Here is a 144,179-nt window from a genome sequence, read left to right on the forward strand (position 1 = left end):
ATTTTGATGATATTGATTCTTCCAATCCATGAGCATGGAAGATTTCTCCATTTTTTGATATCCTCTTCTATTTTTTTCTCTAAGGTTTTGTAGTTTTCATCGTAGAGATCTTTAACGTCTTCGGTTAAGTTTATTCCAAGGTATTTGATTGTTTTTGTAGCTATTGTGAATGGGATTGATTTTAGAAGTTCTTCCTCAGCTGTGGCATTGCCTGTGTATACAAAGGCTGTTGATTTTTGTGCATTGATTTTATATCCTGCTACTTTGCCAAACTCTTCGATGAGTTCCAACAGTCTCTTAGTAGAGTTCTTTGGGTCCCCTAAATAAAGAATCATATCATCTGCAAAGAGGGATAATTTGAGTTCTTCCTTCCCGATTTGTATCCCATTAATTTCTTTTTCTTGCCTAATAGCTCTGGCTAAAACTTCCTGAACTATATTGAAGAGCAGTGGTAAGAGTGGGCATCCCTGTCTGGTACCAGATCTCAGCAGAAATGCTTCCAACTTTTCCCTATTTAATAGGATGTTGGGCCGGCGCTGCGGCTCACTAGGCTAATCCTCCACCTTGTGGCGCCGGCACACTGGGTTCTAGTCCCAGTCAGGGCACCGATCCTATCCCAGTTGCCCCTCTTCCAGGCCAGCTCTCTGCTGTGGCTAGGGAAGTGTTTTGTGAATGTTGAACCATCCCTGCATACCAGGAATAAATCCCACTTGGTCTGGGTGGATGATCTTTCTTATGTGTTGTTGCATTCTATTGGCCAGAATTTTATTGAGTATTTTTGCATCTATGTTCATCAGGGATATTGGTCTGTAATTCTCTTTCAATGTTGCATCTTTTTCTGGCTTAGGAATTAAGGTGATGCTGGCTTCATAGAAAGAATTTGGGAGGATTCCCTCTTTTTCGATTGCTCTGAATAGTTTGAGAAGAATTGGAGTTAGTTCTTCTCTAAATGTCTGATAGAACTCAGCAGTGAATCCATCTGGTCCTGGGCTTTTCTTTGTTGGGAGGGCCTTTATTTCTGTTTCAATTTCTGTGTCAGTTATGGGGTCTGTTTAGGTTTTCTATGTCTTCCGGGCTCAATTTAGGGAGGTTGTATGTGTCCAACAATCTGTCCCTTTCTGATAGATTTCCATGTTTGCTGGCATACAAGTCCTTGTAGTAATTTCTGATGATTCTTTTTATTTCTGTGGTGTCTGTTGTTATGTTTCCTTTTTCATGTCTGATCCTATTGATTTGGGTTTTTTCTCTTCTTTTTTTTAGTTAGTTGGGCCAATGGGGTGTCAATTTTGTTTATTTTTTCAAAAAACCAGCTCCTCGTTTGGCTGATTTTTTGTAAAGTTTTTTTTGGATTCAATCCTGTTGATTTCTTCTTTGATTTTAATTATTTCTCTTCTCCTACTGGGTTTGGGTTTGGTTTGCTGCAGATTTTCTAGATCCTTGAGATGACTTGAAAGCTCTTATATTTGGTGCCTCTCCAATTTCTTGATGTGGGCACCTATTGATATAAATTTTCCTCTTAACACTGCTTTTGTTGTATCCCATAGGTTTTGGTATGTTGTGCTGTTATCCTCATTTACTTCCAGAAAATGTTTGATTTCTCTTTTGATTTCTTCTATGACCCATTGTTCATTCAGGAGCATGTTGTTCAATCTCCATGTGTTTGCACATGCTCTAGGGATTCCCAATTTGCTAATTTCCAATTTCATTCCTTTGTGGTCTAAGAAGCTGCATGGTATGATTCTAATTCTTTTGAATTTTCTGAGACTTGCTTTATGGCCTAGTATGTGGTCAATCCTAGAGAAGGTTCCATGTACTGCTGAGAAGAATGTAGTCTTTAGATGTAGGATGAAATGTTCTGTAGATATCTGTTAGATCCATTTGGGCTATAGTGTCATTTAAATCTGCTGTCTCCTTGTTGATCTTCTGTCCTGTTTATCTGTCTATCTCTGAGAGTGGAGTATTGAAGTCCCCCAGAAGATTGGCCATCTTATTCATTTCCCAGGCACATTAGCACAGAGCCGGATCAGAAGTGAGGCATCCAGGACTTGAACCAAAGGCCACATGTGATGCCAGCACTGCAGACATCAGTGTATCCCTCTGTGCCACAGCACCTCCCCCTCCTTTTTTTCTTTTGCCTCATTTTCATCCATGCATACCACTGTCTGAGGGTGTCATTCTGCCAGTTCCCTTACTGCTTTCACTACATGTGACTTAAATAGTATGAAAAAAAAATTTTTGGTGACAATACCTGTCTTTTTGTTGTTTCAAGATTTATTTATTTGAAAGGCAGAGTTATAGACAGAAAGGAAGAGACAAAGGGAGAGAGATAGTTGTTCCATCTACTGGTTCACTCCTCAAATGCCTGCAATGGCCAGGTTGGGTCAGTTCAGAAGCAGGAGTCAGGAGCTTCTTCCCAATCTTCCGTGTGAGTGCAGGGGCCCAGGCAGCGGGGCCATCATCTGCTACTTTCTCAGGCACATTAGCAGGGAGCTCATCAGAAGTGGAGCATCGAGGTCTCGAACTGGTTCCCATATGGGATGCTAGTGTTGCAAAGTTTTTACCAGCTTTGTAACAATGTTGGCCCTGACAGTATGTCCTGGTTCATGTTCCTTAAGTGCTAGTTTATGGTAAATTATTTAAAATAATGGGAAAATATTGTTAGGTAGAGAATGTGGTTAAATTCTGGTTCCATAGGAAGTGTTGATAGAGTAGATGGATTAACTGTCTAACTTTTCATGTGTTTACTTATTTGTGACTTGCCAATGCTTGGGGTGACCTTATTTATTTTCTCCATGAATTGTTAACTGATATTTCTAAATGATCGCATATTGCTAACGGCTAAAAGCTGCTAATTAAGCATGTATACTATTGTATTTATTTATACTGATTACCAGTGGTGGATGTATTTCTCCTTGAAGTTCTGACATTTTTTCTTATGTAGTTTGATGCTCTACTTAGGTACTTTGGTAGACTCATTGTAAGTCTTCTTGGAGGACTGGCTGCTGCTTCACTTGTAATTTTTCTGATTTAAACACTAATTAGTCTGAAATGAATATTGGGTTTCCAGATATCATTGTAAAGGTGTTATAGTAGACTGAATGTTTATGTTTAATCAACCTATGCCTTCATGTTGACCTTTTAAATACATACTTACTCATTTTATGTTGACAGAATTGAATCTACAGCACATAAAATGATGTTTAAAAATATTCATGCACTGGTAACGAATAAACCTAATCAGTCACCACATCCATTACATCGCATAACTGTTTTTAATGATGAGGACACTTAAAATCTGATCTTTTTGTTATTTGCCATTGTAGAGTATATTGTGATTAAATATTGCCACCATGTTGTACAACAGACATCTTTATTTCTCCCACACCAGAGAAATTTGTTGTTCTTTGACCAAAATGGCCTCAAATTTCCTCTGTGTCTTTATATTTAAATGGTTTTCCAGGAGACAACAAAAAGCTGGGTCTGGAGTTTCTTAAATGAGGAAGAAGCCAGGAAGATCCTTCAGGTGCTGGAAAGAAATGAGGAGCTGCAGAGGGCAGAGAAGGACAGGATCAGCCACGGAGACAGTCCGTGGGGCCGTCGCGGGCAGCAAAACGTCCCCACCCCAAGGGCAGGAATTCGAGGAATTTGCTAAATAGGCTGTGGATGAGTGGGACTCAACCTGGAATGGCCTCAGGAAAAGACTCAAGGAAAAAACTGCAGAGGAAATGCTTCCGGATCTAGTGGATGTGAAACAGAGGACTTACAGGGAGCCCACCGCGTGGAAAACCAACCGAGAGGAGCCGAGCGGCGGGAGACGAGCCAGAGCCACAGAATCTTGCCAGCGCGGGAACCAAGGAGGGTAAGACAAAGACCTCAGAAACCCTAGACATTGGTGGTGGGGGAACAGAGGCTTCTCCCTTCACTCACCAAGCAAAACAAAGAGCACCGCGATTTTACATATGTAAAGCACAGCCAAACTCAGTAACTTTAGCGAAACTGGAGAACACATTGAGGGCTGCATAAACTCTTTGTGTGGTCCCAGGGGTAGATCAAACGAATACTCACAGAGGCCAGATTTCAACTACCCTCAACTCCACTCCCAACTGAGTCAAAAAAAAAAAAAAAGAGAGAGAGAGAGCCAGCCAGCAAGGAGCAAGTGAGTGAGCAATCTGGGAGAGTCGCTCTTTACATAGCCTTAAAGCTGAAGAATCAAGCATAGCTCTCTGGCCACACCCATCACAGCACCTAAGGACCCAACAAAGCAGACAGCTCACTTAGAGGCATAGTATAATGAGAAAAAAAAACAGAGCAAAAAAAAAAAAAAACCAAAAACACCATAAATTATCTCCAACATGCCAAACAACAAACATAGAAGCCGAGGTAACAAGAGCAAGGAAGACACTATGATGCCCCCAAATGAACAAGACACCCCAATGCAAGATTATGAAGATGAAGAGATAGAGGAAATGCAAGAAGCAGATCTCAAAAAATTGATAAGAACATTAAGAAGTTCTCAAAAACAAATTCTTGAACTACAGAAATCCTTAATGGACTAGAAAATCTCTCCCATGAAAATGAAATATTAAGGAGGAATCAAAATGAAATGAAACAATTAGTAGAACAGGAATCTAAGATAGTGACCAAAAACCACAATGAAATGAAGAACTCAATAGATCAAATGGCAAACACATTAGAGAGCCTTAAAAACAGAATGGGTGAAGCAGAAGAGAGAATATTGGAATTAGAAGACAGAGAACAGGAAAGGAAACAGTCAAATCAAAGAAAAGAAGAAGAAATCAGAAATCTAAAAAATACTTTCAGGAATCTACAGGATACTATTAAAAAACCCAACATTCGGGTTCTAGGAGTTCCTGAAGGCATGGAGAGGGAGAAAGGATTAGAAGGCCTTTTTAGTGAGATACTAGCAGAAAATTTCCCAGGTTTGGAGAAGGACAGAGGCATCCTAGTACAGGAAGCTCATAGAACCCCTAATAAACATGATCAAAAGAGATCCTCACCACGACACGTCGTAATCAAACTCACCACAGTGAAACACAAAGAAAAGATCCTAAAATGTGCAAGAGAGAAATGCCAGATGACTCTCAGAGGATCTCCAATTAGACTTATAGCTGACTTCTCATCAGAAACCCTGCAAGCTAGGAGAGAATGGAGAGATATAGCCCAGGTACTAAGAGAGAAAAACTGCCAGCCCAGAATATTATATCCTGCAAAGCTCTTATTTGTGAATGAAGGTGAAATAAAGCCCATTCACAGCAAACAGAAATTGAAAGAATTTGTCGCCATTCGTCCAGCCCTGCAAAAGATGCTTAAAGATGTGTTACATACAGAAACACAGAAACACGGTCACCAATATGAAAGAAGGTAAAGGAAGGAAACCTCACAGCAAAAGAACACAAGAATTTCAAAACAGATATTAGAAAATATCTTTGCCAAATGGCAGGGCAAAGTTACTCCTTCTCAATAGTCACATTGAATGTTAATGGCTTGAACTGTCCAGTTAAAATACACCGATTGGCTGATTGGGTTAAGGAACAAAACCCATCTTTTTGCTGCTTACAAGAAACTCACCTTTCCAACAATGATGCATACAGACTGAAAGTGAAAGGCTTGGAAAAGATATACCATGCCAACAGAAATGAAAAAAGAGTGGGAGTAGCCATCTTAATATCGGACAACATAAACTTACCACAAAAACTGTTAGGAGAGACTAAGAGGGGCACTATTTAATGATTAAGGGATCCAATCAACAGGAAGATATAACAATTATCAATGTATATGCATTGAATCACAGGGCACCAGCTTATTTAAAAGACTTGTTAAGGGACTTAAAGGGAGACTTAGACCCCAATACAATAGTACTGGGGGACTTCAATACTCCACTCTCAGAGATAGACAGATCAACAGGACAGAAGATCAACAAGGAGACAGCAGATTTAAATGACACTATAGCCCAAATGGATCTAACAGATATCTACAGAACATTTCATCCTACATCTAAAGACTTTACATTCTTCTCAGCAGTACATGGAACCTTCTCTAGGATTGACCACATACTAGGCCATAAAGCAAGTCTCAGCAAATTCAAAAGAATTAGAATCATACCATGCAGCTTCTCAGACCACAAAGGAATGAAATTGGAAATTAGCAACTCGGAAATACCCAGAGCACGTGCAAACACATGGAGATTGAACAACATGCTCCTGAATGAACAATGGGTCATAGAAGAAATCAAAAGAGAAGTCAAACATTTTCTGGAAGTAAATGAGGATAACAGCACAACATACCAAAACCTAAGGGATACAACAAAAGCAGTGTTAAGAGGAAAATTTATATCAATAGGTGCCCACATCAAGAAATTGGAGAGGCACCAAATATAAGAGCTTTCACGTCATCTCAAGGATCTAGAAAATCTGCAGCAAACCAAACCCAAACCCAGTAGGAGAAGAGAAATAATTAAAATCAAAGAAGAAATCAACAGGATTGAATCCAAAAAAATTAAAATAAATCAGCCAAACGAAGAGTTGGCTTTTTGAAAAAATAAACAAAATTGACACCCCATTGGCCCAACTAACTAAAAAAAGAAAAGACCCAAATCAATAGGATCAGACATGAAAAAGGAAACATAACAACAGACACCACAGAAATAAAAAGAATCATCAGAAATTACTACGAGGACTTGTATGCCAGCAAACATGAAAATCTATCAGAAAGGGACAGATTGTTGGACACATACAACCTCCCTAAATTGAGCCAGGAAGACATAGAAAACCTAAACAGACCCATAACTGACACAGAAATTGAAACAGAAATAAAGGCCCTCCCAACAAAGAAAAGCCCAGGACCAGATGGATTCACTGCTGAGTTCTACCAGACATTTAGAGAAGAACTAACTCCAATTCTTCTCAAACTATTCAGAGCAATCGAAAAAGAGGGAATCCTCCCAAATTCTTTCTATGAAGCCAGCATCACCTTAATTCCCAAGCCCGAAAAAGATGCAGCATTGAAAGAGAATTACAGACCAATATCCCTGATGAACATAGATGCAAAAATACTCAATAAAATTCTGGCCAATAGAATGCAACAACACATCAGACAGATCATCCAACCAGACCAAGTGGGATTCATCCCCGGTATGCAGGGATGGTTCAACATTCGCAAAATAATCAACGTAATACACTACATTAACAGACTGCAGTAGAAAAACCATATGATTCTCTCAATAGACGCAGAGAAAGCATTTGATAAAATACAACACCCTTTCATGATGAAAACTCTAAGCAAACAGGGTATGGAAGGAACATTCCTCAATAAAATCAAAGCAATATATGAAAAACCCACGGCCAACATCCTATTGAATGGGGAAAAGTTGGAAGCATTTCTGCTGAGATCTGGTACCAGACAGGGATGCCCACTCTCACCACTGCTATTCTATATAGTTCTGGAAGTTTTAGCCAGAGTCATTAGGCAAGAAAAAGAAATTAATGGGATACAAATCAGGAAGGAAGAACTCAAATTATCCCTCTTTGCAGATGATATGATTCTTTATTTAGGGGACCCAAAGAACTCTACTAAGAGACTGTTGGAACTCATCGAAGAGTTTGGCAAAGTAGCAGGATATAAAATCAATCCACAAAAATCAACAGCCTTTTTATACACAGGCAATGCCACGGCTGAGGAAGAACTTCTAAGATCAATCCCATTCACAATAGCTACAAAAACAATCAAATACCTTGGAATAAACTTAACCAAAGACGTTAAAGATCTCTACAATGAAAACTACAAAACCTTAGAGAAAAAAATAGAAGAGGATACCAAAAAATGGAGAAATCTTCCATGCTCATGGATTGGAAGAATCAATATCATCAAAATGTCTATTCTCCCAAAAGCAATTTATACATTCAATGCAATACCAATCAAGATACCAAAGACCTTCTTCTCAGATCTGGAAAAAATGATGCTGAAATTCATATGGAGACACAGAAGACCTCGAATAGCCAAAGCAATCTTGTACAACAAAAACAAAGCCAGAGGCATCACAATCCCAGATTTCAGGGCATACTACAGGGCAGTAGTTATCAAAACAGCATGGTACTGGTACAGAAACAGATGGATAGACCAATGGAACAGAATAGAAACACCAGAAATCAATCCAAACATCTACAGCCAACTTATATTTGATCAAAGATCCAAAACTAATCCCTGGAATAAGGACAGCCTATTCAATAAATGGTGCTGGGAAAATTGGATTTCCACGTGCAGAAGCTTGAAGCAAGACCCATACCTTTCACCTTACACAAAAATTCACTCAACGTGGATTAAAGTCTTAAATATATGACCCGAAACCATCAAATTATTAGAGAGCATTGGAGAAACCCTGCAAGATATAGGTACAGGCAAAGACTTCTTGGAAAAGACCCCATGAGCACATGCAGTCAAAACCAAAATTAACATTTGGGATTGCATCAAATTGAGAAGTTTCTGTACTTCAAAAGACAGTCAGGAAAGTGAAGAGGCAACCGACAGAATGGGAAAAAATATTTGCAAACTATACTACAGTTTAAGGGTTGATAACCAGAATCTACAAAGAAATCAAGAAAATCAACAACAGAACAAACAACCCACTGAGGAGATGGGCCAAGGACCTCAATAGACATTTCTCAAAAGAGGAAATCTAAATGGCCAACAGACACATGAAAAAATGTTCAAGATCACTAGCAATCAGAGAAATGCAAATCAAAACCACAAGGAGGTTTCACCTCACCCTGGTGAGAATGGCTCACATCCAGAAATCTACCAACAATAGATGCTGGAGAGGATGTGGGGAAAAAGGGACACTAACCCACTGTTGGTGGGAATGCAAACTGGTGAAGCCACTATGGAAGTCAGTCTGGAGATTCCTCAGAAACCTGAACATAACCCTACCATTCAACCCAGCCATCCCACTCCTTGGAATTTACCCAAAGGAAATTAATTTGGCTAATAAAAAAGCCATCTGCACATTAATGTTTATTGCAGCTCAATTCACAATAGCTAAGACCTGGAACCAACCCAAATGCCCATCAACAGCAGACTGGATAAAAAAATTATGGGACATGTACTCCATAGAATACTATACAGCAGTAAGAAACAATGAAACCCGGTCATTTGCAACAAGATGGAGGAATCTGGAAAACATCATGCTGAGTGAAATAAGCCAGTCCCAAAGAGACAGATATTTGTTTTCCCTGATCGGCGACAACTGAACACCAAATGGGAAACCTGTTGAAGTGAAATGGACACTGTAAGAAACAATGACCTGATCAGCTCCTGTCCTGACTCTAGATGTACAATGTAATATTTTATCCTTTTTAGTATTTGTTGTTGTTGTTGTTGTTCTAGTACTAGTGGTTGAACTCTGTAATTAACACACAATTATTCTTAGGTGTTTAAATTTTAACTGAAAAGTGATCCCTGTAAAATTTCAGTGTGGATTAAGAGAGGGAGGAGATGCACAATTTGGGACATGCACAGTCTTGCCCCAAATGATGGAGTTAGAAATGTGCCAGGGGATTCCAATACAATCCCATCAAGGTGGCATGTACCAATGCCATCTCACTAGTCCAAGTGATCAATTTCAGTTCACATTCGATGGCCTGGATTGGTCTAAGAAACAAAGGGATCACACAAACAAGACAAGTGTCTGCTAATACTAACTGATAGAATCAAAAAGGGAGAGAAAGATCCAGGATGGGAAGTGGGATACGCAGCAGACTCATAGAATGGCAGATGTCCTAAACAACACTCCGGCCTCAGAATCAGCCCTTAAGGCATTCGGACCTGGCTGAAGAGCCCATGAGAGTATTGTAGGCATGGAAAGCCAAGATACCATGGAAAAGAAAAAAAAGAAGAAGACCTAAATGAAAGATCTCTGTTAGTGAGATCCCAGTGGAAAGAACGGGGCCATCAAAGAAGGAGGTACCTTTCTCTGAAGGGAGGAGAGAACTTCCACTTTGACTGTGACCCTATCGGAATAAGGTCAAAGTCAGCGAACTCTAAAGGCTTCCATAGCCCTGGCAACTCATGACTAGAACCTAGGGAGATTACTGACGCCATGAACAGGAGTGTCAAATTGTTAAGTCAGCAACAGGAGTCACTGTGGACTTACATCCCATGTGGGATCTGTCCTTAATGTGTTGTCTAATGTGCAGTGATGCTATAACTAGTCCTGAAACAGTATTTTTACACTTTATGTTTCTGCATGGGTACAAACTGATGAGATCTTTACTAATTATATACTGAATCGATCTTCTGTATATAAAGATAATTGGAAATGAAAAAAAATACCTGGTGTTAAATTGGAAATGGCATAGAAAATTAATTAATTTTTAAAAAATATTATGTAGGATCTCTGTCTTTAATGTGCTGTACACTGTTATTTAATGCTATAACTAGTACTCCAATGGTAGTTTTTTCACTTTGTGTTGCTATATGGGGCAAACTTTTGAAATCTTTACCTAATATATACTAAACTGATCTTCTGTATATAAAGAGAATTGAAAATGAATTTTGATGTGAATGAAAGGGGAGAGGGAGCGGGAAAGGGGAGGGTTGCGGGTGGGAGGGAAGTTATGGGAGGGGGGAAGCCATTGTAACCCATAAGCTGTACTTTGGAAATTTATATTCATTAAATAAAAGTTTAATAAATGAAAAAAAAAAAGCTGGGTCTCAATTTTAATTTTCATGTGTCAGTCTCTTTCTTTTAAATGACTTATTTAATTAATGCATAATTTAAATACTTTAGATATAGTAGAATTAATATGTAATTGAACGATGGAAAGTCAGAGACAGATTATAGAATGATTCTATAATCTATATAATTACCTATATAGATTATATATAATATATTATATTATATTTTATATATAAATATATTTATATATTTATATAAATATATAATATATAATTATATATAATATATTTATATATAATATATAATATATAAATAATACATTATATATATTTATATATACATGTAAAGTGTGTATACTATATATAAATATAAATATATTTATAGTTATAATATAAATATAATATAAAATATATTTATAAAGATATATTTATAAAATATAAATATATTATATTTATATATTTTATATATACTACATATAGTATATATATAAATTATATATAAGTATATAAATTATATATAAATATATAAATAATATATACATTTATATATAATCTATATAGGTAATCTATGTAGAGTATATATAATTATTTTTATATAATATATTTATATAATTATATATTTGATATATTATATAATATAAATAATTATATATATATATTTATATAGATTACCTATATAGATTATAGAAAGACTATCTCCTTGGTACATTCTCCAAGTACTCACCATGGGCAGGTGACTAAGAACTCCATCTGAGTCTCCTATATAAGTGATGGGGGCCCAAGGACTTAGACCATGTTCCCAGGGAGCTGGATCAGAAGCTGAGCACCAGGTCTCAAACTGGTGTTCAGGTATCAGATACTGGAATCTAAGTTAGTTATCCACAATTCCAGCCTTCTGTTTTTAAATTGTTTTATTCATTTATTTATAAAGGGCAGACACACAGTAAGTGAGAGACAGAGTGATCTACCATCTGTTTTACTCTTCAAATGCCTGCAAGATCTGGAGATGGCCTTGGCCAGAATGGAGGAACTTAATGTATAGTCCAGATCGTGTTAGCAAAGACCTGAGTACTTGAATCATCTGCTTTCTCCCAGTGTATGCAGTAGTGGAAACCTGGAATTTGGGGTAGAGCCAGGACTTAAGTACAAGCACGCCAATGTGAGAGGAGGGCATTCAAAATGCCTCCTTACCACTAATGAAATGCCCACACCTCTTTTATTTTAATTGAGGATTCTTGAGGAGTCCATTTTCTGTCTTCGGTTAAGATACCAAGGAGGGGCTGGTTCTGTGGTGTAGCAGGTAAAGCCCCTGCCTGCATTGCTGGCATCTCATATGGGTGCAGATTTGAGTCCCCGCTCCTCCACTTCCGATCCCGCTCTCTCCAGTGTTGGCAAGTCACAAATAGAGTCACTTACAGTGGCCTGGGAAAGCAGTAGAAGATGGCCCAAGTCGTTAGGCCCCTTCACCCACATGGGAGACCCAGAAGAAGCTCCTGGCTCCTGGCTTTTGATGGGCCCAGGCTGTTTGGGGAGTGAACCAGTGGATAGAAGACTTCTCTTTCTCTCTCTCTCTGCCTCTGCCTCTCTGTAACTGTCTGCCTTTCAAACAAAAGATAAATTAATTAAAAAGAGGAATCAAATCCAATCACCTTTTAAAAAAAGTATCCAGGATACAGATTTCTGAAATTGTTTTAGTAATTGCCATAGAGTTTTCAGTATATATTTTCAATATCCCCAAACTCAACTGAAATAATACACTATCATTTCATTGGTAATATAGGTATCTTATAACAGAATGTTCCCAATTCTTTTCTCCTGTCCTGTGTACAATTTCCATCATTCCTGTGAGTTACCAAAAGTTATATCAACCCAGCCAACTGTTGATATCATCATTTTGAAAAAGCATTTTTCTTACAGATCATGTGGAAATAAAGTAAATCTTTTGTTTTATCTTTAATTGTTTTAAAAACTTTTTTTTCTTTATGTGATCTGGCATGAAAAAATATGTTGCCCAATGTATCTAATTCATTTTTTGTTGTTTGCTTTTATTTTAGAGGTAGGGACATAAAAAGACAGAACTTATATGCACTGGCTCACTCTACCAAAAACTCACAACTGTGAGCTGTGAACTTAGTCCAGGTTTCCTACATAGGTGATGGGAAGTAGTGGCCCATCACCACTACTTCCTAGTGTTTGCAATAACAGAAAGCTGGAGTCAGGGGGAAGAGCTGGGGATTGAACCCAGCTACTTTAATGTAGGACACAAACTTCTTAATGGCCTGGATAAACACTCAACATCAGCCTGATTTTTAACCTATGATACATGGTTCCAAGTTTATAAACACCTTATCTTTACTTTGACAGCAGTATTAACAAAAATACAGCAGCATAAGGCAGTTTGTGGTGTGGTACACCACATTCCATGTTGGAATGTCTTATTCAAGTCATGGACATTCCACATTTGCAATCCAGTTTTCTACTCATGCCCCTGAGAGGCAGCAGATGATGTCTCAATTCTTTGGGTACCTTCTGCCCATGTGGGAGACTCAAAAGGAGTTCCTAGCTTTGGCCTGGCCCAGTCTTCAGCTGTTGTAGGCATATGAGAGGATGGAAGATTTCTTTTTGTACCCCTCTCACTCTGCCTTTCAAATAAATAAATCTCAAAAACAAAACAAAACAGTGCTAACTATCCTCCCATCTAGGTTCAAGGTTAGTTTTCCAGTAGTGGAACTTACAGAATATGAGACAACCCTGCTGTAAATCAAGTAAGGACTGAGTAGAAAGTACAACAGAAAAGACAATCTTGACTTGTTGATTCTAAGACTATGTGTATTTAAAGAATCCCTAACATCTTTGGAGAATTTAGGCTCCTCTTTTTTTGTGCTTTGTAAATGGGATTGTTTTCTTAATTTTTTTCAGAGACCTCATTGCTGCTTTTTTTGTAATTTTATTTAGGCAGTTTTTGTTTATTAACATGTACTCTCTTTTTTTATAAATTATTTTTAAAGATTTATTTATTTATTTGAAAGTCAGAATTACACAGAGAGAGCAGGAGAGGCAGAGAAAGAGAGAGAGGTCTTCCATCCACTGGTTCACTCCCCAATTGGCTGCAATGGCTAGAGGTATGCCGATCTGAAGCCAGGATCCAGGAGCTTCTTCCATGTCTCCCATGCTGGTACAAGGGCCCAAGGACTTAGGCCATCTTCTGCTGCTTTCCCAGGCCATAGCAGAGAGCTGGATCAGAAGTGGAGCAGCCAGGATTTGAACTGGTGCCCATATGGGATGCTGGCACTGCAGGTGGTGGTGGGTTTACTTGCTCTGCCATAGCACCGTCCCCAACATATATTCCTTATATAATATTATATTTGAGCACATACATACAACAGGATTTGAACAAACCAGAGAACTAGCTTTTATATACCTTTTTCTTTGTGTTTAGGTCTTACCAGCTGCTCTCTTCCAGTGCTTTTTTTCCCCTTTCTTCCAGCTCTTTTTACAGAACATCATATTGTGAACTACAGGCACCATATGTGTTATGAAACACTGGAACTTCTTACTTCTATCTCCCTTTGTTTTGGCGATTGCTATTCAAACTCCCTCTACCCAGAGCCTTCACTCTTCCCAGTCTCTAGTAACCATAATTCTGTTTTTTTTATTTATTTGAAAGGCAGAATTGTAGAGAGAGAGAGATAAAGAGAGATGGAAAGAGAGATCTTCCATCTGCTGGTTCACTCCCCAAAAGGCTATAAAGGCCAAGACTGGGCCATATTGAAGTCAGGAGCCAGGAGCTTCATCTGGGTCTCCTACATAGGTGCAGGGTCCCAAATATGTTGGCCTTCTTCCACTGCCTTCCCAAGCCATTAGCAGGGAGCTGGATCAAAAATGTAATAGCCAGAGTGCTGGTGCTGTGGCGTACTGGGTAAAGCTTTTGCCTGCAGTGCCAGCATCCCATATGGGCATCTGTTTGAGTCCCAGTGGCTCCTCTTCTGATCCAGCTCTCTGCTGATGGTCTGAGAAAGCAGTAGAAGATGGCCCAAGTCCTTGGGACTCTGCATCCACATGGTAGATCCAAAAGAAGATCCTGGCTTCATATTGACCCAGCTCCTACCATTGTGGCCATTCTGGAAATAAACCAGTGGGTGGAAGACACCTCTGTGTGTTTGTGTGTGTGTGTGTCTCCCTCTGCCTTTCAAATAAATAAATAAATCTTTTTAAAAAAAATTAAAGTGGAATATCCAGGATTTGAATTAGTGTCCATGTGGGATGCTGGTGCAACAGGCAATGGCTTAACTCAAGGTGCATATAGTATCAACTACATTATCCTGCATTTTGATCCATTATTGTTTAATGAATAGAACTTTCTTTTTTCTGTATCTGGCTTATTTCAGTTGACTTAATGATCTCCACTTCCATTCATTTTGCAGTAAACAATATTTCATTCTTTTATGGCTGAATTATCTTGGCTATTGTCAGCAGTGTTTAGTTAACACAGTAGTGCAGGTAATTCTTTAATATGCTGATTTCATTTCCTTTTTACCTGGGAATAGAGTAGTAGATTGATTTTTAGGTTTTTTTTTTTTCCTTTTATGAAGGACCATACTGGTTTCCATAATTCCTGTACTAATTTCCATTCCCATTAACAATATATAATGATTTTTAATAATCTACATTATCACTAGACCCCTCCCCACCTTTTTTTTGTCTTTTTGGAGTAAGATGATGTTCCAGTGTGTGTGTGTGTGTATGTTTTAAGATTTTATTTATTTATTTGAGAGATGGAGTTTTAGACAGAGAGAGGGAGAAACAGAGAAAAAGATATTCCATCCACTGGTTCACTTCCCAAATGGCCACAATGGCTGGAGCTGGGCTGATCTGAAACCTGGAGCCAGGAGGTACTTCCAGGTCTCCCACTTCGGTGCAGGGGCCCAAGGACTTAGGCCATCTCCCACTGCTTTCCCAAGCCATAGTTGAGAGCTGAATTGGAAGAGCAGCAGCCAGGACTAGAACCCATGCTCTGTCTGTAATTCTACCTTACCTCTCAAATAAATAAATTAAACTTAAAACAAACAAAAAATCATTTTATATGAGGAATGTCACTCTTGAAAAAACTCTTTAAGAGGGTCTGTTAGCTCAGTGTTAATCTTTTATCCCTCCTAGGATGTGACAGGCAGAGGAGTATGAGAAAACACTCAGAAATTAAGAGCATATTTGTGAACCAGAGTCAAAGAAAGCTACATGAAGAAAAATGGAAACACAGATTTAATAATTTTTTCTTGTGTTGAGTATTTGACACAGTGGCCAAAATGCCTCTTCATGGTTGGACCTTTGGTATAGAATCTGAGCTTGCTGCTTGGGATGCCCGCATTCCATATCAGAATACCTGATTTGGGTTCTCACTACTCTGTTTCTCATCATCCGTCTTCCTTCTAATGTGCATCCTTGATTCTCTGCCACTCGCATTAGAGACCAATCAAGGTCGACTTGTGGTCCAGGTCTGGCTGAAATGGGCATTTGGAAAGTGAGTCAGAAGACAGAAGGTCTCTGTGTGTGTTTCTCTGCCTTTCAAATAAAATGAAAATGAACAAATAACAATGTTGACAAATACGCCTGTTGCCTCACCTGAATCCCTTTTCGAGTGTACGTGCTTGAGACTTAATTCTGCTTCTATTCCAGCTTCCTGTTAATGCAGACTCTAGGAGACAGCAGGTGATGACTCAAAAACCTGGGTCCCTGTTACCCACGTGGAGGATGCAGATTCAGTTCCAGGCACCTGGCTTTAGTCTGGTGCAACACTTCCCTTTCTGTTGCAGGCATTTGGAGAGTGAACAAACTGATAGAAATTCTGTGTCTATTCCTCTCGTTCTCATTCTCTGTGCCTTTCAAATAAAAGTAAACAATAAGTAAATGGTAGAATTTTCATTTCTCTTTTGCTTATATATGTATGTATTTCTAACTTTAGCTAGTAATAATACCAAAATGTGTTTTAGCCCCCAAAATCTTGTCATATTTTCAAACTCTTATAACTGCTGTATTGTGTTATTTTGTTTACTCACTTCAAAATGAGTAATAAAAATTGAAAAATAATGAAAAATTAAAAAATAAAACATAATGGCTGCTTTATGAGATCACAGTGGTTTGTTTTATAATCACAATGTTGGTCTGTAATATCAAAAAGTTTTTGTGACATCAAAATTGATAGACTTCACAAAGGTGGTTTATGACATTACAAATGATTATGACAAAACAATGGTTTATGATATCACAATGGTAGGTTGATAGCATACCAATGTTTTTATTCACATTGGTTTTTAGACTTGTACATGTCATTACAAAAATTGTGACATCATGATAGTGCTGTATGTTACCACAATTTGTTAAGACTAAATATTGACCTATGGCATCACAATGGATTTTATGACATCACAGTTGACATCAAATCCTTTTAATAACACTGAAATTATGACTTCACAAAGGTGGCTTATGACATCACATTGTTTTTTATGAGCCCAGCATGTTTTATCATATGCAATTATGACACAGTGAAGGTTTTTATGATATAAAATTATAGCATCACAAGGACTGAATTATGATAAGAATGTTGTAGTTAATCACATCCAATGATTATGACATTGCAGTGCCTTTATGACAATGATTATGACATCACAAGGATGGTTTCTTTTTTCACAGGTTTATGTCATAGAAATTGATTATTATAACAAAATTGCTGGTTTATAATGTAACAATGATAGGTTCATGACATCTATAAAATGTTAATGATATCACAATATTTCATGACCTAAGGTTTATTATGATATTACAATAAAATCTGTAACACCATGAAGGAAGTGATATCACATGGTGGTTTATGACATCTCAGTTTTTTGTATTTATTTATTTTTTTGACAGTCAGAGTTAGTGAGAGAAGAGACAGACAGAAAGGTCTTCCTTTCCGTTGGTTCACTCCCAAAATGGCTACTATGGCCAGCGCCTGCACCAACCAAAGCAAGAGCCAGGTGCTTCCTCCTGGTCTCCCATGTGGGTGCAGGGCCCAAGCACTTGGGCCATCCTCCACTGCCTTCCTGGGCCACAGCAGAGAGCTGGACTGGAAGAGGAGCAACCAGGACAGAACACCAATCAGGACTAGAACCAGGGGTACCAGCACCGCAGGTGGAGGATTAGCCAAGTGAGCCATGGTGCTGGCCTGACATCTCAGTTTTTTATAACATCACATGGTAGGATTATGATATCAAAAGTGTGGCTTATCTCATCACCATAGATTATGATATCATCTGCATTTCTTTTACATCACAGTTGGTTATAATGTCACAAGTTAGGTTTATTGCTTCACATTGGGTTTTAGGGCATCAAAATTGTTTTTATAACAATTCATTTTAACATATCAATGGAACCTATGACATAACAATCAATTATGAAATCATAAATTTTATGATACAATAAATTATGAATTCACATTGGTGATTGATGAAACTATGATTGATTACTGCATCATAATCTTGGGTTTATGACATCACAATGATGTTGACACTAAAATTTATTATGATATCACAATTGTTTTATGTCACCACACTTTATTATACAATGCTGGTTTATGACATCACAATGGTATGTAAAATGGGATTACAATGGATTTTATAAAACCATAATGGTATATTTTATCACTTCCCAATGGTGATATCAACATTGATTATGATGTCAGTGCTATAATTATGACATCTAATAGTTTTTATTATTTTGCAAATGATTATGACTTTCTTTAAATCATATAAAATCACAATTGATTATGTGGGAACCTGTTACCTGTGCTCAAGGTCAACTCACCTCTCAGGCCACACCAGCATGCCACATTTCCATTTCTCTCCTACCCACAAGAGCAGCTGATTCTCTTTCTCACTGACATATTTATGGCTCCCACACTAAGGAGATTGACACATATTGCTCTACTACACTTAGGGACTCTATTTGCCCCCATTGCACATATTCCAAGCAGCCCATGTCAGGTTTGTACTTCTATCAGGGATAGGATCAAGGGCCCCAGGGCCTTTGTTATAATGGACACCCACCCAATGGGTGCCTCATTTGCCTACATAGGCCCACATATTGCAATGGCAGCCAAGGGCAACAACAAGCCATCAGTGCTCTCAGCCACCTAGGCAAGAATCCCAGCACTCAGTGGAAGCATCAAACCTGTTGACCAACTGCTGTCCAGTCTGGGGTTCTGTGAGAAGGCACAAACCTTTGGGAATTTAGGTGTCTAGAAGGGGGACCCCCAACAGAAGAACAATTCCTTAGTTAAGATTGATTCCAGGCTCTAATTGAACTTCTGCAGACCTCAAAACCATGGCAAGCTTTGGTCAGCAGGCATCCTGGTCAGAGATGCAATGCCCTGCCTTCCTCAACATGCAAGGGGAGGTAGGGTGATCTATTAATATAGGGCACTGGAAAAAAAGGAATATATCCAACTGTCCTGTCCATGCCATGCTGAGTTGGGGAAAAGCACTCAAGGCTTGGACCACAAACAGTTGCCTTCAGAGTCAACAGTGGGTTTGGGTGGCTTTGAACATATGTAGGCATTACCTGGTCCCTGCCACACTGGCTGGCCTCCAGCATCCCATGCCAGATCCCACAGACAATGGACCTAGAGCCCAGTGGCTGACCTCAATACCAAAGAATGTTCAGCATTTCCTTCCCATAATCATACTCAACTAGGGGTTCTGTGGCCAGGTTGGCCTAGAACCAGTCTGGGGCCAGGGCTCTGGGTTGTCAGGATCCACAAGGGCACAGTGTTATTTCTTGGTATCCAGGTGGCCTGCCTATAGGGGCATGATTAAGGGTTCCATGCTAGTAGCTCACAAGAAGGGATTCATTACCACCCAGAGTATTGTCTACAAATGGGAGTGGGTGTCGGGCATGGCTCAGGACTCACAATGCTTCTCATGGAATGATCCAATGAACTTCTCATCCAGAACACTGTGGAGCCTTGCAGAATGGATTAACACCTTGCAAAACCAAAGTGGACAAAATATGATGGGCAAACATAGAGGTGCCCCAGTGTGTCAGTGAGAAAAACCTGTCATGAACCAGTTGACCATAACCACTTGCATCACACTTTTTGTGTGTTGACATGCATCCGTTTCCAGGAAGATGTCTACCCATTGCATGTCAATGACATGGGACATTGAAGATTTGGTGGCATTCCACTATCTGCATCTTCCCCTATCCCCTTTTAGGATACACCCTGAGAACATCCTGGGCCCCACCATCAAGCTGCAGGAAGGCACAGTCACCACTGTTCCAGGGACTTTGGCAGGGGAGAGGAGCAATGTGTAGGGTATTGGCAAAATGTCTCCTTTCATCTGGGCTGGCAGCAAGTTCCCTGAGCTCATCGCCTGCACTTTTTGTGTCCTCTTTCTGAGGGGGACAAGGTGAGACAGTGCATGCAGCCCTACCTCTGGTGTCCTGCTTCACTTTGCAGGCTCCAATCTCTCATCAGCTCCTGGATTTTTGTCAGGCTGCATTTCATACAGAAGAGTTGAGAGTTGTAATGGTGGAAGCAGATTGAGTTTGGACTAAAGAAACTGGCCAAAGTAGTGTCAAAGACCCTGTGAAGGTTAGAAGCTTGTGTGTGAGGGAAGGGGGGGTCTGTGTAGTGGAGGGGAACATCTTGGACAGGGTTGGAGCCTTAGGTTTCTGAGGCCTAAGGAGTCAAAACTGGATGGAGTGGAGTTTAAGGTGTTGGGTCAGGGGAAGCTACACATGCTAGCCACCAAACAGGATGTCCGGGATCTATGGGTAAAGAGTGCAATGCCAAGACCTTCAGAAAGCCTGTGGGAAGACATACTTCCTTGGAGCCAGGAGGTCTTTTGCATAGAAGCCAGGGGAACCTTTTCCTGGGGCCAGTCAGAATGTGGGGAGTTGTCAGTGCCAATGCAAGCCAGGTGCCTGTTGCAGGTGGATATCTAATGAGGTGAGACCCTCTGCCTGCAGCATGTGTCCAGGTTAAAGTCCTTGGAGTTCTAGGGAAGAATCTCTGTGCACCCACCCCACCCCCCAACTCTCACCACAACCCTAGCCTCTCCTCTGCCCCCTCATCACCCATCTTCCAAGAACTCTGAGCTAAAGGCTACAACTCAGCTCAAAGCTTTTGTAGTCAGTTTTAGACCAACTGTGCTGTCCCATACTGGTGCCACCTAGCAACCACCTGCAAAAATCTGAAACCAGCATAGAGGTGAGACCCCATCCTCTGGGCCTGTGGGGTCAACTAAGCACTCAGCTCCTGGCCTTTCAATGGTAGGTGGTTTTGAGCTGCATGCTTCATACAATAATAGGTCCTGGTTGTTTACTGAGTCTCCCATCTGCTCCCTTCCAAACACCAACACTGACCTTGACCTGGTACCTAACATGCTGGTCCACTGATTTCAAAATTCCCCAGACCAAATACCCTATACCTAGTGAATAAATTCTCCAGACAGGACCCTTGGCTTCCACCATGACAGGATCATTTTTCTCCAGCTCATGCTCTCTCCAGCAATTCAGGGAGACAGCTTTACAGCTCCCCACCCAGGCTCAGTGGCAGGGCTCATCCACATGTGCCACACTGCAAGTTTATTAAGCTCACTCAGTTGAAGTGGATAAAGCTGTTCAGGTATGTCACTCACAGTGCCTGACTCATTGATTCTCCACTGTTTAGGCTGACAAAATACCCTATGGCTTAAAGTGGGACTACTAGCCTACAGGCAGTGTGGGTGAAGAACAGACACCTTTTGTCATGTGATCATTTCTTCACAGGTCCTGTGGGACACATCCAAACTCCTGCAGACTTTGCTATGACATCCTTTCATTCCATCACAGTTGTCCCTAGATGTCTCTCCCACTTACCTTCTCGCCAATTGTCCTCCCATTTCCTATCTTTATTTCTACAATGCTCTGCAACACCAAATTGCTTTGACCTTACTGTGACCATGGAAGTTGTGCAGGTCCCTTGCTCCCACCCCACCCAACTCCCACCCTCAGACACACACTGCATGCTGTGCAATAGCCTAGGCTTTCTCCTTCACCATCATTGCAGTGCTGCTTTTTCTTTATTTAACATTTATTTTATGTGTTTGAGAGGCAGAGTTACAGAGAGAGGGAGAGAGACTCCCCATCTGCTGGCCCACTCCCAAATGGCTGACATGGCTAAACCTGGGCCATTTCAAAGCCAGGAGTTTCCTCTGTGTCTTCTGTGTGGGTGCAGGTGACTAAGAATTAGGGCCATACCACAGTATTTCCTCAGATCATCAGCAGGGAGCTGGATTGGAAGTGGAGCAACTGGGACTCAAACTAATGCCCACATGGTATGCTGGCACCACAGAAAGATGCTTAAACTATTATGCCACAGCACCAGCACCTCTATTGATTTTTAATATGTACAGATGAAGTTAGTAAATAGCATATGCATATTAATATGTGCATATGCTATAGGCTTAAAATGTTTGCCAATCATGAGCCTGATCTGGAAAGCCTGAAAAGCTCTAGCCTTTCAAGAGCACATAGGACAAATTCACTTTGTTTGCCTCTGGCCCCCAAATGTAAAGAAAATAGCTTCCTCGGCTCCAATGGCCTTAGCTGCTTCACCTTATCATCTCTAGACTTCCTCCACAGTCACACACGTTAAAACTCTTTTAGAGTTGACTTTGTTCTCCATTATTACAGTGTTGATTTTCCTTTTTTTTAACATTTATTTTATTTATTTGAATGGATAGAAATGAAATGAGAAAGAGATTTCCATCCACTGATTCATTCCTGAAATGGTCGCAACAGCAGGGTTTGACCAGGCCAAAGCCAGGATCCTGGAACTCCATTCAGGTCTCTCCATTGGGAGCCATGGCCCAAGGATTTGGCCATATTTCACTTCTTTCTCCAACATTCACAGGAAGATGTATTGAAAGCAAAGCAGCCAGTGCTCACACTGGAACTATGACATGGGATGCCAGCACAGCAGGTGGTGGCTTAACCTACTGCACTACACCACTGTCCCATGAAGCCTGTTTTTGTTGTCATCCTAAAACCTGAGCTGCTCCAGAGGGCCACTATGGCTCACTTATTTAACACTGCACTTCCCAGGCTGGGACTGCTTTAGAGACACGTCACTAATAGACATTTCTGTTCATTCTGCCTGTCATAACTGAGCATATGCAAATGTGCCATACTCTGAGTTGGAGCTGTAATTGAGCTAGTGGCTTGCTAGAGGAGACAGACGTCACACAAGTTACTGCATGAAAGAGTGTATAATTACCACTGTTTGGAAAAGAAGTCCAGGTTTTTTGAAAGAGTAAATCAAGGGGGCCTAGCTTGCTTCCAGGTTGTGAAGATTACATGTGGGATCTGCAAGTCTTTTAAGAAGCAGCAGCACTAGTATCAAGCATTGGGAACTGTACTATCTTAGGCAGAGTGAAGACTCAATGCACAAGTCCTGCCCCTCAATGTGACTGGTAGAACAATACTTCAGGTGGGGCTGGGGTGAGGCAAGAATGGAGGAAACTGAGGTGGACCATGACTGGATCTGACAACTTTACATGATCATATTAATTATTTGGATTTTGTCCTACGATTGAAGAATAGATAGAAAGTGTGTGATTAGGAAATTGCTATACTGTTGTAAAATGTTCGTATGAGCTCTGGGTCTCTTCCAGGGTGGGAGGTGAGTGGCAGCTCCTAGAAAGAACAAGGGATCTTTCTGAGCTGAGAGTGGGGTGGAAGCTCCTGGCTAGCTGGCTCTCTTCATCCCATGGAAGAGTTTAGAAGAAACAACAGATGGCACAACTATTTCCTTATCACATATAAACTTTCAAGGTGCGTGTGTGTGTGTGCATGTGCATGTGCATGTGTGTCTCTTCCTACTCCTTTAACTGGTTCATTCACTCATTTATCAGGTAACTTTTTTTTTGACAGGCAGAGTGGACAGTGAGAGAGAGAGACAGAGAGAAAGGTCTTCCTTTGCCGTTGGTTCACCCTCCAATGGCCGCCGTGGTTGGCGCGCTGCAGCCGGTGCACCGCGCTGATCCAATGGCAGGAGCCAGGTGCTTCTCCTGGTCTCCCATGGGGTGCAGGGCCCAAGGACTTGGGCCATCCTCCACTGCACTCCCAGGCCACAGCAGAGAGCTGGCCTGGAAGAGGGGCAACCGGGACAGAATCCGGTGCCCTGACCGGGACTAGAACCCGGTGTGCCAGCGCCGCAAGGTGGAGGATTAGCCTAGTGAGGTACGGCGCCGGCTTATCAGGTAACTTTTGATGTGGTTTTACTTTGACAACACTGTTCTATGAATGAGACAGACGTCAACCTTTCATACAAATCTGCATGGGTCAGTTCTGGCTGTTACATCAGAATACCATGGACTGGGTGGCTTAAGAAATAGTTATCTCACAGTGGTGGAGACAGGGAAATGCAGTCATGATTTTGGCAGATTCTGTTCCTGATTAACTATTGCTCCCTGGTTTTCAGACAATAGCTTTCCATGTCCTCATGGGGTACAGAACAAACCATCGTCTCCATTGTCCTCTCACAAAACCATTAATTTCATCATGGTGCCTCCATGATTTCATTTAAAACTAATTATCCTCCCCCAAAGGCCTCAATACCAAACAGCATCCCTGTTTAGGTTAGAAGTTCAACATGAATTTTGGTGGTAGGCAAAGTTGTATTTCACAGTAGTAGTACCTCGTTTTATGTTATTAACCATTGCATTCTATTACTTTTGAATAATTTAAAAGATACAAAATTCAAAATCTAAAGAATGTTAAAAAGTATACAGAAACAACTAAAGCCCCCTCCCAAACTAGAAATCATCTAACTTCCATCAAATTTTCAAGAGTTAAAATTCATAAAACTGAGATTTTAGAATCTTAAATTGTATCAAAATGTATTTGAAAAAATACAAGTTTTCTCATATGACAAACCAGCATATACTCTCAATGGATAAAAACATGGATGTAGAAATCATATCAGATAATTTCATTTTCAATGCCTAGTTGTAATCTCCTGCAATAACAGCATGACAGCAGGTTTATGTTTGAGGTAACTCGGTAGAAAATTTCAAATCAGGTAATATAGCTTTTTTGGTTGATTCTGGGAAAAGAGCTTCCTACTGCACAATGGGCTGGATTTAGGGCACAACTTGTCAGTACTGAACTGCAGAAGCTGTTCAAATTTAGGGGCAGCTAATATATCTTTAATCTGTTCAGGAAAGAAGTTAAAGAGGGGGAAACATCAAAGATGAAAACTTGAGTCCCTACAAGTCCATGATCAAGGGGTGGATGGGCACGGATCAGGTGAACTACATGATGTTCAATGGAGAGACCTTACTGGGATGGAGGAGAACAGCTAGATTACAAGCTATTTAGTTTAGGGATTACTTTAAGTCTAACTCAACAAAGATGTTGCTAACATATTCTTAACTCTAAAGGCATCTAAGTGAGATCACAGAAGTTTTTCTATTAGCAGTAAGCAGGCTTATTTTCTAACTTACTACAATACTTTATCTATTTATTTATTTATTTATTTTGACAGGCAGAGTAGATAGTGAGAGAGAGAGAGACAGAGAGAAAGGTCTTCCTTTACCGTTGGTTCACCCTCCAATGGCCACCACAGCTGGTGCGCTGCGGCCGGCACAGCGCACTGATCCAAAGGCAGGAGCCAGGTACTTATCCTGGTTTCCCATGGGGTGCAGGGCCCAAGGACTTGGGCCATCCTCCACTGCACTCCTGGGCCAAAGCAGAGAGCTGGCCTGGAAGAGGGGCAACTGGGACAGAATCCGGCGCCCCGATTGGGACTAGAACCCGGTGTGCCAGCACTGCTAGGCAGAGGATTAGCCTGTTGAGCCACGGCGCCAGCCCCTAAAATACTTTGGAAATCAACACTAAATAAGCCCAGATTTGTTCAGACAAGATGACCTATAAGAACAAATGTAAACACAGGAGGCAAAGAAAGCTGTCTATTCCCTTTGGTTATGCTGGAGTAGCATTGACCAGCCTTCCCACTTAAAGCATATATAATCCTGGATTAATGGTATTAAATTGCTCTTTAAGGTTTTAGATTTGTAACCTAGAAGAAACACACAAGTTCCTAGAAAAACTACGTGTTTCAACTCATACCAGAAAAAGTATGCATTCTGAATAGGCCTATATCTTAAAGGAAATGAATAAAGTGGTGTGTGTTTTGCATTGGTTAAGATGTCTACATCTTATATTGGAGAGGCTGGATTTCAATATATTGCTCCACTCCCAGTCATGGCTTCCTGACCTTTTCAAGTGTAGGTAGTAGATAACTGACAAAGGAGTGAGTGCGAAATAATGGATCAGAGATAATATTGCTACAAACATTGACCATATAATTCAATGAAAATCCATCCAAGAAAGTAATTTTGTAGAAAAATTTAGGTAATATTGGGTGTGATGTTGAGTTTTTGATACAACACTGAAGGCATAATATATGAAATAAATGATTACTAACTGGACATTATGAAAATGAGAAACATCTCTTCTGACAGACAATGTCAAGGAAAAAGGGTCAAAACTGAGAGAAAATACTCAATAAAGTCATTTATGATAAAGAATATATGCATTATCCAAAATAAAAAAAGCAACTTTTACAATCAATGAAATGAAAATGTGATGGCACCGTGGCTCACTTAGCTAATCCTCTGCCTGCGGCACCAGCACCCTGGATTCTAGTCCCGGTTGGGGTGCCGGGTACTAGTCCCAGTTGCTCCTCTTCTAGTCCAGCTCTCTTCTGTGGCCCAGGAGGGCAGCAGAGGATGGCCCAAGTACTTGGGTCCCTGCACCCACATGGGAGACCAGGAGGCAGTACCCAGCTCCTGGCTTCAGATCGGCACAGCACGCCATCCATAGCGGCCATTAGGGGAGTGAACCAATGGAAGAAAGACCTTTCTCTCTGTCTCTTTCTCACTGTCTGTAACTCTCTCTCTCTCTGTTTCTCTCTCTCACTAACTCTGCTTGGCAAAAAATAATAATAATAACAATAAAAATTCTGCCCCACCCACAAATGTTGGCCAGAGCTCCTGCTCCACCTAGATATCCAATACTGGATATCTCCCAAATTTGCTAGCATCAAATTTGCCTAGAGGCACATTTCCAAAAACAAAGACTTCAGAGGAAATTCCAACAACTGCTTATCCAGATTCATAAAAATTAGAATAGAAATACAAGAAACATGAATAAGGAATACAATCTGGTTCCAAAAGGAACATTATAAGACTTTAATATTAGACTATGAACATGAGGAAACTGGTGAAATGCATGAAAATGGAGTCAAAAGATTGAAAGACAGTTCAAAAACAGAGAAAAAATTACATAGTTAAATCTGAATTATATGGATGAGGAATTCTACTAATAAGATGTTAAAAATCTAACTGAAATATTAGAAATGAAGAATTCAACATGTCAAAGAGAAAACACTGGGAAAGCCTGAACAACAGACTCAGTGAGACTGAAGAATAGCTGAGCTGGAAGACAAAGTTTTTGAAATCTAGCAGACAATAAAGCAAAAGAAAAAATTGGGGAAAAAAGTGTTTGTGATTTATGGGGCACCATTAAGCAACAAAGTAGAGACGCACAGGCAGAATGACTCAGAAAACATAGTTAGTGAAATAAAAGCAGAACGTTTAGAAATTTCTCTAATTTGCACAATGACATGGACAACCAAGAACAGGAAGCACACAGAATCCCATACATCCAGTTCAGAGTAGATCTTCAACACTACACATTATATTCAAACTTTCAAAATTAAAACACAAAGAAACTGAATTGTCCTAACATGTGCTAGAGAACTGCCAGATTATCTTGATTTTTATAAACATTTATTTTATTTATTTGAAAGAGTTACAGAGAGACGTAGAGACAGAGAAAGATGTCTTCTATCTGCTGGTTCATTCCCCAGATGGCTTCAACAGCTGGAGCTGCACCAATCCAAATCCAGGAGCCAGGATCCTCCTCCAGGTCTCCCATGTGGGTGCAGGGGCCCAAGGACATGGGACATCTTCTACTGCTTTCCTAGGCCACAGCATAGAGCTGGACTGGAAGAGAAGCAGCTGGGACCAGAACTGGCACCCATACTGGATTCCAGCACTTCAGGCCAGGGCTTGAACCCCCTGCACCACAGCACCAGCAGATTATCTTTAAAGAATCTCTATTTAGATTGGCAGTAGATTCCTCATCAGTAATTTTACAGGTGAGAAGAGAATGGAGTGATAGTTCAAGTCTAAAAAAAGAAGAAAATGTCAATCCAAAATGCTATACACATAAAAGTTCTCATTTATAAATGAAGATGAAATAAAGACCTTCCAGAACAAACAAATTGAATTTGTCATGGTTGATCCAGACTTACAAATCATAGTTAAGGTTGTCTTACAAACAGAAATAGATAAAGATAGTTTCTTGGAAGAATTTGAAGGTAGAACAATCTAATAATAGTATAAAAGAGATCCAAAGTAGGTAACATGAATATGTACAGAAAAATGACAAGACCAAGCCACCACTTATCAATAATAACCTTGAATGTAAATGGACTGAACTCTCCATTTTAAATATAAAGACAGGGTGCTTGGATTAAAAAGCCAGATCCATTTATATGCCGCCTACAAAAAACATACCTCACAAACATGCACATACTAAAAGTAAAAGGATGAGAAATGATGCTCCATGCAACTGTAAATCAAAAATGAGCAGGAGTAACTCCTTTAATATGAGACAAAATAGAATTTAAAACTAGAACTGTTAGGAGGGAAAAGCAGTCATTATGTCATGATACAAAGATCAACTCAACAGGAAGATGTGATTATACTAAGTGAATATCCACTCAATGCTAAAGTACCCAGTTACTTACAACAAATGTTAATGGATTTAAGGAAATAGAGGCTCCACAGTGATAATGATGGAGGACTCCAACATCTGAGTTTCATCATGGATCGATCAACAACGTGAAAAATCAAAAAGCAAAGAGATAATCTACACTATAGACAAAATGGATCTTATATCTAGAATGTTTCATCCAACAAAATACACAGTTTTCATCTGTAAATTGAACATTCTATAGGATAAACTCTATACTAAGAAATAATGCAAATCTCAGTTTTTTTTTTTTTTATTTTTGACAGGCAGAGTGGACAGTGAGAGAGAGACAGAGAGAAAGGTCTTCCTTTTCCCGTTGGTTCACCCTCCAATGGCCGCCACGGTAGTGTGCTGCGGCCGGCACACCGCGCTGTTCCAATGGCAGGAGCCAGGTGCTTCTCCTGGTCTCCCATGGGGTGCAGAGCCCAAGCACTTGGGCCATCCTCCACTGCACTCCCAGGCCACAGCAGAGAGCTGGCCTGGAAGAGGGGCAACTGGGATAGGATCAGTGCCCTGACCGGGACTAGAACCCGGTGTGCCGGCGCCGCAAGGTGGAGGATTAGCCTGTTGAGCCACGGCGCCGGCCCAAATCTCAGTTTTTTTAAATGAAGTCACATCATGTATCATTTCTTATCACAATGGAATGAAGCTGGAAAATACTAAAATAAGACACTCTAGAAAGTATTAAAACACTGGCTGCCACCACAGCTCAATAAGCTAATCCTCTGCCTGCGGTGCCAGCACCACCAGTGTTCTAGTCTCGGTCGGGGCATAGGATTCTGTCCTGGTTGCCCCTCTTCCAGCCCAGCTCTCTGCTTTGGTCCGGGAGTGCAGTGGAGGATGGCCCAAGTTCTTGGGCCCTGCACCCACAGGAGAGACCAGGAGAAGCACCTGGCTCCTGGCTTCGGATCAGTGTGGTGTGCTGGCTGCAGCGCGCTGGCTGTAGTGGCCATTGGAGGGTGAACCAACAGTAAAGGAAGACCTTTCTCTCTGTCTCTCTCTCTCTCTCACTGTCCACTCTGCCTGTCAAAAAAAATTAAAAAAAAGAAAGTATAAAAACACATGATGGCTAAACAGAAAGCTCCTGAATAAATAAAGGGTCATAGGAAAAAATGAAGAGAGAAATTTTAAAATTCCTTGAAACAAATGTCAATAAAATAGCATAGCAAATATTTGTGATACAGCAAAAACAGTATTAAGGGGAAAGATTATAGCAATTACTATCCACATCAAGAATTTGGAAATACATCAAGTATATAACCTGAGAACAAATCTCATGGATATGGGAAAATAAGCACAAATCAGAAGAAAATAATAAAAATTAGAGAAAAAATTTTAAAAAGTGGAAACCAAAAATGATGTGGAAGATCAGTGAAACAAAGAGTCTGTTTTCTGGGGAAAAAAAAATAAGCAAAATCAATAAAGCACTGGCCCAACTAATGAAAAAAGGCAGAAGACCCAAGTTAATAACAATCAAAATGTAAAAGAGTTATTTTAATTGATGGTGCTGAAACAAAAAGAATCATTAAAATCATTACAAATAGCTACATGGCAGCAAACTGGAACACCTAGAAGAAATGGATAGATTTCTGGGTACATACAATCTACCAAAATTGAGGCATGAAGACACAGAAATTTTGAATAGACAAATGACCAAGATGGAGGCTGAATCAGTAATAAAGACCCTCCCAACAATGAAAAGACTAGAACTGGATGGCTTCAGTGCTGAATTCTACCAAACTTTTAAAGAGCTAATTTAAATTCATCTTAAACTATTTAAAACAGTTTAAAAGGGAAGGAATCCTGCCAAACTTCTATCAGGTCAGCATCACCATAATTCCAAAACTGGAAAAAGATACAATAAAAAGAGAACAATAAACTGATATGACTGATGAACACAGGCACAAATTCCTCAACAAGATCCTAGCTAACAAATCCAACAAGTCAAAAAGAACATCCACCCAGAGCAAGTGGTATTTATCCCAGAGAAACAAGTATATAAGAAAGGTTCATGACACAGAAATCAATAAGCATGATGCATCTCATTGTCACATTGATGAATAAGAACTACAGGGTTATCTCAACAAACACAAAGAAAAGCATTTGAAAAAATACATCTTCCTTTCATGATAAAAAACCTTAAGCAAAATGAGTTCAGAAGGAACAAAACAGCCTGCATCACACTGAATGGGAAATAATTGGAAGCATTTCCATTAATATCCAGAACCAGAAAAGTATGCCTACATCCACCATTGCTATCCAATATAGTTTTGGATTTGGCTACACTGGAAAACAAAAATAAAAGGGATACCATCTAATTATCCCCGTTTTGTTGTTGGGAAAACAAAAGAATCCACTAAGATAATTTTATAACTCAGATGTGGTAAAGTTGTAAGTTATAAAATCAATACTCAAAAATCGATAATATTTGTATAAAAAAAGTAATGCCATTGCTGAGAAAGAACTTCTAAGATCAGTCCAACTCACAATAGAGATAAAAATTAAAATAGCTTGGTATAAATTTAACCAAGATGTGAAAGATCTCTACAATGAAAATTACAAAACATTAAGGAAAGAAATGACACAAAAAATGAAAAAAATTTCTATTTGGATTGTAACAATTCATATCACCAAAATGCCCATAATACCCAAAGCATTTTACAGATTTAATGTAATCCCAATCAACATACCAAGGGCATTCTTCATACATCTAGTTCAAAAATCCTAAAATTGATATGGAAATACAAGAGGCTCCAAATAGCTAAAACAATCTTAAACACCAAACAAAGCTAGAGGCAAAATATCAGACTTCAAGACATATAGGATAGTTGTAATGAGAACAGCCAGAGTGGTAGAAAATATTTATTACCCACACATACAAAGAAAGATTAACATCCATGATAAATAAGAAGCACAGGAAACTCAACAACAACAAAATAAACAACACAGGTAAGAAATGGGTGAGGGACAAGAAAAGACATTTCTCAACAGATGAAATGCAAATGGCCAACAGACTCATGAAATGCTCAGGATAGTTATGCAAATAAGACACAATTATGTATCACATCACCCCGATTATAATGTCTATATTCCACACAATCAAAAATTCTAGTGAGGACATGGGGCTAAGTGGACTCTAATACCCTGTTGGTGGGCATGTAAACCATTATAGAAGACATTATGAAGATTTCTAAGAAATCTACAGATGTACTATCTAACACAGTCATCCCACTACTGGGAATTTACCCAAATGAAATGACACTGGTATAAGAAAAGGCTTTCTGTATCCGATTTTTATAGCACTCTATTCACAATATCTAATATATGGAATCAATCTTCCTGTCCACTAACGGTTGACTGGATGAAGAAATGTGAGAGATTCCAAGATAGTGGAATAGGGAATGATGTACCACACTTGATTAGGGATTAATAGTTAAAAAATAAAAGGGTAGGCAGTGCACTGTAAGGGCAGAATTAGAAACTGCAGGACGGTGCCGGCATCCCGTATAGGGAGCAATTGAATTCCTGGGTGCTCCACTTCTAATCCAGATTCCTGCTATTGACCCCAATAAAGTAGCAGAGAATGGCCCAAGTCATTGGTTCATTGCAACAATGTGGGAGACCTGGGAGAAGCTTCTGGCTCCTGGCCGGAGAGAGAGAGAGAGAGAGAGAGAGAGAGAGAGAGAGAGAGAGAGAGAGAGAGAGAAAGAGAGATGTAAATTAAATATTGTCTTAAATCTATAAGAAAAAGTGAAAAACTTGGTGGAGTAATATATGGAAATTAGCAGACATAAAGGTATTTGGTGAAAAATAATTCATTACAGCAAAGTTTAACATATTTTTTATAGCTTGGTGCTGTGGCGTAGTAGGCTAAGCCCTGCCTGTGGTACTGGCATTCCAGATGTGTGCTGGTTCATGTCCTGGCTGCTCCTCTTCCAATCCAGCCTTCTGCTACAGCCTGGGAATGCAGTTAGAGAATGGGCCAAGATTTAGGCCCCCAAACCTGCGTGGGAGTCCCAGAAAATCTCTGTCCTTGGCTTTGGATTGGTCCTGCTCCAGCTGTAACAGCGATTTGGGAAGTGAACTAGTGGATTGAAAAACTTTCTCTCTGTCTCTCCCTCTATCTGTATGTAACTAAAGGTACCTCTAAAATGAATGAAAATCTTTTAAAAATATTCTTAACTGGAGTCCCTTAAATCATGAGATGTTTCCATTTTACATGGTATATTACAGGAATTATAGCAGTGTCTAGAATGCATGATAGAAAATCTCATACACAAGTGGTAAAGATCTGTTAAAGGTAAAATGTGTTAATTGGAAAGGAAGAATGAATACAACTGACCTAAGACTCTGAAGTATATACATGAAATATTCCAGATCTTACAGAACTTTGAGCAATCTGATGAACTAGCAAAGAAAATGTAAGCCAAGCTTGGCATGGGATCATGTTATCACCCCTGTCTTACTAGGATGTTAGTGATACACAGGTTATAGCAATACATTAAAAAGATAAAAATAAAAAGTGATACATCTGTTATAAAAACATGGTGTGATTACTGACAAAAATAAAAATGGACATACACAGTATGAAATAAGATATGATTACTGTGAGAAGTAATAAGTAATTTGAAAGGGGAAATAATGGTTTGAAAAACAGAAAGTTCTTTATCAATAACAGAAGTTACTGGTAAATAGTTCAACACAATTTCATTAATATTAAAAATATGAAAAAATCTCAGAAATTTAAAAAATACAAAGATCATGTTATATTCTACAATATATGAAAGGATAGATTTACATATTTTGAATTACAGTGTGGAAGTTTTAAAAATCAAAGGCAAAATTTAGAGTTTCATAAACATGCAAAAAGTATAAAACATGTTACCTGCTAAATGAAACAACATGACTGTGAGAAACTGTGTACATGACAGTTTTCAGAAAACCTACAGATTTTGTGTTGATGCCTTCAAAAAAAGCTAACCAGGCTAAACACATAGTGTTTGGCTGGCTAAGACTAAGATATTAAAAATATACACTGGTGGGGCTGATTCTGTGGCATAGTGATTAAAACTGCTGCCTGCAGTGCTGCATTCCATATGGGCACTGGTTCATGTCCCAGCTGCTCCACTTCTACTTTATTATTTATTTTTGACAGGCAGAGTGGACAGTAAGAGAGAGAGAAACAGAAAGAAAGGTTTTCCTTTTCCATTGGTTCACCCCCCAATGGCTGCTGTGGTCAGCACATGGCACTGATCTGAAGCCAGGAGCCAGGCACTTCTCCTGGTCTCCCATGTGGGTGCAGGGCCCAAAGACTTGGGCCATCTTCCACTGCCCTCCTGGGCCACAGCAGAGAGCTGGACTGGAAGAAGAGCAACCAGGACAGAATCTGGCGCCCTGACCAGGACTAGAACCTGGTGTGCTGGCACTGCAGGTGGATGATTAACCTATTAAACCCTGGCACCGGCCCCAGCCACTCCACTTCTGATCCAGCTCTCTGCTATGGCCTGGGAAAGCAACATAAGATGACTCAAGTCCTTGGGCCCCTGCGCCCATGTGGACCAAGAAGAAGCTCCTGGCTCCTGGCTCCAACAGTCACAGCAAATTGGAGAGACAATCAGTTGATGGAAGACCTCTCTCTCTCTCTCTCTCTCTCTCTCTCTCTCTCTCTCTGTCTCTCTTCTCTCTGTGTAACTCTGATCTTCAAATAAATATGTGTGTATACACACACACACACACACACTGGTAATAGATAGATATAATTGAAAAAGTCAGGCAATTGTGAAAAGCCTATTATTATCACTGTAAGAAAAAAATGAATAACTTAGGAGGAAAAATAGATATAAGTTAATATAGACCAAATGACAAAAGCAAGATTATTTCAATTGAATTGAAAAAGAATGTTAAAAAATCCAATATAGTTATAGCAAACATAATACCATCTATCACAGAAGTAAAATAAGCAGCCCAAGGAACATGTTCTGGTGCAGTGGATTAAGCCACCAATGGGCATCCCCTCATCAAACATTGTGGTGCTGGGTTAGAGTATCATCTGTTCTGCACTACTGATCCAGCTTCCTGCTAATGTACCTTGGAGGCAGGAGATTATGACCTAAATAATTGGTTTCCTGCCATCCCCATCAGTGGCCCAGATGGTGTTCCTGGATCCTGTAGGCTTGGCTTGGCCCCAGTTGCTGTGGCAATTAGGTGGGCAAAAAATACACGGAATTTCCCTCCTCTTTCTTTTCTACTTTTCAGTTAAAGTAAAACTTTAAAGAAGCTAAAAGGCTTAACTATGTAGAAGTATGCCACTTTCAATAATAAACAGCAAATTTAGATCCCCAGAATCATCAACAAAATCTGCAAAATGTTACATATAAAGGGTTAATGGCCAGGTCTCACCTTAAATTTCTCTGAAAAAATATGTACACACAGTTGTAAGGTGAAGTTACAATGTCACAGGGTTGATAAAATCAAAATGAGTGGTAGGTAAAATGTCAAAGGCAGAATCTCAAAATGATAAGGGGATGTAAAAGTTAATAAAATAGATACCACCTGTGATGCCAGCATACGATATGGGCACCAAATGCTCCACACTTGATCCAACTCTCTGCTAATGACCTGGGAAAACCTGTGGTAGATGGCCTAAGGGCTTGGACCCTTGCCACCCTTGTGGGAGACCCAGAATAAACTCCTAGACCTCAGCCTGGATCAGACTTGGCTGTTGCAGTCATCTAGGAAGTGAACCACCAGTTGGAAGATCTATCTCTCTCTCTCCCTCTGTCCCTCCTCATAGCTCTGATTTTTAAATAAGTAAAACTTTAGAAAAAGGAATGAGGTGTGAAAAACCAATGTCAGACAAGGTGCTAAAAACAGTCCATTATAATTGTATTAAAAGGGGAAAACAATTTAAATCTTCCCCAGGAAACAAATTAAGGATATATGATGGTGCAGCGGGTTAACGCCCTGGCCTGAAGCTCTGGCATCCCCTATCAGTGCCAGTTCTAGTCCCAGCTGCTCCTCTTCTGATCCAGCTCTGTGCTATGGCCTGTGAAAGAAGATGGCCCAACTCCTTGGGCCCCTGCAACCCACGTGGGAGACCCAGAAGTTCCTGGCTCCTGTCTTCAGATCAGCGCAGCTCCAGCGTTTGTGGCCATCTGGGTAGTGATCCAGCAGATGGAAGACCTCTCTCTCTGTCTCTACTTCTCTCCATTTGTAATGTATATATTTGTTATATTCAGTGGCAATCACTGGAAATTCCATCTTAAAGGATCCGAAAGGATATTTCTAAATAATCCTCAGATCTTACACTACCATAAAGATGACAGCCATAAATTCAGTGATCTCTGGGGGCTGGTGCAGAGGCATAGAAGGCTAAGGCCCTTCCTGCAGCACCAGCATCCCATATTGGCGCTGGTTCACATCCTGGCTGCTCCTTTTCTGATCCATCTGTCTTCTTGTGGACTGGAAAACCAGTAGAATATGACCCCAGTGCTCGGGCCCCTGCACCAATGTGGGAGACCCAGAACAAGCGCTTGACTCCTGGCTTTGGATCTACTCAGCTCTGGCTGTTGTGGCCATTGGAGGAGTGAACCAGAGGAAGGAAGACCTCTCTTCATCACTCTCTGTAACTATACCTCTCAAATAAATAAAATCTCTTGGGAACCCCACTTCCGGCTTCCAGACCCCCTGGGAGGAGCCACACCCCCACTACTGGTTCCCAGACACTCCACTTCCAGCCGGCAAAGGTTTATCTGTAGAATTTCTAGAACGTTCTGGGTGCACTAGGCATGAGTCCTGCCCAGGGGAGCAGGTCCATCGGCCGCCCCCCCAACCCTCCACCCCCGCTCTAATGCTGCAGCCCAAGTTCCTACCTCGCCCGCAGCCAAAGGCATCGGCGAGGATCTGCGGGGCTCCCCGTGCCAGCTGGCCGCCCGTCACATCCTCAGTTCCCAGCCAAGCACCTGAGCCTGCACCAGGAGCTCCATCTGGGTCTTCAGCAGGGGCACAGGGCCGGACCCTAGCCACCCCAGAGCAAGCCCATTTCCCAGTTGCAGCCCCTGAGGCCGACGGGCCGGACCGTGGGAAAATTCAGGAACCTTGTGAAAAAACCGCGGAGCATGGGAAATTTCTGGGTTGGATTCTGGAATTTTTTTTCTGACAGGAAAAGTAGCCATCTTGGATCCTAGCAATTTCTTGCTCTGACAGGAGCGGCAGCCATATTGGAGTCTGGCAATTTCTCGTTTTGACTGGAGTGGCAGCCATGTTGGATGCTGGCAGCTTCAAGTTCTTACAGGAGCGGCAGCCATAATGGATCCGCCCATCACGGATCTTGCCAACATTGATGGACAGCGGACAGCACACGGACAAGCCGATGCTTCTAGAATTCCCAGAATTCCCATTCCCCATTTTTCTCTCAGAAATTCGAATTTCTGACGGAAAATTTTCTGACAGAAACACGGGTACGTTTCTGTCTGTAAAGGTGTTTTTATGGCCAAAGAGTATTTTTATGATTAAACAGAGCCTTCGCGAATTAAAAAAAAATTTTATGGAGTGACTGACAGGTTTCTGATGAGTGATTGACAGGCTTCCCGGGGTGATGGACAGGTGTCTCCGCCTCTGCAATATTACAAAGTTCCAAACAATAACCAAGGCCCAGGGCTATGTGCTCAGTGATTGCCTCATCCTTTGCCAGAGCCTACCGCCCACACTGGTGACGCTGGCCTTGCACAACCCCGGGTGTTGACACAGGGAACAAATTCCTCGCGGCTGTTGTTTGTGTGGCTCAGGTACTATGACCTCCGGACTGAACGTTCCGGACACACACAGCCCAGGGAGGATTACACACGGCCCTGAGTCTGCACCAGGAGCTCCATCCGGGTCTCCGGCAGGGACACACGGCCCTGAGCCTGCACCAGGAGCTCCGTCCGGGTCTCCGGCAGGGGCACGGGCCCTGAACCTGCACCAGGAGCTCCGTCCGGGTCTCCGGCAGGGACACACGGCCCTGAGCCTGCACCAGGAGCTCCGTCCGGGTCTCCAGCAGGGGCACGGGCCATGAGCCTGCACCAGGAGCTCCGTCCGGGTCTCCGGCAGGGGCACGGGGCCCCTAGGAGCTCCATCCGGGTCCAAGCAGGGGCACGGGGGCCGAGCCTGCACCAGGAGCTCCATCCGGGTCGCCAGTGGGTGCACAGGGCCCGAGCCTGCACCAGGAGCTCCATCTGGGTCTCCAGCAGGGGCACGGGGCCCCTAAGAGCTCCATCCGGGTCCAAGCAGGGGCACGGGGGCCGAGCCTGCACCAGGAGCTCCATCCGGGTCGCCAGTGGGTGCACAGGTACCCCGAGCCTGCACCAGGAGCTCCATCCGGGTATCCAGAAGGTGCACAGGGTCCCTAGGAGCTCATCCGGGTTTCCTGCAGGTGCACGGGGCCCCCAGGAGCTCCCTGTCCCTGCCATGACCCTGTACAGGAAGTCCTCTGATGATTGACAGCCTAATTATGTGTGCCATGGCTCCTGGCAGGTACACTTAGCCTCCCCCGGGGTGGCTCTGTCACCCTTAGACTCAGCCATGAGTTTTTTCTCACTGAGTCACAGCCGGGAGACATTGATCACCGACCTATCTCTCTCTGACATGGAGGTTGACACATGCTAGCTGTCGGCCAAGGCCCCAGGCAGACGGAGTCTGGCTCTGGCAGCGGGAAGTCGTGTCCTGGAGCCTCCAAGGGAGCGGTGAGTGGGGGGTCAGGGACACGCGGGAGGGGGCTGTGCCAAGGTCCTGGGGTCACCTTGCTACATGGTACCGAGAAATCGCAACAGCGCATCAAACTTGCAACATTGTATTGAATTTGGCAGGTTGTATTGGGTTGCTACAATGTGTCAAGTTTGTGAATCAAAGCTGCCACGGTGGGTCAAATAGCTACAATGTATCAGAATTGCGATCTGTAATTGCTACAATGTATCAGATTCATGAACTGCTATCAGATTCCGAATTGCTACAATGTATCAAATTGCTACATTGCATCAAGTTTGTGAGTTAAATTTAAATTTGGAATCGCTACACTGCATCAAATCGCTATGATGTATCAGATTGGTGAATCAAAATGGAAGTTAAATTCGCTACAATGCATCAAATTTGTGAGTTAGAATTGCTACAATATATCAAATAGCTGGGATATATTGTGTTTGTGAGCTAAGGTTGGAGTCAAAAATCCCTACAGTGTGTCAAATTGCTACAATGTATCAAATTTGATGAATTAGAGGTGGATTAGGAATTTCTACAATGTATCGAATTGCTACAGTGTATCAGGTTTGTGTTTTGAGACCCAAATCAAAATTGATACAATGTATTAACTTTGCGAATTAGAATTGCTACAATGTATTTGGGCTGTCCAGTTGTGGGTGGAGCCATGGTCCTTCCTGCTGCACAGAGTCTCTGTAGTTGGGATAACTCAGCATCCAGCACCCTACCCAGAGGACTCCAGAGACTTCTTCGTAGCCAACTATTGATCCATCTATTCTGGGAGTCGGCCTGATTGAGTGAGTGATGGACACATAGGCCAGCGTGAGTCAGCATGACTCAGCAGAAGGCGGTTGGGGTTTCCGGAATGTTCTCTATGTGTGGTAGCCTTGAGGGATGAATATGTGTCCCCAGCAATGAATGTGTCTTAGCATCTGGGTCAGAAGCTCATGCTGTTGATATGATTGACAGCTGTCAGTCTGTGCGGATTTGTCTGGAGGCCGGAAGATTCCAGCCAGGGCCAGTGCAGGTTCTAGCACCCAGGAAATGGGCATTCGAATCTGACTGTGTCCGATTGCTATGGGAGACGGGACCACCAGTGAAGACGTGTCTGGATCGGCTTATTGGTTAGGTATTGGTTATCGTTTGGCTATGGCTGATTGGTCAGTGATTGGTTTTTGGTCCGTGATTGGTTATTGGTTAGTTATGGGTCAGTGATGGGTTGGTGATCAGTGAGTTATTGATCAGCCATTGCTTAGTTATTTGTTATTGGCCAGTTACTAGTTGGCTATTGATCAGCTATTCCTTATTGGTCAACGATTGGTTTTTGGTTAGCTAGCAGTTATCCGTTAATTATTGATTAGTTATCGATCATTATTTAGTTGTTGATTAGCTATTGGTTATTGGTTAGCGCTTAGTTATTGCTGTTGGGTATTGGCTATCGATCAGTTATCAATTATCAATTAGCTATCGATTATTTATTAGCTATTGGTTGGTGGCTGGTGATTATCGGTCACTTATTGATCATTTATTGGTTTCTGAATTTGATTCCTCACTCCCAGAAAAATGAATAAAATTTAAGCCTCAATTTCAGAAATTAATGAAAAATAAACTTAAACCTAACCATTAACCAATAATTCATCACTAATAATCAGCCAATGACCAATAACCGACAACCAATCAATATTCGATAACCAATCAATAATCTATAATTCACGATCAATAAACAATAGTGATCAATATGTAGTCCATAGCTACTCAGTGACCTGCCCATCACTAATGCAAGTGGGAAAGCAAATCAACTCAAAGCCTGAGAATCATTGAATGGAGAGCCCGCCACTCAAGGCTCAGAGCCACGCCCTCTTTTATTGTAATAAAAGTCGTGGCGGAGAGCCTTGAAACAGAGAGGAGCAGGGAGCCTTGACACCGCTGTCTCTCTGTGCAGGATGATGAGAGCCTCATGCCTCCTCCTCCTCCTCTTCCTGGGTCCAAGCCAAGGCCACGCCCACACTGCAACCACAGCCCCACTCCTCAACATCCTCCTGCTCCTGGCCGATGACCTCGGCATTGGTGACCTCGGCTGCTATGGCAACAGGACGCTCAGGTCGAACATCAGGGTCTCTCAGGCGGCCATCTTCTGGCACTGTCATCTGGGTCTCTCAGGCTGCCATCCTCTAGCCTCCAGGGCTCATCCGGGTCTCTAGGGTGGCCATCTTGTACCTCCATAGAGGCCATCTTGTAGCCTCAATGGCTTACCTGGATCTCTTGGGCAGCCATCTTGTACCTCTAGGGCTCATCTGGGTCTCTCAGACGGCCATCTTGTACCTCCTTGGTGGCCATCTTGTAGTCTCAACAGCCATCCAGGTCTCTCGAGTGGCCATCTTATAGCCTTGATGGCAGCCATCTTGTAGCATAGTCTCTTGGGCAGCCATCTTGTAACTGAACAGTGGCCATTTTGCAGCCTCCATGGCTCATCTGGGTCTCTTCTGCCCCCAGAACCCTGAACATTGACCAGCTGGCACGTGATGGTGTGAAACTGACCCAGCACTTGGCTGCCGCCCCACTGTGCACACCAAGTCGTGCAGCCTTTCTGACTGGACGCTACCCGGTGTGCTTGGGTCTGTGGTTCACGGGAATGGGGCTGGGAAAGGGCGGGGCTTTCCTTAGGGGTGGGGGAAGGGCCAAGAGGGTTTTGCTTGTCCTCGGAGGTGGGGGCGTGGCAAGGGGACAGGGCTGGGGCTTCACCTCTTCCCCGCCCCCCAGGCATGGCTGCACGGTCGCGGGTGGGTGTCTTCCTGTTCCTGGCTTCATCTGGGGGGGTCTCCCGGCCACCGAGGTCACATTCGCCAGGCTAGCCAATGCCCGCAGCTACACCACAGCGCTTGTCGGTTCCGGAATGCCTGGGGAGGGGGCGGGACTTCCAGGGTGGGCAGAACTTTCAAAGTGGGACTTCTGGGGTGGGCGGGAATTCCGTTTATAAAAAAGATAAGCAAAGCATGGTCAAGTAGCAGCAATATGGGTAGGCCCCACCCAGGGAAGGCAACAGAAGGTAGGTCACATGACTGGAAGTTGGCCATTGGGGTGGGTGTAGGCTGTCCATCACCTGCCCTCGGCCCTGTCAAATGCCGACAGGAAAGGCAGAAGAAGGCACTTCCAGTCACGTGACAGGAAGTTGGCCCTCGGGGCGGGACCAGGCTGTCTGTCACCAACGAACTTCCGGTCCCAGGGAAGTGGCACCTGGGCCTGAGCTGCCGGCACCCGCATGACTTCTGCCACCACCCGTGGGTCCACGGCTTCGACCAGTTCTTCAGGCTCCCGGCCACCAACCTGCGGGACTGCAAGCCAGGGGCTGGCACGGTGTTCGAGGGTGCGGTGAGCTGGATCGTGGTGGTCCCCGTGCAGGCCCTGGGCACTGCTGCCCTGACCCTGGCCGCCCTGCGCTGCCTCAGCCTGGCCCGGCCGCCGCCTGCCGCCTTCCTGGGCCTCCTGCTGCCCGTGGCCATCTTGCTGGGTGGCCACTTCCTGTTCCGGCACTACTTCCGGCCACTCCACTGCTTCTTCATGCGCGACTTTGAAGTGGCCCAGCAGCCTCTGGACTATGAGAACCTCACGCAGAGGCTCACGGAGGAGGCCGCGGGGTTCATATGGCGGTGAGTCCGCGGTGGCCATTTTGAGTGTGTCTGCATGCTGTATGCCCACTTCTGGTGGCCGTTTTGGATCAGCTCTGAGCTTCTTTGCCCAATTCCGGTGGCCATTTTGAATTAGCTCGGAGAACTTTTCAGCCCACTTCCAGAGGCCATTTTGGGTCGGGTCTGAGAGCTTTCTCGCCCACTTCCGGTGGCCATTTTGGGTAGGGTCTGAGCATTTTATGACCACTTCCAGTGCCCACTTTGGATCGGCTCTAAGTGCTTTTTCATCCACTTCCAGTGGCCATTCCGGATTTGCTGTTATACCCACTTCCGGCCGCCATTTTAGATATACTCTGAACCCTTTTGCCTATTTCTGGTGTCTATTTTGCATCGCCTTCTATGAACCAAAAAATTGCCTCTTCAAGTGTTTCGCCCAGTTTTTTTTTTGCCCACCCCCTCCAGGAACTCCCAGAAGCCCTTTCTGCTGCTGCTGTCATATGTCCACGTTCACACAGCCCTGTTCACCTCCCCAGAGTTCGCCCACAGGAGCTGGCATGGGGCTTATGGCGACGCTGTGGAGGAGTTGGACTGGAGCGTGGGTATGCATGTGTCTCTGGCGCCACCTGGTGGCCGAATCCCAGAATGCAACGTGAATTTCTCTGGTGCACCAGTTGGCTGAATCTCATATTGCAACTTGAATTTGTCTCTGGTGCCACAGGGGGCCGAATCTCATATTGCAATGTGAATTCGTCCCTGTCGGCCATCTTGGTCCCCAAGCTGGTTGGCACCAGATAATCTGTTTTCTTCTGGTCCAGGCCAGATCCTGCAGGTTCTGGACAAGCTGGGCCTGGCCAGCTGCACCATCCTCTACTTCTCGTCTCACCAGGGCGCCCACGTGGAGGAGGTGACGGCCACAGGCGAGGTCCACGGGGGCAGCAACGGCATCTACAGGGGTGAGCAGGGCTGCAGACCGGTCTCAGGGTCACAGTGTCACAAGAAGAGTCCCCTAAGGCCCAGGGGGAGGCATCAGTTGCATCCTGGAGAGGACCCTGTCACAATAAGTGTCTCTGTCAGAGCAGGCCCTGTTATAATAGAAGTCCTTCAAGATCAAGATGGAGGCATCTGGTTCATCTTGGAGGGGACTGTGTCATAATAAGAGTCTCTCCTAGAGCAGACCCTGTCATAAAATTCCCCCATGGTCTAGATCGAATCTATGATGTCATGAAAAGGACCCTGTTATAATAAGAGTGCTCGTGGTCGAGGTGGAGGCATCTGGGTAGTCCTGGAGGGGATCATGTCCCCGCTAGAGCCAATCCTATCACAATAAAAGTCCCTCCTGGTCAATATTGAACCTAAGATGTTATGGAGTGGGATGTGTCATAATAAAAGTCCCCAGGGTGGAGCTGCAGGTGTCTGGGTCATCACGGAGGAGTCTGTGTCAAAATAAGAGTACTTTCTAGAGCATACTGTCAATATAAAAGTATCCTATGGTCCAGATCGCATCTATGAGTTCAGGGAGGGGACTCTGTCATAATAAGAGTCCATCATGTTCAACATAGAATCATTGGACCTATAGGATGAAACCAGACCATGTCATGAGACCCTGTGGACAAGGTTGATCCAGCAGCTGCCTCTCCCTCCCATCTGTCCCTTGCAGGTGGCAAAGCCAACAACTGGGAGGGTGGCATCCGGGTGCCAGGGGTCCTCCGCTGGCCTGGGGTCATCCCTGCCAGACACGAGGTGGACACGGCCACCAGCAACATGGACATCTTCCCCACTGTTGCCAGGCTCACGGGGGCACCGCTGCCCCGTTATAGGTGATTGCCAGATGCAGGCCCTGCCCCAGGGTGATTGACAGATGGGACATGGGGCCCCCAAAGTCAGTCTCACACAAGCTCGCCCCTCAGGGTGATTGACAGATTCAAGACCTGCCTCCAGGGTGGCTTACAGATGGAACCTGGGATTCAAGGGAGACCCCCCAGGGATCCCCAAAGCCAGTCACACACAAGCCCCACTCCCCCAGGGTGATTGATGGGTGGGACCTGATGCCCCTTCTCCAGGGGCAGAGCCAGTGGTCGGCCCAGGAGTTCCTGTTCCACTACTGCAACGCCTATCTGCAGGCTGTGCGCTGGCTGCCATGCAACAGTGAGTGTGTACCCCAGGGCATGCTGGGAAGGGTGGGCATGGACCCTGGGGCATGCTGGGTAGAGGTAGATGTCAGCCCCATGATTGATTGACAGGTCATCCCCATGACTGACAGGTCATCCATAGTTGATTGACAGGTCCTCTGTGACTGATAGCCCTGTCCCAGCCCTTCCCTGTGACTGACAGCCCTAGCCTCACCCTCCCCCCAACTGACAGCCCAGCCCTGTCCCTCCCCATGACTGACAGCCTGGATCTGCCCCCAGGCTCAGCCGTGTTCAAGGCCTTCTTCTTCACGCCCAAGTTCCACCCGGCTGGCACCAATGGCTGCTTCTCCACCCACATGTGCCTGTGCCAGGGTCCCACCCATGTGACAAACCATGACCCACCCCTGCTCTTCAACCTGGCCCATGACCCTGGTGAGGCCATGCCCCTCACACCACACACCAAGCCGCACCATCAGGCAATCCTGGAGGCCATCCTGGAGGCGGTGGCAGAGCACCAGGGCTCTGTGCCCCCCAACCAGCTGGACCCAGGCCACGTGGTCTGGAAGCCATGGCTGCATCTTTGGGCAGCTGGGTCCTCAGGGCCATAGTCATGCACTTGCTGGGCAGCTGGGGCCACGCATGGCTCCCAACGTGGCTGTTGGGCATCTTTATCTTGGACATGGACCTGGGGCCACGTGTGGCTCAGTCGGCCATCTTTATCCTGGACACAAACCTGTGGCTCCATCCGTGAATCAGTTGGCCATCTTTGACACAGACAGGAACCTGGGCTCAGGGTCCACAATGAATCCCATAAAGTGTTCACTGCAAAGGAAGCAGCAGGTGTTCCTTATAGATGCAGATGAACCGACTGGGATCCTGTCCGTCTGCCTCAGAGTCTGCCCCGGACTGTACCAGGAACCTGTCACCCTCAGAGCCCACCCCTGACTGGACCGGGAAACCACCAATCTGGCCCTGGTTGTGCAGAATGGAGTGGGGATCAGGGGTGGCCACCCGGAGGGTCCTGGGTCTCTTGGAGCAGCTGTCAGTGTTTTAAGTTCCTGTGAAGTGTCTCAAAATAGAGTCTAACATTAGGAGGTTGACTACAGAGTCTGCAGGGCCAGCCTGCCCCTTGTACCGCTCCCTTCATTTAGTGAGTTAATCTTTAGTGTGGAGTTGATCTGTAATCATCACAGGGAAGTCAGAAGAGCTGCAAGCTAAGGAGGGCCACTGAGACCTGATAAAGTCTACATCAAAGGCTTTAGGGATAGGGGTTCAGTTTCACTCCTGGTGGCCTTCGACTGCGATGTTTTGGAGAGATTATTGCACCATCTCCAGCTAGTGCTACATTCACTGTCCTAGAAACAGCTTTTTCCAAAACAAGTGCAAAATTGGGATATGTTTACAAATATTTATGCAATTTGAAATAGTAATTCTATATCTGTTGAGTCAATAAATAAAACATCAGTCTTGTATTTTGAATGACAGTTGCTCAAATTTCATTTTTCTAATAATTTTAATTGTGCTTTTATAATGATCTTCAAGAGACTTTAAAAAATGGTTCTTAATCATGAATGGTTTGAGAACCACGGAAAGGACTTTTTTAAGTGGATAAAAGTTTATTTTGATACGAAAAATGTTTCAAAGCCATACATAGGTTTGTTTTATATACATATATATATGCTGCAAGTTAACTTGCATTATTAAAATCAATGACTTTATCAGAGCATATTTGTCATTATAAACAGAAGATTTTTTTCCCAGAAACCTTTTATTTAAGGTATACAAATTTCATGCATTTCATAAATAAAAATTTAGGAACATAATGATTCTTCCCACCATACCTGCCCTCTCACCCTTCTTCCTCCTCCCTCTCCTCTTCCCATTCTTATTTTTTACTAATATGTGTTTTAAATCCATGAGGTGTCTCCATGGCGACCCATGGTTGACAGGAGCCCTTCCCAAAAGGCTTCTGGGAAGTCCGTTCAAAATGCTGATGACCATGATTGACAGAGTGCTCACTGCAAAGGCTCCTGGGAAGTTCGCGTGATGCTGACTCAGTGTCAATGCCTTGCGCTGGAGCTGGGGCCCTGTGGAGACAATACATCCATCAAGGTGACAGACACTTGTCAACCAGAAAGACATTCATGTCTGACGACAGCTCTAAAAGAGGCAGGAGATATCACAGGGGGACTTCCAGTATGCGGAAGTCAGTGGGTGGGACTTCCGGTGTCATTGTGTTACTGACTGAGAGCAGGAGTAGGTGGGACTTACAATGTGCAGAAAACGTCACTCACCATGAGCAGATAGATGTACGTGGACCGGATTTCCCGTGTCCGGAAATGCCACTCACCGAGAGGTGGTGGGCGGGACTTCCGGTGTCCAGAAATGTCACTCACCGCCGGCGGCCGTGAAGTGCAGGGCAGCCTTCGGGGCTCCGCAGCCGCGTAGGCCCCCACTGGCTCACAGCCTGCAGCTGCATGGTGTAGATGCCACCGGGGCGCAGGCGCTGCAGGGTCACTGAGCTCCGGCGCTGCGGGGTCGGGGGGAGGTCCCTCAGAGCCCAGGGACCCATCAGATTACCTGAATCCCTCAGTTGGATCTGTCTGATTACTGGGATTCCTTAGAGATTCCTTAGATTACCTGGGATCCCAGGGATCTCAGATTACCGGAACCCCTGAGAGGGGGCCGCAAGCCCCGCCCCTGCCCCGCTCACCCCGTCTGCTGTCTTCCTCCGCCGCTGCCCCTCGGCCACGTGGCCCCAGGAGACCCTGTAGTGGTGCACGGGGACGTCGGGGTCCTCGGGGGGCTCCCAGGCCACGTGGCAGCCACAGTCCCATCAGCGCCATGCACTGTAGAGTTCCGCACACGCAGATCGGCAGGCGCCGGTGGGGCCGACGGAGCTGCAACCCAGCGGAGAGGGGCCATGAGGCGTGACGGGGTCACCCAGGGACAGGCCTGGGCATGGGCATGGGCCATGGAGCCCTGGCCACGAGGACTGGATATGGGGAGCCCCGGCTACGGGAGCCCCCGGTGGACCAGGTTTGGGGTCCATGGTCCCATGGGAGCCACAGCCACGGCACGGGCCATGAACAGGAGCTTCATGGACCAGGTGGGGGGAGCCACAGGGGCCGAGGCCACGGAGTCCCCAATCGACCAGGCACGGAGGAACCTGGAGGGGCGGGGCCCTGCACTGACCTCTGGATGACCAGAAGTGCCTACCAGGAGTGGTGAAGCCCCAGGTGCCATTCACGTTGACAGCAGCCACTCGGAACTGGTACCAGCGGCCGGGCCGGACATCGGGCAGCCGGACTCGCTGGTCCATGGTTTGGAACAGGGAACACAGAAAATGGCCCTGATGTGAACCGGAAATTAAATAAAAATGATGGACGGGGACCCAAGATGGCTGCCAACTTAAATATTTCAACGACTGACCTGGGCCACCGTCTCCCAACAGCCGATGCTAGGGCACTTTTGCAACGACGCCGGTTTACGGGGGTCTTCGGGATCCGTGGGGGTTCCTGACGACCTCCAGGGTTCCGGGCGCCGGGGAGCAATCGCGTCCTGGCCCGATTTCCACGTTGGGAGCACCCCCTTGGTGAGGGCCAGGTCTTCTCTAGGGGGACACCAAGGCCGAGGCCTGGGCACCTTTGCAACACCGCCGGTTTACTGAGATCCGTGGGGATCCGAGGGGGTCCATGGGGATCTAGGAGGTCTGTGGGCGTCTGGGGGTGCCGGGGAAACCCCGCGACTGCATCCGGGCCGATTTCTGCATCCGGAACCCCCCCCCCCCCCCGACCGGTTGGTGGCCGGGGTTCCTCTGAGGGGACACCGATGGCCGATGCCCGGGCACTTTTGCAACGCCGCTGGTTGAAGGAGACCCGCGGGGGTCCCTGGAGGTCTCGGGGGTCCCTGGGGCGCCGGGGGAGCCCCACGATCGCGTCCCGGGCGGATTTCCGCGTCGCGCACCCCCCTGGCGGGGACCCGCGTACCTGCAGCAGCCGCAGACTCAGGCACCGGGCCGCGCAGCGCGAGCCTTGGACGACCCCGACCCGCAGCGACCCCGCGCCCACCACCCGGGGCCCGCGCTGGCGGCCAGCACCGCGCTCAGCGCCAGCAGCGCGCCGGAATCCATGATGGGCGCTGTTGTCTATCAGCGCGGGGGACAGGTCCTCGCCAGGGCGCCGGGGCATTGGCTGGAGGGGCTGTCAATCTAATTCCTGGGCGGGACCAGAGTACAGGCGCCGCCACATTGACCAGAGGGACTTGAATGACATCAGGGGGCGGGACCAGAGTACAGGGGCCAAGGCATTGGCTGGAGAGGCTTGAGTGACAGGCAGGGGCGGGCGCAGGGAGTGTGAGTGATAGGCGGCTGTGATATTGGCTGGAGGGACTTGAGTTACAGGCAGGAGGTGGGTACAGTGCGCAGGCGCCGAGTTATCGGAGAAGGGGCTGTTCGGGTCAGGGGGCGGGCGCAGCGGCTGGGAGTGACAGGTGGCTACGCTATTGCCTGGAGGGGCTAGAGTGACAGTTCTGGAGGCGGGCGCTGGGAGTGTGAATGATAGGCGGCTGTGCCATTGGCTGCAGAGATTTGAGTGACAGGTCCAGGGGCTGCGCCGGCGCCCAGAGGAGGCCGCGCCATTGGGTGCAGGTACTTGCTTGACAGAATTAATTTAAATTCTTCCCAAACTATTCAAAGCAATTGAAAGGCTGGCAATCCTCCCAAACTGCTTCTACAAAGTCTGCATTATCCTAATGCTTAACCTGGAAACTATGCAACAAAGAGAACTATAGACCAATTTCTTTAATGAACATAGACACAAAACTCCTCAAAAAATATTAGCCAGTCGAATCCAGCAACACATCACAAAGATAATGCAGCCTGACCCCATGGGATTTGTCACCGGAAGGCAGCAGTAGTTCAATATTCACAAATCAATCAATGTGATAAACCACATTCACAAATAATAAGAATAAAATCATCTGATAATATCAATAGATTCAGAGAAAGCATTTGATAAAACACAACATCTTTTATGATGAAAACTTCAAGGATAATGGGTATAGAAGGAACATTGTTCAGCACAATGAAGGCAACATAACAAACCCACGGCAAGCATCCTACTGAATGAAGAAAAGCTGTCAACACCCACCCCCAGAAATGACATCAGAAAAGGATGTCAAGACTATTTTTTTTTTTTGCAGGCAGAGTTAGACAGTGAGAGAAAGAGACAGAGAAAAAGGTCTTCCTTCTGTTGGTTCACTCCCAAAATGGCTGATACAGCTGGTGCACTGTGCTGATCCGAAGGCAGGAGCCAGGTGCTTCTCCTGGTCTCCCATGCCTGTGCAGGGCCCAAGCACTTGGACCATCCTCCACTGCACTCCCGGGCCACAGCAGAAAGGTGAACTGGAAGAGGAACAACCAGGATAGAACCAGCGTCCCAACTGGGACCATAACCCGGGGTGCAGGTGCTGCAGGTGGAGCATTAGCCTAGTGAGCCACTGTGCTGGCCTTCACTATTGTTATTTAATATAGTTCTGGAGACTTTAATTAGAGCCATCAGGCAAGAAAAATAATCAAAAGGGTAGAAATTAGAAAAGAGGAACTCAAATTATCCTTATTTGCAGATGACATGATGCTACTTAGAAGATTCAAAAATCTTCACTCAGATTATTGGAACTCATAAAAGAGTTGGTAAAGTGGTGCTATATAAAATCAACATGGAAAAATCAAGAGTCTTTGTATGCACAGACAACGCCATGGCTGGAAAAGAACTTGTAAGATCAGTACTATTCACAGTAGCTCCAAAAAGAATCAAATTCATCAAATATCTTGGAATAAAGTTAACCAAAGAATTCAAAGATTACTATGATGAAAATTACAATACACTAAAGAAAGAAATAGAAGAAGATATTAAAAATGGAAAAATCTTCCACATTAATGGATTGGAAGAATCAACATCACCAAAATATCTATACTTACAAAATACATTTAGAGATTCAATATGATATCAATCAAAATTTCAATGACATTCTTTTCAGATCCAGAAAAAAAATGATGCTAGAATTCATATGGAAACACAAGAGGCCCTGGACAGCTAAAGCAATCTTGTACAACAAAAACAAAGCTAGAGGCATCACAATCCTGGATTTCAAGACAAACTACAGGATAATCAAAATAGCCTGGTACTGGCACAAAAACAGATGTATACATTAATGGAACAGAATAGAAACTCCCAAATTCAATCCATGTGTCTACAGAAAGCTGTGATGTTATTATATTTAATAAAATAGCAAAAATCAATCCATGTACAAAGGGACAGTCTCTAACAAATGATGCTGGAAAAACTGGACCTCCAAGTGCAGAAGTAGGAAATTGGACCCCTACTTTACACCCTACACAAAAATCCACTCAAAATGGATAAAGGAATTAAGCCTATGACCCAATTTCATCAAATTATTATTGAACAGTGAGGAAACTCTGCAAGTCATTGGCATAGGCAAAGACTTCTTGGATAGACCCCAGAAGCACAATCAAAGCCAAAATCAACAAATAGGATTAAATCAAGCTCAGAAGCTTCTGCCTTGCAAAGAAAAACTCAGCAAAATAAAGAGGCAATTGACAGAATGGGAGAAAATATTTGCAAACTGTGTAACTGATAAAGGGTTAACATCCAGAATATATAAAAAGCTCAAGGAATTCAACAACAACAAAATAAACAATCCAATAAAGAAATGGGCAAGGAACATACACAGGTGTTTTTCAAGAGAGGAAATTTATATGGGAAACAGACACTTGGAAAAATGCTCAGGTTCACAGCCATCAGGGAAATGCAAATCAAAACCACAATGAGGTTTCGTCTCACTCCAGTTAGAATGGCTCTCATACAGAAAACAATAATCAACAAATGCTGCCAAAGATGTGGCAAAAAAGGTACTCTGATCAACTGCTCATGGGAATGTAAACTGGTGCAACCACTGTGGAAGACAGTATGGAGATAACTCAGAAACCTGAGTATAGACCTTTCATATTATCCTGCCATTCCAAGCCTGGCAATTTAAGCAAACCAAAAGATTAGTACATGAAAGAGATACCTGTACCCCCAAGTTCATTGCAGCTCAATTCACAATAGCTAAGATGTGGAATCAACACAGATGTCCATCAGCTGGGCACTGAATAAAGAAATTATTATATATATGCACTATGGAGTACTACTCAGCTATAAAAGCGAATAAAAAATGAAATTCTTTATTTTGCAACAAGATGATCACCACTATATACCATTATACTTAGTGAAATGTGCAAGTCCTCCACAAAAAAGAAATTCCATATGTTTTCCCTGATCTGATGCAACTAACAGAATACCTAAAATGTAATGTATTCAAGCAATATGGTCATTTGGAGAATGGATGATTGCTTATAGACCTGGTTTCTTCCATTTATGAACAATCTTCAGTTTTGCTTTATTTTGTTTTGTATTCTTTATCTTTACACTACTTGCTGAAATCCTCTAAGAGTAAGGCTAACTATAAGATAACTAAGTGAATTGATAAGAGGTCATCATAAAAATTAAGAATGGGAACCCGGGAAGGGGGGAAGATTTGAATGTGGGTGGGAGGAGGGAAAACCCCACTTTGTTCTAAACCTGCATACATGAAATATTTGAAACTTGTATAATTTAAATTTAAAAAAAGACTCCATATTGATTATGACATCAGGTGGTTGGTTTATGACATAACAATGATTGATTTTCATATCTCAGTTGATTATGCTAACATGAGAGATTTTATGGCATAACAATTGATTATAACATAGCAATGGTAGTTTTATGACAACACAATAGTATTCTGTTTCCAAATGTCAGCAGGTGTACTGTAACCTGTGCCTATCAAAACCTCTATGGACCTATACTACCATGTCTGGATGTCGTCTGTGAAGTGTTTATATACCCAACAAACATTACCCAGATTAACAATTTTTACTATAATTTTATCTGCTTTCTGAGGATCTAGGGGGTTCACCAACAAGTCAGCTGCCAGAGTTTTTGTTTTTGGCAAATCTCCAGTACTGGAGGCTGAAATGGTCCTGCTTCTGTTATGGGATGGACTGCTTTCCTCTTGCTTGGTTAGTGGTGATACCTCTGACAGGACAGAGCTGCAGGCCACAGGTTCTTAGGACCCTGACAACAAGGAAGTAGAAATCTTGGGAAGCTGTGACTCTGGAATTTTATATTCCATTTGGCAACTCACCATTGAACTGTTCATGAGAGCTGCTATATGTGTAATCACTTTCTGCATTTGGCTCATCAGAGTTATACTCATTGGGATTTGGGCAGTCATCTTCATCATCTTCCTCCTCCTCCTGCTGCTGCTCCAGTGAGAAGGGTCCATTCTCTATATGGCTGTTGGTTTTCGGGGATTCTATCCATCTGGGATCTAGGTTTGCAAGTTCCACTTCGACATAGTCTTCATCTTTCTCAATGTTTTCTTTCTCAGCATCTTCTTTCTCACCTTGGTCCTCAGCTTCAAGGCTGTCCTTCACAGTCTCCACCTTGGCAGCCTCCTCCAATCTGGCAGCTTTTAGTTGCACTTCTGGGAAGTATTCACCATCTTGCTCATTGGAAGATACAGCTGAGGTGATGTTTTCTTCTATTATTTTCCTTTCAGCTCCGCACTCCAGTTCTTCTATCTCCTGCAAGCATTTCTCCAATAATTCTGCCTGCCTCTCCTGCTTCTTTTTCAGCTTTTTCTTTTGGTTTTTAGTCATTTTTTCTATAGGTTTCTGCTGTGGAGACATACTGCAGACCCTAAAGTAGGAGGAGCACCTGCTTTCTGCCACTCAGTGGACTTGGCAGCCATTCTTCTCACACAGGAATCATCCACATACATTAGAATGTTTTCTGGATTTATGTCCATGTGAATGATCTTGCATTTACCATGCAGATAATCTAATCCTCAAAGCACCTGTCAAATGATACTCTTCACACAGCATACTGAGAGGTCTTGATAGTTGGACTTGATGACCCACTCAAGGAGATGGTGGCCAAGCACTTCAAATACCAGGAATATATGTGTTCCATTCATGCCTGAAATCTTTTTTTTTTCATTTATTAAACTTTATTTAATGAATATAAATTTCCAAAGTACAGCTTATGGATTCCAATGGCTTCCCCCCTCCCATAACTTCCCTCCCACCTGCAACCCTCCCCTTACCTGCTCCCTCTCCCCTTCCATTCACATCAACATTCATTTTCAATTCTCTTTATATACAGAAGATCAGTTTAGTATATATTAAGTAAAGATTTCAAAAGTTTGCCCACACATAGCAACACAAAGTGAAAAAAATACTGCTGGAATACTAGTTATAGCATTAAATAACAGTGTACAGCACATTAAAGAGAGAGATCCTACATACTTTTTTAAAAAAATTAATTAATTTTCTATGCCATTTCCAATTTAACACCAGGTTTTTTTTTTTCATTTCCAATTATCTTTATATACAGAAGATTGATTCGGTATATAATTAGTAAAGATTTCATTAGTTAGCACCCACACAGAAACACAAAGTTAAAAATACTGTTTCAGTACTAGTTATAGCATCATTTCACATTGGACAACACATTGAGGACAGATCCCACATGGGATGTAAGTACACAGTGACTTCTGTTGCTGACTTAACAATTTGATACTCTTGTTTATGGCATCAGTAATCTCCCTATAGGCCAGAACTCTTTAAGTTATCGATGAGCTGAACCATCATGTCTGTGGGTCACTGGGAATAATTTTTCTTTTTTTGACAGATGCAGTTACACAGAGACAGACAGAGACAGAGAGAAAGGTCTTCCATCCATTGGTTCACCCCACCCCCCAAATGTCTGCTATGGCTTGAACTATGCTGATCTAAAGCCAGGAGCCAGGTGATTCTTCCTGCTCTCCCATGTGGGTGCAGGGCCCAAGCACTTGGGCCATCTTTCACTGCCATCCTGGGCCACAGCAGAGAGCTGAGTGGAAGAGGAGCAACTAGAACCTGGTGCCCATATGGGATGCCGGCAGTGCAGGCAGAGGATTAACCAAGTGAGCCACAGAGCTGGCCCCTGGGAATACTTTCTTGAACACATTTGAGCAATTTTATTTCATTCAAGGCTGTTTCTGTATAATGCTGGGCACTTTTTACAATTTTCATAGTAACAAGTCTTTTCCCCTGCATATCTCAACACAGCCAGACAGTAGAGAAGTGCCTCCATCCAGGCTTCCTAATAACATGACAATGGCCATTAAAGAGGTCTCCAATTTTCACTGGATGATTGGCACCTTTCTTAGTAGTCCCTGGGGTCCTCTTGCTTCTCATCCTCTTTTGCCAGGATCTCTTCCTCTGGCTCTGGTGGTGTGGGGTCTGGCAGATGTGGTGGAGGTGGTGGTGGTGGCAGCTAAGGTAGGAGTAGAGTACTTATTTCTGCGTGTCTCCCAGGTTCAGAGCTTTTGCACATGAAGAATTTCCAATGAAATTTTCAACTCATTTCTTCACCCTCTTGCCAGCATCCTTTAGTGTGATCTTTAGGAAAGAACCTCAGTTGAGGACAGTGAGTTCTGCAAGCACAATGCCTGGAAGATGGAGGGAACACTCGCTTTATTGAAAGAAGTATTTCTCTTCCTGATTTAAGAAAACCATCTTTCTATTTAAGTATGTCTTTCTCTTTGAGGCTAAAAGTTTAGTCCTGAACTCATCCATACTCTGAAGAGACCAGGAGGTATTGAATGCTGGTACCAGGTTACAGCTTTCTCACCCAGCCAGAAAATAAAGCAAGCAGAGTAAGGATACTTGGCTTTGTCAATTTATGGATACCTTGCCAGTAAAATAGGACAAAAGAAATTGAATTTACAGAGTTTAGGCCATTTATTTATTTTTACTTTATTTCTTCTTTATTACTATTTCTTTTCTTAAAAATTGTATTTAAGCTACAAAAGTTTCATGTATTTCATGTATACAGATTTAGGAACATAGTGATAGTTCCTTCACTCCCACTCATGCTCTGTTTTTCCTCCTCCCTCTAACATTTCCAAACTTAATTTTAACAAAGATCTACATTCAGTTTAGTTAATTATTGTAAGGTTAACCCTAAACTAACTAAAGGGTTCACCAAATAGTATGAAGAAAAAAAGCACTTCCTCAACAGAAGAGACAAGGACTGTAAACAATCATCAAATCTGAAAATGTCAATTTAGTCCTATACATTACCATTTAGGTACTCTAGTAGCTACCCTTGATCACAGAATATGATAAATTTCTTTTGGGGGCTGGCTTATTTCACTAAGTATAATGGTTTCCAGTTGGATACATTTTGTTGCAAAAGACAGGATTTCATTTGTTTGCAGCTGATTAGTACTCCCTTAGTGTGTGTGTGTGTGTGAGTATATATATACATATATATATATGTATGCATATATATATGTATGTATATATATATATATATATATATATATATATATATATATATACACTATAATTTCTTTATCCAGTCTTCAGTTTGATGGACATATGTTAGCTATTATGAATTCAGCTGCAATGAACTTTTGGGTAAAGTTAGCTCTTTCAAATTCTGATTTCTTCTGCTTTGGTTAAATTCCCAGGAAGGGGATCGACAGATTCAAATGGTTGCTCTATGTTCAGATTTCTGTAATATCTCTGTACTGTCTTCCACAGTGGCTGCATCAATTTACATCAGCACCAGCAGTGATTTAGGATACCTTTTCCTCACATCCACGGAAGCATTTGTTGTTTATTGATTTCTGTATAAGAGTCAATGTAATTGGGGTGAGGTGAACTGCCTTGTCATTTTGATTTGCAATTCCATAATGGCTAGTGATCCTGAACATTTTTTTTTTCAAACATCTGTTGGCCTTTTGATCTGTTGGCCTTTCACTCTTGAAAAATGCCTGTTCAAGTCCTTTGCCTATTTCATAACTGGATTCTTTGTTTTGTTTTTGTAGAATGTCTTGAGCTCCTTATAGATTCTGGATATTAACCCTTTAACAGAAACATAGTTTACTAATATTTTCTCCCATTCTGTCAGTTGTCTTTTCACTTTGCTCTTTCTTTTGCAGTGCAGAAGCATCTCAGCTTGATGTAATCCCAGTTCTCAATTTCAAATTTGCTGGACTATGCTTCTGGGATCATTTCCAAAAAGTCTTTGCCTATGAAAATGTTGAGCAGAGTTTCTCCAATATTCTCTAGTGATTTGATGGTATTGGGTCATAGATTTAGGTCTTTGGTCCTTTTTCAGTGGATTTTTTACGTAAGGTGTCAGCTAGGGTTAATGTTTCTTTTTTCCGCATGCGGTAATCCAGTTTTCCCAGCCTCATTTGTTGAATAAACTTTGCTTGCTCTAGGGATTGATTTTAGGTCCATTCTCAAATTTAAGTAGGTTATAGATGCATGGACTGGTTTCTGGACTTTCTATTCTGTTCCATTGGTCTACACATCTATGTTTATGCCAGAACCAGGTTGTTTTGAATATAACTTCCCTGAAGCATGTCTTGAAATCTGGTATTGTGAGGCCTCCCATTTTGTTTGTAGCATATTATATTGCTTTAGCTATTCAAGGTCTCTTGTGTTGGTATATGAATTTTAGCATCATTGTTTTCTAGATCTGAAAAGAATGTTATTCGTAAGTTGGTAGGGATCACATGGAATCTGTGAATTGTTTTCAGTAGTATGGACATTTTGATGAAGTGATTCTTCCAATCCATTAATATGGATGATTTTTTTTCCATTAGAGAACTTTGACATCTTTGGCTAAATTTATTATAAGGTATTTCATTCTTTTTGTAGCTATTGTGAATGGGATTGGTTTTAAAAGTTCTCTCTCAGACATGGTATTGTCTGTGTATACAAAGGCTATTGATTTTTGTATGTCCACTTTATATCCTGAAATTTTACATAACTCTTTTTGAGAGTGGGAATTCTTGTCTGGTTGTGAATCTTAGTGGGAACACTCCCAATTTTTCCCCTATTCAATAAGATCCTGGCAGAGTATTTTCCTACACCCAATTTGCTTAAGGGTTTCATCCTTAAAGGGTGTTGTATTTTATTAAATGCTTTCTCTGTACCTATTGAGGTTATCATATGGTTTTTGTTCTTCAGGTTATTAATTTGATGAATCAAATTGATTGGTTTGTGAAATGTTGAACCATCAATGCATACAAAGGATAAATCCCACTTGGTCCAGTGAATCATCTTTTATGTGTGTTATTGGATTCAATTTGCTACTCTGTTGAGAATTTTTGCATCTATGTTCACCAGGGATATGGGTCTCTAGTTCTTTATCTGTGTTGTATCTTTTTCGATTTAGAAATTAAGGTGATTCTGGCTGCATAGAAAGAATGTGGTAAGATTCCATTGCTTTCAGTTGCTTTGAACAGCTTGAGAAGTATTGGAGTTAGTTCTTCTTTAAATGTCTGGTAGAATTCAGCAGTGAAGCCATCTGGTCCTGGGCTTTTATTTTTTGGCAGTGTCTTTATTACTGATTCAGTCTCCATTTTGTTTTTTGGTATGATTAGGTTTTTTTATATCTTCATGACAATTTGGGCAGAATGTATGTGTCCAATAATCTGCTGATTTTGTTCTGAGTTTCCAAATTTGTTGACATACAGCTCTTCGTTTAAATTCCTGATAAATTTTCTGTGGTATGTGTTGTTTCAATTCCTTTTTCATCTCTAAATTTATCAATTTGAGTCTTCTCCCTCTCTTTTTTTTGGTTAGTTTGGTAAAAAGTGCATCACTAATATTTACTGTTTAAAAAAATAAAAGCTCTGTTTCTCCACTGGTCATCAATATTGATTTTTGCTTCAGTTTTGTTGATTTATTCTCTAAATTTTATTATTTATTTAATTCTATTAATTTGAGTTGTTTTTTATTTTTTATTTATTTTTAATTTTTTTAAACTTTTATTTAATGAATATAAGTTTCCAAAGTACAGCTTATGGATTACAATGAATCCCCCCCCCATAAATTCCTTCCTATCCGCAATGGTCCCCTTTCCCGCTCTCTCTCCCCTTCCATTCACATCAACATTCATTTTCAATTCTCTTTATATACAGAAGATCAGTTTAGTATATATTAACAAAACATTTCAACAGTTTGCACCCACATAGCAACACAAAGTGAAAAATACTGTTGGAGTACTAGTTATAGCAACCTACCTAGATTGAACCAGGAAGACTTAGAAAACCTAAGCAGACCCATAACTGAGGCAGAAATTGAAACAGTAATAAAGGCCCTCCCAACAAAGAAAAGCCCAGGACCAGATGGATTCACTGCTGAATTCTACCAGATGTTTAAAGAAGAACTAACCCCAATTCTTCCCAAACTATTCAGAACAATCGAAAAATAGGGAATCCTCCCAAATTCTTTCTATGAAGCCAGCATCACCTTAATTCCTAAGCCGGAGAAAGATGCAGCATTGAAAGTGAATTACAGACCAATATCCCTGATGAACATAGATGCAAAAATACTCAATAAAATTCTGGCCAATAGAATGCAACAACACATCAGAAAGATCATCCACCCAGACCAAGTGGGATTTATCCCTGGTATGCAGGGATGGTTCAACGTTTGCAAAACAATCAACGTAATACACTACATTAACAGACTGCAGAAGAAAAACCATATGATTCTCTCAATAGACACAGAGAAAGCATTTGATAAAATACAACACCCTTTCATGAGGAAAATTCTAAGCAAACAGGGTATGAAGGAACATTCCTCAATACAATCAAAGCAATATATGAAAAACCCACGGCCAACATCCTATTGAATGGGGAAAAGTTGGAAGCATTTCCGCTGAGATCTGGTACCAGACAGGGAAGCCCACTCTCACCACTGCTATTCAATATAGTTCCGGAAGTTTTAGCCAGAGCTATTAGGCAAGAAAAAGAAATTAAAGGGATACAAATTGGGAAGGAAGAATTCAACCTATCCCTCTTTGCAGACGATATGATTCTTTAGGGGACCCAAAGAACTCTACTAAGAGACTATTGGAACTCATCGAAGAGTTTGGCAAAGTAGCAGGATATAAAATCAATGCACAAAAATCAACAGCCTTTGTATACACAGGCAAGGCCACGGCTGAGGAAGAACTTCTAAGATCAATCCCATTCACAATAGCTACAAAAACAATCAAATACCTTGGAATAAACTTAACCAAGGATGTTAAAGATCTCTATGATGAAAATTACAAAACCTTAAAGAAAGAAATAGAAGAGGATACCAAAAAAAATTGAAAAATCTTCCATGCTCATGGATTGGAAGAATCAATATCATCAAAATGTCTATTCTCCCAAAAGCAATTTATACATTCAATGCAATACCAATCAAGATACCAAAGACCTTCTTCTCAGATCTGGAAAAAATGATGCTGAAATTCATATGGAGACACAGGAGACCACAAATAGCTAAAGCAATCTTGTACAACAAATACAATGCTGGAGGCATCACGATACCAGATTTCAGGACATACTACAGGGCAGTAGTTATTAAAACAGCATGGTACTTGTACAGAAACAGATGGATAGACCAATGGAACAGAATAGAAACACAAGAAATTAATCCAAACATCTACAGCCAACTTATATTTGCTCAAGGATCCAAAACCAATCCCTGAGTAAGGACAGTCTATTCAATAAATGATGCTGGGAAAACTGGATTTCCACATGCAGAATCATTAAGCAAGACCCCTACCATTCACCTTACACAAAAAATTCACTCAACATGGATTAAAGACTTAAATCTATGACCTGAAACCATCAAATTATTAGAGAGCATTGGAGAAACCCTGCAAGATATAGGTACTGGCAAGACTTCTTAGAAAAGACCCCAGAAGCACAGGCAGTCAAAGCCAAAATTAACATTTGGGATTGAATCAAATTGAGAAGTTTCTGTACTTCAAAAGAAACAGTCAGGGAAGTGAATAGGCAACTGACAGAATAGGAAAAATATTTGCAAACTATGCAACAGATAAAAGGGTTGATAACCAGAATCTACAAAGAATTCAAGAAACTCCACAACATCAAAACAAACAACACACTTAAGAGATGCGCCAAGGACCTCAAGAGACATTTCTCAAAAGAGGAAATCCAAATGGCCAACAGACACATGAAAAAATGTTCAATATCACTAGCAATCAGAGAAATGCAAATCAAAACCACAATGAGGTTACAGCTCACCCTGGTGAGAATGGCTCACATTTAGAAATCTACCAACAATAGATGCTGGGGAGGCTGTGGGGAAAAAGGGACACTAACCCACTGTTGGTGGGAATGCAAACTGGTTAAGCCACTATGGAAGTCAGTCTGGAGATTCCTCAGAAACCTGAATATAACCCTACCATACAACCCAGTCCCATAATTTCTTTATCCAGTCTACTGTTGATGGGCATTTGGGTTGGTTCCAGGTCTTAGCTATTGTGAATTGAGCTGCAATAAACATTAATGTGCAGTCAGCTTTTTTGTTTGCCAATTTAATTTCTTTTGGGTAAATTCCAAGGAGTGGGATGGCTGGGTTGTATGGTAGGGTTATATTCAGGTTTCTGAGGGATCTCCAGACTGACTTCCATAGTGGCTCTACCAGTTTGCATTCCCAGCAACAGTGGGTTAGTGTCCCTTTTTTCCCTACATTCTTGCCAGCATCTGTTGTTTGTAGATTTTTGCAGGCCAGGGCTTTAACTTGCTGTCCACAGAGCTGGCCCCTCATACATAGAGTTTTAGCTTCTCTTCCTGCCTACCTTTGGCACCTTGTTCCCCCACAACCATAACAGCATGAAGTGAATCATATTGTTTCTCTCAGGCTAAGTCCTTTGGGAATGTTTCCTGACTCTGAGAGTAATATCCAGATACAGCTGTACAGTGCTAGCTTACTTGATTCCCTTTGGTTGAGTCCCACCTAAGACAGCCTCGACTTAACAGTGTACCTTGTGCATGTCTTTTCTTCCTGCCCTGTCCTTGAGTCTTCAGCTGCAGTCATCCTGAGAGGCCTTCAAGGTGATCTAGTGTTTAGAAGCATAAATGCTGACGTTATAGGAGAAATCTGGGTTCCTGCCTCTGAAGCTGCATGAACTTGGGCAACCTCTTTCTCTTCTCTGTAAAATAGGGGTGGTGGTAGTAATAATGATAATTATAATAAATTCCCCATGAATACTGTTTATTCTTGCAAGATAATAAAAATACCCCCTCATTTCCCAAATAATGGTGGTACTTATGGTGGTGCTAATTATCTGCCCAACTTCTAGAAAGTTTGCTCTTTAAGTGATTAATCTTTTCAATGATCTTCACGCAAATTTGTGTTTCTAGAATATCTTTTTGGAAGTCCTCTTAACTTCTGAAAACATGTGACCATAGGGAGGTGTCAAGAGTTTTACTTTTTCTCCTTCATACAGAGTGCTTAAAATCTGGCACTGATATACACAACTAGTATGTGCCAACAGGAATAGACAGAATGGAAGAGATTGGAGATTAAAAACAACTCAGCTTCCTGGTACAGCAGGCTTCCACAAAATTGTGACCTGTTTGCTTGTTGGCCCCTGACAGGTAGGTAGATGTGTGGAGAGTAAAGAGGAAACAGAATCTTGCAATGTCTTTTTTTAAGTACTAATTCCAGCACCAAACTTTGACTAAAACTTAAGTTACTGTAGTTGATTTTTATCATTGCAACAGTGAGAATAGGCTGTCAGAAAAAACTGCAACAAGCCATTGTCCCATCTTATAGAGGAGGAATTTCAGGCACTGAGAGGCTAATTTGCTCAAGTCAAAGAAAATAATTCATGGGGTGAGATATGCAGCCAGCCTGATTCCTCCTTAGTCTACACTTCAGACCACATTTTATTACAGTTTCAAAACAGTTAATGGAAAATGTGCATTATAAAAAAAACTCATGAATTTCAAAAATGTTTGAACCAAAATAAATGTATCCTGAATCCAATTTCCACAAATGTTCTGAAGTCTCTTAGGTATAAATGTGGTTCTCTGCAGCTTATTGACCATTTGACTACATTCATTTAATGGAGACCAAGGCAGAGAAGCTGCTGCCTGGGAAGAGACCAGTTCCAAAGGAAGGGATGCCAGCAGCACTAGCACTGTGGCCATGGGAGGAGAGAGGGCCAACAAGGATCCCATTCCTCACCCATTCCACCTGCTCCCACCTCTCCTCAGGATGGAAGCAAGAGGTATGCTTGATGAGGTTGTGATAAGAGACAAGGAAAATGGGAAAAAAGAATTTGAAATCAACTCCTATCTTTTGAACCTTAATGCAATTTCTCACTTTAAGAGTTATGGTTGACTTTTTTTTACAAGGTCTTAATTATTTTCTACTCTTTGAACAATTTGTTTTTCTCCATGATGATGGGTACTGCCTGTGTAAGTTTTAATCTTGCTCACAATAAATGTCTTGGGCATCTTTCCAGGCCTTTTGATTCTTGGCCTTCTCATTTCTGTGCACATGCAGATTATCAGAGAGACAGAGCTTGGATGGAAGTTGATGGGACACTAACACCCATCTGCTACCTTCCATTTCTCCACTAGGAGGACTTCACCCAGAGGGAGCTCAGGCTTGCATAGGGTGTCAGAGCATGAGGTGTCTAGACCCTCCCCTTACAGGTTCAGACAACATTGCCATTCCTTCTTGCTCTGCTCCTTCAGCAACTAGAGACTGAGCAACACTCTTGTAGGACCAATGCAGACTGGACTCCTGTAGGTGTTAATGGATGACCAGTCTTGAATGGTCAGGAATGTCAGGGCATTTCAAGGACTTATAATGACCAAAGCAGATGTTCTGATTGAAATTTTTTCAAAGGAGAACTCCATAAGAGGTTACAGGATAGTTAACATGATTAGGAGAAAGATTTAAAGGAAATGGGACTGCTGATAAAGGACATGGTGTAATGCCACCACAACCCCCTCCCACTGCTGAAAACTTATGGAAGATTGAAGAAACCCCCACAGGAGAAGCTTAATATTGATATGTGTTTATATACAGCTGTGGGGGAACAGTTTTAATAGACCATACAGGGTGTTTCTTAGGGAGTAACAGCTTTTGATGAGGAAAGAATGGGAAATTGTATCGGGGATAGATATTTTAGTTGCAATAGAATATCAATTATTGAACAATTGTTGTGAATTTAAAATGGTGCAACTGCTGTGGAAAACAATATAGCAGTTTAGCCAAAAATTAAAAATAAAATTGACATATTATTCAACATACTGGATACATGGGTATTTCTTTGTTCATGGAAAATGGAATTAAAATATGAGTTCAGGTCCATGGAAAAATATTTGAAATCCATGCAAATGAAATATCATCAAAAATTTCATGAAATTGTGTATTAAAAAATCTTTGCATAGATTTCAAAATTTTTGCACCAAAATCAACTTATCTTTTAGTTCAGCTTCTCAACAGGTATCTTGAAGTATCCTCATATACCATAAAGGATGGAAAGCAGGGACTCAAAACAAATATGTATATGTCTATGTGCATAGTATCATTATTCACATTAATCAAAAGGTGGAATCAAACTAATATCCTATCAGAAGCTTCATGAATGGACAAGATGTGGTGAGTCAACAAAATAGAATATTAATCGGCCTTAGAATGAAAAGAAATTCTGACACTTGTTTCATTTGGAGTGAACTTGAAAGCTTGCTAAGTGAAGTAAGATGATCATAGAAAGAAGAACATTGTTTGACTTCTATGACATCACTAAAGTGGTTAAATTCGTAAAGACAGAAAGCAGCCTGGGGTGGGAAAAGTCACCAGAGACTGGAGTGCACAGAGGAATGGGGAGTTAACATTCATTGAGTACAGAATTTTAATTGAAGGTGAGGAAAAATATTCTGGAGTTGGATAAAGGTGATGGTTGTGTAACAATATGAGTGTACTTAATGCCCCTGAAGTGCATACTTAAAAATGGCTAAAATGATAAATTGTATCATGTGTATTTTATAATTGTTTAAAAGAGAGAAAGAAGGAAAACTCTCAGCAAATTTGTTGAAAAGGGAAACAAATATTTGTCTCACAACTATGGAGTCCATATGTGGATCTACCTGCAGAAGCAGCATGATCCAGGGCAAAAAAGCAAAATACTGGATCTATGTCTTGACCTTGCATCACCTAAAGCACCTTTGGATAACAGACAGCCTCCAATATCATCAGACATACACCACTGCCACACTCAAGTAAGTAAGAAAGATTCGTTATTTGTGTGGGCTCAAACAGGGTGCTAAAACACCCCTGTCCATTTCTTGAAGCACCAATAGTCCTTATCACACAATTACAGAAATCAGCCACTGTGGCCAGAGTATAGAATGCAGTGATAGGCTCAGGCTAAGGCTCTGTGCTCCAACCCTGAAATGAAAGAATCAGCCACATTTATTATAGAGACTAGGAGACTGTGTGATGGTGTCCCTGATAGAGGTGTAGTTTATTTCCTAGTGCGTTGTTGTTCAGTCATTGGGCTTAATGTGGGATGAAAGATGACCATAGTCAGGGCCTCAGCCATCCCTGGAGAAACATTATCTGCAGAATGACAAACATATCTTACTTCATAAACTTCAGGGGCAGGCATTTGGCATGTTGGTTAAGATGCTGATTGAGATGCCCACATGCCATACCAGAGTGTCTAGGGTCAAGTACTGAGTGTCCTGATTCCATCTTCCTGCTATTACACACCATGAGAAGCAGCAGAGATTATGGTACAGTTGGCTGGGAGACCTGAGTTGAGTTTCTCACTTCTGCTTGCAGATTGGCTCAGTTCCAGATGTTCTGGGCATTTGAAGAATGAACCAACATTTAAAGATGAGTTTCTCTCTCTCTCTCCCACCTCCCTCTCATTACCTTTCAAATAAATTATTTTTAAACCATTGAAAAATGGAACGAAAGGATTGGCTCATTTTGGTGCCAAAAAATTAAAATCCAGAGAAACAAGGAGTTCTTCAAAAGTTTATGGAAATATTATGAATATCATACAGAGTTTTTAATATTTTGCAGCAAATAGACTTATCCTTTATTTCTATTTTTTCATTAAGCTTCAAACTACCCTTGTGTATATAACATAAAATGATAAATGTGAAAGACTTAGGTAGAATGAACACCGTATTTAGTCTGTTCCACAGCAATTGGGAGCTGCTTCCTCATTTATCCTTGCAATTTCTCTGACAGCACAGTATGCCTGTGGATCTGAGTAAATTACTTTTTTTTTGACAGGCAGAGTGGATAGTGAGAGAGAGAGAGACAGAGAGAAAGGTCTTCCGTTTTGCCGTTGGTTCACCCTCCAATGGCCGCTGCGGCCAGCACATCTTGCTGATCTGAAGCCAGGAGCCAGGATTCCTCCACTACCTCCAATTTCTTATTGCAGGAGTAGTCAGGAGGTAGAAAGAGCAAAAAGAAAAAAAAATAAGGTGTACAATCAATTTCTAAACAGTAAATTGTCAACATACTGATGATATTTACATGAAGATAGTCCATAAGGTCTAAAAACAAATACAACTGATGAATGAATTTAACTTGATTGCTGAAAGATCAATATATAAAGTCCAATAGATTACCAAGAACCAGCAAGAAACAAATAGAAAACATGAAAGGATAATAAGCAGACTAGAAAAAACTATCACCATGAGAAAAGAGAAATAATAGGATTAAATTATGTGATATCTTTAAATATTCTTCAAATCAACATTGTAAACTAACACAAATGACCCAACAGAAAAATGAGCAGAAACATGAGGAAAAAGAAAGGCCCAGACGCTTACAAATAGAACTGTAACTCACTGAAGCAGGTTACCGCAACTTCCAAGCAGAACCCACCAGGGAGAAAGGCCACACAGGGTAATACCAGCAGGTGGCAGAAGCATGGAAGGGAGAGGCCCTCCTGCTGTGGGGAGGTGGAGCCCAGGAGAAGGCAGTTTCCTACCTGAACCCAGGCTTTGCCTGTCACTATTCCCATCCAGCACCACCTGAATTTAGGAGCCCATGCTATGGAGGATGCTGATTGGCTGCATCTTTTGTGATGTTTTGTGTGCTCATGACCATGCACGCTGCCCAATCAGGCATGGTGATGCCATGCCATGCAATCACTCAGGGTCTGGATGTCACTTCATCTTAGAGTTCTGCAGGGAAGCATGGTTGTAGGTGCTGCCTGTGCTGCCTGGAGGCTTGCAAGGCAAGTCTGGCTCTGCTGCTCTCCATCTTCAGTCACCAGGGGACACTAGACACCTAGGAAGCCCAAAAGCCTAACTTGGTGAGTGTGTGGGCCAGGGTGTCTGGAGAGGGGAAAGGTAGAGCCTGTGGAAACTGATGTAGAGCCAGGAGGACACGGGCCTCCCAGAAATCATCTCTGGAATCTCTGGGCACCATATTGGTGCTGGCACAGAGCTATCTTCAGTCCCCTCAGACCCATGGGTTGGGGACAGGATTAGCACCTGGGACCCCAATGTCCTGGCCCTTCTCTGCTCAGCTGTGTGGTGTCTGCCCCACATCATTCTCAATGGTGCAGTGTTGACAGGGTGGTCATAAGGGAGAATGTGGGGTCTGTGTATGGGGTTCATGCAGGATGGGTGCTGCTGTCATTTATGCAGTCCTCGGTTCTCCCTTCCTTCCTGTGATGACTTGATTTCTTTCAGTTTTCTAAACATGTGGGCTGCAGGATCTTTTCCAGGACTCTGCCTTGGTATAGCTGTTATTAGGGTGCCTCACTTCATTTTATGTTTCCAGTAACACAGTAACATAGATTGGATAAGGTAAAAACACAAGTTGTATTTTGCTTGGGGCTTTTACCCAGGTTTTAAAGGGGCAGAAAGACACTGTAATTTGGTACTTGGGTATCATCTTAGCCCTTACACTTTGTCCATCTGTATTTGCACTTTCAAAAAAGAAATTTTGGCTAACAAATTTATGAATATTTTAAAAATTGTTTCTGTTCCAAGAAAGCTTTCCCAATCACGAAGATATGTCTAGTTTACTCAGTTATTTTGAATTTATATTTTAATATAGGAGCCTGTTTCTTTTTGCATATTTAATTTTTTCAAGATTGTTAGCATATGAGTGACAAAATTTGTGTATATTCAAGGTATGTAACCTGATGTTTTGATATGTGAGGGGACTTTCAAAAGTTAAGGAAACTTCATGTCACATGTGACTTGCTCAGGTGTTACACTCAGGTGCACCTCTGTGTTGCCAACTGTCACAAGAAGAAAGGCAGCCACATCAACCACTTCTACCCTAGGGTTCTGCACCTTGGTGTAGTGACTTAATCTGCCTCCTATGACACCAGTACCCCATATGGGCACCATTTTGAGGTTCAACACCTCCATTTCAGATCCAGTTCCCTGCTATTGTGCTTAGGATTGCAGTGGAATATGACTCAAGTGCTTAAGCCCCTGCATGTATGTGGGAGAACCAGAGGGAGATCCTGGCTCCTGGCTTCAGCCTGACCCAACTCCAACAATTGTGGACATTTGAGGATTGAATGATAGATGGACAATGTCTCTCTGCCTCTATATCTCTTTCTTCCTACTTTTGACACTGGCTTTCAAATTAAAGAACCATTAAAATGTTTAAAAATTAACAAAAATCCTTCCTCCCCAAGAAGGTCAAATAAGGTTCTACCTATAAAGGGATGGCCCCTGCCAAACCCCTTGGCCTTATGGCCTCAATAAATTTCTCATTTGTTGATAAAAGTATAGAATGAATGCTATGTCTGCATAACATTTATTTTCACATGGGCAGAGTAACTTTCAAAGCCAAAGTATAAAGTGAGTGTTCATGCTATGGAATAAATATTTTAAATAATGCACAGTATTTAGATTATTTCAGAAAACTGAGTAACACAACATGAAAAGTAACTGAGTGGCAAGCTGAAATAGGAGTATTTGGTGTTAAAAGATATTTCTTTTTTTTTTTTTTTTTTTTTTTGACAGGCAGAGTGGACAGAGAGAGAGAGACAGAGAGAAAGGTCTTCCTTTGCCGTTGGTTCACCCTCCAATGGCCGCCGCGGTAGCGCGCTGCGGCCGGCGCACCACGCTGATCCGATGGCAGGAGCCAGGTGCTTCTCCTGGTCTCCCATGGGGTGCAGGACCCAAGCACTTGGGCCATCCTCCACTGCACTCCCTGGCCACAGCAGAGAGCTGGCCTGGAAGAGGGGCAACCGGGACAGGATCGGTGCCCCGACCGGGTCTAGAACCCGGTGTGCCGGCGCCGCAAGGCGGAGGATTAGCCTAGTGAGCCGCGGCGCCGGCCTAAAAGATATTTCTTAACACTTAATGAAATATAGGGACCTGCGCTGTGGTGCAGCAGTTAAAGCCCTGGCCTGCAGAACCAGCTTGTTGGAGTGCTAGTTGCTCTACTTAAATCCAGGGTTATATATTTTCTGCCCTTTCAGAATTTTATGTTTCTAGTAATTTACATTTTATTTTACAAAATACCAATCCACAATGTGGTGGGGAAAATGCTTGTCCTTTCCTACAGGTAGTTTGAACAGCACTGCTCTAGCAACAATCTAGAATACATTATTAAAAATTTATTTTCATTATACTGAGTACAAATATTTAAATAATTGAATAATAAAATCATTGTAAAGATTTATTTATTTATTTGAAGGATGTTTACAGAGAAGGAGGGAGGGAGAGAAATTGAGAGAGAGAGAGACAGAGAAAGAGAAAGAGAAAGAGAAAGAGAAAGAGGTCTTCTATCCACTGGTTCACTCTGCAGATGGCCAAAACAACTGGAGATGTGCCGATCTGAAGCCAGGAGCCAGGAGTTTCTTCCAGGTCTCTCACAGGTATTCAGGTTTCTGAACACTTGGGCAACCTTCTAATGCTTTGCCAGGCCATAGCAGAGAGCTGGATCAGAAGTGGAGCAGCAGGGACTTGAACTGGTGCCAATATAAAATGCCAGTACTGCAGGCGGTGACTTTACCCACTATGCCACAGCACCAGTTCCATAAACACATTCCTTTTTTTTAAGATTTGTTTATTTTTTATTTGAAAAGCAGAGCTATAGAGAGCAGAGGTGGAGGGGAGAGCTTCCACCCACTGGTTTTAAATAATTCAGATCCAGAACCACATAACCTTAATTAATAATGAAAATTTTTAATTTAATTCACATTATATACTCTGAAAGCTATGTGCATCTACTAGACATTTTTTCCTAAGTAAAGTTTTAATATTTGCTATCTTACTCTAATAACAATTTATAAAACATTCATGTAGATTACCTGCTGGAAATGAAATAATTTAGGAAATAACCTGAAATAGGAAACAGCAAATTTTGAAATCCTGGAAATGATTGTACCTTTCGCTTTAATTCATCACATTGACTAACGTTTATACTGCACACATTTTAAATGCATAATCAAATAGTCCCATAATAAACATTACTTTCTTTATAATGGAAAGAGGATATAAAATAGGTTGAGCAATCAGTATTTGAAAGATTTTGCTTCAATTTCAGGAATAAAATTTAGATATAACTTACTACAGTGCTTAAAATAATTTATTTAGTAATTAGTTTTCTTTCAGATTTATTTATTTATTCAAAAGGCAGAATCACAGAGTTACAGAGTGGCAGAGAGTGAGAGAGAAGTCTATCATTGACTAGTTCACTCCCCAAATGCCCCCCTTGGCTGGAGCTAGGCCAATCTGAAACCGGGAGCTTCCTCCAGGTCTCCCACAGGGGTTCAGAGGCTGAAGGATTTGAGCCATCTTACGCTGCTTTCCCAGGCCATAGCAAAGAGTTGTATTGAAAGAGCAGCAGCCAAGCTGGCGCCGCGGCTCACTAGGCTAATCCTCCACCTTGCGGCGCCGGCACACCGGGTTCTAGTCCCGGTCGGGGCACTGATCCTGTCCCGGTTGCCCCTCTTCCAGGCCAGTTCTCTGCTGTGGCCAGGGAGTGCAGTGGAGGATGGCCCAAGTGCTTCAGCCCTGCACCCCATGGGAGACCAGGAGAAGCACCTGGCTCCTGCCATTGGATCAGCGTGGTGCGCCAGCTGCAGCACGCTACCGTGGTGGCCATTGGAGGGTGAACCAACGGCAAAAGGAAGACCTTTCTCTCTGTCTCTCTCTCACTGTCCACTCTGCCTGTCAAAAAAAAAAAAAAAAAAGAGCAGCAGCCGAGACTCAAACTTCTGCCCATATGGGATGCTGGCACCTCAGGAGGCAGTTTTACCTGCTACATCACAGTGCCAGCCCTGTAATTAGTTATTTTTTAAACTTTTATTTAGTGAATATAAATTTCCAAAGTATAGTTTATGGATTACAATGGCCTTTCCCCCCCATAACTTCCCTCCCACTTGCATCCCTCCCATCTCCCACTCCCTCTCCCATTCCATTTACATCAAGATTCATTTTCAATTATCTTTATAAACAGAAGATCGATTCAGTATATACTAAGTTAAGATTTCATCAGTTTGCACCCACACAGAAACACAAAGTGTAAAATACTGTTTCAGTACTAGTTATAGCATTACTTCACATTGGACAACACATTAAGGACAGATTCCACATGAGACGTAAGTACACAGTGATTCTGTTGTTGACTTAACAATTTGACACTCTTGTATATGGCGTCAGTAATCTCCCTAGGCTCTAGTCATGAGTTGCCAAGGCTATGGAAGCCTTTTGAGTTTGCTGACTTCGATCCTATTCAGACAGGGTCATAGTCAAAGTGGAAGTTCTCTCCTCCCTTCAGAGAAAGGTATCTCCTTCTTTGATGGCCCCGTTCTTTCCACTGGGATCTCATTTGCAGAGATCTTTCATTTAGGTGTTTTTTTTTTTTTTGCCAGAATGTCTTGGCTTCCCATGCCTGAAATACTCTCATGGGCTCTTCAGCCAGATCTGAATGCCTTAAGGGCTGATTCTGAGGCCAGAGTGCTGTTCAGGACATCTGCCATTCTATGAGTCTGCTGTGTATCCCTCTTCCCATGTTGAATCGTTCGCTCCCTTTTTGATTCTATCAGTTAGTATTAGCAGACACTTGTCTTGTTTGTGTGATCCCTTTGTTTCTTAGACCTATCCAGGCCATCGAATGTGAACTGAAATTGATCACTTGGACTAGTGAGATGGCATTGGAACATGCAACCTGGATGGGATTGTATTTGAATCCCCTGGCACACTTCTAACTCCACCATTTGGGGCAAACAAACAACCCACTTAAGAGATGCGCCAAGGACCTCAAGAGACATTTCTCAAAAGAGGAAATCCAAATGGCCAACAGACACATGAAAAAATGTTCAAGATCACTAGCCATCAGGGAAATGCAAATCAAAACCACAATGAGGTTTCACCTCACCCCAGTTAGAATGGCTCACATTCAAAAATCTACCAACAATAGATGCTGGATAGGAGGTGGGGAAAAGGGGACACTAACCCACTGTTGGTGGGAATGCAAACTGGTTAACCCCTTATGGAAGTCTGTCTGGAGATTCCTCAGAAACCTGAACATAACCCTACCATACAACCCAGCCATCCCACTCCTTATGATTTACCCAAAGGAAATTAAATTGGCAAACAAAAAAGTCATCTGCATATTAATGTTTACTGCAGCTCAATTCACAATAGTTAAGACCTGGAACCAACCCAAATGCCCATCAACAGTAGACTGGATAAAGAAATTATGGGACATGTACTCCATAGAATACTCTACAGCAGTCAAAAACAATGAAACCAGGTCATTTGTAACAAGATGGAGGAATCTGGAAAACATTATGCTGAGTGAAATAAGCCAGTCCCAAAGGGGCAAATATCATATGTTCTCCCTGATCAGTGACAACTGAGCACCAAAGGGGAAACCTGTTGAAGTGAAATGGACACTATGAGAAACAGTTACTTTATCAGCCCTTGTCCTGACTGTTGATGTACAATGTAATACTTTATCACTTTTAGTATTTTTTTTTTGTTCTAGCACTATGGGTTGAACTCTGTAATTAACACACAATTATTCTTAGGTATTTAAATTTAATTAAAAAGTGATCCCTGTTAAACATAAGAGTGGGAATAAGAGAGGGAAGAGATGTACAATTTGGGACATGCTCAATAAGACTTGCCCCAAATGTAGTTCGTTATTTTAAAGTTAAGAGTGCACAGCAAAGGGACTCAATTGTGGCATACTGTGTTAAGCTGTGAACTGCCACACTGTTATCACTTTTGGGCATTGATTCTTGTCCAAGCTGTTCCACTTCTGATCCAGATACCTGCTAATGTTTTGGGAAAAGCAGGGAAATACGGCTAAGTTTTGGGGCCTCAACCACAAATGTGGGAGACTCAGATGAACTTCCTGGCTCCTGGCTTTGGTCTGGCTCAGCCCTGGCCATTGTGACCATCTAGGAAATGAACCAGTGGATGGAACATCTCTGTCTCTGTCACTCTGTTTCCCTCTGTAACTCTGATTTTCAAGTAAATAAATACACATTTTTTTTTAAATTTTTTTTTATTTTTTTATTTATTTATTTTTTTTTTATTTTATTGACAAGCAGAGTGGACAGTGAGAGAGAGACAGAGAGAAAGGTCTTCCTTTTGCCGTTGGTTCACCCTCCAATGGCCGCCGCGGTAGCGCGCTGCGGCCGGCGCACCGCGCTGTTCCGATGGCAGGAGCCAGGTGCTTATCCTGGTCTCCCATGGGGTGCAGAGCCCAAACACTTGGGCCATCCTCCACTGCACTCCCTGGCCACAGCAGAGAGCTGGCCTGGAAGAGGGGCAACCGGGACAGGATCGGTGCCCCGACCGGGACTAGAACCCGGTGTGCCGGCGCCGCAAGGCGGAGGATTAGCCTGTTGAGCCACGGCGCCGGCCAAATACACATTTTTAAAATGTAGATAGTAAGAGTGTTTTCCTACATTCTCTACACTCCCCCATCAGTTGTCAATGCCATGTTGCTAGTGGCCTGTCAGGTGGTTACACAATCATTTTTCTATCCATCCTCCCATTCATACATGTCCAGTGTTCTCTCGATTCTCCCGAATAATAGACATGCCTGCAATTTCTGGATACTGTGAAAAAATAATGGAGGCTGGTGCCGTGGCTTAACAGGCTAATCCTCTGCCTTGCAGTACCGGCACACCAGGTTCTAGTCCCAGTTGAGGCACCAGATTCTATCCCGGTTGCCCCTCTTCCAGGCCAGCTCTCTGCTATGGCCCGGGAAGGCAGTGTAGGATGGCCCAAGTCCTTGGGCCCTGCACCCGCATGGGAGACAAGGAGAAGTACCTGGCTCCTGGCTTCGGATCAGTGAGATGTGCCGGCCTCAGCAGCCATTGGAGGGTGAACCAATGGCAAAAAGGAAGATCTTTCTCTCTGTCTCTCTCTCTCTCTCATTATCCACTCTGCCTGTCAAAAAAAAAAAAAAACTCATGCTGAGGGAAAAATTACCCTCTAGGGTAATCTCAGACACCTGTGGAAAGACCTTTAGGAAGTCCAAGGTGGAATTATTATAAAGGCAGTGAGACTTTACTCAAATACTCTTTGCTAGGAGTTAGCATGTGCATGGGATTCCACAGGAGCAAATGCCCTGGGTGAAGAAGGCAGGCATGCCCTGGTGGGATGTAAAGATCCATCAGAGGGCCCTTGCCTCCAGCACCACAGCCTTGAGTATCAGTGTATGGACCACCTACAGAACTCGCAATTCTACCACATCTCTCTGGTGGATGGGCCCTGCCAGACCTGAGAGGGTTCAGATTGCCTGTTTACAATCATTGCATCCCACCAGCTGGGTTTCCTTGGCAGGGCACAGTGCAGGGCTTCCATCATGTGCCAGATTCATGCCTACATATGTCTGTGGAGCATAGATTTGGGGCATGTACTGCTCAAATGCTCTTGCAGGCCACTCTTCGGTTTCTAACCTGATAGCCAGGGGAGGCAGGTTGCTTCTTCTTGGACACCAGTCTCCATGTAGTGTTGGCCGAGATTTTGCAGAGCCAGGTCCTCAGCATCTCATGTTTTTCATCCAGGCTTCCCAGGTAGGCATTGAGTGCCAGGTTCCCGAGTGGGGGCCATTGAGGAGCAGCTGATGGAATCTGGCTTTGGGATCACAGTCGCAGGGCCCCTCTGGTTCAGGCTGTGCAGTGCTGATGATGGGAGGTACAGAACCAGGTCATCAGAGTCTCGGCCTGTGGAAACTGCTAGCATCCTTGCTCCCCACTAAGCTCACTTCTCAGCCACAGTGGTGACCCAGGCAATCACATTTCAAGCATGCCTAGCACTGGTGGGTGGCAGGCCCAGGCCACTGGATATTGTCTCCCCAAGGCTTCTGCCATCCCCAGTGGCAGCATCCCCTGAGGAGAGTCCTGGCCACATATCTGGACCCCACCATGCGTGGGGACTCTGCAGGAGCAGTTGCCTAGAGGTGGTGCGATACACTCCCCTCCCAAGCAAGAGGGAATGTTGCAGGGGTTCATGGAGAGCTGGACAGTGGGGGATGAGGTGACACTGTGGAAGGCTAGAACCTGGTGAAGCACACACTCCACAGCACACACCACCTGGCTTCTGGCACAACAGCTTAGGAAACAGAATCTGGTGCCCCCACACAGCCCAGCTGCAGGAGCTGAAGGCGTGACACACAAGCGCAAACCACTGCCTCCATGGGGAGAGTGCTGGTTCCCTCAAGGGGTTGGAGACAGGAATTCACCCAGTCAATGCTCCATGCCCTGTGTATTTCAGGGAAGCATCCAGGAGTGGCCCAGGACAGTGAGGGTGCATCCTCCACGCTGATCCTGGGCACTGTCTCTGTGCCATGTCCAGATCCCAGGCTCCAGCATGTTGTGACTCAGCGAAGAAGCTGGGGTTTTAGCTGCCTTCTCCCGTGTGATTGGGTTCTTGGGGGCATGGGGAACAAGTGAAGCAGGAGTGGCAAAGCCATGAGCTGCCTCTATTTTTTCCCCAACCCCTGTCTTCCTTCACGCCCAATTGAAACTCAGGAGGTGGCATCACTGGAGAGTCCTGGCTCCTGTGCTATGTCACTGGGCAGCAGGGAATTGCTACCTGAGAGAGGCAAGTGCAAGTCATGCTGGCAGAAGCAGTGGGGAGCCAGGCTGCAGACACAGGGGACCAGGGTGGCAATGCCCCCAAGCTGGTGCCCAAGGTGAAATGCAAGTATGCTGGGAACTGTGTGCCAGTGGAGAGACTGAGGCATGGGCAGCCCATGGCAATCTCTGCACAACTGGCCCACACAGAACTCCTGTCATTATTGGAAGGCAGGACTGGAGAGAAAGGAACTTGGCACAGGTAGGAGAACAGCTGATTTGCCAGTAGGCGTGCACATGAGTACCTGTAGAGATTGAAATTGCCCTCTGGCTTTGTGCAGGACTGCATGGCCACCCCCACATAGCCTTAGTGCCCACCTTTCCTGTCACCATGCCCTCAGGAAGACAGCCCCGTTCTCCCTCATGTGAGTGCTCAGAGGCAACCTGAAGAAAATTTACAAAACTGAGAATTATAATGGAAACAAACTGTTATGCTAATTATCTTGTTACTTTGTAACCATTAATTTGTTAAGTTTATATCCAGATCTGATACTATTATTATATATGTAATTGTATTGTGGGAAGTAGAAATTCTTACTTAGTATATACTGAATCCATCTTCTGCATATAAAGATAATTGGAAATGAAAAAAAAACTTAGTTTTAAATTGGAAATTGCATAGAAAATTAATCAATTTTTAAAAATATCATGTAGGATCTCTATCCTTAATGTGCTGTACATTGTAATTTAATGCTATAACTAGTACTTTTCACTTTGTGTTACTATGTGGGAACAAACTGTTGAAATCTTTACTTAATGTATACTAAACTGATCTTCTGTATATAAAGAGAATTGAAAATGAATCTTGATGTGAATGGAAAGGGAGAGGGAGTGGGAAAGGGGAGGGTTGTGAGTGGGAGGGAAGTTATGCGGGGGAAAGCCATTGTAATCCATAAGCTGTACTTTGGAAATTTATATTCATTAAATAAAAGTTAAAAAAGAGTAATTCAAAACATACTTATTTATATTACAATCTCTTTACAAAATTAATAATTTTCAAGTTCATATTTGAATTACACTTTCCTTATATGTCTACATATTTTAGTTTATAAATTAAACAATAGGCCAAGAGCGGATAGTGAGGACATGCACCTATAGTCTGGAAAATATAGTTTCATAAAAGTGGAATTACTGTAGCCTTAGGAAAAGACCCAAGAAAAAAATTGCAGTGGAAACGCTTCTGGATCTAGTGGATGTGACACAGAGGACCTACAGGGAGCCCATCACGTGGGAGCCGAGCCGCAGAATCTCGCCAGTACAGGAACTGGAGGTAAGACAAAAGCCTCAGAAACCTGAGACATTGGTGGGGGAAAGGCAGAGGCCTCACTCTCCACTTGAGCAAAACAAAGAGCAGGCATCATTTTACATATGTAAACCGGCAACAAGTACACAAACTCAGTAACTTTGGGTCTATGATGAAACTTGAGAACACATTGAGGGCTGCATAAACTCTTTGTGTGGGCCCAGAGGTAGATGAAATGAATACTCACAGAGGCCAGATTTCAACTATCCTCAATTTCACTCAGCTGTGCTGAATTGCTTCCCAACTGAGTCAGAGAGAGAGAGAGAGAGAGAGAGAGAGATCCAGCAAGGAGCAAGGGAGAGAACAATCTGGGTGAGTCACTTTTTGCACAGCCTTAAACCTGAAGAATCATGCAGAGCTCTCTGGCCACACCCACAGCCTCTAAGGATCCATCAAAGCAGACAGCCCACTTAGAGGCATAGTATAATGAGAAAAAATCACCACAGCAAAAAACAAAACAAAACAAAACAAAAACCATAAATTATCCCCAACATGCCTAAAAACAAACATAGAAACCGAGGTAACAAGAGCAAGGAAGACACTATGATGCCCCCAAATGAACAAGACACCCCAATCCAAGATTATGAAGATGAAGAGATAGAGGAAATCCAAGAAGCAGATCTCAAAAAATCGATAAGAACATTAAGAAGTTCTCAAAAACAAATTCTTCAACTACAGAAATCATTAAAGGATGAGATAGAAAATCTCTATCGTGACCTATGTCTCTCATCTTATAGAGACACCAACTAATCAGGCTATTTGGATTATATTAGAAGGACTGTCAAGATGTGATGTGGTACCAGACTTTAAGTTTCTATAATGGAAAATGCTATTAATACAAATGTTTGAGAATTAAAAAGTCTAATGATCTTGTGTTACTAGACATGATAGTTTTCTTAATGAGAAAGCCCCAGAAGCCTAAAGGGTTAAATACTTGTAAAATTCTACAGGTGCTTTCAAAAACACTGTGAAGTAAGCAAGTGCCTCTTGTTGGTTGATGAGTTTATAATTTTTTACAGGGCAACTTAAAGTCTTTTGTCATCCACAGTTATATATGATGTGCTGCTCATAAAACTAAAGCGTTGTTGGTTCTGTGTTTAGCTGTCCTCCTATAGGTTCCTATGGACTTTTGCCAACCACTTCTATTGTATTCAGTACTTTGGGATGGCTCTGTAAGCAGATGAAGCCAATAATGTATTAACAGTACCAACTGAGAGAAAGTATGGTTAACTGAGGTTACTAAAAACAAAAAGCAATTCAAATCCATTGGCAATCGACAAAAAGAGTTAAAGATTTTAAAAGTAGTATTAAAATTGCTATATTGTTCTATTATGCTATGTTATATGTGTGTACATATTGTATGTCCACATGGGAAAATTTTATTAAGAGTTTTATTTAAATGGCTTATAGATAAGATTGTCCATCAATTTAAGCTGCTAAAATCAATCAAAGATACATTTTAATTTGTGTGACCTGAATCTGTGTATCATATGTTTTAAACTTGTTGGTAGAAAGAAACTAAAAACATTTTAGATGGTTGTGCTTAAGTTTACTGGCTAAACAAAGTACACCATGTTAGATATTTAAGAGGTGTTTTCAATACATGATTCGTAAAATTTATAGAAGGCATTGGACCTTCTGGTAAATGTTTTCTTAAGTTGTAATCTAATGGTTGAAACGGTTTGCTAAGTATTCATCTAATATTGCTATTGTCAGCAAGCGATCTAGGACTTGCTCCCTCATTTCTCTACTCTAAGCCCAACTTGTTCTTTCATTTTTCTATTTTCTTCAAGGTAGGAAATTAATTCTATTATGAAGGAATCTCTAGGACACACAATAAAATCTTTAGATCTTATAAAAGAGATGGCTAATATTTTTCTGTAATAGCATAGCCAAAATAAGAACTTAAATAATAATCTCATAGCTAGATTCACTTCGCCATCAGCCAAGTAAACAGTAAGTAGAAAAAACCTCCCTTTCAGACCAAAGGGAAAGTTTTAAAGTGAGGATATAATTTTCCTCATAGGCATTGTGTACCTTAGAAAAACTACTACAGAACATGCCTGTGACTATAGACTTGTAGTTCAGGCCACCAAAGATTAGAGATGGGACTTGGGCACTCCCTTGACTTGCATCCTCTGGTCTGCTTTAACACAAACCAGGAGGAAAAGAAAGCTCGGCATCAGAAGCAATGGGTTTTAGGCCTATGAATGGCTGATCTGTACAGTGATCTGCCCTCAAGGAGACCCATCAGGTCAGTCCACTGCAGTGGCTTTCAATGTGGTAAGCCTGGGCTTCAGCAGAAGTCAGCTTGTGAAGAGCCCTGGCAGCTCTGCCAAGAGTTGGATCACTGGAAATGGACCTGCCCTGGAGTCAAAGGATGCCCAGGTCAGAGCCACAGATCTTATTGGCTCTAAGCTGAAAAGCCCTTCACTCAGCCCAACTTCCAAAGTGACCACTGCAGCTGAGGGGATGGTCAAGTAGGGTCAGCAACATTGCAGGCAGAACTGTAAATTGCTTGTTAGAGATGCCACCTGCCTTTACCTGGCCAACTCTCCTCCCAGGTCTACCAAGTAATGAAAGTCAACAGAGTGCCTTCCCCTAGGAGTTTCACACCTCCCTTAGGATATACCCCATGTGAAGAGATAGATAGTTCTGGGCCTCTTAACTTACAAGGCCTAAAGCCCTGCAGATTATTCTCAAGCCCCTTCTATCAGATTCTATTTGCCTCTCAATCAGAAAACTTAATTGTAGCTTAGACAGCACCTTTCTTAGCTCCTCTAATAATGACTCTGTCCTTTGTCCTAGGCCCTGTCTAGTGCACTTGGGCCTCATTCCTTTGTAATCATAATCTCTACTCTACCACTAATGGCTCTACTCCCAACCTGTGTGTACTGATGGTCCTCTTCCCCACTTAATGCTGCATAATTGTTCAAACCTGGTAAATGCCACTCTTAGGATCATTGGTTACTATCCTCGCTCTGTCTTTTATGATCTTGTCTAAATATGATCAGAGTCAGCAAACGTGAAAGGCTTCCATAGCCTTGGCAACTCATGACTACAGCCTAGGATGGTTACTGGCGCCATAAACTAGAGTGTCAATTTGTTGGGTCAACAACAGGAGCCACTGTGCACTTCCTCCTCTTGCAGGATCTCTGTCCTTAACGTGCTGTACATTTTGATTTAATGCTATAACTAGTACTCAAACAGTATGTTTCGCTTTGTGTTTCCATGTGAGTGCAAACTGTTAAAATCTTTATACTAAATTGATCTTCTGTATATAAAGAAAATTGAAAATGAATCTTGATGCAAATGGAAGGGGAGAGGGAGCGAGAGAGGGGAGGGTTGCGGGTGGGAGGGAAGTTATGGGAGGGGGAAGCCATTGTAAACAATAAGCTGTACACTGGAAATTTATATTCATTAAATAAAGGTTAAAATATATAACAAAAAGAAAATGAAATATTAAGGAGGAATCAAAATGAAATGAAACAACTAGTAGAACATGAAACTGTGATAGTGACAAGAAACCATAATGAAATGAAGAACTCAATAGATCAAATGAAAAACACATTAGAGAGCCTTGAAAACAGAATGGGTGAAGCAGAAGAGAGAATATCAGAATTAGAAGACAGAGAACAGGAAAGGAAACAGTCAAATCAAAGAAAAGAAGAAGAAATCAGAAATCTAAAAAATACTTTCAGGAATATACAGGATACTATCAATAAACAAGGAGTTCCTGAAGGCATGGAAAGGGAGAAAGGATTAGAAGGCCTTTTTAGTGAGATACTAGCAGAAAATTTCCCAGGTTTGGAGAAAGACAGAGACATCCTAGTACAGGAAGCTCATAGAACCCCTAATAAACATGACCAAAAGAGATCCTCACCATGACACGTAGTAATCAAACTCACCACAGTGAAACACAAAGAAAAGATCCTAAAATGTGCAAGAGAGAAATGCCAGATTACTCTCAGAGGATCTCCAATTAGACTTACAGCTGACTTTTCATCAGAAACCCTGCAAGCCAGGAGAGAATGGCGAGATATAGCCCAGGTAGTAAGAGAGAAAAACTGCCAGCCCAGAATATTATATCCTGCAAAGTTCTCATTTGTGAATGAAGGTGAAAGAAAGACCTTTCACAGCAAACAGAAATTGAAAGAATTTGTCGCCACTCGTCCAGCCCTGCAAAAGATGCTTAAAGATGTGTTACATACAGAAACACAGAAACATGGTCACCAATATGAAAGAAGGTAAAGGAAGGAAACCTCACAGCAAAAGATTACAGGAATCTCAAACCATATATTAGAAAATATCTTTGGCAAATGGCAGGGCAAAGTTACTCCTTCTCAATAGTCACATTGAATGTTAATGGCTTGAACTGTACAGTTAAAAGTCACTGATTGGCTGATTGGGTTAAGGAATAAAACCCATCTTTTTGCTGCTTACAAGACACTCATCTTTCCAACAATGATGCATACAGACTGAAAGTGAAAGGCTGTGAAAAGATATACCATGCCAACAGAAATGAAAAAAGAGCAGGCGTAGCCATCTTAATATCGGGCAACATAAACATTACCACAAAAACTGTTAGGAGAGACAAAAAGGGGCACTATTTAATGATTAAGGGATCCATTCAACAGAAAGATATAACGATTATCATTGTATATGCACCTAATTACAGGGCACCAGTTTATTTAAAAGACTTGTTAAGGGACTTAAAGTGAGACTTGACTCCAATACAATAGTTCTGAGGTTCTTCTATACTCCACTCTCAGAAATAGATCAACAGGGCAGAAGATCAACAAGGAGACAGTAGATTAAATGACACTATAGTCCAAATGGATCTAACAGATATCTACAGAACATTTCACCCTACATCTAAGGACTGTACATTCTTCTCAGCTGTACATGGAACCTTCTGTAGGATGGATCACATACTAGGCCATAAAGCAAGTCTCAGCAAATTCAAAAGAATTAGAATCATACCATGCAGCTCTCAGACCACAAAGGAATGAAATTGCAAATTAGCAACTTAGGAATCCCTAGAGCACGTGCAAACACATGGAGATTGAACAACATGCTCCTGAATGAACAATGGGTCATGGAAAAAATCAAAAGAGAAATCAAAAATTTTCTGGAAGTAAATGAGGATAACAGCACAACATACCAAAACCTCTGGGATACAACAAAAGCAGTGTTAAGAGGAAAGTATATATATCAATAGGTGCCTACATCAAGACATTGGATAGGCACCAAATAGATGAGCTTTCAAGTCATCTCAAGGATCTAGAAAATCTGCAGCAAACCAAACCCAAACCCAGTAGGAGAAGAGAAATAATTAAAATCAGAGAAGAAATCAACAGGATTGAATCCAAAAAAACTTTACAAAAAATCAGCCAAACGAGGAGCTGGTTTTTTGAAAAAATAAACAAAATTGACAACCCAGTGGACAAACTCACTAAAAAAAGAAGAGAAAAGACCCAAATCAATAGGATCAGAGATGAAAATGGAAACGTAACAACAGAAACCACAGAAATAAAAAGAATCATCAGAAATTACTACAAGGACTTGTATGCCAGCAAACAGGGAAATCTATCAGAAATGGACAGATTCTGGGACACATACAACCTGCCTAAATTAAGCCAGGAAGACACAGAAAACCTAAACAGGCCAATAACTGACAGAGAAATTGAAACAGTTATAAAGACACTCCCAACAAAGAAAAGCCCATGACCAGATGGATTCACTGCTGAGTTCTACCAGACATTTAGAGAAGAACTAACTCCAATTCTTCTCAAACTATTCAAAACAATTGAAAAATAGGGAACCTTCCCAAATTCTTTCTAGGAAGCCAGCATCACCTTAATTCCTAAGCCGGAAAAAGATGCAGCATTGAAAGAGAATTACAGACCAATATCCCTGATGAACATAGATGCAAAAATACTCAATAAAATTCTGGCCAATAGAATGCAACAACACATCAGAAAGATCATCCACCCAGACCAAGTGGGATTTATCCCTGGTATGCAGGGATGGTTCAACGTTTGCAAAACAATCAATGTAATACACTACATTAACAGACTGCAGAAGAAAAACCATATGATTCTCTCAATAGACACAGAGAAAGCATTTGATAAAATACAACATCCTTTCATGATGAAAACTCTAAGCAAACTGGGTATGGGAGGAACATTCCTCAATACAATCAAAGCAATATATGAAAAACCCACGGCCAACATCCTATTGAATGGGGAAAAGTTGGAAGCATTTCCACTGAGATCTGGTACCAGACAGGGATGCGCACTCTCACCACTGCTATTCAATATAGTTCTGGAAGTTTTAGCCAGAGCTATTAGGCAAGAAAAAGAAATTAATGGGATACAAATCAGGAAGGAAGAACTCAAACTATGCTTCTTTGCAGATGATATGATTCTTTATTTAGGGGACCCAAAGAACTCTACTAATAGACTACTGGAACTCATCGAAGAGTCTGGCAAAGTAGCAGGATATAAAATCAATGCACAAAAATCAACAGCCTTTGTATACACAGGCAATGCCACGGCTGAGAAAGAACTTCTAAAATCAATCCCATTCACAATAGCTACAAAAACAATCAAATACCTTGGAATAAACTTAACCAAGGATGTTAAAGAACTCTACAATGAAAACTACAAAAATTTAAAGAAAGAAATAGAAGAGGATACCAAAAAATGGAGAAATCTTCCATGCTCATGGATTGGAAGAATCAATATCATCAAAATGTCTATTCTCCCAAAAGCAATTTATACATTCATTTCAATACCAATCAAGATACCAAAGACCTTCTTCCCAGATCTGGAAAAAATGATGCTGAAATTCATATGGAGACACAGAAGACCTCAAATAGCCAAAGCAATCTTGTACACCCAAAAGAAAGCCAGAGGCATCACAATACCAGATTTCAGGACATACTACAAGGCAGTAGTTATCAAACAGCATGGTACTGGTACAGAAACAGATGGATATACCAAAGGAACAGAATAGAAACACCAGAAATCAACCCAACAATCTACAGCCAACTTATATTCGACCAAATATCTAAAGCTAATCCCTGGAATAATGACAGCCTATTCAATAAATGGTGCTGGGAAAATTGGATTTCCATGTGCAGAAGCTTGAAGCAAGACCCATACCTTTCACCTTACACAAAAATTCACTCAACATGGATTAAAGACTTAAATCTACGACCGGAAACCATCAAATTATTAGAGAACATTGGAGAAACCGTGCAAGATATATGTACAGGCAAAGACTACTTGGACAAGACCCCAGGAGCACAGGCAGTCAAAACCAAAATTAACATTAGGGATTGCATCAAATTGAGAAGTTTCTGTACTTCAAAAGAAACAGAAAAGTTAAGAGGCAACTTACAGAATGGGGAAAAATATTTGCAAACTATCCAACAGATAAAGGGTTGATAACCGGAATCTACAAAGATATCAAGAAACTCCACAACAACAAAACAAACAACCCACTGAAGAGATGGGCCAAGGACCTCAATAGACATTTTTCAAAAGAGGAAATCCAAATGGCCAACAGACACATGAAAAAATGTTCAAGATCACTAGCAATCAGAGAAATGCAAATCAAAACCACAATAAGGTCCCACCTCAACCCTGTAAGAATGGCTCACATTCAGAAATCTACCAACAACAGATGCTGGAGAGGATGTGGGGAAAATGGACACTAACCCACTGTTGGTGGGAATGCAAACTGGTGAAGCCACTATGGAAGTCAGTCTGGAGATTCCTCAGAAACCTTAATATAACCCTACCATACAACCCAGCCATCCCACTCCTTGGAATTTACCCAAAGGAAATTAATTTGGCAAATAAAAAAGCCATCTGCACATTAATGTTTATTGCAGCTCAATTCACAATAGCTAAGACCTGGAACCAACTCAAATGCCCATCAACAGTAGACTGGATATAGAAATTATGGGACATGTACTCCATAGAATACTCTACAGCAGTAAGAAACAATGAAACCCGGTCATTTGCAACAAGATGGAGGAATCTGGAAAACATTATGCTGAGTGAATTAAGCCAGTCCCAAAGAGACAAATATCATTTGATTTCCCTGATCGGTGACAACTTAGCACCAAATGGGAAACTTGTTGCAGTGAAATGGACACTATAAGAAACAATGACCTGATCAGCTTTTGTCCTGACTCTAGATGTATAATGTAATACTTTATCCTTTTTAGTATTTTGTTGTTGTTTTTGTTGTTGTTGTTGTTGTTGTTCTAGTACTAGTGGTTGAACTCTGTAATTAATGCACAATTATTCTTAGGTGTTTAAATTTTAAATGATCCCTGTTAAATTTCAGAGTGGAAAAAGAGAGGGAGGAGATGCACAATTTGGGATATGCACAATCAGTCTTGCCCCAAATGAAGGAGTTGGAAATGTGCCAGAGGATTCCAATACAATCCCATCATGGTGGCATGTACCAATGCCATCTCACTAGTCCAAGTGATCAATTTCAGTTCACATTTGATGGCCTGGATAGGTCTAAGAAACAAACGGATCACACAAACAAGACAGGTGTCTGCTAATACTAACTGATAGAATCAAAAAGGGAGAGAAGGATCCAACATGGGAAGCGGGATACACAGCAGACTCACAATGGCAGTTGTCCTAAACAACACTGGCCTCAGAATCAGCCCTTAAGGCATTCAGATCTGGCTGAAGAGCCCATGAGAGTATTGTAGGCATGGAAAGCCAAGATATTATGGAAAAGAAAAAAAGAGGACCTAAATGAAAGATCTCTGTTAGTGAAATCCCAGTGGAAAGAACGGGGCCATCAAAGAAGGAGGTACCTTTCTCTGAAGGGAGGAGAGAACTTCCACTTTGACTATGACCCTATCGGAACAAGATCAAAGTCAGCGAACTCTAAAGGCTTCCATAGCCTTGGCAACTCATGAGTAGAGCCTGGGGAGATTACTGACGCCATATACAAGAGTGTCAAATTGTTAAGTCAGCAACAGGAGTCACTGTGGACTTACATCCCATGTGGGATCTGTCCTTAATGTGTTGTCTAATGTGCAGTGATGCTATAACTAGTACTGAAACCGTATTTTTACACTTTATGTTTCTGCGTGGGTACAAACTGATGAGATCTTTACTAATTACATACTGAATCGATCTTCTGTATATAAAGATAATTGGAAATGAAAAAAAAAAAAACCTGAAACCTGGTGTTAATTTGGAAATGGCATAGAAAATTAATAATTTTTTAATAAAACTATTATGTAGGATCTCTGTCTTTAATGTGCTGTACACTGAATTTAATGCTATAACTAGTACTCCAATAGTATTTTTTTTTACTTTGTGTTGCTATATGGGGGCAAACTTTTGAAATCTTTACCTAATATATACTAAACTGATCTTCTGTATATAAAGAGAATTGAAAATGAATGTTGATGTGAATGGAAGGGGAGAGGGAGTGGGAAAGGGGAGGGTTGTGGGTGGGAGGGAAGTTGTGGGATGGGGTAAGCCATTGTAACCCATAAGCTGTACTTTGGAAATTTATATTCATTAAATAAAAGTTTAGTAAATGAAAAAAAGAATATTCTCAGATACATTTGTATTAGTCATTTATGTGAATAAGAATTAAAGAATTGGAGCGGCGGAAGTGGAGCCGAGCGGCAGGAGCCGTGCCACAGAATCTCGCCAGCGCGGGATCCAATGGAGGAGGAGGTAGATCAAACGAATACAGAGGCCTCACAGAGGCCAGATTTCAACTGCCTTCAACTCCACTCCCAACTGAGTCAAAAAAAAAAAAAACACCATAAATTATCTCCAACATGCCAAACAACAAACACAGAAGCCAAGGTAACAAGAGCAAGGAAGACACTATGACTCCCCCAAATGAGAAAGACACACCAAAGCAAGATTATGAAGATGAAGAGATAGAGGAAATGCAAGAAGCAGATCTCAAAAAATTGATAAGAACATTAAGAAGTTCTCAAAAACAAATTCTTGAACTACAGAAATACTTAATGGACAAGATAGAAAATCTCTCCCGTGAAAATGAAATTTTAAGGAGAAATCAAAATGAAATGAAACAACTAGTAGAACATGAAACTGTGATAGTGACAAGAAACCACAATGAAATGAAGAACTCAATAGATCAAATGGCAAACACATTAGAGAGCCTTAAAAACAGAATGGGTGAAGCAGAAGAGAGAATATCAGAATTAGAAGACAGAGAACAGGAAAGGAAACAGTCAAATCAAAGAAAAGAAGAAGAAATCAGAAATCTAAAAAATACTTTCAGGAATCTACAGGATACTATTAAAAAACCCAACATTCGGGTTCTAGGAGTTCCTGAAGGCATGGAAAGGGAGAAAGGATTAGAAGGCCTTTTTAGTGAGATACTAGCAGAAAATTTCCCAGGTTTGGAGAAGGACAGAGGCATCCTAGTACAGGAAGCTCATAGAACCCTAATAAACATGACCAAAAGAGATCCTCACCATGACACGTCATAATCAAATTCACCACAGTGAAACACAAAGAAAAGATCCTAAAATGTGCAAGAGAGAAACGCCAGATTACTCTCAGAGGATCTCCAATTAGACTTACAGCTGACTTTTCATCAGAAACCCTGCAAGCCAGGAGAGAATGGCGAGATATAGCCCAGGTAGTAAGAGAGAAAAACTGCCAGCCCAGAATATTATATCCTGCAAAGTTCTCATTTGTGAATGAACGTGAAAGAAAGACCTTTCACAGCAAACAGAAATTGAAAGAATTTGTCGCCACTCGTCCAGCCCTGCAAAAGATGCTTAAAGATGTCTTACATACAGAAACACAGAAACACAGTAGCCAATATGAAGGAAGGTAAAGGAAGGAAACCTCACAGCAAAAGATTACAGGAATCTCAAACCATATATTAGAAAATATCTTTGGCAAATGACAGGGCAAAGTTACTCCTTCTCAATACTCACTTTGAATGTTAATGGCTTGAACTGTCCAGTTAAAAGACACCGATTGGCTGATTGGGTTAAGGAACAAAACCCATATTTTTGCTGCTTACAAGACACTCATCTTTCCAACAATGATGCATACAGACTGAAAGTGAAAGGCTGGAAAAAGATATACCATGCCAACAGAAATGAAAAAAGAGCGGGCGTAGCCATCTTAATATCAGACAACATAAACTTTACCACAAAAACTGTTAGGAGAGACAAAAAGGGGCACTATTTAATGATTAAGGGATCCATCCAACAGGAAGATATAACAATTATCAATGTATATGCACCAAATCACAGGGCACCAGCTTATTTAAAAGACTTGTTAAGGGACTTAAAGGGAGACTTAGACCCCAATACAATAGTACTGGGGGACTTCAATACTCCACTCTCAGAGATAGACAGATCAACAGGACAGAAGATCAACAAGGAGACAGCAGATTTAAATGACGCTATAGCCCAAATGGATCTAACAGATATCTACAGAACATTTCATCCTACATCTAAAGACTTTACATTCTTTTTTTTATATATATATTTTTATTTTTGACAGGCAGAGTGGACAGTGAGAGAGAGAGAGACAGAGAGAAAGGTCTTCCTTTTGCCGTTGGTTCACCCTCCAATGGCCGCCGCGGTAGCGCGTTGCGGCCGGCGCACCGCGCTGATCCGATGGCAGGAGCCAGGTGCTTATCCTGGTCTCCCATGGGGTGCAGGGCCCAAGCACTTGGGCCATCCTCCACTGCACTCCCCGGCCACAGCAGAGAACTGGCCTGGAAGAGGGGCAACCGGGACAGGATCGGTGCCCCGACCGGGACTAGAACCTGGTGTGCCGGCGCCGCAAGGCGGAGGATTAGCCTAGTGAGCCGCGGCGCCGGCCAAGACTTTACATTCTTCTCAGCAGTACATGGAACCTTCTCTAGGATTGACCACATACTAGGCCATAAAGCAAGTCTCAGCAAAGTCAAAAGCATTAGAATCATACCATGCAGCTTCTCAGACCACAAAGGAATGAAATTGCAAATTAGGAACTCGGGAATCCCCAGAGCACGTGCAAACACATGGAGATTGAACAACATGCTCCTGAATGAACAATGGGGCATAGAAGAAATTAAAAGAGAAATCAAAAATTTTCTGGAAGTAAATGAGGATAACAGCACAATATACCAAAACCTATGGGATACAACAAAAGCAGTGTTAAGAGGAAAATTTATGTCAATAGGTGCCTACATCAAGAAATTGGATAGGCACCAAATAGATGAGCTTTCAAGTCATCTCAAGGATCTTGAAAAGCTGCAGCAAACCAAACCCAAACCCAGTAGAAGAAGGGAAATAATTAAAATCAAAGAAGAAATCAACAGGATTGAATCCAAAAAAACTTTACAAAAAATCAGCCAAACGAGGAGCTGGTTTTTTGAAAAAATAAACAAAATTGACAACCCAGTGGACAAACTCACTAAAAAAAGAAGAGAAAAGACCCAAATCAATAGGATCAGAGATGAAAATGGAAACGTAACAACAGACACCACAGAAATAAAAAGAATCATCAGAAATTACTACAAGGACTTGTATGCCAGCAAACAGGGAAATCTATCAGAAATGGACAGATTCTTGGACACATACAACCTACCTAAATTGAGCCAGGAAGACATAGAAAACCTAAACAGACCCATAACTGACACAGAAATTGAAACAGTAATAAAGGCCCTCCCAACAAAGAAAAGCCCAGGACCAGATGGATTCACTGCTGAGTTCTACCAGACATTTAGAGAAGAACTAACTCCAATTCTTCTCAAACTATTCAGAGCAATCGAAAAAGAGGGAATCCTCCCAAATTGTTTCTAGGAAGCCAGCATCACCTTAATTCCTAAGCCGGAAAAAGATGCAGCAATGAAAAAGAATTACAGACCAATATCCCTGATGAACATAGATGCAAAAATACTCAATAAAATTCTGGCCAATAGAATGCAACAACACATCAGAAAGATCATCCACCCAGACCAAGTGGGATTTATCCCTGGTATGCAGGGATGGTTCAACATTTGCAAAACAATCAACGTAATACACCACATTAACAGACTGCAGAAGAAAAACCATATGATTCTCTCAATAGACGCAGAGAAAGCATTTGATAAAATACAACACCCTTTCATGATGAAAATTCTAAGCAAACTGGGTGTGGAAGGAACATTCCTCAATACAAATAAAGCAATATATGAAAAACCCACGGCCAACATCCTATTGAATGGGGAAAAGTTGGAAGCATTTCCGCTGAGATCTGGTACCAGACAGGGATGCCATCTCTCACCACTGCTCTTCAATATATTTCTGGAAGTTTTAGCCAGAGCTATTAGGCAAGAAAAAGAAATTAAAGGGATACAAATCGGGAAGGAAGAATTCAAATTATCCCTCTTTGCAGATGATATGATTCTTTATTTAGGGGACCCAAAGAACTCTACTAAGAGACTATTGGAACTCATCGAAGAGTTTGGCAAAGTAGCAGGATATAAAATCAATGCACAAAAATCAACAGCCTTTGTATACACAGAAAATGCCATGGCTGAGGAAGAACTTCTAAAATCAATCCCATTCACAATAGCTACAAAAACAATCAAATACCTTGGAATAAACTTAACCAAGGACGTTAAAGATCTCTATGATGAAAACTACAAAAAGTTTAAGAAAGAAATAGAAGAGGATACCAAAAAATGGAGAAATCTTCCATGCTCATGGATAGGTAGAATCAATATCATCAAAATGTCTATTCTCCCAAAAGCAATTTATACATTCATTTCAATACCAATCAAGATACCAAAGTCCTTCTTCTGAGATCTGGAAAAAATGATGCTGAAATTCATATGGAGACACAGAATACCTCGAATAGCCAAAGCAATCTTGTACAACAAAAACAAAGCAAGAGGTATCACAATACCAGATTTCGGGACATACTACAGGGCAGTTGTTATCAAAACAGCATGGTACTGGTACAGAAACAGATGGATAGACCAATGGAACAGAATAGAAACACCAGAAATCAATCCAAACATCTACAGCCAACTTATATTTGATCAAAGATCCAAAACTAATCCCTGGAATAAGGACAGTCTATTCAATAAATGGTGCTGGGAAAATTGGATTTCCATGTGCAGAAGCTTGAAGCAAGACCCATACCTTTCACCTTACACAAAAATTCACTCAACGTGGATTAAAGACTTAAATCTACGGCCCAAAACCATCAAAATATTAGAGAGCATTGGAGAAACCCTGCAAGATATAGGTACAGGCAAAGACTTCCTGGAAAATACTCCAACAGCACAGGCAGTCAAAACCAAAATTAACATTTGGGATTGCATCAAATTGAGAAGTTTCTGTACTTCGAAAGAAACAGTCAGGAACGTGAAGAGGCAACCGACAGAATGGGAGAAAATATTTGCAAACTGTACTACAGATAAAGAGTTGATAACCAGAATCTACAAAGAAATCAAGAAAATCCACAACAACAGAACAAACAACCCACTGATGAGATGGGCCAAGGACCTCAATAGACATTTTTCAAAAGAGGAAATCCAAATGGCCAACAGACACATGAAAAAATGTTCAAGATCACTAGCAATCAGAGAAATGCAAATCAAAACCACAATGAGGTTTCACCTCACCCCGGTGAGAATGGCTCACATTCAGAAATCTACCAACAATAGATGCTGGAGAGGATGTGGGGAAAAAGGGACACTAACCCACTGTTGGTGGGAATGCAAACTGGTGAAGCCACTATGGAAGTCAGTCTGGAGATTCCTCAGAAACCTGAACATAACCCTACCATACAACCCAGCCATCCCACTCCTTGGAATTTACCCAAAGGAAATTAATTTGGCTAATAAGAAAGCCATCTACACATTAATGTTTATTGCAGCTCAATTCACAATAGCTAAGACCTGGAAGCAACCCAAATGCCCATCAACAGTAGACTGGATATAGAAATTATGGAACATGTACTCCATAGAATATTATACAGCAGTAAGGAACAATGAAACCCAGTCATTTGCAACAAGATGGAGGGATCTGGAAAACATTATGCTGAGTGAATTAAGCCAGTCCCAAAGAGACAAATATCATCTGTTTTCCCTGATCGGCGACAACTAACTGAGCACCAAAGGGGAAACTTGTTGCAGTGAAATGGACACTATAAGAAACAATGACCTGATCAGCTTTTGTCCTGACTCTAGATGTATAATGTAATACTTTATCCTTTTTAGTATTTGTTGTTGTTGTAGTTGTTCTAGTACTAGTGGTTAAACTCTGTAAATAACACACAATTATTCTTAGGTGTTTAAATTTTAACTGAAAAGTGATCCCTGTTAAATTTCAGAGTGGAAAAAGATAGGGAGGAGATGCACAATTTGGGACATGCACAATCAGTCTTGCCCCAAATGAAGGAGTTAGAAATGTGCCAGGGGATTCCAATACAATCCCATCAAGGTGGCATGTACCAATGCCACCTCGCTAGTCCAAGTGATCAATTTCAGTTCACATTCGATGGCTTAGACAGGTCTAAATATCAAAGGGATCACACAAACAAGACAAGTGTCTGCTAATACTAACTGATAGAATCAAAAAAGGAGAGAAAGATCCAACATGGGCATTGGGATACACAGCAGACTCATAGAATGTCAGATGTCCTAAACAACACTCCGGCCTCAGAATCAGCCCTTAAGGCATTCGGATCTTGCTGAAGAGCCCATGAGAGTATTGTAGGCATGGAAAGCCAAGATACCATGGAAAAGAAAAAAAGAAGAAGACCTAAATGAAAGATCTCTGTGAGTGAGATCCCAGTGGAAAGAACAGGGCCATCAAAGAAGGAGGTACCTTTCTCTGAAGGGAGGAGAGAACTTCCACTTTGACTGTGACCCTATCGGAACAAGATCAAAGTCAGCGAATTCTAAAGGCTTCCATAGCCCTGGCAACTCATGACTAGAGCCTAGGGAGATTACTGACGCCATGAACAGGAGTGTCAAATTGTTAAGTCAGCAACAGGAGTCACTGTGGACTTACATCCCATGTGGGATCTGTCCTTAATGTGTTGTCTAATGTGCAGTGATGCTATAACTAGTACTGAAACAGTATTTTTACACTTTGTGTTTCTGCGTGGGTACAAACTGATGAGATCTTTACTAATTACATACTGAATCGATCTTCTGTATATAAAGATAATTGGAAATGAAAAAAAAAAAACCTGAAACCTGGTGTTAAATTGGAAATGGCATAGAAAATTAATTAATTTAAAAAATATATTATGTAGGATCTCTGTCTTTAATGTGCTTTACACCCTTATTTAATGCTATAACTAGTACTCCAACAATATTTTTTTTCTTTTCTTTTCACTTTGTGTTGCTATATGGGGGCAAACTGTTGAAATCGTTACCTAATATATACTAAACTGCTCTTTTGTATACAAAGAGAATTGAAAATGAATCATGATGTGACAGGAAGGGGAGAGGGAGTGTGAGGGGGGAGGGTTGTGGGTGGGAGGAAAGTTTTGGGAGGGGGAAGCCATTGTAACCCATAAGCTGTACTTTGGAAATTTATATTCATTAAATAAAAGTTTAATAAAAAAGAATTAAAGAATTATTTGTACTATCATTATTAACTATTTAACATTTTAAAACCTTGATACATTTTCTGTTCTTTGAGACAATTCTTGTGAATTTTCAAAGTACATTACTCTTTGAAACATTTTTGGCAAAAAAATGTGGGGTATCCTTTTACCTAGGTTGTCTGTTCAAAAGTGCCTTGAAAATATTTTAACTCTACTTCTTTATGAATGCCTATTAAGCTTAAAGCTTAAGTTTTTCTTGATCTTGAGAGCATGTTTTCAAGAAATCTGCATTCCCTTCTTTATTGAAACTTTACTGTTTTTCAAAGAAATTTCATTAAATTTGTGTTTATTCTCAACAGCCTTGCTGTTTTCTTAATGGTTACAACAAATATTTTCAAACTGTGGTTGTCATCTTTATAATTCTTCAATATTAAATTTTAAAGGGCCTACCTTTCCTAACTTCTAATTTTCTTAATGTACAGTTTCTTAAATTATTTATTTAATTGATGTTTTTTCTTTGATGTCTTCTGTAAGAAATTTTCCCTAAATTGAATGATCGTTTTGAGTGAAACTTAGTAAGTTTTTTTTTTTTTTTATTTCTGAAGGATTTGAAGGGAGGAATTGCCTAAAATCAAGTTTTGAGTTACAATGTTTTTCCAAGTTGAAATTCTAACAGTTGAGAAACCAAAATATCCTAAATAAGTTTATATCCTGTGTTACCATTCTCAGTCCATCCATTTCTACCTTGAAGATTTGTTAAAAATTTCTTTTCTTTCACATTCATGAATTAAGTTATTTAATTCTGTGATTTTTTTTGTGCTCATGACCATGCAAGCTGCCCAATCAATCAGGCACAGTAACATCCATGCCATGTAATCACACGGGGTCTGGATGTCACCGTGATCTTAGAGTTCTGCAGGAAAGTAAGGTCATAGGAGATGCCTGTGCTGCCTGGAGGCTTGCAAGGCAAGTCCGGCTCTGCTGCTGTCTTTGCTCCCCAGGGGACACTGGACACCTAGGAACCAAAAACCACAATGTGGTGTGTGGGCCAGGTTGTCTGGAGAGGGGAAAGGCAGAGCCTATGCAAACTGATGTAGAGCCAGGAGGACACAGGCCTCCCAGAGGTCATCTCTGACATCTCTGGGCATCATATTGGTGCTGGCACAGTGTTTCCTTCAGTCCCCTCAGACCCATGGGTTGGGGACAGGACTGCCACCTGGGACCCTGATGTCCTGGCCCTTCTCTGCTCAACTGTGTGGTGTCCGCCCCATGTCATTCTCGATGGTGCAGTGTTGACAGGGTGATCGCAAGGGAGAATGCGGGGTCTGTATATGGAGTTCATGCATGACAGGCATTGCTGTCATTTATACAGCTCTCGGTTCTGCCTTCCTTCTTGTGAGGACTTGATTTCTCTCAGTTTTCTAAACATGTGGGTTGCAGGGGCTTTTCTAGGACTCTAACCACTACATATACCTGTTTTTTTAAAAATATTTTATTTATTTATTTGAAAGAGTTATAGAGAGAGAGAGAGAGGTCTTCCATCTGCTGATTCACTCCCTAAATGGCTGCAAGGGCCAGAGCTGTGCTGATCCAAAGCCAGGAGCCAGGATCTTCTTCCAGGTCTCCCATGCGGGTTCAGGGGCCCAAGGACTAGGGCCATCCTCCACTGCCTTCCCAGGTCATAGCACATTTGAGAGGGGAAGCTGGGATTAGAATCGGTGCCCATATGGGATGCTGGCACTTCAGGCCAGGACTTTAACCTGCTGTGTTATAGTGTTGGCCCCACATATAGCTGCTTCTAGGGATTCTCGTTTTTTTTTTTTTTTTTTTTTTTTTTTTTTTTTTGGACAGGCAGAATGGACAGTGAGAGAGATAGAGAGAAAGGTCTTCCTTTTGCCATTGGTTCACCCTCCAATGGCCACCGCAGCCAGCGTGCTGTGGCTGGTGCACCACGCTGATCCAAAGGCAGGAGCCAGGTGCTTCTCCTGATCTCCCATGGGGTGCAGGGCCCAAGCACTTGGGCCATCCTCCACTGCACTCCCTGGGCACAGCAGAGAGCTCGCCTGGAAGAGGGGCAACCGGGACTAGAACCCGGTGTGCTGGTGCCGCTAGGCGGAGGATCAGCCTGTTGAGCCACAGTGCGGCCGGGAGTCTCATTTCATTTTATGTTTCCAGTAACACAGTAACATAGATTGGATAAGGTAAAAACAGAAGTTTTATTTGATTCAGGGTTTTTATCCAGGTTTTAGAGGGACAGGAGGACCCTGTAACTTGGTACATGGGTATCATCTTAACCCTTACACTTTCTCCTGACAGGCTGGCATCTGTATTTGCACTTAAAAAGAAATTTTCGCTAACAAATGTATGAGTATTTAAAAATTGTTTCTGTTCCATGAAAGCCTTCCTAATCTCACAGATATGTCTAGTTTACTAAGTTATTTTGAATTTATATTTTAACATAGAAGCTTGTTTCTTTATGCTTGTTTTAATTTTTTCAAGATTGTTAGAGTATGAGTGACAAAATTTGTGTATACTCAAGGTATGTAACCTAATGTTTTCATATGTGAGGGTACTTTCAAAAGTTATGGGAAAATCACATTATCTTTTAATTGCATTTTTCATAAACTTGAAATCTGTGTGTGAATACACTATGAAATAATTAGCCCAGGGCCAGTAGCATGGCTCACTTGGCTAATCCTATGCCTGCGGTGCTGGCATCCCATATGGGCACCGGGTTCTAGTCCTGGCTGCTCCTCTTCCAGTCCAGCTCTCTGCTGTGGCCCGGGAGGGCAGTGGAGGATGGCCCAAGTGCTTGGGCCCTGCACCCTCATGGGAGACCAGGGAGAAGCACCTGGCTCCTGCTTCAGATTGGTGTAGCTCTGGCCGTAACAGCCATTTGGGGAGTGAACCAACGGAAGGAAGACCTTTCTCTCTGTCTCTCTCTCTCTCTCTCTCACTATCTCTATCTATTAAAAAAAAAGAAAAGAAAAAGAATGATTAGGACAATGTAACATATCCTTCACCTTACATCCCTATATTATTTAAGAATATGAAAGATATTAGCATATTGTGAGTATGTGATAGAGTAATCATCTAGTCATTGTATTGAATATTAAGGTCTTGATGAGTTAATTTATCTCATAACTGCAAATGGGTGTTCAGCTAACATTTTCCCATTTCCTTCAATCTCAGCCCCTGACAACCACCATCCTGTTCTGTGATTGTGATTTTCTTACAGTTCACATATGAGGGAGATTTTTGTGCCATTCGTCTATGCCTTCTTAATTAGCTGAATGACCACATTAATATTTTTTAATACATGTTTTGGCAAAATGGCTGAATTTCCTTTTTAAGGGTGAATGTGATTCCAGTGTGTGTGTGTGTGTGTGTGATATTTTCTTTATTCATCTGTTGATAATGTGTTTTTTTTTCTATATCTTGTTCTTGTAGATAATGCTGGCATGAATATGGACACTTTTGTATCTTTAAGATACTGATTTCTTTGGAAATCAAACACAGTCATAGGATTTGTCATGCATTCAACATTTAATTTTTTTAATTTTAATTATTTATTTATTTATTTTTGACAGGCAGAGTGGACAGCGATAGGAAGAGAGAGACAGAGAGAAAGGTCTTCATTTTGCCATTGGTTCATCCTCCAATGGCCAACATGGCCAGAGCACCACAATGATCTGAAGACAGGAGCCAGGTGCTTCTCCTGGTCTCCCATGGGGTGCAGGGCCCAAGCACTTGGGCCATCCTCCACTGCACTCCCGGGACATAGCAGAGAGCTGGCCTGGAAGAGGAGCAACTGGGACAGAATCCTGTGCCCCGACCGGGACTAGAACCCAGTGTGCTGGTGCCGCAGGCAGAAGATTAGCCTATTGAGCCATGGTGCCTACCAAAATATTAGTCTTTTTTCTTGATGTTATTTAACTATATGTTCATGCCCATGCATAATTTGTTATAAAATATAAATTTAAAATTTTGCATTATATATTTGCTTTTAGTCTATGTTATAGACTTATAGCCATTTTAAAGTCTATGTAAGATTCACAATTCTTAAAATGCACAAAAAATTGTCCAGTTTACAAAAAATGAACAGTTGTCTAGACTTGGACATTTTGTCATATTTCCTTCATGCTTTTTAACCATAATTAATATTTTGAAAACCGCTTATCTTTTATAGGGTGCAGACAATTCATATTTTTCTGAAAAGTACTATAATTCTTTGCTAACCTCCTAAGCTGTTAATTATTTAATGCTATTCTCTTGATATATAAAAATGAAAAAGTAAAAGATAAAAGTACTATGTTGTGATAATCACTCATGTTTTTCTTCTTGCTTGTATGAGGGAATGAGAGTCAAAATTAGATTTAGGAGAGACAGTATTAGTGCCCTTTCCTGAAAAACAAAGTAATACTTCATATAAAATACTATATTATCAAGTGGATACCCAGGGAGTGATAAAATGTGTTTTCAAGTGAAAAAAATTGATAAATAACTGTTTCAAGCTTCACAAAATGAAATTTTAATATTATGTTAAATTATAACAATTTTAATATGATAATTTATTTAAATCATTAACAATAACCTACATTGATTGCACGTGGAACATTTTTTTCCTCACTTTTTTGGCATATATATTTCTTGATAAGTATACATTCAATAATAATTTTTCAGTATGGATTTCTCTTGATACCAGAGAAGACATTTGATCCTTTCTATAGCATGATTAATAAAAAATTTAGATAGATAGTTTAATTAAGAGGCTCGCATTGCAATGATGCAAATTACTCTGCAACCAGTGACACTGGTATCCCATATGTACAGCAGTTTGAACTGTTGAGCAACAGTTTGGCTGCTCCACTTTTGATCCAGTTCCCTGTCAATGCACCTGGAAAAGCAATGGAAGATGGATCAAGAGCCTGGGACCTTTACAACCACGTGGGAGACTTGGATAGTGTTTGAAGCCACTTCCTTGGACGTTGCCTCATTCCAGACATTATAGACATTTTGGGAGTGAACCAGTGGATGAAAGAGATCTCTTTCTCTTTTTCTCTATCTCTATCTATATATCTCCCTCTCTCCCTTCCTCACTCCCTCCCTTCCTTCCTCCCTCAATCCCTCCCTAAAATTTGTCTTTCAAATAAATAAAATGCATTTTTGTAAGCAAGGTAGCAATGTTTAATTATGCATGGCCTCCATCAGAACAGACGGAACCATAGGGAGAGTGCCCAGTCATTTAGACTGGAGGATGCAAGGTTACATGGTTTGCTAGAATACATGATGGGCAAGGTGGGCCACTGATCAGCAAAGTCTTAAAACTTTAGAGTTGACTTTAAGGTTTTTAAAACTCTACTAAATTCGGGGACTCCAGCATCGGTTAGCAGCCCCGGAAGTAAGTGGGTAGGCGGGTGCCGACTGCAGTCCCGGGGCCTTGCCTGTCTTCCCAGGACCCACCCCAGACCAAGATGCCTCAGTAGCAGACATGGGAGGAGTTCAGCCGCGTGGCCGAAAAGCTCTACCTCGCTGACCCTATGAAGGCACGTGTGGTTCTGAAATATAGGCATTCTGATGGGAGTTTGTGTGTTAAAGTAACGGATGATTTAGTTTGTTTGGTATACAGAACAGACCAAGCTCAAGATGTGAAGAAGATTGAGAAATTCCACAGTCAACTAATGCGACTCATGGTAGCCAAGGAATCCCGCAGTGTTGCCATGGAAACGGACTAAATGGTTTGAAATGAAGACTGTCCTGTTCCTTGGAAGTAAACATCTTGGATTTGAGAAAGTGTTGGGGCAGAAAACACTTTATGTGATAACTAAATGTGGGCTATTCAAAGACAAGAGAGCATTTTTTGCACTTTTTTTTTAGTGTTTATTTGAGAGCGCTATGAAGGTAAATACTTTCAATTAGAAAGCCTTTATTTATTTTTGGAAATGGAACAAGAAATGAATCTATCTTAGAAACTTTTTGCAGATTATTTGATGTTGGGCAATATATATAATTATTTCCCTGGTAAATTTGTATGACTAATTTTAAAATGAAATATCAAGAAAAGCAAGTTCTTCCTTACACTTAGTTCTTCTGTCTTTAAAAGAGAATTAAATGTAACCTTTTTGCTGGATCATTATATTTCTTTTGGAGCATACGGTTTGTGCTGTTGATGACCAATATATATAAAATACAGTAACTGGAATTAACTATACACAATAGTATACCCAATTATGTAGTGTATTTCAGTTATATCTAGAACTAATTTTGAGTAAGATATATGCTTTAACCTTTATCTTTCCATATTGAAACTATTATTTTTGAATGTAAGGGATTTGAATATCATCATCAGCTTATTAAGCTGTGACTTTGAATCCTGTTTTCAGTAATTGAAAGCAGCAGCAGTTGTTGGAATGCATGGATAGAATGAGAATCACTATAATGGACTGAAACCACCATGTTACCGAAGTATTTACTACATATTTCCCACCTATAGTTTCTCAGAAGGGCTAAGGATTATTTGAACTGTTGAATCTTTGCATACCTCTGTGACACCTCTACCCATTTTCTCTCCTCACTTAACCAAAGTGTTGAGCATGACTGTCACAACTGTTATGTTCTCCAATAAACCAGAAGTCCAATATTATTTGATGTTTACCTTATATCTATAACCTGGTGTTACCACCTAAATGTAATGTTCATTTGTTGATTCTTCAAGAGTGAAACAAGGCACTACATTGAAATATTTTTTGTAGAGATAATATTGATACACATTTTAGTATGGAAAATTCAATTGGCCAAAATGAATTTTGGCATGTTTTGGAGAGGTTAATATTATATAGAAAAAAGAAAAACTCTACTAAATTCTCTTTTATAAAGGATAGTTAGAATTTGAACAATGTTCCACAAAGTGAATTTTTATATTTCTATTTCTCCCTTGCTAAACAACTTGGAACTTTATTATATACATCTCATAAATAATGATAATAAATTAGACCAGGTTTTATCTTAGAAGATAGATGTTTATGACTGACTAAAGTTCATAGTCAAATAAAAATATATTTTATTGGCTAAGTTAATTTAGTTTGCTACTTTGCTGATTTTTAATTCCATGAGCATTTTGCCCATATATAACATCACCTCAACTGTTAAATGAATGATTTTCCATCTAAATAGTTATGGATACCAACAACAAATATTAGGTAGAGTTTTGTTAACAATGTGTGAGAGGAAAAAAAAAGAAAAATTACAAGGCAAAGAAATAATTTACTTATTTCTATCACCAAAGCATTGATTAAATAACTAACATTTGTATAATGTGATATATATAAAATCCTTTTTCCCAACTAGGTTTCTAAATAATTTTGTGCAGAATTTAGAAATCAGTTTCCTATGGCAATTTTAATAAGTACTAACAGGTTTTTTTAAATACTTACCATTCTTTATATCTCAAAACATCATATCCTGGGGCAGGCACTGTGGTGTAGCAGGTTGAACCACAGCCTGCCGTGCTTGCATCTCGTATGGGCTACAGTTTGAGTCCTGGCTCCTTCATTTCTGATCACCTCTCTGCTAGTGTGCCTGGGAAATCAGCAGAAGATGGTCCAAGTCCCTGGGCCATTCGCCCATGTGGGAGACCTGAAGGAAGCCACTGGCTCCTGGATTCAGCCTGGCCCAGCCTTAACCCTTTTGGCCATTTGGGGAAAAAGAGGGGATGGAAGATTGTCTCTATCTCCCACCCTCTCTCTCTGTAACTATACCTTTCAAGTTAATAAATAAATCTTTTTTAAAAAGTTTCATGGCCAAAATTTAATTGATAGTCATAAGCATAACAAATGGGCATATATATAAAAATAAGAAACATATCTTAACTTTAAATTATCTGGGCTTTTTACTGTATTTTCTCATCAATTAATCAAATATCTATTCTTGTTGAAGATTTCCAAGTTAGTTGTTGTTTTCACTGCAGAAGGAGAGTTGATGATAAAGAAATTAGATAATAAATGAGCTATCTATGTGTCTCATGGACCCAGAGAAACAGTAAAATACCACAAATTAGTAGGAGAAAAGAAATAGTTAAAGAGAATAAACAAAATTGAAAAAAATACAAAAGATCAGTAAAATGAATAAATGTTTTTTCTGAAAAAAAATTGACACAGCCACATCATTGGCCTAACTATCCAAAAAAAAATGCATATGACATAAATCAATAAAATCAGAGATGGAGAATGAAATGTAACAACAGATATAAAATTAACACACAAAAATCAATAGCCTTTGTCTACACAGAAAATGCCATGGCACAAAAGCAGCCATGTTGACCAATAGAACAGATTAGAAACTCCAGAAATCAATCCACACAAAGGAGCTAAAATCAATCTCTTGAGCAAGGACAGTATCTTCAAGAAATGTTGCTGGGAAAACTGGGTATCCATGTGGAAATGTATGATAAAAGATCCCTACCTTACAACTTGCACAAAAATCCACTCATAAATCAAAGACGTAAATCTATGACCTGATAAAATCAAATTATTAGGAAAAAAACTGGAAAATCTGCCAGATATTGGCTTAAGCAAAGACTTCTTGGAAAAATACTCCAAAACACAGGCAATCAAAACCAAAACTGGCAAATGGCATTACTTCAAGAAGAGAAGCTTCTGCATTGCAAAAAAAAAAAAAAAAAAAATCAGCAAAATGAAGAGACAACCAACAGAATAGAAGAAAATACTGGAAAGCATGCTACTGATAAAGGGTTAGTATCTAGAATCTATAAAGAGCTCAAGAAACTCAAGGGCAAGGAAAGAAAAAATCCAGTTTAGAAATGGACAAGGGAGTTGAACAGGTTTTTTTCTTTTTTTCTCTTTTAACATTTTTTTAAATTTTTTAAATTTTTTTTCATTTATTAAACTTTATTTAATGAATATAAATTTCCAAAGTACAGCTTATGGGTTACGATGGCTTCCCCCCTCCCACAACTTCCCTCCCAACCACAACCCTCCCCTTTCCCGCTCCCTCTCCCCTTCCATTCACATCAAGATTCATTTTCAATTCTCTTTATATACAGAAGATCAGTTTAGTATATATTAGGTAACGATTTCAAAAGTTTGCCCCCATATAGCAACACAAAGTAAAAAAAAATTCTGTTGGAGTACTAGTTATAGCATTAAATAACAGTGTACAGCACATTAAAGACAGAGATTCTACATAATAGTTTTTTTTAAAAAATTATTAATTTTCTATGCCATTTCCAATTTAACACCAGGTTTCAGGTTTTTTTTTTCATTTCCAATTATCTTTATATACAGAAGATCGATTCAGTATATAATTAGTAAAGATCTCATTAGTTTGTACCCACACAGAAACACAAAGTGTAAAAATACTGTTTCAGTACTAGTTATAGCATCACTGCACATTAGACAACACATTAAGGACAGATCCCACATGGGATGTAAGTACACAGTGACTCCTGTTGCTGACTTAACAATTTGACACTCTTGTATATGGCGTCAGTAATCTCCCCAGGCTCTACTCATGAGTTGCCAAGGCTATGGAAGCCTTTAGTTGAACAGGCATTTTTCAAGAAAAGAAATTCAAATGGCCAACAAATACTTGAAATGTTCAAGGTCACTAGCCATCAGGAAAATGCAAAACAAAACCATAATGAAGTTTCACCTCACCCCAGTTAAAATATTCTCATACATAAATCAACAAGCAACAGATGCTGGCCAGGATGTCGGGGGTGGGGGGAGTACACTAATCCACTGTTGGTGGGACTCTAACTGGTCCTTCCACTATGAACAATAGTATGGAGTTTTCTCTAAAATCTGAATATAGATCTATCATATCACCCAGCCATCCCACTTTTGTAAATTTACCCACACCAAAAAAATTGAGCATATGAGTTATCTGTAATCCCATTCCACTGCAGTTCAATTCACAATACCTAAGATATGGAATTAACCCAGGTGTTGATTAATTATTTACAGGATAAAGAAATCATCATATACATTTATATATATATATATATATTATATGATATATAAACATTACATAAAATAATATATAAAGGATAGTTTCATATTATGCGTAATATGAAGTTAATTGTGTATGTATATGTATAAATGTATGTGTATGTATATATATAAATGTGACATGCTCTGTCTCAGGTGTTACACTCAGGTGTACCTCAGTGCTGCCAACTGTCACAAAAAAGAAAGGCAGCCACTCAACTACTTCTACCTAGGGTCCTGCACCTTGGTGTAGTGACTTAATCTGCCTGCTACACCAACATCCCCTATGGGCACCATTTTGAGGTTCAACACCTCCGTTTCAGATCCAGTTCCTTGCTATTGTGCTTAGGAATGCAGTAGTTATGACCCAAGTGCTTAAGCCCCTGCATGTATGTGGGAAAACCAGAGGGAGATCCTCGCTCCTGGCTTCAGCCTGACCCAGCTCCAACAATTGTGGACATTTGAGGATTGAACGATAGATGGACAATGTCTCTCTGCCTCTATATCTCCTTCTTCCTACATTTGACACTGACTTTCTTTTTTTCTTTTTATAGATTTTATTTATTTGACAGGTATAGTTACAGACAGTGAGAGAGAGAGAGAGATAGACAGAGAGAAAGGTCTTCCTTCAGTTGGTTCACTCCCCAAATGGCTGCAATGGCCACAGCTGGTGCCAATCCAAAGCCAAGCCAGGTGCTTCTTCCGGGTCTCCCATGCGGGTGCAGGGGCCCAAGCACTTGGGCCATCCTCTACTGCCCTCCCAGGCCATAGAAGAGAGCTGGACTGGAAGAGGAGCAACTCGGACTAGAACTGGTGCCCATATGGGATGCCAGTGCCACAGGCAGAGGAGTAACCTAAATGCTCCACATCACCAGCCCTGACACTGACTTTCAAATTAAAAAAATCATTAGGGCCAATGCCATGGCTCACTAGGGTAATCCTCCACCTGCGGTGCTGGCATCCCACATGGACACCAGGTTCTGGTCCTGGTTGCTCCTTTTCCAGTCCAGCTCTCTGCTGTGGCCTGGGAAGGCAGTGGAGGATGGTCCAAGTGCTTGGGCACCTGCACCTGCATGGGAGACTAGGAGGAAGCACCTGGCTTCGGATTGCCACAGCACCAACTGTAGTGGCTATTTGGCGGGTGAACCAATGGAAGGAAGACCTTTCTCTCTGTCTCTCTCACTGTCTATAACCATACCTGTCAAAAAATAAAAAGAATCATTAAAAAATGTTTAAAAAACTAACAAAAATCCATCCACCCCAAGAAGGTCAAATAAGGCTCTATAAAGGGTTGCCCCCGTCCACACCCCTTGGCCTTGTGGCCTCAGTAAATTTCTCATTTGTTAAAAAACATATAGAATGAATGCAATGTCTGCAAAACATTTTTTTCACATGGGCAGAATAACTTTCAAAGAAAGTATAAAGTGGGTGTTCATGCTATGGACTAAATATTTAAATAAAGCACAGCATTTAGATGTTAGCAAAATTGAGTAACAATATGAAAAATAACAGTGTAACAAGCTGAAATAGAAGTATTTGGTGGAAGAAAATATTCCACAACACTTTATGTAATATAGTGACCTTCTCTGAAGTACAGTAGTTAAAGCTCTTGAGTGCAGCACCAGACTCCCATATGGCCACCGGTTAGAGTGCCAGCTGCTCCATTTAAATTCAACTCCCTGCTAATGCACCATAGAAAGCATAGGAGAATGGCTCAAGTCCTTGGACCATTGCACCCATGTGAGAGACATGGAAGAATATACTGGCTTTGGATAGGCTCAGTTCCAGCCATTATGGCTATTTAAGGAATGAACCTGCAGATGGAAGACCTCTCTCTCTCTCTCTCTCTCTCTCTCTCTCTCTCTCTCTCTCTCTGTCTCTCTCTCTTTCTCTGTCTCTACCTCTCTCTGTGACTCTTTCATATAAGTAAAATAAATCTTTCAACAATAAATAGAATATTTTTAAATATCTTGAATCCAAGAATAATCTAACATCACTTTAGAAAATAAACTTAAAGGAATCATCCTAGCATCTAGAATTTTTTTAAAAAATTCTAAAAACAAAGGTTAAGTTACATTCCATAAATTAAAATAAAAATTAGACATGAGGAAATTTGTTGAAAATTGGTTAATTTCAAAACAAAAAGGATTTAAAAAGTCCTGCAATTGTGAAGATCTATTATTATTTCTAGAAGATAAAATGAATAAAATGATAAAATGAATAACTTCTGAGGAGAAATAAAAATGAGCTACACGAAGTGACTGAAGCACAGACTATTAAAATGGCATTAAAATTAATATTAAAATTTCAAAAAAGTTATAACAAAGATCATACCCTCTATCACAGAACTAAATAAGCATGTCAGGGGGAAGATGTTGTGGTGCAGTGGAGTAAGCCTCCAATGGGTATGCCCTTGTCAAACATTGAGGTTCATGGTTAGGGTTCTACATATTTTGCTCTACTGATCCAGTTTCCTGATCATGTACCTTGGAGGCAGAAAATGATGGCATAAATAATTGGTTTTCTTCCAAACACATGAATGACTTAGATGGAGTTTCTAGATTCTAAGAATTCTCAGCCCCAGTTACTGTGGCAATTATTTGAGTGAAGAAACACATAGAATTTCACCTCTCCCTCTCTCTTTTTATACTCTGCCCTTATTAAAAAAAAAAAAAACTAAAAAATTTGACTGTGTAATAAAATACATATTGTCATCACTGTGAGAAAAATAAGCAATTTGTTAAGCAACAGTAAGGGCTGACTTTTTGTTTTAATGTGTCGAGACACCACCTTTGATGCCAGCATCCTGTATGGGCACCAGATACTCCACATCTAATCCACCTCCCAGCTAAGGACCTGGGAAAAACAGTGAAAGATGGCCTAAGGGCTTGGATCATTACTGCATATATGGGAGACAGATAAAACTCCTAGCCATCAGCCTGGAGCAGCTTTGGCTATTGCAGCCATCTGGGAGGTGAACCAGCAGAGGAGAGATTCTCTCTCTCTCTCTCTCTCTCTCTCTCTCTCTCTCTCTCTCTCTCTCTCTCTCTCTTATTTCTATCTCTTTCTCTGTCCCTCTTCCACTCCCTCCTTTCCTTATTCCTTCTCTTTAACTCTGGTATTCAAATAAATAAAACTTTAAAAAAAGGAACAAAGAATGAAAATCAGTGTCAGACAAGGTGTTAAAAGTAGCCCATTGTCATTGCATTAAAAGGGGGAAAACAAATGACATATTTTGCAGGAGGTATAAATCAAAGATTTAAGGCACCACCTACCTGAATAACAATGAAGAGAACATCACACAAATATTCTATTGAAACTTTTATAAATTGAAAGCAAATTCTCATTAAAATTGAGAACAAACAAATATTTGTTACTCAAAAGGGTGAATTATCAGAGGGCTTAAGACTTGTTCTAAAAATATGTGTGCACTTCACTCTTTGTGAAGAAATGAGTAATCTGGTAAGAGTAATAATAGAGTGACAACAAATTGGAAAGGCAGTTGCAGAAAAATAAGTAATATTACATTTATAAAGAAAAAAAATAAAGGGAAGTTAAAAAATCATGTTTTTGAGAATAATAATCAATGCAAGAGGATAGTGCATAGAAGTATTCAATTGAGTATTTTAAATATCATAGGAAAATTCAAAGTCCCCCAATGATTAAACCAAAATTTAAACAAATCATCAACAAAAGGTGAATAATTTGTGGCCTAAATTGGGTCTAAGATTTGTGTAAATGAAGATTGCCAGAACAATTTATAATTTTGATGTAAATTATGCTGTCACATTGAAAAGGAATATTAGTATATATAGATAAAACATATATTATCAAATAAAAACCAAAGAATTGGAAACATGAAATAAGAATATAGCCTATGTACACAATGGAATGCTACTCAGTCATAAAAAAGTATGTAATCGGTTTTCTAAACAAAATGGATGCAACTGGAGACCATTATGCATAATGATATAACCCAGTGACAAAAAAGGCATTGCACATTTTCTCTTATATGTTATTTAATATAGAATACAAAAACCCATAAAAATGAAATTGACATCACGATATAACCATTGTTTATATTGCTTCTCTATATTCCTGTGGAATAATGTTTTTTCTAGTTATTCATTGAACATTAATTACTGATGCATTAAGTCTGTGATTGTAAAGGACATGTTATTACTTATTGCAAAACTAAAAAAAAAAGGGAAGAAAGGAGGGGAGAGAGAGATGAATATGGTTGTCTTCTCAAATTGTATCTATAAACTGCATGAAAACTGTTCCTTTATAGTAATAAAAATTTGAAATGAAATAAAATTTATTTGCCATTACTCTGAGAAGTATTGAGTAATTTTAGTTGGAACACTGTATAAAAAAGAGATATGAGACATTACTCTAAAGTAGACCAATAGAAGTACATTGAAAAAGGGAAAACAAAAAAAAATGTAGCTCAGGAAAGACAACTCAACAGCCATATAACTTACCACAATCTGATATTTTTCTTTTTAACCACAATTATTCTAAAGGAAATATATTCTGTTGAGACTTTCAAAATTAAAGAGTTTCAAATAATCAGAGAAGGTAAAACTTTGTTAACTGCAAGAATGATTTATTAGAATTATCAGATGAATCTATGAGGCCTCTGAAATTGTGTCCATGATGGTTGCCAGCAAAAACTGTAGTATTTGGATTGAGTTGATGATCTCATCATGACAAAGCTGACCAGGATGACCATGCATTCACAGTGCTAGGGCTGCTTAAAGTACAAAGTTAAAGAGATATAGGTGTTAGCTATGAACTCAAATGCAAAAGCAAATAAAAAGGATGTTATGAAGTAAAATATATTATGATTACTATGAAAAAATGAGTGGCTTTTAGTAGCAATGATAGAATGACAAGAAGATAAAAAACAATTGAAAACTAGGCTATTGGGGCTGGCATTGTGACACAGTGCATAAAGTCACTGCAGTGCTGGCATCCTATATAGGTAACAGTTCAAGTCCTGGCTGCTCCACTGCTGATCCAGTTTTCCCTGCTGGGAAAGCAATAAATGCTGGATCAATTCTTTGGCCCCTGCATAAATATGGGAGACCCCTGAAAGTCTTCTGGCCTATTAATTCAATCTGGCTTGGCCCTGGCCATTACAGGCATTTAAAGAGTGAATCAGGATGGAAGATCTCTCTCTTCCACTATCTTTCTCTATCCCTCTCTCTATATCTCTCTCTTACTCAGTCTCACTCTCTGTCTCCTTCTCATGCTGTAACACTGACTTTCAAATAAATAAAGTATTTTTAAAAGTATACTATTATAATGAATGTAAAAAGAAAAATAAATGAAAGTTTTTTAATAAAATGTAAATCAAACACCACCTGCCAAAATAAAAACACCAGTAAGATATCAGTATTTAGAACTAACCTATTGACATTTCTAAAAAAAAATGTAATGTGACAGTTCCATAATCAATTACCATGCATTCTGATACTTTGAATGGGGTAATGACAAGATGCTCCTAAAATGGCTCTGAAAAATGCACAGGAAAGTTTCCAGAAAGCAGTAGAAGATGACCCAAGTCCTTGGGTCACTGCACATGCATGGGAGACCCAGAAGAAGCTCCTGACTCCCAGGCTTTGGATCAGCACTGCTCTGGCAATTGTGGCCAACTGGGGAGTGAACCAGCAGATGGAAGAACTCTCTCTTTCTTTCTTCCTCTCCTTCTCTCTCTGTGTAACTCTGACTTTCAAATAAATAAATAAATCTTTAAAAAAGATATACAGAGGTGATAGTTAAATAAGTATTGAGTTGCTATGAAATCAAATTAATGTAAGAAACAATGATTTCAGAGAAACAATAGTAGAACAACAAGTAGATATAAATATTTGGCTGAAAAATATATGACTACAATTACCCTAAAAAGGAAAATAAGTGAAAAATATACAAAATGGAAATTAAGCATCAAATAAGTTAGCAGTGAAAATTCAAAGAAGCCAGTCTCTGTACCTATTCCACTGCAACTCTCATACAGTGATAGTAAATATAGAGTCCCATAAAATTCAGATAAGTTAAAAATATGTTTCATGGGAGCTGGCATTATGGTATGGCAGGTAAATACTCCCTCTGTGAAACAGGCATGCCAGATTGATGCTGGTTCCTATCCTTGATGCTTCACTTCTGTTCCAGCTCCCTATTAAAGGCTTGAGAAAAGCACTGAAGATACACCAAGTGATTGGGCCACTGGCACTAATGTGGATGATGGGAAGAAACTCCTGGCTACAGCCTGGTCCACATAGCCATTGCAGCAACTTATAGAGTAAGCCAGCAGATGGCAGATCTCTGTATCTCCTCTCTGCAACTCTTTCAAATAAGTAAATAAATCTTGGAAAAAGAAAACAAGAAAAAATGGCTTTAAAAATTCATTACATCAATAGTGTGAATTATCAGGAATGCCAAGACTTCTCGAAATATAAGTACAGAATGGTTGTCAGGACAACTAAAACAATTTTTGAGTTTATGATCTCATATTCAAAATTTAATTTGTTCACAGGTTCACAATGGAAGTATAAACTTAGACTAGGATATTAAAAACACAGCTAATAGTAATCTGAAGGATGTAACATAAAAATGGGTGTTTTCTGAAATAAAATATATTGTGACTAAATATAAATGAATAATCCAGTGGGATATATAATAGATTGATAAAAGACATATGGGAAATTGGTGACTATTATGACACATTAAAAAGATAAATAAAAATTCATGAAAAAATCAAAGACAATGACACTAGGATAGGATTCAAATTCTTTAGATTTCACAATTAAGGGGAAATTTAGAGTCCAATAAACAACCATAAAATGTTCAAAATATATTACCTGGAAGTGGTGAATGATTACCCCAGTCGAAGGTCTCTCTGAGAAACTGTGTACTTGAATGTTTCCAGGACAACTTACAGAACTTCATGGAAGCTGGTGACCTCACAATGAAAAACCCAAGCAAGATGGCCTCAATTCCACTGGGCAAATACTGACTTAAACTAGGATATTAAAGATACATATAGGTGGTAGGTAGAAAGTCAAAGAATAAAAAATTCAAATGTGCTGCAAATATGAATTGAAAAGCAACATGCTATTATTACTGTGAGAAGGAATGAGTACTTTGTTAGAAACAATACTAATGACAGGAGATATGGGAAGTTATCTAAAAATAGCCCATAAAATTACATTAAATCTGTATAGGTAGTTAAATATTCAAAGACTTCAACAAAACATAAAGTTTGCAGATGTTTTTAAAAATATGGTAATTATCATGAGGAGGAGGAATGATTTTTTGTAGGAGCTTCTTATTTAAAATGAAAAAGCAGGGATGGATATCTTCTGTCCTTTCAGAATTTCATTTTTCTAGTAATTAATTTACATTTTACTTTATTTTACAAAATATCAATCCAGAATGTGGTGGAGAAAATGCTAATCCTTTTCTACAGGCTGTTCAAACAGCACGGTTCTAGCAACAATCTATAATGCATTATTAAAATTTTATTTTCATTATACAGAGTACAAATATATGCATATTGAATAATAAAATCATTTTAAATATTAATGTCTTATTTGAAAGGGTTACAGAGGAGAGAGAGAGAGAAGGAGAAGGAGAAAGAGAAAGAGAAAGAAAGAGAAAGAGGTCTTCTATCCACTGGTTCACTGCAGAAGGCCAAAACCACTGGAGATGCACTGATCTGAAGCCAGGAGCCAGGAGATTCTTTTGGGCCTCCCACTTCTGTGCAGAGGCCCAAGCACTTGGATCACCTTCTGTTGCTTTCCCAGGCCATGGCAGAGAGCTGAATTGGAAGTGGAGCAGCAGGAACTTGAACTGGTGCCCATATGGGATGCTGGCACTGCAGATGGCAGCTTTACCAGCTATTCCATGGTGCCAGCCCCATAAGCTCATTTTTTAAGAAAAATACACATAATCTTTCTGTTAAAAATATTTGGCATTTAAATTGAGATGGAGTATGGTGCATGAAGTAAGAAAAACAAGTGTGGAAGAGAAAGAAAGTTGAGCCCAGTGGAATCTCAATTAAGGGAAAAGCTGAGAGGCTCTGGGGAAAGCCAGACCCAACATTGACTCTTCAGTTATATGTGCTTCTGTGACTTAAAGATTTCTGTCTTCACAGCCTTGAGGTGAGCACCATGGGTGGTTGGAAAATAGCAATAAAGGCTGAGCCCAATACCTGAGTTTATAAGAATTTGTCCACTAGGATTGTGGTGGTGCTGTAGGTTGCTGGATGAAACTGGGACATTGGTTTCTTTTGGATTTCAGATGAACAGTAAACCCTTTTAGGGGCTGGTGCTGTGGCATAGCAGGTAAAGCTGCTACCTGCAGTGCCAGGATCCCATATGGGTGTAGACTGAAGACCCAGCTGCAACATAACAGCTCTCTGCTATGGCCTGGGAAAGCTGTAGAAGATGGCCCAAGTCCTTGGGCCCCTGCATCCACGTAGGAGACCTGGAAGAAGCTCCTGGCTCCTGGCTTTGGAGAGGCACAGCTCCAGCCATTGCAGCCATCTGGGGAGTGAACCAGGGGATGGAAGACTCCTTCCTTGTCTCTGACTCTTTCTCTGACTCCATCTCTCTCTGTGTGTCCCTCTTTCTCTCTCTCCCTTTCTCTCAGCCTCTCCTTCTCTCTCTGTGTAACTGTGACTTTCATGTAAAATAACTAAATCTTTTTTTTAAAAAGGACATTTTGGTATCACACAATGTTTAGCTGAAAGTTAAATTTAACTGGGTGCCCTGCATTTTTATTTCCTAAATTTGGCAACTCTTAAACTGGTTTACAAGAATCAGGAGCTGAGGGCTGGGTGCCATGATAAGAATGTTAGTTTTTGAGTGGGCAGAAACCTTGGAAAGACCTGATACTTAAATGGAGCCTAGGCATCTTATTTACAAGTGGCTTGACTCAGAACAGCTCTTTCTTTCTTCTCCACTTTCCAGCGTTCTGAGGTCTCCTGCCTTCTCTTCTTCCACCCTCTTTTGTCTTCTGAAGTAAACTTTTCCTTGATTTTTTTTTGACAGGCAAAGTGGATAGTGAGAGAGAGAGACAGAGAGAAAGGTCTTCCTTTTTGCCGTTGGTTCACCCTCCAATGGCCACTGCAGCCGGCGCATCTCGCTGATCCAAAGCCAGGAGCCAGGTGCTTTTCCTGGTCTTCCATGGGGTGCAGGGCCCAAGGACTTGGGCCATCCTCCACTGCCTTCCTGGGCCATAGCAGAGAGCTGGCCTGGAAGAGGGGCAATCAGGACAGAATCCAGCGCCCTGACCGGGACTAGAACCCGGTGTGCCGGCGCCCCAAGGTGGAGGATTAGCCTAGTGAGCCACGGTGCCAGCCCTTTTCCTTGATTTTGTTCTTGTTTTCTCAGTGTCATCCAGTTCTACTGAAAGGAAAGCTCTTAAACTTTTTTATGTCCACATTCCATTTCTCAGAGAGCATGCAGATATGTATATTACTAAATTGATTATATATTTTTTGTCTTTATTTATTGTATCACTCTGAGTTCTTAATAGGGAAATTTACATTAACAAGTATAATCTCCCTTACATAGTCAATGGCAGATGTTAATCATAGCTACAAAATATCTACACAGAGCATCGGTAACAGAATTTTGCCAAACTCAGCACAACAGTGCAACTAAGTTGGGTAAGTTGAGTTGTTGATTACAATGGTATCCTTATCAATACTGAATTCATAACATGTCCTAAAACAAACATAAGCTTCAAATAAATAATAGACCTTCTATATCAAATAACACAACTATGTTTATAACCAAAAACACTTGTTCTTTATCTCATAGTAAAACTTCACTTCCAGGTATTGTACAAAACACATTATTCCACTCAATTACTGCCACCTTATGAGTTATACCAAATGGGCAAGATCTAAACAATACATTGCATATCTCAATAAAGATTGTCTAAGAATGTGAGAGGCAAACTATACCAAGATTCAAGGCTTTCATATAAATAATTATGCTAGGATCCAGTGACCTTGGGTAAACTGGGAACTAGTCTTATAAAAAAGACTTGTTGTACCTCAGTTGCTACCAAGAAACAAGGCTGACAGTTGGTAGGCATTCAAGAAGCAACATATTTTGCACTCCTCAAATTATTTTACTTGGTAAAAAGGAGATCTGAGCTAGAAAATGGACTCAAACAAAGAAAGAATTTTGTAATAGTTCTGAGTTGTGGGTTGTAAAACCACAACTTGGATTATAGCAATTATTTCATGTGAAAAACAGAACATATGTCAGATGGTATTGGATTTCTGTGTCTTTAGGTTTGACAATTAATGGGAGCAATTAGAATAGTCAGGTATTAAGATAGTTTACTCTAAAGAAGAGGGAAAAAACAAACCTTTGTTTAAAATATGTGAAGCAGAAAATCATGTGTTCATTTGCTTATATTGATTTCTATATGAATTTTTTGAAGACTTACTGTTTATTTACTGAGAAGGAGAGGCAGAGTCAGAGAAGTCTTCCAATTGCTGGTTCACTTTCCAAATTGCTGCAATGGCTGGAGATGGGCCAATACAAAGCCAGGAAACAGGAGTGTCTCCCAGGTCTCCCACATGGGTGCAGGGGCCCAAGGTCTTGAACGTCTTCTACTGCTTTCCCAGGCCATAGCAGAGAGCTGGATCAGAGTTAAAATGTAATGAGATGAGAAAACAATCCCTGAAAACTAGGGACTGAGATGAAATCGGAGCAGTTCACAGAAAGTTTTTTCCATATATTTATGAAAAGTGAAAATAGTTAAAGAAAAATAATTTTGCAGTATATATACATACAAAATAGTACATCCAAAAATTATATTTTTTCTTCTTACTAATTGTTGAATTATTTAATTTATCTTACAAGTATAAAATAAATGGAAAGTAGATCATAATAATAATGAAAAGAATGAATAAGAAAGGGAGGGGAGATGGGATAGAATCATGACCAGGAGGGAGATTAGGGTGGGAAGTATAACTATGCTCCTAAATCTGTATATATAAAATACATACAATTTGTTCACTTTAAAAAAAGAAAAGAAAAATTGGCCAGTGCTGTGGCTCACTAGGCTAATCCTCCACCTGCGGCACCAGCATCCTGGGTTCTAGTCCCTGTCAGGGTGCCTGATTCTGTCTCGGTTGCTCCTCTTCCAGTCCAGCTCTCTGCTGTGGCCCGGGAAGGCAGTGGAGAATGGCCCACGTGCTTGGGCCCTGTACCTGCATGGGAGACCAGGAGGAGGCACCTGGCTCCTGGCTTCAGACCGACACAGCATGCCAGCCATGGCAGCCATTTGGGGGGTGAACCAACAGAGGGAAGACCTTTCTGTCTCTCCCACTGTCTAATTCGGTCTGTCAAACACACACACACACACATACACACACACAGAGAATAATATATTTTAAAAGGAGCTATTTTAAATATAACTTGGGACTGAAGAAATTATTTAAATGTTGTGAGAAGAAATATATGTTAGACATTTCAAAATAGTGCAGTTTACAAGTATGTGATAACATGATGGATGAGATGAATCCCTATTTATTCCCCATTGTGCTTTATTTGAATGAAAAGCATTTTTGAGTTAACAACATAGACTGAGTCCTGGCTTCTCTGAATTGAAGTTCACAACTCTGTTGGGATTATGTGAAAAGCAAGATTTTCCTACTGTATATGATTAGCTATGTCCTTTGTTACTGAGAGAAGCTGGAAATATGAATGCCAACAAGTATCCATGCTCTTTATTTTTTTTCAAATTAAAGAGACTAAGTGTACATTTGAATCCCAAAACTCAAGTACTAGAACTAAGTTACATTCCTTCAAATTCAAGTAAATTATTCCATGTGGTTCCCTCCATAATAGTCATTATAAATAAGGCCATAAAACAACAACTAAGGAAAAAATCCCAAGACAGTTCTGAATATATAAGACATTCTCCATGTTAATTATTTTCAAAAATATGGTGTATCTGTTATTAAATAAAAGTTAAAAAAAACCCAAGCCAAAATTTTTTTTTCTAAAACTATCAGATAGGTACCAGATTATTCCTTGGAGATCACTGAATCAATTCAAATGAAACCTTCTAATATATTTCAGAGAATGCTCAGTACATGGGAAGACTAGTGAGGAACTGATATAATTAAGGAAGACTTGCGGCTGGTGCTGTGGTTCAGAGGGTTAAAGCCCTGGCCTGAAGCACCAGCATCCCATATGGGCACCAGTTCTAGTCTTGGCTGCTCTCTGCTTTGGCCTGGGAAAGCAGTAGAAGATGGCCCAAGTCCTTGGGCTCCTGTACCCACATGGGATACCCGGAGGAAGCTCCTGGCTCTTGGCTTCAGATCCACATGGCTCTAGCTGTTGCAGCCATCTGGGGAGTGAACTATCAGATGGAATGCCTCTCTCTCTTTCTGCCTCTCCTTTCTCTCTTTGCCTCTCCTCTCTCTGTGTAACTCTTTCAAATAAATAAATTAAATTAATCTTTAAAAAATAATTAAGTGAGATTCTAAAAGCAGACATTGGAATCCTCATATACTAAAGCATAACAAAGGATTTTTACAGCAGGAACTGGGCTCCAAGCAATTTCTATTCCTGGTACTCTCATAGTTAAGGAGACTGGACCACAGCCCATCTTTACACAGAGAATTGTTCTTGATCAACCCTTCTTGAAGCCCTAACATGGGGTAACAGCTAATGATGCAAGGGAAAACACAGCTCCATATTAACAAAAGAAAATGGAAAGTGTGGAAGAGGAAAAACAAGACTCCACTCTTTTCATTAAAAATGAAAGGTTGGGGTGGATATGTAATTCTAAGATGTCATTGAGAAGAGGACTAGGAATAAAAAAAAACGCGGATGATTAATACAGTACCTTCTAAAAAAGCAGATTTAACTTTTTTTGTTTGGTTCATCTTTAGATGACTGATGCTTTAGCAAGAGTTATGCATATAATCAAAGACTAAGATAAATTTTTCCAGCTGTGAAAAATTGCTGAGAAATGCAGTGTGGTATTTCTCAGCTTTTATTAGCTTTATACTTCAAAGTTTTCCAAGAGAAAAGTAACCTCTACTTGTTTTTTTTTTTCCTGTGAAGTAGGTTTATAAGAGAAATAAAATATAAATCCTAGGTTATTTTTCATTTTTTAAAGATTTATTTTAATTATTTGAAAGAATTATTGAGCATGGTAGAGCCAGAGAGAGAGAGAGAGAGAGAGAGAGAGAGAGAGAGAGAGAGAGAGAGAGAGGTCTTCTACCCTCTGTCTCACTCCCCAAATGACCACAATGGCCATAGCTGAGCTGATCCAATGCCAGAAGCCAGGAGATTCTTTTGGGTATCCCACATGGGTGCAGTGGCCCAAGGACTTGGGCCATCTTCTACTGCTTTCCCAGGCCATAGAGTAGAGCTGTATGAGAAGCGGAGCAGCTAGGACTTGAATCGGTGACCATAAGGGATGCTGACACTGCAGGCAGCAGCTTTAACCCACAGGCCCAGGTTATTTTCAATATGTGGGTGATTAACCCATTAAAATCCAAGTGAAAATATACCTTGATGATTCTCATATCCAAAACTTTGGAAAGTTTGAAAGTGTTAGTGTTCTTCTCAATATTAACTCTTGCATTCTGATTTAAAACATTGGTGATTCAATTTACATTGTCATATACAGGATACTGTGGATATGTTCCTATGTCTTTCTAGTATGTGTGTGGCCATAAGGATTGTCTTTCTCATAGCAATAAAAAATAAGTGAAACTGTTCCTATACTTATAGTGCTTTCTCCAACTTTCTATAGTTTATTTATGTCCCTTTCTATGAAATATTTTCTCTAATAATCAAAGAGAACTCTTTACTTAGTGGCTATAACTCAGTCTTGAAGTGTTAGGTATCTACTTTTGACAAACCTATACATATAATAATAAAAAAATCCTGTTGAATGGGATTTTGAGTAAAAACATGTTAAACTAATAGCAACTGTGTTACTGTATAAAAGTCTTTCTAGAGTTTTCCATTTGGAGATTTTGGCATCTTGTTACAACTAGATTTGCCTATAATTAGCTACAATTAGATTAAATTATAATTTACTATAGATGCTGCTTTAAAAAGTTTTGCTAGGGGCCAGCATTGTGGCATAGAAGCCTCCACCTGCAATGCCAGAATCCCATATGGGCACTGGTTCAAGTCCCAGCTGCTCCTCTTCCAATTCAGCTCTCTGCTGTGGCCTAGGAAAGCAATGGAAGAAGGCCCAAATGCTTGGGCCCCTGGACCAGCATGTGAGACCCAGAAGAAGCTCCTGGTTCCTTGCTCCTGGATTCAGATTGGCTCAGCTCCTGCTGTAACAGTCAAATAGGGAGTGAGCCAGTGGATGGAAGATCTTTCTCTCTGTCACTGCCTCTCTCTATGTAACACTATCTCTCAAATAAATAAATAAAAGTGTTTTAAAAAAAATATGCTATAGAGGCAATTACCCTTTCCAAATCCTTTTGCTATTAATTGTAAATGCTATAGCTCTCATCTCAGTAGCATCTAGTGCTGAAATATTTAATGATGAAAATTGAAGAAGTAAAAATATATCATTATCTCTTTTTGCCACACTTGATGGGAAATGGCTAACATAGATACCAAGATAATGTAAAAATGACTCATTTCAATAGAAACCTATTTTGCTGTAACATCAACTAATTATCATTGCTCATTTTGAAAGAATATGATTCCTCATTCTGGTTTCCTGCTTAGTTGTTTGATTAATTACTATATAAATTTAAACATATATTAAATTCATTTCTATTAACTTTTAACACTCTTTTTTAAAGATTTATTTATTCATTTGAAAGAGTTATAATAACAGAGGAAGTGGGGATGGGAGAGGGAAAGAGAGACAGACAAAGTTTTCATCCAATGGTTCACTCACCAGCAGGCTGAAGTGACTGAGACTGGGCCAGGCCAAAGCCTGGGAACAACATACTTCTGGGTCTCTCATGTGAGGTGCAGGGGCACAATAATTTGAACATCATCTGCTGCTTTCCCCAGGCCAATATCATGGAGTTGGATTGATTCTGACATGGCAGGTGGCACTTTTACCTGCTATGCCACAATGCTGGCCCCTACCTCTCTTTCACTCAGTTTTTTTTTTTTAAAGATGTGTTTACTTGTTTGTGCAAGACACTGCCTAAATGTTCACAGGGAGTGCACTCCCGTGGAATAGGACATGGATGTAGGTCTGTTTCTGCCTTCGCAGGCTGTGTGAGGGTACGCCCTCAAAATATAATGCAGTGGCAGAGGCAGCAAGGGGACTAATGGGCTTTAATGGAGACCTAGTGTTTTCAGGAACTTGTAATAACATCTGAATTGACCCATCTGTGAAGATAGACATCACTGTTCTGTTCTCTGTCACGGAACACCATACAGTGCTGGGTCTTGGTCCACCTGTACAGGATGGACTGGGTCCGAGGAAAGGTAAGTGCACCACTCGCCTGTTCCCCAGCCTCCTGATCCCGGAGACAATCAGACGCAGCGGGGAGCCAAGTCTGGTAGCAAGGACTCATTTATTTCATGCATATCAGAGCCTTTTATAGCACAAAACTGCAGAGTCATTGGGGCAGGGCTAAGGACCAACCAATCACTTAAAAATCACCTTATGGGGGGATTTCTATAGGACTAGCCCTATGTCTATACACTTGTTGCTAGTTTTGTTACCTCCCCTGATTTTGCATAGCCAATTAGTTTTAGTGGTAAACAACTTTGGATTCTGCCCACCTTACTTCTTTTGGGCACCATCTTTGAATTGCTTCATGTAACTAATTTCCCCACAGTCCAGCCACTGTGGAAGACAGTATGTATAAACTTCAGAAATCTGAATATAAATCTAGCATATGATGAGGTCATCCTGCTCCTGGGAATTTACCCCCCAAAAAAAATCAGTATTTGAAAGTGTTATCTGTACCTACATGTTAATCACAGCTCAATTCATAATAGCTAAGACATGGAATCAACCCAGATGTGCAGCAGTGTTTATTGGATAAAGAAATTATAGTATAGAATACAGTTCAGATGTAAGAAAGAAAAAAAATCCTGTCTTTAGCAACAAAGCAGATGCAACTGGAAGTCATTATACTTCATGAAATAAGCCAGTGCCAAAAAACACAGATATATTATGTTTTCTCTGAACTGTGGTAACTAATATGGTACCTGTAATATAATCCACTGGAGTGAAATGGTTATTTTGAGATTTTCTGATTGTTTACAGCCCTCGTCTCTTATGTTGAGGAAGTTTTTTTCTTTACACCAATTGTTGAACTCGTTATTTAATGTAGGATTAAACTTATGAGTACAAAGTAAACTTAAAATAGATCCTGTAAAAATTATAAGTGGGAATAGCAGAGGTAGGAAGGAAAAGGGTTGTGGTATTGGTGCAACAGAGGATAATGTGGGGTGTATCACTAACTTTCTAAACCTGTACAGGAAATGCATGAAACTTTGGTAACTTAAATAAGATTTTTTTAAAAAAATACAAAAAAATGTGCAGGCTTTTGTGGTGAAGGTCGTTATGGAGCAGCTGAAACAACAAGAAACCATGGACTCCACCAAGGTCAGCAAGAGGCTGCTCACAGGCTCTGCATAGCAGAAGCTTTCAGAGACCTGCTGACCACAAAGGTCCCCAGGAACAAGCAGAAATAGACACTGATGGCTGGGGAAGGTGGAAATAGTTCTGCTTCCAGGGAAAATGCCTCTAGGACTTCCAAACTGAAATCAAAGAGGGATGGTGATAGTTGTAATGGCAAAGAAAAAAGAAATGGTTCACCTTACTCCCAAGGATCCATGGACAAGCCATTAGGGAACTGGGGATGATGAAGAGAGATATCTTCCATCTGCTGGTTCAATCCCCAAATGGCTGCCATGTTCCAGGGATGGGCCAGGCCAAAGCAATTAACCAGGATCCCCTTCAGGCACACTAGTAGGGAGCTGGATTGTGAGTGGAGAAGCCACAGCTCAAACTCCCATATGAGATCTCAGTACTGCAGATGGTGTCTTAACCAACTATGTCATAGCGCTGGCCTCATAGAACTACATTTTTAACTCCCTTTCCTCACAGCAAATGCTGGCAAGCCATAAGGGCTCCATGCTGGGCAAGCTAGTGAGCCTACAGAGAGCCCAGATGAATTGAGCCCAGATCTCTTCAACTAACCATGCTTTCCCTAACAATGATGCTTTGAATAGATGTGTACAGTGTGCGTTCACTTTTCAAAGTCAAGAAGCCCAAAATCTTTAGGACTTCCCCTCAGAAACAGCAAAACCAGTCTGCATCTCATCCTGTAATTCTTGAGCTACAGATTATCCTGAGGTTTTCTCTTTTTATAGATTTACTAGTTGTGACTTACATAAGAATTTGGAAAAAAAGAATTAAAATAAAAATTATCCAATGCACAATCTCACTGTACTTTAGAGCCCCAAAACACAGCACACTGTAAAGGATCAGTGTTTTTTCTTGTAATCTCATGGCTGGTGGGGAGCTGGCCTTGCTGTCATTGCCCAGCACTACAAGAGAGTATCATAGCACAGACTGTTATCCTAAGAAAAGAACAAAATTTATGTATGGCTTCTATTGAATATAAATCACTTTTTTTTCACCATCATAAAGTGGAAAAATCCTTAAGCATCATAAGGTAAGAACTGTCTGTATTGCATTTTGTGTCTTTTCTTAGATTTCTTAGTCCTCCAAATAAAAGCAGTGGAAATATCATACCATGCATCTTGAAAATATTCTCCCTATATTTTAAAGACTTTGGCTCATCTGTAGTCCTTATTTCACCAATGTGAGTAATTTCCTACCAACCTAAATAATCTTAACCACCTTACTAAATTTTTGTTTTAATTTAAGCTTTCCCTTCTGTAATTATGTTAATAAATCCATCTTTTAGCCCAAAAAAATCGAAACATAGAAATCGTATATAAGTATGCCTTTCTCTAACATAGAGTCACACAGTAAGTTTTATGAAATATTTCTAATATATTGTGAGTGAAGTCAGGATCTCTATTTCTCTCATGCTACCTGACTGATTCAAGACATCATTACTCTCTCTTGCAGAACTTCTACTGTCTCCTTTCTGTGTCTTAGTATTTACCATTTCTGTCCTACTGTCCAGTCTCAAGAACAAGTGATCTCTTCAAAGTATGTGTGACAAATAAAAACACCAGCTGGAAACCTTCCAATAACTTTTCATTTTTTAAAATTTTCATGTACTTATTTGAAAAATAAATTATATTTGTGATTTTTAAAAATTAAAATATAAGCATATAATTTCATATATACATATGATGAACAATGAGGATTTCAAAATTTTTGTGGAGAATGAAACTGATATGTAAGTTTATTTTGGTGCTAGAAAACTGGAAACTTATGTATAGAATAATTTTTCAAATATTTATGGAAATATTTAAGAAACTCTACATTTATTTCAAGATTTTGTAAAGAACATAATATATTTGCAGACACTGTAGCCATTTTGCAGACATGTAAATGGTAGCTGATATGGTGTGATTGCTTGCTCTTCAAGCTGTAAAGAATTTGTCTCTAATGTTTGAAGCATTGATTTACCAATCACAACAGATGTGCTTCAGGCACAAGAATGGAAATACATGTAGCGTGTGATGGCTACAGTCACATAGGAATGCTGACACTGGAGGTGGCCAGGCTCTGCACATATAGGGATTGGGAATTTATGAGGGAGTAAATAGGCTGCAGATAAATCAATGCTTAGAGGAAATTTTTTTTGGACAGGCAGAGTGGACAGTGAGAGAGAGACAGAGAGGAAGGTCTTCCTTTCGCCATTGGTTCACCCTCCAATGGCCGCCGTGGTAGCGCGCTGCGGCCGGCGCACTGCGATGATCTGATGGCAGGAGCCAGGTGCTTCTCCTGGTCTCCCATGGGGTGCAGGGCCCAAGCACTTAAGCCATCCTCCACTGCACTCCCTGGCCACAGCAGAGAGCTGGCCTGGAAGAGGGGCAACCGGGACAGGATCGGTGCCCCGACCGGGACTAGAACCCGGTGTGCCGGCACCGCAAGGCGGAGGATTAGCATGTTGAGCCTCGGCGCCGGCCCTTAGAGGAAATTTATAACCTTATATGAATGTTAGAATAAAAAACTAAAAATCAATCATTGTAGCTTCCTAATCAAGAGTTAAAAAGAAAAAGGAAATTGAAAGTAAATAGAAGAAAGGCATTCAAAATGATAATAACAAATATAAATGATATGTTTTTGAGTACCACAATCCAGGATATATTTTTTAAATGTTAACAAAAGTAACATATAAGTAAAAGTAATTATAAATACAAATGGAAAAGTAACACTAATATCAAATTTTAAGAATTAAAAATAATTCTTTATAGATAATAAATCCTTCTCAAGATGCTAGAAGAAATGTGTGATAGTCTTAGGAGTAAAATTTCAATAGAAGTCAAAATTCATTATATATTGAAAACCAAATTCCCAACGACACAAATATAACATGAAATAGGAAAACTCCTACTTAGAACAAACAAGTTGAATCACAACTTGAAAACTAGCAACCAACCAATAAAAAAGGTATAGAAGAAAAATTTCAAATCTAGAATAACAAAATATTCTGAATATTTAAGAAAGAAATAAACACACCTACATTTCCCACACATATTGGTAATGTAAATAAGCAGAGATTATTTTAAAATTTATTTTGGAAAGCCAACATAACATTGATGAGGATGCAAGTTGACCAGAACTTGAAATAAAAATGAAGCATCCCTTTCATAAACAGATTCATATATTCTTAGTAAATATTAGTTTAATAAAGGAAATCACATATGAAAACATAGTTAATAACAAGGGAGATATAATAAAAATTTCAAGAGCTGTTAACTTTGGTAAACAAGCCATGTAAATTTTCCAGATAGCTGATAAATTTCAGAAAATTGCATGATCATTCTGAGGAAATATTGAAAATTACTTTAATAATTCAACATCCAGTTAAAATGAAAACCTGCTAGCAGTATAGTCAAGCAGTGGTTTCCTTGCTAATCAAGATTCTTTAAAAGATCCTACAACAAACAACACAATTAATACAGGATCACTGAAACCTCTTTTCCTGGAAGTAACCTAGAACAGGCTCCTCCACTCTCTCCAACTTCTTACCAGAAAAGTTGTCGGGGGGTGGGGTGGGGTGGGGGGGACAACAACAAAAATCAATTTCTAAGCAATATATGGTCAATATATTGGAGATATTAAAATAGATTGTCCATAAAATCTGAAAACAAATACAACTGCTAAATGAACTTATCAGATTGCTGGGAAGATTAATATATAAAATCCAATAGATCACCAAGCACCATCAAGAAACAAATAGACAATAGGCAAGATCAACAGGCAGCGTAGAAAACAAATACTGACAGAAGAAAAGGAAAAAAAAAGATTAAATGTGATATCATTATGCATTTTAAATCAATATTTAAAAAGTAATACAAACGACCCAACAGAAAAATGAGCAAAAATACGAGGGAGAAGAGAGGCCCGTAAGGCAACAGACAACATTCTAGCTCACCTGAAGCAGGTTACCACAAGCTCCAGAATCCGCCCGGGAGGACAGGGCGACACAGCAGTGGCAGCAGGGAGGTGAGAGGCCCTCCCGCAGCAGGGAGGTGAGAGGCCCTCCCGCAGCAGGGAGGTGAGAGGCCCTCCCGCAGCAGGGAGGTGAGAGGCCCTCCTGCAACAGGGATGTGAGAAGCCCTTCTGCAGCACGGAGCAGGGCCCAGGAGGAGCAGTTTCCCACCTGACCCAGGCCTACACTCCTGCTGTTTCCATCCACACAACCTGAGCTCAGGGCGTCCCAGCTGTGGAGGATGCTGATTGGCTGTGTCGTTTGTGACGTGTCATGCAAACTGTCCAATCAGGGAGGTGACATCCAGGAATCTTGACGTCATAGTTTTCTGTCCTACAGTTCTGCAGGTGCGCCAGGTCCTAGGAGACGGCGCTGCTGCCGCGAGGCTCCCAAGCCAATCAGAGTCCCCCGCTTTCCACCTTCACTGATGGGGCTGGAGGGCAGCGACGCTGGACACCTAGGAAGCTGGCCACCACGACACGGTGAGTGTGTGGGCCCGGGTGTCCAGGGGGAAGCGGAGCCACTGGAGCTGCTGAAGGGCCAGGAGGACACGGGCCGCCCAGAGGTCATCTCTGGGCTCTGTGGGCACCACACTACCGCAGGTACGGCGCATTCCTTGGTCCCCTCTGACCCCGGGTTGGGGGAGACTGGAGCCGGAGACCCCCGGCACCCTGGGCCTTCCCTGCTCTCAGCGACTTCCCATCCCTGGAGCCACCCCTGGGCAGCTGTGTAGCAGCAGCCCCGCGTCTCCCCAGGTGTGCAGTGGGGCCTGAGCTGTCACTAGGGAGACTGTGGGTTCTGTGTATGGGGTTCATGAGGCACTGGAGCTGTCCTAATGCGGCCCTCGGTTCCTCCTTCCTTCCCTGTGAGGACTTGATTCCCCCCAGTTTTCTAAATACGTGTGCAGAAGGGTCTTGTCCAGGATGCTGACCTCTTTGCTTAGCTGTTCCTAGAGGGGTCTCTGTTTTCTGCTTCCAGTAACGTAGTAACACAGGTTAGGTGAGATAAAAACAGAAGTGTTGTGTGACTCTGGGTTTTTATCCAGGTTTTAGAGAGGCAGGAGGGCCTGTAATTTGACATTTGGGTACCATCTTAGAACTTACAAGCTCCCTTGACAGGCTGTCCTCTGTATTAACATTTTCTTTCCTTTTTTTTGACAGGCAGAGTGGACAGTGAGAGACAGAGAGAAAGGTCTTCCTTTGCCGTTGGTTCACCCTCCAACGGCCGCCGCGGTAGCACGCTGCGGCCGGCGCACTGCGCTGTTCCGATGGCAGGAGCCAGGTGCTTATCCTGGTCTCCCATGGGGTGCAGGGCCCAAGCACTTAGGCCATCCTCCACTGCACTCCCGGGCCACAGCAGAGAGCTGGCCTGGAAGAGGGGCAACCGGGACAGGATTGGTGCCCCGACCGGGACTAGAACCCGGTGTGCCGGCACCGCAAGGCGGAGGATTAGCCTGTTGAGCCACGGCGCCGGCCAACACTTTCAAAATAGAAATTTTGGCTACTTAAATTTATGAGTGTTTTAAAAATTTTGTTCCAAGAAAGCCTTTCCAATCCCAAAGATATGTCTAGTTTACTGTTATTTTGAATTTATGCTTTCATATAGGAGCCCATTTCTTTTTTGCTTGTTTTAATTTTTTCAAGATTGTTGGAATATACTTGACAGAATTTGTGTATATTCAAGATATGAAACCTGATGTTTTATATGTGAGGGGATTTTCAAAAGTTATGGAAAATTCAAACTATCTTCTAATCTATTTTTTCATAAAGTTTTTGGAATCCTCTTGTGCATATACACGAATCATGATGAAATGATCAGGACATATCCATCACCTTGCATTGTAACATTTTTAAAGAATATATAAGATATTAGCAAGTTGTGAGTATGTAATAGAGTATTCTTTTAAATACTGTGTTGAATATTTTAAATACTGTGATTAAGATCTTGAATTAATTTATCTCATAACTGCAAATGTTTTCCCATTTCCTTTGCTCTGATCCCCTGACAACCACCACTCTTTTCTGTGATTGTGATTTTCTTAGATTCCACACACAATTGAGATTGTGTGGCATTTGTCTTTTAGGGCTGCAACAGCTAGAGCGGGGCCTATCTGAAACCAGGATTCAGGAATTTCTTCAGGTCCTCCACCTGGGTGCAGAGGCCCAAGCACTTGGGCCATCTTCCACTGCCTTCCCAGGCCATTATTCAGAGAGCTTGATCAGAAGAGGGAGAGCTGGGATATGAACTAGCACCCATGCTGGTGCTGCAGCCCGAGGCTTAATCTACTACTCCACAGAATAGGGCCCTTTCTCATAAGAAAATTGATCTTTACAAAATTAAGAAAAATGAAGCTTTCTCATGAAAACAAAAAACACTAATGCTGGCATTGTGGCACCGTATGTTAAGCTTCTGCTTTCAATACAGCATCCTTATCAGACTGCCAATTCAAACCCCAGATGCTCTGCTTTTGATCCAGTTTTCTGCTGATGTACCTTGGAAAGTAGCAGACTATGGCTTGTGTATTTTAGTAATTGCCACTGATGTGGAAGACTTTGTTGAAATTCTGCTCCTGTCTCCAGGCTGGCCCAGCCCTTGCTATTACTGTGTTTGGGGAATGAACAACTGTGTGGAAGCACTCTCTCTCTGTGTGTTTTCCTCCCTTTCAAATAATAATTATTTGAAAAAAGCAAAACACCACCTATCTGTTTCCCCAGAGTTACACTTCATCCAGAAATAGGCATATGTCCTCATAATTACTGTGCATGTTTAATTTTACTAAATAGGCATAACTAACTTGTTTTATTTATTTATTTATTTATTTTTGACAGGCAGAGTGGGTAGTGAGAGAGAGAGACAGAAAGAAAGGTCTTCCTTTTTGCCATTGGTTCACCCTCCAATTGCTGCTGCAGCCAGTGCACCACACCGATCTGAAGCCAGGAGCCAGGTGCTTCTCCTGGTCTCCCATGTGGGTGCAGGGCCCCAGGACTTGGGCCATCCTCCACTGCCTTCCCGGGCCATAGAGAGCTGGCCTGGAAGAGGGGCAACCGGGATAGAATCCGGTGCCCCGACCGGGACTGGAACCTGGTGTGCTGGTGCCACAAGGCGGAGGATTAGCCTATTAAGCCATGGCAACAGCCCTGTATTAGTTATTTATTGCTGGGTAGCAGTGTTCCCCAAAACATAGCAGCTGTTTGCCACCCTGTGCTGTTCCTGAGAGTTAGGGATGGATGAGTGGCTGCGATGGTTGAATGGTTGACTCTGGCCCTGGGTCTACAGAGATCACTTCTATTTACTAACTTACTGGCAGAAATGCTCCATTTCTCATCAAGTGATCATCAGCACAACTGCCTGGATATCTTCAAAACAGGGCACTTGGTCATCACATAGCAAGTCATCTCAGAGACAGTGCAACTGAGCACCAAAGACAGAAGCTATCATTTTATTATAATCAAATCTTGGAAGTGACAGCCACCACTTTTGCCATATTCTGTTGGCTCTACTGGGCAAATATTTTGCATGTGGGAAGTAACTAGAAAACTTAAACACCAGCAAGGAGGGTTCTTTGGGAGTCACCGTGTAGCTGTTGATTTTGTTATTAGAATTAAATTTTCTAAATATATGTTTCTATGAAATCAAGATCATTTGTTTTTAGTGCTGTGTCATATCCTATTGTATGAATAGACCTAGATTAGGTATTCTGTCTCTATTGACTGATTTGAGAGTGGTTTCTAATATTTGCAGTTATAAATAGTATTGCAATGAACAGATTTGTGTTGTGAAAGGAAACTTCTAGAATTGAAAATTTTAAGTGTTTTTGTATGCCAGTTTTCAGCATTACAATTGTCAAATTTCATTTCAGAAAAGCTAGATTACCGAAATTATATATGAATTTCAGTTCCTTCAAACTGTTACCATATTTGCATTTATTCCTATGCTTTGCCAATCTATGTGTGGTAGAGTGTCCTATTTCAGGTGGTATTTTCAAGATCACATATCTTGGAATATGCTTATGGTATGCTGATCTTGCTCTCTGAAGATGAGGTTTTTGTTAGTCTCATGTATGTTTTTCTACTTTTTTTACTGGTATGTATGGGTTTCTTGGGATATTAATCTTTCCATGTTGTATCTCCTAATTACTCTGATTTTTCTGTTTATCTGTTTTTGGTGTTTTTACTTACATTTTTAAAAAATTTAGTATAATCAATCCCATCTTTCTCTCATGACTTCTTTGTGTGCCTTAAGAAATTGTCTGAATCTGAGAAAATATAGATGTTTTTTCTTCTATAGATACCTATACTTTTTTTTTCTTATTTTTTCCTAAAATGTGAGCTAGGAATATAATTTTTTAAGAACACTTGATTTTCTCAGAAATATTTGTTGAGTTTATAATGGTCCCCCCTTATTTTTCCAATTTTTATTATGAACATTTAATATATAGAAACCAAATAGCATACACTGACATTCTGCATATAAGCCCTGTAGATTTAATAATTTCTAACATTTTGCTGTGCATCAATTGGAATGTGGGCACATTTTTGGCTGAACTATTTGCAAATCAATTGCAAGCATCATACACGTCACACCTCAGTATATCACTATGCATATTAAAAATATGGGCAGTCGCATATAAACACAATATTATTATTACACATGAAACACTAGCAGTAATTTCCAAATAGATTTTCTCCATTGTCACAAATATGATGTTTTAATTTTTTAAGGTCCAAAATTTATACCTTTGTAGAATGTATCATATTGTGTTTTGTCTGAGTATTTCCTAATGTTATCAATTAATGATAGGTTAACCTCATATTTCCTGAAAATTTGAAGTTATATCTAGAGGCTTAGTTTCAAGTAAAATATATTTTGGCACAGTCCCCACTGAAAGTTTAATAGCCTCTTTGTCATGTACCAAGTCCCTGCATGTACCTGGGCTCTTTCTGAGCATCCTATTCTGTCTCAGGAAAGAATTCTGTAACCCTCCACTACACCCCATGGCCCTAATTTCTGTAATGATACTAGAACAAGGGTCTGTAAGACCTTGATCTCTCTCCTTATACTTAGTGTCCTGCTTAGTTCTGCAGTTTTAATGAGCTTTTCAACATCAACATCTTTCAGAAATCCTTGTGGGATTCTAATTAGAATTACATTAAATTTATTGAGTATAGATCAATTAATTGCTATATTTTCCCCATGAATGTACTAAATTTCTCCATTTGTTTCCATCTTCTTTTATGTCCTACTGAAATGGTTTGTAATGATATTTTCCAGAAAGATTTTCTCATAAATCTCTTATGAGGTACCTCACAGTTCTTATTGTTACCGTAAGTGGGATTGTATTAAATTGCATTTTCTAGCTGATTGCTTATTGTATAGGCATATAATTGTTTTGTATATTAACCTTATTTGTATATTAATTTGCAAATATACTTTTTATAATTTCTATTCTTTGTATCATGTATTATTCTATTTGTAAAGCTTCTTGAGGCAATATTGTATAAATATTATGATAGTGGTCATTTTTTTCTGTGTCTTTCCTTTAAAGGGAAAAATGGCAGGCTTTGAAAAAGTTCATGTAAAATGCATACTATGCAAATATTATTTATGGATTTCAAGAAATGTTAGCACCAAATCAACAGATCTTTTAATTCTGTTTTCCCATGAAGTGCTTTGAAGTGCCTCATATTCCCCATGCTTCATTACTGAGTGTGATGCACAGGGCAGGTTGTTGTATTTCCCTTCCTATTCCTAAATGTAGAGATCCTGTTATTCTTAGTCTATTAGCATGAACAGAAAAACCCTTTGGTAGTTTCTAGTAACATTAAACACAGGCTTACTTCATGAGACTCCTAGGTGTATGCAGAGAAGTAGAGGTCTGAGTCTACTTACAGACCTAACTGGAAGGTTCATAGCTTATTCATAATTGTAGAACTACTTAAAACCACCATTTTTTTCAAAATAGAAACAGCTCAAAAGATCACTAAGGGAGAATCTTTATCTTTGGTATATTCTATATAATTTCATCAGATGCATCTTGTTACTGGCCCAATTCTCTGTTCAGCTCTGTGCACTGTCCTATCTAATCTATTCAGCAATTTTCTATTTAATTGACTATATTTCATCTGTAGAAATTTTGTTCTATTTCTTTCAAATTGTACAAACTTGCTTTTCTATATTATCATGTAATAATTTTATTGTGGCTTGTACTTCTTTTATTTATTTATGTAACTAAAAGGTAATAAAATTATTTATGTAACTAAAAGGTAATAAAATTTCCAAAAGATGTTGATGTTGATAAGCTCATTAAAACTGCTCATGCCCTCAGAATATCATTGCCTGAAGTGCTTCCTCATTTTTTTTGGAAACTCATGGTCTAACCTACAGATGTTTTAAGTTTTTAACTAGCTGCTTAATCCAATCTTTTATTTTTAGAACAACACAAGCTGTAATAGATACCATTGACATATGCCCATTCACAGAGGTGAAGTAAACCTCCAGATTAAATTACTAGAACTAAAATTGCTGAGTAAAGAAGCATAAGCATTCATAATTCTGATGCACAAAGTCATACTGCCTTTTGTAGATGTGATCATTGGAACTGGCTACCCCAGTTTGCTGGGCTTGTTTACAATGGTTTGCTTCTCCAGTCAGCCTTGCCAACGTGATCTTTTCAATTTTTAGGAAATTTACCAATATGACAAGGAAAAATGATGATTGCTAATTTTTTGGTTTTTTATTTCTGCAAGTGAGATTGACTTTCTGTTCATAAATCTAAAGATGTTTGTCCTTTTCTTTAAACAGTCATACATATGATGTATATACATATTCTTGTCCATTTTTTCTGTTTGGTTTTTAGAATTGTATATTGATTTGTAGCAGTTTCTTATGTAATTTCACCCAACTGTATGATTAACAGTATCAAAAGGGCACACAGGGTGGCCTGTGGCCTTGGGCTGCCACGGCTGCCCTAGAAGTGGGGGCAGTGGTTCAGTACCAGCGGTTTGTCAGGCTACATGAGGCCCCTGCCCTCCGCGGAGGCGCCCGCCCACAGCCCTGCACTCAGCAGGCAGCTCAGCAGTGGCTGACCGCACAGGGCCGACCGCTGGCACATGACCCTGGATGGGAACCACTTCGCCCCGGGAGCTGACAGTCAAGACCGAGGACAGCGTGGTGGAGATCACGGGCAAACACGAAGAGCGACAGGAGCACGGCTACATCGTGCGCTGTTCCACCCGGAAGTACACGCTTCCCCTGGCGTGGACCCCACGCTGGTCTCCTCCTCGCTGTCCCCTGAGGGTGCACTCCCCGTGGAAGCGCCGCTGCCCAAGCCGGCCACGAAGTCGCGGAGATCGTCATCTCTGTCACCTCCGAGGCCCGTGCCCAGATCGGCGCCTGGAAGCCGGGAAGTCGAAGCAGCCTTCGGCCAAGTAGAGCGGCCTCCTGCGCTGCCCAGCCGCAAGCCCCTGCCTGTATGCCCTTTTGATACTGTTAAGCTTCTGGTTTTCGCAAATAAAATTCAAAGCAGCTGCAAAAAAATTCCTTATGATGCATTGTGTGTTAAAATGTTTACTTCTGTGAATTTAACTATTTCAGTCTTTGAGTCTGTTGGATTTACTGGCACATTTGAAGTGGCTTTACCTCACTGAAACATAGTATTTCATGATTTATTCAAGCTGTGTGTTAGCTTTCCTGCCTCAACTGTGTGGTTTAAACACCTCCTCCCTCTGGGTGGCTAGCCCATTTCCTTTAACATTTATTGAAAGCCATCTTAATTATTCTGAAACCACAACTATTGTACACCAAATTCTAGTAAACATTTTGGAGACTTTTATTTAAGTATGTATTTTCTATTCTAATTCAGCAATACATCTTTCAGCATTAGTTCCCATTTTTCCCAAGAATCAATGCTGTGCATTTTTAATTGTCCTTTATGAACACTTGAACACTGACTTCAGCTTGTTTAGTTCCTTAAAATCTTCTCATTATGTTAGTGAGTGTGTAATCAGTCCATTCACGGCCATGATGTAATCATTTGAAAAAATTTTATTAGAATAAAGAGAGCAAACTTCATGTATCTCAGTTACCAGGCTGTTTTGACTGTAACTGGCCCATAGAATGTCTTAAAATCTGGTCTTGTGATGCCTGCAGCTTTGTTTTTGCTGTTTAAGATTGTGTTTGCTATTTGGTGTCCCTGTGCTAACATATGGATTTTAGCATTACTTTTTTAGATATGAGAAAATGTCCTTGGTATTTTTATTGGAATCTCATTGAATCTGTAAACTACTTATCATCTTGATGACATTCATTCTTCCATTCCAAGAACACAGGTGGTTTTTTAAATTTTTTCCTTCTTCTATTTCTTTCTTTAAAATTTTATAAATTTCACATCCTTGGTTAAATTTATTCAAAGGTATATAGATTTGTAGTAGCTGCTCCGAATGGTAGTGATATTTCTGTTCTTTCACAGTGGTGCCATTATTTGTGTATTCAAAGCCAATTGATTTTTGAGCGCTGATTTTATATCCTACAGCTTTACCAAGCTCTCCTATGAGTTCCAATAGTCTCTTAGTGTAATTTCTCCAGCTGATTTTCTATTCATAAACTTTCATATGCACTTAGAATCTGTTTTCATGCCCATTTTCAGATGACCTTTGCTTACTTTTGAGGAATTTTGATGTAACTAATTTTTTTTTAAAATCTCGCAACATGCAAATTTCAATAGAAGTGTCTTTATTTTAAGTCTAATATTCACCAGGAATGATAGCATTCACTATATGAGAGTTAGAGTGATTTTGCTTATATTCTTTGTATGTGTCAATTTGATCAATAATTCTAACCATTCCCCATATAATTGTTTCTCAGTGTTATTGCTCTTACCATTTTTACCCAGTTGTACTCACAGAAATACCAGGATCATTTTATATTGTTATGTGCATTCTATTTTTAATTCTAATTTGCCTCTCACTTTGTTGCATTCCAATGTAAATAAATGTCCTGGTAAAATAAAAATTAAGCTCTTGCAAACCATTATTGGGATTTTTACCATTTTCATTCTTGTTAATAATGTCAATAAAAATCTGTAAATCAACTAATGAAGTTTTAGTTACACATTTTCCGAAAGTTGGATATAGGATTCATTCATACTTTGAATGATGTATGTTCTTCTTATTTCATTTTTTAATTTGTAGACACCAAATTGAAATTGGTATTTAATTCTTCTTTTTCTTTTTTTTGTTAAGATTTATTTATTTATTTGAAATTCAGAATTACATAGAGAGGAGAGGCAGAGAGAGAGAGAGAGAGGTCTTCCCTCTCTTCCATCTGCTGGTTCACTCCTTAATTGGCCATCACAGCTGGAAAAATTAGTATTGAATCTTTCAATACATTAAATTTAGACACTGATATGTTTAATTTATTATATCAAGTTGCAAGAATGGTTCTCAATTTATCTTCCTACAGCTTTCTATGCTTTGTAAATGAAATTTTAGGGATTTTTAAAAAATATTTTCTTTATTTGTTTGGAATTTTTGGACACATTTGTAGACATTTCTCTGTACTTATAGCAATAACAATATAATATTTAATGTATCTGAATCCTTTCTAGTTTGTGTTGAGTTAACTTCCATGTATAACATGAATAATGAATAATCTGTTTACTTTATAACCATAAGCTTAACTATAGGCCAATCTCAGCCATGGGAATATCATTGTGAGATCATCATCACTCCCAACATTCTATAGGTGTCCTGGAAACTTTCTGGTACACAGCTTCTCAGAGTCATCTTAATCAGAGGTTATCATTCTTTCTCCTCGAGGTAATACACACATGTACATATATTTGTAAAAAACAATATACATAAATCCATATGTATGCATTTCTTTAATTTTTATAGTACTCTGAATCATAGTTTTTTGATGATTTAAATTTTCTTCTATAGATCTAGATACTGGTACATGTTATGACAATTTGACAATTATGTAAGGGCAAGGATCTTTACCTGGTTTTTAATCCTACAATTTAATTTCTGGTTTATTTTATTTTAGAGATTGTTAGGTGAACATAAGCAGGGTATGAGCTACAACATGATGTTTTATTTATGTTACTGTAATGACAAGGGATTCCCTTATTATGGGACTCTGAACTATACCATTCCAATGGAAAGTAAGTTATACAAATTTTGAATGTGTAGCTCTAGATATAAATATATTCAGTTTTATGTTTTCTGGTTATTGGCATAATTTTGTTTTATTTGCATACTTTTTTCTTATTTTCTATTTTTAATTTATATGTAATGAACTATTATTTACAAAAATCCCTTATAAGTTCTTATCACATTATTATTGTTATTTTCAAGTAACTGAATTCACAGTAATGTAATTATAATTTATATTATAACAAGTATACCTCTTTTGCATATTTTGTTTTATCTTTGAGTTTATTCTTCTCACCTGTGTATATGAAAAGTAACCCAATGGAAACCTATCCTAGGACTAAACCTATTAGTATGTTGCTTGGCTTTTAACATTGAAAAGGCTATCAGCAAACTCAAAACTTTGTTAATTTTCTTGGCCAGTTTTATTTTTATGGCTCATCAAAAGCACTTCTAACCCATATTATTATTCTACCTTTCCAGATTATATATTTTTAATTTTTGGTGGTTTATATGAGTGTAAGTAAATCATTGGTTCTTGATATATTCAAAGTGTAGATGTAAATGTATCTTTCATTTAAGATTTTTTATGTAAAAGGTATAGTGTTTTCATTCTCATTGCTTTTTACTTCATTTCTCAAGTTAAATGTACATTTAATAGACATTGGTTCACCCAATTCTCTTGTATATGTTGTCATGCTATTATTGCTCCTGCATTATTGATCACTGCTACTTCCAGTAACTAGAATACAGGTGATAAAAAAAATGTGCATTTCTAAGTTGTGCATTGTTTTAGTTATTGTTGTCTTTTAATTGATTATTGTGACCTGTTTATATCATCAACACCCTATTATAAGCCAAGTCTACTATTATATATATATATAATATTTGCTATTTTTTGTGACATCAACAAGTTAGAAATTATATGAATTCTTTTGCATCTATTTTGTGTCCCCATATTTTCAAAGCCTTCTTGACCCACCATTCTCAATTTGCAGGGGAATTTTCTGGTCTTTCAGAGGACAATAAATTTTTGAACTTCTTAAGAGTATCTGTAAATACAAATATCTTTCCTTGAGATTTGCATAATTTCCAAGATCTTTGTGTTTTCATTCATTTATCCTTATTTCCCATGTGAAATGTACTTTAACATATTTCCTTCAATTTTCTTATCACTTTGTTTTCTCTCCTACAAAATTACAGTTCTACTAACAGTAGTAACCCTACAATTTATACTCTAGTATAAAAATATTTTAATCTTTGCTTTGGATTGGAATTTATGAATATTGCCCAATTATGTCACCAAATCATATTATGTACCAGTGGTAGCACTGTGAATATTTGTATAAATTTGTTCAATTTTTAATTGTGTTGTCCATTCCTTCAAAATTCAGAAAGTAACTTAACTACTTTTTATATTCAAAATTCCTCAGAGCCATCTAGGTCTGGGGTATTCTTTTACTCTTTCGAGGACTTTTTTTAAACTCTGTATGGATTTTTATGGAATTATATATCCCATTGATGTTGAAATTTTAATAGTATACTTATAGATGCAGGACTTGTTCCTGTAAGATCACTTTTGAAGGAACATGATATTTTCTGGAATTTAGTTCCAACAAATTTTATGATTTTACATGTCATATTAATGGAAACTTAATCATTATATTTGTTCATATTTTCTTTGTATTCAGCCATTTTCCAGAAAAATACAGTTTTCATTCACAATTGCCTTATTTTTATCATTACATTTACATCTCTTTTTCTTTTGCCTTTGAATTCAATGCTATTGTCTATATATAATTTCAGTTTCTTTGTATATCTTGTTCCTAGCATCTTGAGCCTTCATACATCTTTTTTTTTTTTTTTACAGGCAGAGTGGATAGTGAGAGAGAGAGACAGAAAGGTCTTCCTTTTTGCCGTTGGTTCACCCTCCAATGGCTGCTGCGGCCGAAGCATCTCGCTGTTCCGATGGCAGGAGCCAGGTGCTTCTCCTGGTCTCCCATGCGGGTGCAGGGCCCAAGGACTTGGGCCATCCTCCACTGCCTTCCTGGGCCATAGCAGAGAGCTGGCCTGGAAGAGGGGCAACTGGGATAGAATCCGGCGCCCCAACTAGGACTAGAACCCAGTGTGCTGGCACTGCAAGGTGGAGGATTAGCCTGTTAAGCCAGGGCGCCGGCCACCTTCATATATCTTGATTGGCCTTTCCTTATAAGATTGACAGCTACTTAAAGAGCTTCTAAGTTGTCTTTGAATCTTTCCCATGCAGAGTATATCTGAATGATCATACACAAAATTATTTGTCATGGTTTGAGAATCACACATTTTTTTTTTACCAATTTAGGAGTTTTGGAAAACTCCAGATTTATTACCTGCATTGAAAATTTTCAGTTTCGCCGGCGCCGCGGCTCACTAGGCTAATCCTCCACCTTGTGGCGCCGGCACACCGGGTTCTAGTCCCGGTCGGGGCACCGATCCTGTCCCGGTTGCCCCTCTTCCAGGCCAGCTCTCTGCTGTGGCCAGGGAGTGCAGTGGAGGATGGCCCAAGTGCTTGGGCCCTGCACCCCATGGGAGACCAGGATAAGCACCTGGCTCCTGCCACCGGATCAGCGCGGTGCGCCGGCTGTAGCGCGCTACCGCGGTGGCCATTGGAGGGTGAACCAACGGCACAAGGAAGATCTTTCTCTCTGTCTCTCTCTCACTGTCCATTCTGCCTGTCAAAAAAAAAAAGAAAAAAAAAGAAAATTTTCAGTTTCATTCTAGTGATAGACTCTTTCCATTAGGATTTTTCTGTAATGTGACATTTTTTCTTGATTTAATTCCTGTAATATATAATATATTGGATCTGTTAAAACTGAATAATTGAACATAATAATGAAAGCAAAAAAAGAAAAAAAGACTTTTCATTAAATTCCCTTGCATTTGCTTGGCACTTAGTAATTACTACTACCAAGCTACTCAGTTCTGTAAGGTGTCTGGCGTGTAACAAATCTTCCCAGGCAGAGGAAGCAATTAATTCACAAGCTTCTATGGGTATTCTGTTCTGGGGCAAGGTTCCCTGGTCCCAATAGAGCAGCTGGGAGGGCTCCTTTTATAGATACAGTGCATGGGGGTTAAGGTTGAGGTGGGTCTGATCCTCATTGGTTGATGTTTAGGCACCTTTAGGGACCTTGACAAGGACTTTTCTTCCCTGAAAGTACAGGTAGGGACTCTCCATTCCTGGAAGTATAGGCCTTCCCTCCTTGCAGATCCCAAAGCTACCAAGTTCTGTACAAAGTACTCACAGTTTATATAGCAAAACAAATGGCATTTTTATTTTTCTGTGATTTTATTACTTTCACCATTGCATATCATAAGTGCCCTAGTCTAAGCAGGAAGTAAGACTACTAGTTACTGGCTTTTATTCTTTCTACAGAGTGTACATACTACACATCACATTCTTTTTAACTTTTTATTTATATAAGTTGAAAAAATAATTTATTTCATACAAGCAGTTAATAGGAATGGACAGAGTTAATGGATGTGACACAGGCAAGATGAATGCCTGGAGGGTTTCAAAAGTTGTATGATGTGGATTTCATTAACATTTTAATTGTAATGTATCTTTTATTCTTCTCTCACCCTAATGGCTCCATATCCAAAAAAAAAAGGGGGGGGGAGGAAAAAACTGTTGACAATGAGGAAAAGTATCAACACACAAAATTTAACAAATTAAAGGAGCAAAACCCAGTGAACATCCAAGGCCAGGAATGCAGTGGGCAGAGACTGGGCTGGGGGAGGGTGCCGGGGCTGGGGCCATGGCCACAGTAGTGACCCAGGGTACCTTCCCCACCCCCAGAAGTCCCTCCAAGACCACCCAACAGCTCCAAAGACAAGAGTCTCCAGGGAGTGGAGGGGAAGGGAGGCTCTAGGCAGAGCAGACCTGACCCCAGGGTGGGGTGAGGGCTCAGGAGGTGCCAGTGCCTCCAGCTTTGGAAGGTTTCCAAACCACACCTGCCTCTCACAGGGAAAGCCTCCAGGATTTTTATTTTCAATCAACAAACGTGAGCAGGGACTCTGCCGTACCCAATGCTTGACCCCAGTCCAGTTTCCCTTCACCACCTGCACCCCTCTGCCCACCCCCAACTGGCTGGCTGTGAAGCCACCCCATCCCAGAGCCAGACTGCTCTCAGGGACCCAGTGCTGGGCCTGGTGCCAGGCCAGAGCCAGCCCCGAGGGGTCCGCTTACTGCTCACCCCGTGACTATATATGGCCACTTTCAGCCCCTTCAATTCCCACCCCCACCCTTGCCTGCTTCCCAGGCATGGGGGCAGGTGCTGGGCTGGCCCTGGCACTCAGGCCCAGGCCCAGGCCCATCCATGGCCACGTGCCCTCTGGGATGCCAGGGTCCCGTGAGGAGGGGCAGGAAGACCTCATGTCAGCCTCTGTCTCCCGGGACTGACAGGCCAAGCCCCTCCCAGTAGCCAGGGTTTGGGAGGGTGGCTGCTCCCACAAGGTCACAGGGCCTGGGGCTGACCCTGGGGACCTGACCCCAGGGATTGGGAGGGTGGCTACTCCCTCAAGGTCACAGGGCCTGGGGCTGACCCCGGACACCTGACCCCAAAGTTTCTGCTTCAGGCAGCCTGCCTGTGGATCCAGGAGGCAGAAGCCCGGGACAGGGCCCAGTGGCCCAAGGTCAGGGTCCTATCCTCCTTGTCCACTCCCAGGGTGACAGTCTCCTGCCCCAAGGACAAATATATGTCAGACACAGGCCCCCACGTCCCCCACACATGGGCCCCAAGTTCCTGAGCGAGCTGGCCTTGCCCAGGATGCCTGGAACTCCCGGGAGGTGCTGGTGCAGGTGACAGAACCAAGGAGCTCAGGCCAGTGGGAAGCATATTTTGCAAATGATCTCACTGGGAGTGGGACAGGCCTGTGGAGAGCAAGGATTTGCTAAAAACTGAGGTGACCAGGACCCCCACCCCCACTCCGTAAAGCATGTGGGAGGCAGCCTGACCCCTCTCCCACACCCCCATCTCAGAGAACACAGCCTGCCAATCATATGTCCTGAAGCACCCTGGAGGGGGTCCCTGGACGCCCACTCGGGGAGCAGCAGGACACAGGCAGTCCATGGAGGCCGAGGTCTCTGCAGATGCCGGCCCCCAGCGGGCCCTACACAGGTGGACACCCACTCAGCATCCAGGCCAGACACTCCAGGCTTCAGGTAGCCCACCCTCCCGGTAGCGTGTGCATGGGCTGAGGCCCCCGCCCCCTGGGGGAAAACGCCCTCACCCTGGCATCACCCCAGTCTGTCAGTCCAGTCTCAGGTTCTCTCTGCTCCGGGCACCCTGACCCAGGACACCCGACATGACCCTGGACAGCTGCCCAGAGAAGCCGCCATGGCGGGAGGCCTGCCAGCCTGGACCAGAGACGCTTAGGGCAGCTCCCACGGCCAGGGCAGGGACTGGTCAAGCTCCCACGGTGGTAGTGTACAGACAAGCGGGGCTGCAGCGGGAGGGCTGAAACGCGGGCTGTGGGTGACGACCCAGGGACTGGACACAACGTCCCCAAAGGCGCCCAGAGCCTGGGAGGGCATCCCAGCCCCAGAGCCCAAGGGAGGGGACATCAGAACACCGCATGACCCCGGGTGTTAGCATGCAGGAAGGAAGCAGGCCAGGGAGGGACGGGGTGACCCCCAGGGTCACGAGGTGCGAAGGACAGGTCGTGGTCTGGCAGGGGTGGGATGGCCGGCAGCCTGCACACCAGGTGAGAGGCACAGGTTCAGGAGGGGACCCTGGAAAGAAACACTGGGCAATTCCCATCCCAGAAGGTTCCAGAGCCCACACTGCCCACCAGGCTGCCCAGCCCCTCACCCCAAAACCACCACAGCCCCTGCAGGGGAAAGGTAGGCTCGCTCGTGTCATGGACTAGATGCAAGACACCGGATCTGAGGTTTTCCTCTTAATTTTTACAATGACTCATTTTCAGTTTGTATTGCACAAGCTTAACCTCCACTAAATAAAGAGTTCAACAAGTAGTGAGTAGAAAAACCCCTGTTCCTTAATAGTATAGACAAGAATCAGGTTTTAAGATGTTAATTTTGATCATATACATTACCTTTTTTAATCACAAATCAGGGAAAGCATGGTATTTGTCTTTTTGGACCTGGCTTATTTCATTAATGAAAGTGGTTTCTAATTGTATCCATTTAATTGCAAAGACAGGATTCCATTTTCTGAATGGATGAGTAGTAGTCCATTTTATATACACACAAACATTCACACATATATACATGTGTGTGTATATATATATATGTGTGTCATATATATATGTTATATATATATATAACAACTTTTTTCCAGCCTTCAGTTTATGGCTATTAGGGTTGATTCTATATCTTAGCTTTTGTGAATTGAGCTGAAAAGAGCATGGGACTACAAATAAGTCTTTCATATGTTGATTATATTTTATTTAGGTAAATTCCCAAGAATAAGAAGGCTACATCATATGGTAGATATATTTTTAGATTTCTATGGAATCTTCATTCAATCTTCCATAATGATTGTACTAGTTTGCATTCCCACCAACACTGTATAAGGATGCTTTTTCCCCCATGTCCTTACCAGCATTTACTAGTTTTTATTTTATTTTTGGATGGTAGCCATTCTAGCCAGTGTCAATTGAAACCTCATTTTGTTTTTTGTTTCCATTTCCCTGATGTGGAGTGATCCTAAACAGCTTTTTATTTGTCAGCCATTTGAATTTCATCATTAAAATTGCCTATTCATGTCCTATGTCCATTTCTTGACTGGATTGCTTTGCTTTTGTTGAGTTAATTGAATTCTTTATATATATACTGATGGGAATCTTTTACCAGTTTAATAGTTTTCAACCATTTTCTCCCATTCTAATAATGGTCCCTTTCTTGATGGTTTCCTTTAAGCTTCTAAGCTTGATGTAATACCATTTATCTATTTTTGCTTCTGTGGTCTTTTCCAAGAAGTCTTTCCAAATGCCAAGATTTTGCAGAGTTTTCCTTTACTAATTTGATGAAATCATGTTATGAATTTAGATTTCTGATCCATTTGGAGTTGATTTCTGTATAAGGTGTAAGGTAGTCATCTTGCTTCATGCTTTGGCCATGAGGGGATCCAATTCCAAACATCAGTTTTTGAAGGCTGCCATTTCTTCAGGAATTGATTTTTAGTTCATTTGTCAAAGATCAGTTGATTGCAGATGTATGGGATGATTTCTGGGGTTTCTATTATGTTGCAGTGCTCTATATGTCTATTTTTCTGTCAGTACTAGGCTGTTTTGATTATAGCTGCCAACATTATGTCTGGTATTGTGTTGCATTGTTTTCGTTATATAAGACTGCTTTTGCAATATAGAGTGTGTTGTGTTTCCATATGAATTTTAAAATCATTTTTTCTAGATGACTGATATGTTTGCTTTATTTAACTTATACAAGTATCACATATTTCACATATACAGATTTAGGAACATAGTGATACTTTCTATCCTACCCTCCCCCTTGGCCATGCTCCAACTTTTCTTCATCTTCCATTTCCCATTAATACTCAAAACTTTTACAAAGAACTTTGAGTTTATTTAATGATTGAAAAATTAACCCTACACTAAGTGAAATAGTTCAACAAATAGTATGAAAAAAATAAACTATCCAAGAGACATGGGCTGTAAGCAATTACTGAATCTCAAAATGTCCACTTCACTCCAATATATTATATTTTAGGAACTGTATTAGTCATTTCACATCATTGAAAAAAATAAAGAATCTGTCTTTCTGGGAATGGCTTATTTCACTAAGTATAATGGTTTCCAGTTGCATCCATATTGTTGCAAAAGACAGGATTTCATTTTTATTCAACTGAATAGTACTGCATAAGTTATATATTATAACTTAATTTCTATATCCTTTCATCAGCTGATGGACTGGACACCTATGTTGATTCCACATCTTAGCTATTGTGAATTGTGCTGCAATGAACATGGAAGTATTGATGACTCATATGCTGATTGTATTTGATTTCCTGAGAGTGGAATGGCTGGATCATATGGTAGGTCTATATTCAGATTTCTGAGGTATCTCCACACTGTCTTCCACAGTGGCTGGAAGAGTTTAAATTCCTACTGACAGTGCATGAGGGTACCTCATTCACTATATCCTCAGCAGCATATGCTGTTCACTGATTTCTGTGTGAAAGCCAATCTATCAGGGATGAAGTGAAACTTAATTGTGGTTTTGATTTGCACTTTCATGATGACTAGTGATCATGAGCATCTTTTAAGTGTGTGTTGGCCATTTGAAATTCCTCTTTTGCCCATTTCTTAACTGGGTTATTTGTTTTGTTGTTGAATTTCTTGAGCTCTTTATAGATTCTAGATGTTAACCCTTTATCTGTTGCATAGCTTGCAAATATTTTCTGTTGGTGTGTCTTCATTTGGTGAGTGTTTTTTAGAAGCAGAAGCTTTTCAGCTTGATGCAATCTCATTTGTCAATTTTATCTTTGTTTGCTTATACTTTTGAAGTCTTTTCCAAGAAGTCTTTGCTTGTGGCAATGTCTTCATGAATTTCCTCAATATTTTCTAGTGATTTGATTGTATCAGGTCATAAATTCAGGTCTTTGATAGATTTTAAGTTTTTTTTTTCTAAAGTGTAAGATATGGTTGTAGATTCATACTTCTGCATCCAGAAATCCAGTTTTCCCAGGACCATTTGTTGAAAAGGACTGTCCTTGCTCCAGGGATTAATTTTAGCTCCTTTGTCAAAGATAAGTTGGCTGTAGATGTGTGGATTGATTTATGTAATTTCTATTCCATTCCATTGCTCTACACATCTATCCATGTGCTAGAACCAGAATGTCTGGATTATAATTACCATGTAGTATGTCTTGAAATCAGGTATTGTGATGCCTCCAGCTTTGTTGTTGTTGTATACTAAATATTTCTTTAGCTACTCAGAGTCTCTTGTGTTTCCATATGAATCTAGCATCATTTTTATTAGTTCTGCAAAGAATGTCATTGGGATCACATTGAATCTGTAAATTGCCTTAGGTATTATGGAAATTCTTATAATGTTGGTTTTTCAAACACATGAACATGGAAGATTTTTCCAATTTTTACTGTCTTCTTCTGTTTCTTCAATGTTTTATAATTTTAAATGTAGAGATCTTTGATATCTTTGGTTAAATTCATTCAAAATATTTAAAACTTTTTGGAGCCATTGTGAATGGAGCTGATCTTAAAAGCTCTTTCTCAGCCATGGCTTTGTCTTTTTATAAAAAGGCTATTGATTTTTGTGTGCTGATTTTATATCCTGTGACTTTACCAAACTCTCTTGTGAATTCCAGTAGTCTCTCAGTGGAGTCTTTTGGATCCCCTATATATAGAATCATGTCATCTTCAAACAGGATAGTTTGACTTCTTCCTTTCCTATTTTTATCCCTTTGATTTTTTTCTTGTCTAATGGCTCTAGCTAAAGGTTACAGGATAATGTTAAATAGCAATAGTGAGAGTAGTCATCCTTCTCTGGTTCCATATTTTAGGGGTTACGCTTCCCATTCAATAGGATACTGGCTGTGGGGTTGTAGTAAATCACCTTGATTGTGCTGAGGGGTATTCCTTCTATACCCAAATTGTTTAAGATTTTCATCATAAAAGAATTTTGTATTTCATCAAATGCTTTCTCTGCATCTATTGAGATAGCCATGTGGATGTTTTCCTTCATTTTGTTCATGTGATGTATCACATTTATTGATTTGCAAATCTTTGAACCATCCAGCATACCAGGGATAAATCGCACTTGACCCAGTGAACACTTTTTCTGATGTATTGATAGATTAAGGTGATGTTGGCTGCATAAAACCCACCCATAAAACCCACCCTTTCCATTGCTTTGAATTGTTTGTGAAGAAATGGAATTTTTTATTCTTTAAATGTTTGGTAGAATCCAGCAGTGAAACAATTGAGTCCTAGATTTTTGAATTTTTTTTTTTTTGGTGAAGGTCTTTTATGACCAGTTCAATCTGAATTTTTTATTGATCTACTATTGAGATTTTGTATATCTTCCTGACTAAAGTTTTTTAGATTGCATGTGTCTGAAATCTGTTAATTTCTTTTAGACTTTCAAATTGTTTACCATAAAGCAATTTGTGATAATTCCTTATGATTGTTTTTATTTATATGGCATCTTTTTGTAACATTTTGTTTTTCATATCTGATTATATGAATTTGGGCCCTCTGTTTATATATTGGTTTTTTGGATCAATTGTGTACCAATTTCAATTGTTTTTTCAAACAAATCATCATGTCACTAATCTTTTTTTTTTCAATTTTGTATACTTCCTCTCTAATTTTGATTATTTC

General features: G+C 40.7%; 2 protein-coding genes and 3 pseudogenes across 2 annotated transcripts; 3 read left to right on the plus strand and 2 right to left on the minus strand.

Annotated features, from left to right (window-relative positions):
* The first annotated feature begins 37,881 nt into the window (after positions 1 to 37,881).
* Positions 37,882 to 44,688, plus strand: LOC133755255 (steryl-sulfatase-like). Its single transcript, XM_062185442.1, is given in 11 exon segments — positions 37,882 to 39,454; positions 40,268 to 40,426; positions 40,819 to 40,940; positions 41,086 to 41,135; positions 41,138 to 41,210; positions 41,549 to 41,972; positions 42,414 to 42,550; positions 42,767 to 42,904; positions 43,609 to 43,768; positions 43,975 to 44,096; positions 44,360 to 44,688. Coding segments are annotated over 10 exon segments (1,713 nt in total). The 5' UTR covers positions 37,882 to 39,454; position 40,268.
* Positions 44,689 to 45,180: 492 nt separating this feature from the next.
* On the minus strand, positions 45,181 to 48,060 carry LOC133755256 (uncharacterized). The gene is made up of 6 exons (XM_062185443.1): positions 47,513 to 48,060; positions 47,300 to 47,432; positions 46,794 to 46,980; positions 46,431 to 46,610; positions 45,977 to 46,167; positions 45,181 to 45,258 (listed from the first exon to the last, which is right to left on the minus strand). The coding sequence occupies exons 2-6, from the start codon at positions 47,324 to 47,326 to the stop codon at positions 45,181 to 45,183; spliced, it is 663 nt and encodes a 220-aa protein (XP_062041427.1). The 5' UTR covers positions 47,327 to 47,432; positions 47,513 to 48,060.
* A 3,844-nt stretch (positions 48,061 to 51,904) lies between these two features.
* On the minus strand, positions 51,905 to 73,080 carry LOC133755257 (SRSF protein kinase 2-like; annotated as a pseudogene).
* A 25,415-nt stretch (positions 73,081 to 98,495) lies between these two features.
* On the plus strand, positions 98,496 to 99,835 carry LOC133755138 (signal recognition particle 9 kDa protein-like; annotated as a pseudogene).
* Positions 99,836 to 130,679: 30,844 nt separating this feature from the next.
* LOC133755258 (heat shock protein beta-1-like) lies at positions 130,680 to 131,097 on the plus strand (annotated as a pseudogene).
* Positions 131,098 to 144,179: the final 13,082 nt, after the last annotated feature.

This window comes from Lepus europaeus, unplaced genomic scaffold (assembly GCF_033115175.1).
Source record: "Lepus europaeus isolate LE1 unplaced genomic scaffold, mLepTim1.pri SCAFFOLD_3_1, whole genome shotgun sequence".
In the NCBI taxonomy this organism is placed as follows: Eukaryota; Metazoa; Chordata; class Mammalia; order Lagomorpha; family Leporidae; genus Lepus; species Lepus europaeus.

Excerpts from the sequence above, each read along its gene's own strand:
- LOC133755256 (XM_062185443.1), bottom strand. The coding sequence starts at position 47,326 with ATGGCACCTGGGGCTTCACCACTCCTG. Across the intron at positions 46,611-46,793 it reads GGAGGAAGACAGCAGACGGG|CGCCGGAGCTCAGTGACCCT; the intron begins GTGAGCGGGGCA and ends CCGACCCCGCAG. Across the intron at positions 45,259-45,976 it reads TGGATTTAAAACACATATTA|ATCAACTCCACACTAAAGAT; the intron begins GTAAAAAATAAG and ends TGATGATTACAG.